The 121,896-nt window shown below is 33.4% G+C and overlaps 2 protein-coding genes across 6 annotated transcripts in view; both read right to left on the minus strand.

Moving 5' to 3' along the window:
• Window positions 1-577, minus strand: part of LOC149374348 (adhesion G protein-coupled receptor L3-like) — a 3,764-nt gene extending 3,187 nt beyond the window's left edge. The window contains exon 1 of the mRNA XM_089593956.1: window positions 415-577. Coding sequence (XP_089450082.1) covers window positions 415-549 — 135 coding nt within the window. The 5' untranslated portion in view covers window positions 550-577. The remainder of the gene's footprint in view (window positions 1-414) is intronic.
• A 19,425-nt stretch (window positions 578-20,002) lies between these two features.
• RhoGAP93B (MyTH4 and RhoGAP_KIAA1688 domain-containing protein RhoGAP93B) lies at window positions 20,003-115,504 on the minus strand. 5 transcript variants are annotated; one of them, XM_023389343.2, is made up of 13 exons: window positions 115,390-115,504; window positions 50,269-50,370; window positions 42,338-42,476; window positions 33,260-33,367; window positions 30,956-31,679; window positions 30,515-30,565; window positions 29,202-29,819; window positions 28,659-29,123; window positions 28,376-28,567; window positions 27,805-28,289; window positions 27,329-27,736; window positions 26,788-27,231; window positions 20,003-23,412 (listed from the first exon to the last, which is right to left on the minus strand). In XM_023389343.2, the coding sequence occupies exons 1-13, from the start codon at window positions 115,401-115,403 to the stop codon at window positions 23,218-23,220; spliced, it is 3,945 nt and encodes a 1,314-aa protein (XP_023245111.2). In that variant the 5' UTR covers window positions 115,404-115,504; the 3' UTR covers window positions 20,003-23,217. The 5 variants fall into 5 exon arrangements, with proteins under 5 accessions (XP_023245111.2, XP_023245108.2, XP_023245107.2 ...); XM_023389340.2 differs by having other exon boundaries at window positions 28,376-28,564; window positions 33,200-33,367; XM_023389339.2 differs by having other exon boundaries at window positions 33,200-33,367.
• Window positions 115,505-121,896: the final 6,392 nt, after the last annotated feature.

Genomic DNA, 121,896 nt, shown 5'->3' on the forward strand with positions numbered 1-121,896 from the left:
CAAAATTCTTATTTAACTTTCACTGTGAACGTGCCACATAAGATGTTGTAAAAAAGTTATCCAAAAATGTCAGTAGTATAGTAAACACTGTGATTACACTGATTGAGAGAGAAGTTCGGAGTTAGCAACGTCGCCTTGGAACTTTGTAATACAAAAAATACAAAAATAACATAAAATTTTTTTACAACAGTTTAGTACTAATAAGAAAAGGCATTTTCATATTTCGTATAATATGAATAATGAATAAAATAAAATAAAATAATAATAGAGTATGTGAATAATAATAATAATAATAATAATAATAATAATAATAATGAAAATAATAATAATAATGTTTTTCCAAAATAACCAGCTATTTATTGCAAGTTGTATATAATTATTGAAAAAAAATAAAACATACAGGAAAAATATTACCTTTAACCCTTCAAAGAGTTGAAAGATCGCAATTGCAATGACTAGACAGACAATGGAGATACTGCAGCCAACGTAGGTAATGACACCCAAAATGAGCTCGTTCGTGGAGTCTATCTCGACCCCGTGGACATCCATAAGAATAGCAAAATTCGTAAGATGATTACATTTGCACACACTGTGGGTCTCGTTGCTACTGTTTTGCTCGAGGAAGCACCCTTCCTCTGACCAGTCACTGTAATTAGTTTAGAAAATTAGGAGCCAATAAGTAACGTAACGGGTGAAGATTAACAGAAGAGTAGAATAAAAATCTACCCTGGGCTTGGTAAGAATAAAATTTATATTTTTTTTGTAAGTCTAAAATAAATAGTTTACTACTAAACCATGTCAAACAGGATAACTCTGCAGATATGAAAACACTTTAATTAATATGCACGAAATGCGAATAATAGCATTTTTTGTGCCACTGTTAAAAGATTTCCTTCTATTGTATTAGAATGAAGAAAATGTCAGAGAGTTGACTGAAGGAAATAAAAGGAATTGAAAAATTTCTTTGTTTAAGCCAAAATATTTACGAAGTTGCAGCTGAAAACCTTAGGTTATTTGCATTTGTTAATACATAATAAGTTAATTCTCCCAACACGTCAAATGGGCGCAAAAACATGTCATTTCTCCTTTTTTTTCGATCACATGAAAGAAGCAAAAAAATCCAAGAGATGAGTTATTATTACTATTATCATTATTAGTATTCTTACTGTTATAACAATATACAATGCAGTACAAAAATAGTTGCCTCCTACATAACATTACACGATCTTTTGATTGCAGTTATAAAAAAAAAAATCTTTTTTTGAGTTGTTACCCTTTATTCTTATATTTTTTATTTTTTGAGGTAAGGTAGTAAATTTTCTCGAAAACCAATATGTTCATCAGAAAGCTGTGAAATTCCCTTGCATGACAATTTTTAACGACCTATTAACGTGCTGAGACAACTGACGTGAATCACTCCATATTTGGATAAAACCTAAAAAAGATGCATCTGGATAAGAAAACAGTCAAATCGCACTTACTTCTTGGAAAAGCTCCAATAAACGCATGTTGCATTTTTGACATCCTCGATCACGAGATGCTCAAAGTAGATCTTTATAAAATATCCTTTGTTCAGTTGGACAGACTCGGCATCACCCACGGACACAGACACGATATCGCTGTTGATGATTCGGCTTACCCTGTGACCTGGGGCCGATGACTTAGCCGTTGGCTGGTAATTACTCAAGAATGAAAGAGCACTAACTGCGAATATAAGAGTGGCCAAGATTTTACAAAGACATTAGTAATTAACATCTTAGTTTTTATATTTTCATGTGCTGTATTGATTTTAGGACCAAAACCAAATTAATATATCTGTTCAACGATGTTGATACAAAACTAATATGCTATATTTCTTGAATACTTTTATCTTATCAATCAAAGACTTACTGTGTAATCCATCATCTAGCTTTTGAAAAAATGAAGTGTGTAGAATACTAGTAGCTACTAACTTAAATTTAGTTATCTTCGAGAAAATGTAAAAGAAAATTTTTTAAAATTATGTTTTATGTTCTAATAAAAAATATAGACTACTTGATACATAATAAACTTCTATTAAACTGAAAATTATGCTATCCATGACAAGGTATGATCTTTTTTTTTACTCGTCTAAAACTTTCAGATACTGTTCGCAGAACGATGTAAATTATTGGTGTAAACTTTTAAACATTGCTTGTTTAGTAATTATTAAAAAAAAATTATTTTTTCTTATTAGTAATTTAGTCTAAAACTTTAACATTTAATACTCAACTAAAATATTTAATATGCTTATGAGAAATGGGCTTGTAAGCTTAAGATATTTTGAAAACCTACATTTTTTCAATGATTCGAAGTATAACCACTGGTATGATAAAGTTAGATAATACTTGCTGAGTCAAATTTTTCATTAGATCAAGACAAGGCTTATAATGTATAATATTTTTAAAAGTTAAGACAACACTCCAATAAAATATCAATGTATTTAATCTAGTCAAGCCCTATTGGATCTGTGATTTAATAATAACTTCTAAACTCCTGCAAAATGTATGATAGATACCCTTATATGTTGCGAAGTTGATCTCGACCTGGCTACTATTTAAGGCAGCTTTTGGTAGCTCGACCCAAACATGTGTTTTATTATCCCCTTGCTGGTCTGGTCCCAGTAGTATCACGACATCTTTCTTGAGTTGATGTCGGCTCAGTATCTGCCACTTCGGCTCTGAAGCTAAAAAAAAAAGACAGAAAGTTTGTAAAAGAATGCCAATATTTTTTCCTTTAACTTTAACGATTAAAGTTATCTGACTCAGAGCCGATTAGAAAAACTTACCCACATATAAAAAAAAAATAAAATAAAAAAAATGATGGAGAAATTCCGATGTCATAGAGAGAAACACATAAACATAGTGTCTTAAGATACATTTAAAAAACAAAATAAAAATAAAGTCATAGCAAGCGAATAAACCAGAATCTTGATATTAGACTATTATTATATGCTAATATCAATGAATGAATAAAAAATAAGTTAGGACAGAGCCGTCCAATATTTCTTATTTCTCCAGTATTTATTTTAAAAAAAGTAGATTATTTTTTATTATATGATAATTACCGCACTAGACAAATACAAAAAAAGACCATCATTGTTTTTAACATCTAAAAAAAATATTTTAGTTTGAAAAACCAGAACTCACAAAGTTTTTTTTACCTATAAAAATTTTAGACATCTATATGTATTAATACGAAACCTACTTATTATACACGTTCACAAAAATGACAAAACTACAAAAATAGTAGCACATCTCAAATCTAAAATGTATATGAAACGTTGGCAAAATAATGTTGTCATGTATAATTTAATTAACGATGTTGTTGACGTCTTCAAGATTTTAATAAAGATTTATTCATTAGAAACGAAAGAAAAACTATTGATAGATTCTTTTTATGCAGCATCAATACTTACGTATATTTTGACTGTCATTAGTAACAGTTTTGTTGAGTGGGATCACATCGGGGCACTTATATGTTTCTGTGGTGGACGGCGTCTGAGGCTCATGGCTCACATTCGTCGAAACATTAGTAAGCACATCTTCCACAGAGTTTCTGCAACCACAAAAGGAATGTCATTAGAGTCAGTTCACTAACTAATAAAGGTTTTGACCGGAGCATAATCAAACGTTAAATCATTAATTGTTATGAAACAAAAGATTATTATAGCAAGAAGAAAAAGTTAGCAATCAATAGTATGTTAGTTATAAATCGTTTCAAAATTTGTTATTGATTATCAATACAGTATTGTCGATTCGCAGTACTCACTTGTCTCGACTCGAAATCATCTCTTCAGCTGTCAGCTGGTCTGCTGAAAGTTTGACGAGGTTGTCGGACTGCTGGGGAATAGTAAACCCGTAGTGACGTAGTATCCATATTCTTGCCGCTGCAACAGACATATGACATCAGCGTATACAATTTTATGTCATCTATACAAACCTCGTTCATACATGAAACAGGATATTTGGACATTTGTCCGAATCTATTTTACCCAATGGCCATTTCACCGAATGACCTTTTTCCCAAAAGTGAATTATTCGAATCCGGTTTACTGGACGGACATTTCACCGAAAGACTTTTTGACCGAAAATTGATTTACCGACTTCCACCGGTACTATAATATTTTTGACGCATACACGATGTACAGTTTGTCCCTCATTTTTGGCTAAAGTTCGAAATTTTCAATCACGGCCAAATGTTTACGAACAACTGGTTAGAATATAAGTTTAAACAAACGCTCTCATGTATAAAAAAAAAAAAAAATATACGTAGAACGGATAAATTCTGATGATACAAGTTAGCAATAGATTTTCAAAAAGTCATTTATATTTATCAGATGTATTAAGTGACTTTAATTAAACTAGTACTAATAAGAAATCGCATTTATATATTATTTGATATATCTGATTGCTAATTACAAGCCGTATTTTAAATTAGTTTGTATGTTGAATAAATTTGCATTCGCATGTTCAAACATCGAATAATTACGAAAGTTAAATGAACGAAAATCTCAAAGTTTAATTGAAATTTTTCATGTCTTGTCTCATTTCCTTAAAGTTTTTAATCACAAAAAATTATGAATTATGCTTACTGAACAAAAACTTAAGTACATTTATTAAAACGTAAATCTTTACAAGATTTCTTGATTTTCTGGTAAAATCAAAAGTTCTAAACTTAGTACGCGTTGAATATTAACAAAAATTTATTTCGATGTCTCAACGTGAAATTCTCGAAGGTATAAAAAGTACATTAAACGCTGTTTGACTTAATGTCCTTAACGATTGCCAATTAGTTAACCATTAACAATATTTATCACCGCTAAAAGTATAAGGCACTTTTGGAAATATAATGCTTTGTTAGAATACGCTTTTAGTTTCTATTGTAACTGTTCAACTATATGGATCATAGTTGGTTTTTAATTTCCAAAGAGTTATTTTAACGATACTGTGTAAAAATATGGTAATAACATTTGGTGAATAATGTACATATTTATGCCATGGAGTATGTCACGGAAAATTATAAATAACGAGGTCTTAAACAAGACTAGTATTCAATCTCACGACTGTAAATCCGGAAATCTAGAGGGTAAGACTTTTTTCAATATTAAAAGAATTATTTTTTAGTCTAAAACTAAAGTTTATAAATTTAAATGTATTGGTAACTATAACCTCGACTATAACTATAGTAACGAAAATCTCGAAAATTTAGATCACTCCATTTTCAAGAAAATTGCTAATAACAACTTGCCATTTTTACATATAGTCTTATGAGAATTGTCACAAACGGTCACAAAATCGACTATAACTTAAAAAATTAATAATAAACCCAAAATTAACTATTTTTCGAAGTTTTTTTTTAACTAGTAAGATCGTAAATAGTTTTTTAAACACATTGTTCTATTAAAGTTAAACATTTTAATAGTTTCGAGTAACAAACATGAAACATAGAGACAAGATTGACGCATGATCACATGAACAATTCACTAAAAAAACCATAACTATTTATTTTTTATGTTAAACAGAGAAACAGCTTATTAACAGAACCGCAGTCATCGAATCACAGAAAATTTGGCATTGTACTGAAAAAAAATCCAGCAATATCGGGTACAAAGCTACTACTTAGTCGATCAAATTGCAGGTATTGCACATTTTCTAGGAAATCATATACAAGTATGGCCGAAGACAGCAGTTCTCATTTTTGTGAAACTTGTGGTAAAACTTGCAAAACAAACGATGCTCTCAAGAGACACGAACGCGTTCATACCAGTAATAAGTCCCACAGTTGCACAGTATGTTACAAATCTTTTATCCAAAAGAGCCATTTAAGACAGCATGTGTTAACTCATGCAAGAGATAAGCCCCACGGGTGCCAAGTATGTTCAAAAAGTTTTATTAAAAAATCAGATCTCATAAGGCACGGTCGGACTCACACGGGTGAAAAGCCCTACCCCTGCAAATTGTGTTCAAAAAAATTTTCTCAAAGAGACCATCTTCAGATGCACGAGAGGACTCACATGGGTGATAAGCCATACGCCTGTCAACTATGTTCAAAAAGTTTTGCTAAAAAATTTAATCTTACAATGCATAAGAGAACTCACACGGGTGATAGGCCTTATGCCTGCCAAGTGTGTTCAAAAAGATTTTCTCAGAAAGCCCATCTTAAGATGCACGAAAAGACTCACAGTAGTGATGATGGGCCCTACGCCTGCCAAGTGCGTTCACAAAGCTTTTCTCAAAAATCTAATTTTGGGACACACGAGGAGATTCACAATGGTAATGATGGGCCCTACGCCTGTCAAGTGTGTTCACTAAATTTTGCTCAAAATTCCAATTATGGGACGCGCGAGAGGACTCACAATGGTGATGATGGGCCTTATGCCTGTCAAATATGTTCACGAAATTTTGCTCAAAATTCCAATTATGGGACGCGCGAGAGGACTCACAATGGTGACGATGGGCCTTATGCCTGTCAAATATGTTCACGAAATTTTGCTCAAAATTCCAATTATGGGACGCGCGAGAGGACTCACAATGGTGACGATGAGCCTTATGCCTGCCAAGTGTGTTCACAAAGCTTTTCTCAAAAATCTCAGAAAATTGTTACTCAAAAATGTAATTTCTCGGGGCACGAGAGCAATCACGCAGGTTGTAAGCTCTGTAGCTGTGATTTTTGTTCAAAAAATTGTAACGTAAATTATGGCAAAACAGCTCATGAGCGGATTTACAGAGCAAATTCAGTGTATGTGAGTTCGGCACTGCCTTCATTTTCAAGTACTTTCGGTGTTATGTACACGAAATAAGCCAGATGGAGACTGAGCTCACTGATGATGCTCATAACACCAAAGTAACACATCTATTACCTAAGTAATGATGATTTTAAAACTATGTAGAGCAATAAAGAACCGTTAAGTAAAAAATACTTTTGTGCTTTCCAAAATTCACAACTCAAAAAGGCAGAGGATTGTGATGTTTCTTGTACAACCAATACCTTACTCTTCTAATATATCTATATTCAAGCATTAGTGTGTCTCTTATTGTCTACCGTGCCTAAAACGAACATCCTTACTTTCCTACATACCTCACATATATGTTTTAAAATAAAATTACGCTATGTACTTACTTAGGTAATAAATTTAACAGTCATATCTTAGAGATCAGTCTTTTACATAACTCTAGCCTACCTGTTAATGATCACAAAGCAAACGTGAAATTCTGTACAACCGTCAGAGTAATAAAATATGATTAACTTTTTTGGAGTCAATAGCCGCACTTAAACTTTACATAACAGATAATTTTAAATTGTTAGGAACGATTAATCTATGAATCTAGTTTGTAACTATGTAAATTCACTTTTTGCTTTGAAAATCCATAGCATGACCGTACTTTGCATGCAAGACGTAATGTTAGGCATAAATTTTAAACATGATTTTTATGTTTGATAATGTAAAATACGTCACGGAAGATGGCATTATCTCTAAGTGTGAGATGTAATCTGAAAAGTTGTAATGCCCTTTTCTCTTGTTGCCCCAACAATATTTTTCTTTTCCTGCTAAGACTATTTTTTTTTTTTTTTTTTCTTGAGAATTGTAAATTTTTATCGTTGATTATACTTTTTAAGGCGATCACATTGAGCAACAATAAGACATTGTTTCAATTAAAAATACAGTTTCTAAAATCTGCGATGAATACTTTGTATAAATCAGTCTGGGTACATTCAAGAAAATCGATAAAACTGCAAATGTTTTCTAGTAGATTTTAAGTTAAATTAATTTGCTTAATACGCTTTCAAACATTAATTTTTTAAAAATTTAACAATCTGTATAAGCCGATTAAATTTATGCAAAAATAAAGCATGACATAACCTTGTAACAGTTAATGGCAGTTCACAGATCTTTTTAAAAATATTAAATGTATATTGGTACGAGTGAGTCAAAATCACTTGTAAAATACAACAAATTTTCAGTACTTATAATAATTAAAGTTAAGATTGCTTAGATCAGGATATCCACAGTTAAATGCCTTAATTAATTGAGATTGAATAAATATTTTTAAAAAAAATATATATATTTATATGGTAAACGAGAGATTGAGGAAACTTAAAGGCTTCAAGCTCATTTCTGGTTTTTTTTTCATGTATTAATTCGAATAGCCTGGAAGTAACTTTACATTACAGATAACTTTCTCCGATAAATGAATGTTATTTATTTAATTTTAATGCAAATGGTGTATAATGATGACTTCATAAAAGTTGAAATTGAGTATTTTGAACGATCGATGTATAGTAAAATTTACAAAAAATGTTGATGTTGAAACCTAGTATAAATTATTAAAATCGGAATATCAAATGTAAATTTTGATGCATTTCCACTTCGTTGCATGTCATATATAAGATTTTTTACAAACAAACACCGTATTTTTTGTCAATGTTTTTCTGACTCAGCTGCTGTGCTCATGTTTATTTAAATTGTATAAACATTACATGCAATGATACTTACCACTTCGAATACGGAAATTAAAATTCAATCCATAATAACACAATCAAATAAAGCAAATCACGTGTACATTTGTCAAATTATGTAAATAAAATCAACATTGATTTTTATCTTATAAAGCCAACTGTTTCATCGTTACCGTGTAATCTCACTAATGGTGTTCAAAATGAAATGTACGACTCTATTCCTTGTTTTGACAGTAGCTCTTGTACTAATCAGCAATGGTATGTTTATAAATCTTACGTTTTTAGTTTTGATAAAGAATTTATAGATTTAAGCCGAAAACGTTATTTGTCCTATTGATGACGCATCGACAAAATGCTTTAAACATTTACTACGCCCTCAGTAGGATAAAATAGTGCTTGCCATACAAGTGCCACCTAACTGGGACTATACCTAACGATCCCTTGAGCCACACAAAATACGGCGTTCGTGTGACAAAAAGTACTATTTTATTACTGCAGCATGTCCTCTCCAGAACAATTTTACCAGACAAAATAATAGTAATACAGTATGTTACTAGCACGCTAAGATCAAACTTAAGTACCCGAAGGACGTGGTGTTAAAATTTTCTTTATGTTAAATCTTATTCTTCTTTAAAACTTTTTGATACTACGTTATACAATGAGAATATCGGAAATGGTTTTTCTTCGATAGAGCATTGTAAGTGATACTAATTTTCATAAGATGTTGTAAAATATACTCCTTTTCGTCTACGTATTGAATATCTGCACTTTTGTTGTACAGGATATAGACATATACTGACTAATATATGATCATTTTTAGGTATGAATGCTTCACAAGTGCCTTATGTTTTTACCAGAGGAAAAAGTGTAACCACTAGTTATGAAGACATGTAAATCGACAATATTGAACATTTTATATCTGATGAGACCCAAATTTAGTTTGTAGCTTCATTTTTGTACAATAACCTAACAGTTGCGAATCCAAAAAATTTCGTAAAAGGGAAATTTTACCATTTCCAAAACTGTGTATGGTGGGAAAAATTGTAGATCTCATTGAAATACAATTTTTTTTTCAATGTACACTTTTATTCAAATTATGATCCTGATAGCCTAAGAGGCAATAAAATTGAAAAACAACAAAAAACAGGTTACAGGTAATATTTTAAGAACTCGTACAAATATGGTTATACTTTTTGCTATGGTAAAAAATGTAGCAGTTCTGCCTTGGATGCAAAAATTTAATTTTTAACACAAACATAGCGTTTTAATATTATTTTCGTGAATGAGTTTTCGTACAAATATGTTAACTCTATTGAAGAAAAAAATTTTTGTCAAAGAATCTAAAAAAAGGCAATCATTATTTAGCTTGTTTTATTGCAGTTGCTGGTTTAGAATCAGAGAAAATTGTTGGCGGTCGATTGGCAAAGAAAAATGAAATCAAATATCAAGTTTCCATACAAAGAATGAGAAGCCATTTTTGTGGTGGTACACTAATAGCACCTGATGTTGTTTTGACTGCGGCGCATTGTTTTTACAATAAAGAAAATATGGAGTACAAGGACGAACCATACTTTGCCATCGCAGGGGCGATAAGTAAAGACGACATCACTTACAGGAAACGCGTAAAAACAATTTATCTTCACAATGGGTACGGAAAGGACAAACAAACTGGAAACTCTCTTAATGACATTGCTCTTTTAAGGGTAAGTATGAAATTAATTTAGATTGAATAGGTCAGCGTAGCTTTTTTCTACAAACTAAAAATAACTATGTTATTTTCATGAAGCTCGAGGAAGGATTTGCAGTTGGTAAGGATTTACCTATAGACTTGGCATCACTGCCAAATAAATATGATGACTTTGTTGGTAAAACTGCAATAGTGGCGGGTTTTGGTTATGACAACGTTAAGGTATTTGGCAACGAAAGAATTGGTAGCTCATCAGGAAAATTGAAACAAGAATACGTCGACATTCTTGACCCAAAAAAATGTTTTCTGGAAAGTTTTCCAACTTTAATTTGCGGCCAAATGCATCAGACTCTTGGATCTCCTCAAAGTGTTTGCTCGGTAAAAAACGAAAATTTTTTTTTAATTTTATGAACAATACAATTAGTGTTAGCAAAATTAAAATATAATTCTTCCTGTCACATTCACCAAAATGGAATTATCAAAGAATAAAGCTATTTTTCTTTAAGAAAAAAGTGATTTATGTATTATTGTAGATTACAATGAATAAGACATAGCTTACTATCTCTCGTGCAATGACTTTTCGTGACATTAATATATGGCCCCTATAAACATCGAGCGATTAACTGTGACAGGCTCACCAAGAAACGAGCGCTATTTTAGGATTGTCACCTAAACAGTTTTAAGACGTGGACCAAATGTTTTTTTTTACTTCCAAAAAAATAATGATTCGTTTGTTTGCAGGGTGATAGTGGTGGTCCTCTTGTGTTCGATAACAAAGTCATTGGAATCGTGAGTACATCATTGGCAGTGTGCGATGAATCAATTTGGCCTGCAGCGTATACTAAAGTCTCGGAACACTTGGATTTCATCAACAGTGTTTTGATCGATACACCAACAAGTGATATGTCCATTCAATTTAACCGTTACGTAACACTGGATGTGCCACTTTATAATAAGAAAGTAATCACCAATTCACCAAAAATAATGCAAGTGGTTGAATACATGAAAATTTTACTCTCAAAAATACAAGCTCGTGAGGATAGACAAAAAGTTTTAGAACGATCAGTGAATGATTTAAAGAAAAAATTAAAAAACTTAGAGGGAACAGCTGAGTACAAAGCTATATTTCAAGAGTACTTAGCTCAATTTAACGAGAGTATTACCAACAATAAAGAATTGGATCAATTAGGAATTCTGATACACCTTGAGCGCGATCATTACAGTAAATTGTGGAAAAGCGAAAAAGTTTATGAAGAATAATACAATCTATCTGTTTATCATGTTAATAGTAAAAATGTCCTTTAATCTCGAAAGTGTTTCATAGGAAAAAATAGCGTTTTTTTAGAAGAATGAGTACAAAAAATTGTTCTATAAAATTTAGAAAATGTGATAAAATACGGATCTATGCAATACAATATGTAAGTGTTTGATGCACTGACAAAAGATTTTTTCTCTAGTTTGCGATATACCACTTTCTAAAATGTTGTGAATATGAGGATGATGTTGTGAATATAAAAGTGATTTTTTATGTTGTAAGGTTTCTTAAAAGGAGTGTATGTAGAGTATTAGTTAATTTTTTTTTAATTATGAAAGTATTAAGCAGTAATTAGAATCGCTTGAACGAAAACGGAAGTTGTTTTTAACAAATGCACATTATCTTTAAATATTTATTACTGTTTTTAATGGCTTTACAGAAATCGATTTCAATGTTAAGTAATCGTTAGAAAACTATGATGAAGCTCGCAAATATAAATACAAATAACTAATTTTTTTTTTCCATGTAAAGCATATAGAAGCAAATGGAAAACAAATATTTTAGAAAACAAATCTTTTTCATAACGCAAATAACTACCTAAAAAATAGGCGTTTTTTTAGACACTTAAGCAATTAAGTAACAGATCATTTTACAACAAAAGCTATTTTTTACTTATCAAGACTCTTTAATTATATGTCTGTGATTGTTATTACGTATGTATGTGTTGTTATGATAGAAAAAGTTTAGAAAATACGAAAGATTAAAATTTATAATAATTAATCGCATTTTAGTATATAAGTGAATTTTTACAATAACTTTCGAAAATTGTCAATAAAATGATTTTTTTTTAATTTGTGTCTTTTTTTATATTAAGTCTGTCTAAGTTCTCGATTTTTATAATATTAATCATCATAACAAAGTATCAACCAACAGTTACCGTTTTTAAAAAAAAAACAAGCCTCTATCGGTAAGTCTTTTTAAGTATTCGCTCGTGTGTTGTAATGCAATACTTTTACGAGTACAAATATATGCTACAACTTTTTTGTTCCCTACAAATGGAAAGAACACAATATCATTTTCCTGTTACAAAAAATTAAATTAACAGCATTACACTGTGTTATAATCCACGTAAAAAAACTTATAAAACATTGGTATTAAATCTACTTGTTCGAAACAAATATAATAATAGAAAAAAAAAAAAAAAAAAAAAAAAAAAAAAAAAAAAAAACGTTACAATCGAAACCTATTTTTTGATCAACCTCTGTTATTGAAGGTATTAATTTTCGATGAAAAATAGTAAACATTTGATAAACAATGGCGGTAAACAAGTATTTGGAATAATTCTTTCTCAAAAAGGAGACTGAAATTGAAGGATTAACATTAAGCTACTCACAAAAGGTGTTGAGAGTTTGTTATTGAGGATTAACAAAGAAATTAAAATTTAAGAAACTCAAACACTAGAATGGAAAGAAAAACATTAGTGGCTGAAAAAATTTATAAAATCTAAAATCAAAAAAGGAATAATACTTAATTAAGCAACATACCTTTTTGGATAATTTTTTTTAAATCTTAACAAAAGCTAAGCAGTTTTAATATCGTATCGTATTTCCTTGAATTTCAAAACAAAATTTAATAAATTTAATACACAATGCTGATCGCAGAACGAAATCAATACAACGCTTTAAAAAATATTTTTACCTAAGTTTTTTGGGTATAGAAAATAAAGGTGATTTAAAAAGAAATGAATTCATCAGTCAACTTAATTTTTAATCAAACAACAATTTTAATGATTTTTATACTTACAAAGTAATATTTGGAAACCAATCAATTAAAAAAAAAGTTCATACTGATAAGTAGTATGTAAATGAAAATACAGAAGCATCAAGTTCAACAGAAAACTCAACCACAAATTAGAAAAATAATTTTGTTTTTATTAATTTTGTATTTTTATGTAAACTTTATATTAAAATTAAAGTTTCAGCAATTTCGATTTTAAACTTCCCATCATAAAGCATTGTCTTTACATTTATTGATTTTTTTCTCTCTTTTTTTAATTTAATTTTTTTTTGTATCTTTGAAAATGATAAAACACCACTTACAAACATTGTTTTAATTATAAACTTACATTTACCTTTTTTCAAAAATGCCTTTTTTTGTAAACAATCGCACTTTTTAATTATAATGGTGGTAATAAAAAAATAGTCGATACTGTTTGGAAATTAAAAAACTATTTATTGAATTACTCATCATTAGAAAATGTTTGTAATGAGTGCACCTGATATGTCTAATTTTAATTTAAAAACAGTTACGTTATAGTAAATAGAATGTATAGCTTAACAAAAATAGAGATATCGTATTGTAAAAATTGAAATACATAATTAAAAAAACAGTGCACTGTAGAAAAAGATTGTTGTTAATACCTTAATTAAGTAAGCAAAAGAATTTCGATCCATAGGAACCATAAGTACTAAATAATTAAAAATTAAAAATCAGTGATACCCTTTTTTTAGGGTCGCTAAATTTATATACATTATAGTTATAGACTCACACTATATATAATAACAAATAGATGTATGATATATATATAGATGTATGATATAAATACATTTGTTTAGGTATTTACCGATAAATGTATGTACGCTTATGCGTATCTATCAAGAAGTTAACTCGTAATGTACCAGATAAAATGCTTAATGGTAGTTTTTATCGTAAAAGTGCCATCACCTCCGAGGCTATTTTGCGGCACAACGGTCCTGTGAAGCACCCATTTATACGTTCAAGCTATTATGAGCTTGTTTTACCTCAAGAAAATAATTAACGACTTATTTTTAACGAAGTAAAAATCTTACTTGTTGAGCTTGTTTTACCTCAAGAAAACAATTAACGACTCGACTTATTTTTAACTAAGTAAAAATCTTACTTGTTAAAATAAAAAAATAAAAAGTAACACTCATTACTATGGAAAGTATTTTTTTTTTACTACTTTATTGAAGAAATTCTTTATTCGCGATAAATACTTGCACTGTAATATTTTGCATGTTAAGGAGTGGTAAAAATAGCTGAAATCAAGCTCCAGATATAGCATTTTCAAATTCATGTCATAAAATTAGATTTACAAAAAAAACCTCAACTGACGCAGAAATTCATTGGTCATGGAAATATACCAGACTAACTAGTGTAATACACGGGTAATAATCACTTTTTCACCGATCGCTGGCCATTAGCTGGTTACACCGTTGATGCAACATTTGCGCGACAACAGCTACTGACTTACAGCAACTTAGTCGTTAAAAAAAATGCACATTATCACGTATGTACTTACCTGAGATATCTGACAGCAAAATTAACACGAGAAGCAGTTGTTCCCACTGTATCAAGAAGATCTGGTCCAGCCATTTTTTACGGCCCCACATAATATTCTAACAACTGATCAACGCTTGTGTGGAAAAAATGGTGCTAATTATCTGTATAATTCACCCACAGTTGTTCTATTAGGCTTTCGCTACCCAATTTTTCAAAAGTTTAACTACCCGCTTTAAAGATACTCAGGCACCTGAAGAATACAGAGCTGGGACCCCAAAGCAGCTCGGAGGAATGATGTGATTTCATGGAAACGATTAACAGTAAAACTAGTGGAGGATAATTCAACTAACAATACATGACGTGCATACGGTCCGACACTTAGCTGTAGACTGATGAAAAAGTATTTTGATTTGTGGCGTTATCAGCTAAAGTGTTGGTCAGTATGTTGTAATTTTCAAATTCTTTTCCAAAAAATATGTATAGTTGTAGTAATTTATCGAGGTGTCTCAAGTGATAAAAAAGGTTTTTAAATACTTCTTTTCCTTAGCTATCGATCGAGTAGTACTTATATTTAAAGTTTTCTTTATAAGAGCTTGAAATCATTGAACGACATTGGTGACTACAAACTTGATATACTAATCATTTTGATGCTAGCAAAAGTCATGCCTATTTTTAAATTCTGACAGTAAGCGTTGATTAATAGTGTAGATTGGAATGAAGAGCTAAAAAAAAAAAAAAAATAACGATTGCCCAGGCTGTTAGCCAGAGCCCTTAATCGTATGCTGTTATCGATTTACTCATTAAAATAATCATCAAGTGAAAAAATCGACTTAACTTGGTTACTTAATTCCAGAGTTTTGAGTAATGAAATTATTCTTCCAATGGTTTCATGTTTAAAAATATTATTGAAGAAATCCTAGGAGTGTATGTTATATCAGATGGGTCAGTCGTGTAAATTTAAAATAAATAATTATATACTGTTATAACTATTGTTATTGGCATACATTAGTTGCATGAGTTAAAAAATTTGTTAATGCACAAAAAAAGGCTTTAAAAATTGACGTCAGGTGGATAACTATAACCCCAATTACACCTTTGACACTAAGGTAGGCATGCTTACCTCTGGACTCCATCTTCAAAAGAGCGTAAGAGCAACATCTTCTTCCTACAAAGAATAGGAGCAAGAATTATTCATGAATGAGATTTTTTTTAAGGTCCTCGATCTCTATATGAGTTATTCTGCCGTAAGGGGCTCATTTCGTATTCAGGGCTCATGCTACTATACGAAACTTAAAGTGAATATTCATATTACATGAAATTATTTTAAAAGTGTTAAACGTCTATACTTTCAAACACTTTCAAGCTGATATGTTGACTCCTTAAGGACGTTCGGTAGTGATTGAATTTTCCAACGAATTTTTCTGAAATTTTGACCAGACGTTTTTATTGTTGTTACAATAAACCAGTCAAAATTTAAAGAGTTTCCTCTGTTTCGTTTTCGAGATATTGAATTTCAAAGTTAAGTCATTTTAACACTGTCGCTCATGGGAGAACTGACTAAATCACAGTTTTAAGCAAATTGGGCCAGTGAATTTGGCCAATTTTTTTATATGTTACAGATAATGTTATTAATTTGATGTATACCAAGTTTTGCGACGATCGTCTGATTCGTTTATAAAAAAAAAATTAAATAAAAGCTCGACCGAAACGCAACGGCAACGTCGCAAGTGGCGGGAAATTCAAAATGTTCCAGGATGTTGATCAGTAAATATCTCAATATTATTGTAGATATTTATGCATTCACGCATAAAATACAAGCTTACGTGTGTGCGTGAGTGTATGTACAGAACGCCCACCCCTTCCCATAAAAAACAATAAATGTTAATAACACGCTATTTATTTTTTTTTTTTAATTTCAAATTTAATATTTCTTCTTAAGATAAAATTTTTTTGCACATTACAAAATCACATGCTCATAGTTTGAATCACTCATCTTAGAAATCATCCTACTTATCTGACATCCCATGCTGTATGAGACTTGTCAAGTCATTTAAAAATTCAAGTATTTTATTTACACTGGTAGCTCTTTTGATTAAAGGGCTTTGCCCATTTATTAGAAACGAATGAAATCTACAAATAGAAATACAATTGTTACAAGTCTTTCTAATTACTCATTTATTCATTTTCACTACACTTTTATAATAAATCAGTAACAAATACTTACAGCTTTATCACAAAAACATTGATACACGAACGCTGTCGTAACCGACGCAGCACGCAGCAGACGAGCAGACAGTGCAGTAGAGTGTGCAGAGACACCTGATGCGTGTACATGAACACTCACACATTTAAGACCCGTACGACGTTGCCAAATCTTCATTCATCGCTGGTTTCCCCTCACCGCGCAAATGTTTCCCCCCGCTAACACTACCGAACGTCCTTAACAAGATTATTGAGAAAACATAGTCAAAATGTTACTTTCATATTATGTCCTCATATTCGGAGCTCTGTACCTTATAAAACTTTTTTTCCAGTATTGTTGGGCTAAAATATGAGACACGTGTCTCGGTGTTTGGTCTAATTGGTCTTTTTTCGCGAGATACATCGATGAGTATTGATTCCACTTCCAACACTAGTAGCGAAGGAGTACACTATTTTAGGACCACTGAAACGAAGGTTTATCGATTAAAAAAAAAAAAATTCGTTGAATGTGGTGCCATCAATCAACAGTTATAGGAATTTTTAAAAAAAGTTACGAATTTTCGACAAAAATCTACGAAATCTCATATTTAGCGATTTTTGTCGCTACTCTTTAAACAGCTATAACTTTTGAACGGAGGCACTAAATGGAAAAAAATTTTTTTTCATCGATAGGGTTTGATCCTGGCTTTGATTTAATCTGAGCTAGAACACTTTAACCATACCAACAGTTTAGCTACACGCATCAGAAGTAGAGGTATTTTTTTCGAAAATTGACTTATACAATACGTTGTATATCCTTTGACCCAAAAACTTTGTAGTAGAATCGCTTTGGATATTTTTTGTGGATGGTATTTGAGGTACAAGTACTAGGAAAAATAATTTTTTCAACCTTTTTTTTCTTAAACGATTATTTAAGACATTTTGAGCAACTTACAGCAGAATCACCCACACATTAACTAGTAATGCACATCTCGATTGTTAACCCTGTAATTTAAGTATATTGTCTGTCTATGACGCCATCACAGGACAAGTGAAATCTTGTAATCCGATTTATAACCTACTACTTAGTTTGCAATGACAATGCAACATAGTGTTAACGATTGAACTTAATCAATTTTATTTTAATTTAATAGTTCAAAATGACAAATAGGTGTTAATACTAGTAAAAAAAGTCCTTTTTTTATTGCTCTGTTGAATTATAACTGACAAAATTCTGTTATTTTGCAGTAAAAACACATTGGTACAAATCAATACAACATCGCATGCCTCGGAGTAAGCATAATATGACTCACTTATACTCTGTAAAAGACGAGTCATAGGAGTGAATGGCCTAATTGCTGAGGAGTTACCAGTTACTGCACACTTGTCAGTAATACAATATAAGAATAGACATTGTAATACGTTTAAACATTAACAACGTATAATCCAAAATCACATACTTCACAAAACAAATCTTATATCCATAAAGTAGATAATATTATCAGTATTTGTTTATACCCACTAAGAATAAAAACTATGGTTTTTAAAAAAATTGTTCGATTATTATTATCCTTTTACAATGAGTGCCCAATAATTGAAGCTTTATATCGATAAAACATAAAGTTTTTATGAAACCGTGTTACAAACTGTTTTTAAACATTATTCGAAATTAAAAATACCTTTTTTTTTAATTCGGGGCTCATTTTACTCGTAGTGTCATGTAGTATGTAAACAATTGTAAAGAAAAAAAAAAGCCCGAAGTAGGAAAAATATCTAAACTTTGTAATTTTAAATATCCTTATAACTTGGTTTATTTACATTTAATTAGAGTATTATAAAGATTTTCTTTAAAAATTAATCATATCTCTGTGACCCATTGATTAGCTCGATTTATTTAGGGCTGAAAGCTAATTTCATTATCTTAATAGCGGTAGTAAATTTAGATTTTTCAATTGTAACTAAGAACAAAACTAAGAAAACGTTTAGGTACATATCTTATTAAGATCGTTATTACGATTTTTTTTTCTTTTTAAAGTTCTATGTAATCTTGGGATAAAAAATTCTGTCTAGGTATACAAAATGATTGTGTGTTACAGCGTATGAAAACAGCTTTATGCATTTTTAATAAAAGCATAGTTTTTACGTTTTTGTCATTATTAATTTTAAAGTTAAATAATTTTATTTCAAATTAATTTTTTTTAGTATTTTTTAATATTCATTAATGTACAAAAATATTTAAATTTTATCTTTTAAAAAAATGAGAATTTTCATATAGCCGATAGTTAAGGATGATTAAAGTGCACCATCATGGCTCAAAATAGAGTTTAACCGCGCCCTTCCGTCGCAAAAAAAAAATTGGAACACCAAAAGGTCGTAATAGTTGTACGCTTGTGCCCAAATTCTTCAACCGACAAGATATTTAAAAAGACTTCACAGAAGATGTATCCCAGAGAATGATTATACAATAGGTTACTATGTTTAAAAAAGTAATAGGATTCGTCAAAACTACCAGATTTGTGGGAAGCCTTCAACTATTAAGACAACGGGCTTGTCACGGTTATATCACGTGCATCACAAAAATCGAAAACATCATTAACAAAATTACATTTATCTTCAAATTATCTTCGAATCACTTCTCATCCGATTTTATCAACTTCTGACGTTGGATAAAATTGAGATTCATATTTAGTACGTTTTTTCGAAAATGTAAGTTCTATTCAAATTAAAATAAATGTATAACCAAGTTACTGTTATAAATAGTCCATGTCATCTAAAAATAAGGATATTAAATTTTTATAACTACTCGAGGAAATGTAGACAAACAAAAGTTATTTTACAAAATAATTATTGTATTTTTTTATTCAAAGGTCTTCTAGTTACTACTTAACAGTAAAACATTGCAGTTGAACGCTACATTTGTTCGGAACATTCCTCATCTCCCATATCATCCATCTACTGCACCTAAAATTTTTTAATTTTTTCCTCACGATAATTAATTTAATGACAAATAAAAAAAATTGAATAACATGCAAGTATTGCAGCTTGTGAGTAAAAAACTTTGTATTTCAACAAAAATACGATATATGTTTTTTTTATTTTTTTTTTTTTTATAAAAAAATTAAATTCTCACGAAAAAAGTTTTTTGCAACCTACACTTAATAAATTATACAATCAAATTTATCTATACTCTATTAAATCAAATGACTATTGTCAGAAGAAGAAATTTTATCTGTTCTATTTATGTTAATAATACATGCCATTTTTCGTAGTTGACTTGTCAATTGAAATCATAACTTGTCGAAGATCCAAAGGAATATATTTTTTTTTCTCTTTGAATATAGATATAAATTTATATTCATTGCTAAAAAAGCCATAACAGACAAACGTGTAGATTTTCATGTATATTACTATAATAAACATGGGAGGATGTGCTCTTCTCTGTTTTTCACTAGTTAATTTAAAATGACATTTTTTTATTTTAGTACTATCTGTCATGCATTAATTTTTCTCTTAGTTTTTCACTCTATCTTTCGTTTGTTTAGGGATAACTTAGTTGTAAAACTAGAAGACCAAGATTTTTTGTAATACGTGTAAGATGAGCTGTGACGAGATTTATGAAAAAAGGATCTTGTTTGTCATATCTTCATAAGTTATGATTACATGCTCATGAATTTTATAATTTAGATGAAAGTTAATTTTATTATATGAAAATGTTAATGTCAGCAAAATAAAAAAAGCCTCTTTCTGAATTTTTCAAGTAAAATTTGGTGAGCAATACTGGAAATGTCAAACAGTTAACTTGAATTGTGGTTTTGTTAGAAACACAATACACTATTTTGGACTCGAATTTTTTATTTTATACAAAAATGGCAAATAAAATATAATTTACTTCTCGAGACAGCTGCAAAAAAAATAAATTTTTAATTCTAACATCTACTGTTAATATGAATAAAATTAATAAAAAAATAAGGTGATTAAGAAAAGAAAAACAAATGCTGGACTTGAATAGATGAAATAAAATATTTTTATTTAATGTTTTATCGATGAATATTAATAAATGAACACTACAATTGTTCTTCAACGCACATTTGACTATCGACGAAACGAATAAATTTTCATCGAACTAAATCACAAAATAAATACATGACGTAAAAAAAAAGAAAAACAAACTAGAATCAACTACATAGAGCTAAAAAAAAATACGTTAACAACGTGTGATATGAGTCAAAAAAGAAAACTTAACCGAAAGAGTATTTTAATGATCTTTGGAACTTACGTTCTACAAAATTTTCAATCGTTTTTAACCTTTTTTTCATAGAACTCTGTGAGTACAGCTCAAAAGAAAAGTTAATATTTTTTTAATATATATATATATTTTTTTTTTATTACAAAAGGTAGCATCGCAAGCAATATTTGTCATGTACTTTCAAAAACTCAATTAAACACATGTCTCTCATGATTATCCTTTGTACGGTAGCTCTGTTGTACGCTCTATACAGTTACATTTTAACAAGTCTTTCGCAGCATTAAAATTTTAGTATTAATTTTACTTTATTTTTCTAAATACATACTATATTGGTAATGAATAATTTAAAGATCGCCGAAGGTAGGCGCTTCTTTTATCATCTTCTTTTTATCTCAACCGCGAACTGAACTGTTATTTACATATATTCTCGACTCTAACTTTTCTATTATCTACACAAAAAAAAGATCACGTAGAAAAAGACGAGAAACTTTGTTAGTAGAGTCTCATTTTATAACTAAAACATGGACAAATTGCGTTAATAAAAGAAAAAAATATCGTTTCTTTGGAAATAATGACAAGGAAAGATATACTATTTTACAACTTTATAATAATAATAACTTAATAATTAATCCATAGTCATGTTAAAAAGGCAAAAAACACATCGAGTATGGCTTGCCAGTTCTTCGGAGCATGTTTTTCTTCTCCATACGACCCGTTGTCGTGTATCGCACGGTATTTTTTACCACTCAAATACAAAAAAAAATTGTCCTCACGAAGCTGTGTAATTTATTCGCTTTTATTTCTTCATTACTTTTACTCTTATGATTTTTGTTCTTTTCATCTTTAATTTTTATCTTCATCGCTTCCCTTATATTACATGAGATTCAACAATCGCTTTGAATAAAAAAGCCATACATCCGCGCCTGTCGCGCCTGCGGTAACAAGGAGGCGTTAAAATATATATCTACATTTATTCATATACATGCGAGTATACATGTATATATAATAATTATGTATATTTCCTCATGTTTTGCATATTGATGATGTACACAATAAAATCTAATAATCTCTAGTTTACAACATAAAATATTTCGTTTTACACTATTATTGATTAGGAAGGTATGAGTGATATGAGTCTCGCCGAGCAACAATATTGTTTTACACATTTCAAGCTTTCGCATGCACAATTTACAAATTTTTTAGCGACACAGTTATTGTTTAATTGTCACGTGGCGAGAAAAGTACTCTAATGAACCCTTGATTGGGTAATGACAATAAAGCGATATTTTCACTAAAGTACAAGGAGCAAAACGATCGTAACATGATAAACAGTACGGTTATTTATTAAAAAATATCTCTGTGTACAATCTACGTATAAATGAAAATTAAAAAAATTAAAAAAAAAAAAAAAAAAAAAAAAAAAAAAAAAAAAAAAAGAAATGAAGATAACATTTGCACTTTGCGTCGAAAAATACCCTCGTCTTCTCCGTGTAGTCTAAGCAAGCAAGGAACATGTGACTGTGTGAGTGTATATCTCGATCACATTTCTTTCAACAATCCGCTTGTAGTGATATCATAAGTTGCAGAGAGTATTATATTATAGCTTTATAAGTTGCACATCGCTATTGCTCCTAATATTTCTTTAAAAAATGTACACAACTCCCGACGATCGTCGCTGTACGATCGCGTTGCTGTACTTTAATTTTTTTTTTTTTTTCTCCTATTCTCCTCACTCATCGCTTATTCTACCGTGCAGTTAAAATTTGAATATAATCACTCTATTGTAACAAAAAAAAGACTTTCACAAATAAAATATGTACATATCCCAGAGTGGTGACAAAAAACAACCACAAATTACACAATAGTATTAATGATTACGAGAGAAATTTTGTTTTTAATTCGATGACAATAATAATAATACTAATAATAATAATAATAATAATAACAATCGAAAATCAACGAATATACAGTGGATTCATTTGGCATAGAGTGGCTCGAAGTTCACACACATATACATATACAGTATCATCAATATTTATTTACTCAAACATACAGGTAACGCGATAGTCAGTGCAAATCCTCGACCCAGCCAGTTTCAAGCGTCTCGATCATCGTTCGCACAAAGGCCATTTCCTTACGCGCGTTCTCGAGAATCACGCGAGGATCCTGCGAGGTGCATCGAAGTATGTTGGGCGCCATCACCATCGCCAGATTACTCGCGTCCATTTTCGTTCTAACAACTACGTCTGATCTGGCAAATATCTGAAAGTCAAGAATAATCATATTTAATCTCACAATGTTGCACAATTAGTAATCTTCTTTTCAACACGTTCTAAGGTCATATATTTTTTTAAACACCAAAAACAGTGTGATAACATTAAATATTGATTGATCACCATTATTAAGTTATGTACCAACTTTTGTGTCATAAAAAAATCGTATATACGTAACAAAGTCATTTATTTCCTTTAAAACAATACATGTGAAAGTGGGGCTTAGCCCCACTGTGCCCTGCGCTCAGCCCTCTTTCCATTTATAAGTACAAAATAATGACATTTAATATGATTGTAAAATATCAGTTATTATCAATTGACATATATTATATAAAATTAAAACCTATTGAACCTTATAGAACGAAAAAATGAAATATGATTTAAATTTTAATTTTAGTATCACCAAGTAAATGTTCAAGATCTTGGAAATTTGACAACTAATTTCCAATGACGGAAAAAAGTAAGAAAGAATACATGAAAAAATAATAGGTTACGAAAAAATTTCATTATGTTTCTTGTGATTAGTTTAGTGTACAAAGTAAAAATAAAATCTGTCACGAATTCGTAAATTTGAAATTTCAAGAATATCTTACTCCAGATAAATACATTTAATCAAAAAATTACGGTACAGATTTTTTTGTTTACAATTATAGGAGATTATTGACACAGCATTTTTTTTACTTTTTAAAAATTGTCTCCCATATGAAACCCATTATTTTGAATTTCATGAAAAAACTGCAGACTCGTCATTGGTATCCTTCATTAACCATCTTAAGCTTGTAATCTAATAGATTAAAAAAATTTCTGACAAATTCCTTGCAAAATAACGTTAAATTTGGCTATTTTGACGTCCTATCCTACCCGGCACCTGTTCTTGTTCTAAAAAATTGTTTTTGTAAAAAAAAATTTTTATCTAATAACATACACACTGTCATGATATTTACACAAAGATTCTAAAATCTTCTTTTATTTAATTCTAACATATTAAAAAGGCCAGATTTAATTGTATGCAAATATGTTTATTAAAGAAAATATCTAATACTTTTCGAAATAAATGCGTTTTTACTCAACCTTTATTTTTTTACTATACTTTTGTTCTACTTGCTACACCCATACTATAAATTAATTGTTATATAACATTTTTACAAATTAGAGCCTTTATTTGATTATAATAGTTTTTCTTCAAATTAAATGTTAAAATTTAAATAAATTATACTTAAATAAACAAGTATTTTATACGTAAAGGGACCGTAAAGAAGGTATAATAAAAATAAATATAAATATTTTTCAGACAGGTTGGTGTGCGGTTGCTCGTTTTTCTTTGATTTCTTTGTTTATATTTTATAGCCATATGTTATAAATAGTATTTTATCTTTACAAATGGGAAAGTTTCCGCGAAGTGTGCCCAGGTCAAAGCCCAGTAGTATATATCTTCCTATATTATATACTTAAAAGTGTGGGCATTCCACGTAACCTCCCACTGCCCCCTAAAGTACCTCTGTAAATAGTTTTCCAACAAAAATTCGCTATTGAAAATAAACTTTTTACTTTGATAGAAAAAGTTACTTTAAGAATTAAAAAATTTTTTATCTATTTTTTCACACCGCCCAGGACGCAAACATACAGACTTTATACATACGAATAATTAATAATTAATTCATTGATATAACTAAGAGTAAGATCATAAATAAATTTGTATCAATTCTATTTCAATTTACATGTAAGTATAAAGTTGTTGATGCGCTAAGCTTTTTTTCAGTAATATTGGTGTTGAACTATGTAAAAAATTTTAATTATTTATGTATCTTTGTATGACGTGATACTAATACATACATAAATTCCAATAACATTTAGTTACACAATAACACAAACCACGAAAGTGTTGCCCTATTAACGAGGCTCATTGTTTTGAATCAACTTATAGAACCAGTCAAATAATTTGACTAATATTTACTGTACTGTTAGATGTAAATAAATTAAGAAGAAAGTTTTGTAATTATTGGTATGTCAAGTAGAGTAAATGAAATAAAAATAATCTTCTCTTTTAAAAGTTGAAAAATTTTTTAAATGTTTATAAATTAGGAAGTATATTTAAAAACAGTTCACTAATCCCCATCAGAATTTTATTAAAGAGGAGAGAATTCTTCATACCGAGTATTGGCATTATGCCTCTACCACGTGACCTCAGTATATATATGACCAATATAGAGGGAAAATAACACAGGTCTTATGGGAGGAATCTTGTTTTTATTTTGTTTCGCACTTAAAAAGATATTGAGCTTAAAAAGGTTGTTAATTCCATGTTACCGACATAATGAGAGTTACGTAGTTATTTTTTTCCTTTAGTGAATTCGTTTATGAAGGTTGAAACAGCGTTTTGAACGTACATGGAGTGCCGTTTAACCCTACTGCTGCTGATGCTCAGAGATAAACAAACAGCTCAAAGTAGGGTTAACGGCACTCCGTATACGTTCAAAACGCTGTTTCAACCTTCATGAACGAATTCATCAAAGGAAAAAAATAATTACGTAACTCTCATTATGTCAGTAACATGGAATTAACAACCTTTTTAAGCTCAATATCTTTTTAAATGCGAAAAAAAATAAAAACAAGATTCCTCCTATAAGACCTGTGTTATTTTCCCTCTACATTAGTCATATATATACTGAGGTCACGTGGTAGAGGCATAATGCCAATATCATCAAATATGGGAGGAGAATGGGATCGAAGAATGCTCCTTATCCTATCACGAAAAGAGTATCAGTAATTAAAATGGGAGGTACATGCAAATAGTTCCTTATTATCAATAACTAATTGTGGGGGTTGTCGCGCGAAGCGCATAGGGGGGTAGAGCCCAACTAGCATGGATATATATAACAAGGTTTTGTGATATATATAATGTGACAAAACCTTGTTATTCAAGTAAGCGATTTACGTAAGAGAGAATATTAGGGTCGGTGCAATTTATGTTAATCAAAATGATGAGTTATAACAAAAATTTTAACTAAATATGCATCATAAGTTTGGTTTCTTGGAAAAATGTTAATCTATACATAAGACAATAATTATAAACATTTGGCAACAATTTTGAGAGAACTATTCTTTCGCTTTAATCCCTGTTGATGCTACCTACTAAACAACAGACTTTTGTTTAGGTGTTAAAGTATATAATATTACGCCACCTCTAGGGTTTGGATCAGGAAAACAGGACACCAGTGCCCTAAAACGTTCCTTGGAAACATTAGGACGTATGATACCTTTTCACACATTATTACACTAATACTTGAAGTATTGAAAGTTTCTTCCAAATTCACGCAAGGACCCCTTTGAGGAGAAAAACATAAATTGAGATTATCACACCAACCTGCAGGAAATGAATAAGATGATAGAGGACCCGTCTGTTGAGTTCAGGCAGTCTGTCGACGAGAGCGGCAACGTTGGCAGCCGACACCTCGGCATCATCGTGCCTCATGTTGACGCATTCCGAGTAAAAGGAATCCGGTATCAGAGGCTCGTAAAGCTCGCGCACCCAGAGCTTGAGCAACGAGGCTGAGGCGTGGGCGTCTTGCGAGGCAGCGAGTATCGCGCCATCCTCGAATTTATCCAGTCGTGCCTTGAGGGCATTCACTTCGTCGGCGTCCGCGGACACGCGGAATATACCTTCGGTCATGGTACCACCGCGTATCAGCACTTGGCGGGTAAGCGTCGTTTGGATCCAGGGTAGCTCACGCTGAGGGAATCTGTCGCGCTGCAGAGCCATCACTTCGGACAGCGTAGCGCCAAACATCGACGCTCGAAAGATTTGCAACTGTATACAAGAGGGGAAAACAAACGATTAAGCAAAAAGTTTTTTTCTAATTAGTTTTTGGTTTTTAAACAAACATTGTGTTGTACACCCAACTAACCCTCGCTTGATCAATGTCCTCGAGAGTAGCTTTTCTCGGCTGCCTCTTGCCGTGAGCCCCGATCCTCTGCAACCTCTTGCACGCGACTGTAGCATAGTGACTGACTTGCACGTGTATGGGCCACTTGGCTACTTCGGGGAACTGAAAGTTCGGATCTCTGTGCCTGTTCATGTAACCTTCGAGATAGGGCTCGAACGTAGCACTTGGCGGAACGAAAGCCAGACATACGGCCATCAGTTCCCAACCACGGCGTAAGCTCTCTTTGCGAGGATTTTCCGTCGTTTGACGGCAGATCTGGACGTAGAGCTCGTCGCGTAGCGCTGGTTTCGAGTACACCGTGTTCACTACCTCCATCGCCACCCCGTCCAGGGTCATGCCGACGTTTGCCTTACGATCGCCCATGTAGACCTGTTAATTTAGACGTTTAATAACTAGTGACATTATCGCAAAAAGAAAAAAAACGAAAACACACGTACTTGAACGAGCCGAAAGAGGTTGCAAGCCTCGCGTTTGAGCTGTTTCTCGCCATCCACGACAACGAGCATAGGTTGGGGTATCGGGTCCTTGCTCCAGCTGAGTATGTCCCTGACGCTGAACTTTTTGCGAAACAGCAGCCTTAGACCCTTGGGCCGACCACAGTTCAGGTTCAAATTGTCCTGGGCGTACTTCTCGATGTCACCACCGCCGCCACCGTCGTCCTTTCGCGCCTCGTCATAGTCGGTCATGTCGACGCACGTGCTACCCAGGCCGCTCAGGCCAAAACCACCCATACCACCCCTGCCACGACCTGTTATGACTGTCGGCGTGGGCAGGGACACCGGTCGCGTGGCCATTATACTTTCACGTGCCTCCGCCTGGGAGGCGATGTTTGGAGGCGGTGGTGGCGTCGCCTGCGGCCTCGTCAAAGTATCCGCTGTGTTGTAGTAAGTCGCTAGGCCAGCCGTGTCGTAGTTTGCCAGATCTACGAGCATCATATGGTTGTTTTATCCATTGTGACAGCGTTTATAACTTTTTATCTGATGGGAGAAGACATGGAAAAACAAAAACCTGCGTAGTGATCCTCAAGGTACTCTTGGCTCGACGAATCTCCCTGATTGCTCGCTGCCTCGTCGTCGGCAAACTGATCATCGGAATCGTCGTCAACTCTACCATGGAGCTCGACGCTCCTTCCTCCATCCTCATCCAGAGAATCTTCACCCTCCTCAGTTAGAAGAGGATCACCAAACTTGTAACAACCTACTTTTAAGAGTATTTTTTATTTCATTTTACCATTACGAACAAAAGGAAGTGATCAGATGGGCATATAAATATAAAAATACGGTCGGCGCACCAGAGAGCTTAGCTTGCTGAAGAATGTAGTGCTGAAGCGGTAGCAAGTGGTCAGCGTCGACGAGCAGGTTGCCGTAGAAGGGTGAGGGTGGGGGACTCGGGTTTCCATTGGCCCGCTTCTTTTTGCCCTCCTCGAGACCGGCGACCGGCTCATCGATGTCGTCGTCGGCCTCGCCACCGCTGTTGCTACCGTCGCCACTACTTTCACTGCCGTTGCTCGCGCTGCTACTCGCGCTACTGCTCAACCTCGGTTGGGACGCGTCGAGGTTCTGGGATACGAGGTAGCGCTCGTGCATCGCGTCATCGTCCCGGTCCCGTCGCCGGGACGACTGTTTGCTAATTTTCTGTTGTTGTTGTTGTTGTTGTTGTTGTTGTTGTTGTTGTTGTTGTTGTTGCTGCTGCTGCTGTTGTTGTTGTTGCTGTTGCTGCACAAAACTGTAACTCCGTGACAGTGGCTGCTGCGTATCTACAAAGGGTATAAACATAAAGAGATCAAATACAACCTCACCAACAATACACCAAAATTCTATAGATCTAGACTTACTGTCCGAGTTGTGGCACGTGACCGCACGCCTCAACTCCTTTTCTCGCTCGGCCCTCTCGGCCATGACGTCGAAACTCCTCTGCTTGGCCACGTTGGCCGCCTGCTTGGCGATACTCTTAGCGGTCGGGTCTCCTATCATGGATGGACCCATACCAAATACGTCCCTGGGACTGCTGGTCTCGCTCATCGAGACCGAACAGCCATGGTGGCGTCTGCTGCCGATGCTTCCTGTGCTACCATCGCTCGACTGATGCTGTTTTCCAACTCCGTGCTGCTGCTGCTGTTGTTGTTGCTGCTGGTGGACAATGGCAGTTCGAGCATAAAATGAGGGCTTCGATTTGTCAAGGCTGTTAACGCGGTCGCGCTGCTGTTGCTGCTGAAACCGGCTGCCGGTACTTGGGGGTTCGAGAACCGGCCGGTACTTGTCCGAGCCTTGGCTTGGTGATTTGTAGCTGTAATTGTGCTGCTGATCGGATTGCTGTTGCTGTTGTTGTTGTTGCCGGTAGCCTACCGACCTCTCGTTGCTTGGATCTTGACGGAAGCTGGGGTTGCTTGGTTCGCGATATGGTGACGTGCTACTACCCGAATCCTGGTGGTGGTGATACCTGTTGTCGCGACCTGCGGTAAGAGAGATGACAGTTATCTTTTTTTTTATTTATGTTTCAATCGCTGGGCTTTTCTGTAAAGATGTTTATACATATATGCTGTCTACAGCTAAAAATGGGTGTTTGTGAGGGTGACTCACACGATACGGGTGGTGTATGAAATATTTGCTATAGGATATATCGTTGGTGCTTATAATCTGGTTTAATTTATGCTTCAGTCAATGGAGTGGAGATTTTTACAATTATGATCATAGTTTTCAGTGGTTGCACTATACTTTTGGATTTGGGGGTTACGGGTGGGTTGCAGGAGATGCGTGAGTTGGTTAAACTGTTGTGTATAATACACTGTTAGACGAAGAATGGAGGGTGGCATGAAACGTTTGAATACATGGAATAAAATGAAATGAAATGAATAACGCGACTATTATTTATTAGTAATAGCTCACGGACAGCAGTGAATATTAATTATTTCCAATGAAATGAGTTTGAGTACAGTCGAATGATTTACTTTTGCTAAAAAAAAAATACTATTTGTTTTTTAATGAGACGAAGAATTGAAATTCAAATACTAATATAAGACGCTATGGTGACAGATAATTTAATGACTATATTATATGAGTTTGATGTACGATTCAGTTAAAGTGATATATATCATAGAATGATCATGTTGCACTATTATGAGATTTCTAGTTTTAGAATAACGAATACCTCCTCGTAGCGCAGCCTCTAATATCTCGCGAAATTCTGAATTCCTGATGCCTGGTTGGATTTAAAAAAAGAGAAAGCAATTCAGGTTTATTAGTTGCAGGGGAAATACATATTATTTGTATCGACTAGTACACACTATTTGAAAAAAGCAATAGCTTTAATAAATTAAAATATCTGTAACAACGGTACTGGACTGTCAAAACGAATTTTAACGTAATTTTTTAAAATTCTATTTTTTAATTTTTTATAATTAAATAAACTGCCAACAAGTATCAAAGACGGTTGTGTACACAAAGTAAGGGATTGGTGAGAAAAAAAAAGACAATTTTCCAACATTATACGTGAATAAGACACAGAGCAAACACAACAGGGGGAAGAGAGCATATAAATAAAAATAAGTACTACATAACAGTAAGTGGGACGTATTCAGAGTTGGCTTACCATTTTTGCTCTTCTCAAAGTCAAGATTGACATCCCGGCGCTGCTCCCTCTGGGGCTCGGCGACAGCCGCGGTGGCGGAGGAGACGGAGGCAAAGGTCTTCTTCTTGAAGAGCGGCGTGCTCGCAGACATGGACAAGCCAAGAGGCGGTGGGGGTGGCGGTGGCTCGTTGGCTGGCAGACTCTTTTGGTGATTCTTGGTCGCCTCGAGGGTGCCACTCTTACCGGCGTGGGCCCTCAGCTCGAGAGTACCAGCGCCACCGCTGCTCCTGCCACTGCCTTGGCTCTGCTGTTGGGGCGGAGGCTGGGACGGGGGCGGTGGGGGCTGGTTGGGCGAGCGGTGGTGGTGAGAGGATCGGTGGGGCGAGTCCAGGCCCAGCCTATAGCTGCCCGACTCGAGGGAGGTCCGGCTGTGAGAGACCGAACTGTCGCTCGAGCGGCCTGAGTCCTGGGAGTGGTTGTGGTGGCGACGGGGTGGGGGCTGTTGGGGTAGTTGTGGTGGTTGGATCGGGTGGTGCTGGAGCAGCTGGTGGTGTGACGAGGAGGACGGGGACTGTTGCTGTTGCTGTGGGGATGGCTGCTGATCGCTGTGCCTGTGGTGGTGACGATTGTTGTGGTGATGATGGTGATGGTGATGGTGACGCCGCGACGACGGGCTCGGCGATGGCGGCGACGTCTGCAGGTCAACCATCGCCCCTGGACTGTGTGGTTTACAGGCACCGATAAGCTGGAAATTGATGGATCATTCATTAATTTTTTATTGTTATTCATAAATAGTCGCGCGTGGAAATAGAAAAAATGGCTATATCCAATTAAGTGACACATGATTATTTCGTGAGGGATTTTCTAGAGGAATGTAATTTTTCTTGCAAACTGTTTTATTAGGTTGATATGAGTATATTTTATCGGACAAGATACAAAGATTACGTTATCTGCACGGTTTTACATTACATCTCTTTTAAAAGCAAAATGGACAATTGATGACAATGACTTACGGATACTTTGACACGTCATGTTGTGGGTAATCAAAAAAAAGGTGTGTTAATTTTCCAATATAATCATCTTTTTTTGTGTTCTCTAATATATAATAAAATAATATGTATTTTGAAAATCGCTAAGTAATTTCATCTTAAGAAAAATTCAATAAACTTTCAATGCGTAAAAATAGATCTATTCAAACAGACCACAAAAAATGTTTTTTTTTTTAGCTTTAAGAATTAGAACAAAATATTTTGTACGATGATATTTACGTATAGAGTTTCATACATTCTTATTTTTGTTATTATTATCATTATCACTATTATTATTATTACTATTATTATTATTATTACTATCACTATTAATATTATTATTATTTTTTTTATTATTATTATTTTTATTTTTATTATTATTAGTTACAGGGATATATTTTTATTTTGATATTATACGGAAAGAAAGAATAAGTCAAGCTGGAGGGTCAACACTTTTTTTTCTTAGTTGATTTCTTGATTAAATTCGAGGAGCCGATCCGAGTGAATGGATATCGATTTCACGGTGCTGATAATTGAATTATCCATGGTACTGCTGTTGTGAATTTTCTAATCGATCGATTGTATGCGAACACTCTGATGAAAAACATCTGTAGCATTACGGTAGAAAATAAATTAACTGAAAGTCCCGTGTTACTAGTCGATTGTATCGTTTTCATGATCTCAGTTAAAAAAAGATCGATTACATTTACCGGCAGCCAAACTTGTATATAATTATATGTATTTATTAGATTTTTAAACAGTTTTTAATAAAAATTTTTCTGACAGCATGATGCATTATTTTTGTTGAAAATTGTTTTATTTTATTTTTCACTACTGAATGTAATACAACACTTAAATGATTTTTTGAATAGATATGTATTATTTCCTAAATTTTTTTTCAAAACGTAATCCACTATTTTTTTATAAATAAACATTGTTTAGTACTTGCTATACTATAGTTGTGGTAAAAAAAAATTACATTTTTTAATAACTCATTATTTTTATCACGAAAAAAGACAAGTGTCTATAGCCATTTAACTTACAAGGTATGATTACAATTAATAAATAAAAAAAGTACACACATACACATCAAGCAGACATGGATGATTCAGAAGATAATTTTACAGGGCTCATAACGTACTTACGTGCAACAAGTTTGAGTAAAAATTGAATCGGTTAAAGGCAAACAAACAAATAAATTAAAAATGGAAAAAGAAAAGAAAAACGAATATTTTACCAGGGTGTTAGCTAGACTAGGGTTATCGTGATGATGATTAAAGCGTCCTGATCGACCAACCGTTGGGGTTTGCGTCTGAGTGGATACGGTTTCCTTTCTCCTCGGCTCGCCGCATCGCACGCCGCTACTGTCACCGGTGCTCGCCGGCTCTGTGTTCTGCTTCAGTGTCTGTAAATCGGTAATTTACTTTTATTATTGATTCTTTCACTATATATTTATTGTTTACGAAATTTATTATTTATTATTTTTTTTTTTTTAAATAAAGAACATAAATATCAATCATGGGACCAGCGTCTAAAAATCTAACGATGGTTTTGAGATTATAACTGTACTCAGTTATTATTTAGGTTATAGTTGTTTTTGCCATTACTCGATGATTATGGTTGCTCCTAGTCTTTTAATACAACAAATAATTATAAGCATCCCACTTTTAAGTTTAACTTTAAAAAAACTTTTAAATTTTAACTTTAAAAATCTAAAAAAACTATAAAGTTTCTACCCAAAAAATATTTTGTTCACAATAAATTACAGTGGATACAGGGAAATGTAGCTGTACAACTATCATTACGTGATTGCTTGCAATTCACGTGTTTCGATAATTAAAAAAGAGTATCTCTAATGTATTTGTCTGGACTATTTCAATAACAAACAGTTATTAAATGTTACATAAAAGAGAAAAAAATGTTTTTCACGTCAAATATCAAAATCTACGATTACAGACTTACTTTCATAGCTAAATCCAAAGTTTTATTGTTCGTCTGTATAATAATACGATACATATGTCTTATCAACATTCTACAACTGCAATTTTTGTTGAAATGCAAGAATTCAGAAAAAATCTACTGGAATCTTGGCACACGCCCCTTATCTGTGTATTAATTAAAGTGTAATCAGTAATACCGTAAAAACAAGTTTTACGCGATCGCGTTTGCACGCTAAGGATGGATTAAATTCCACTGCAATGACATGCGATTAGAAAATATTAATAAAACTGTTCAAAGCCGGTAGCCTAATGCAGTAAAGGTTGAAAGTAAAGCAGGAAAATTCGCACACTTTTATTTTAATCAGAAGCTACTTTTTCGTTCTAATTTAAAATTTAATCTCGTGAACAGTAACTCTGTAGGGAAATCAGTCTGATAAATGATGTGAGCTTTGAGCAGAATATGGTAATATTTTAATAAATTTATTTTTAATATTGTTAATACCCATAATCCATTTTTGAAAAATTTACTTTCAACATTTCTGACAGTGATGAGATAAGAATAAAAAAAAATACAGTTTTTTTTTTTTTAATTTTTAATCAGCAGTGGCATCCCAATTAATATCTTCTGGATTGAAATTCCGACAAGGAAATAAATATGATTTAATATTTAAAACTCCGAACTTTAGCAGGGCCTCGTGTACACGAACATCTATTCAAGAGAGCATAGAAAATCATTCGTGACACGTTTATACTCTGATTTTTACAGCGAGCGATATTGACACAGAAACTATGTGTACATATGTACGTATTACAGACACTGCTGCACCTATATACCGAGGTACACGAGCTGCTGAGAAAATTACGTTAAAATTGATGTTCTTTTAGATGCGCTAGAAATCGTTGTATTGATTTCCGATTTTTCCTAGAGAGCTGCCTTGAACTATATGTATACTACATATTTTTTAAATAAGAATTCATATTGAGAAACGAGTGCATATAAATTTATAATAAATTTTTGCTGAGTAGCTAAATTTGTATTAAAGACTATGAACGCTTTTGATTTCAAGATAGAGATGCTACTTTTTTACTAGAAAAATCAGTGTGATAAGAGCATGTTTTTTTATAAGGTTAAATAATTCCTCTGAATTGACGTAGTATTTTATCATCAAAAACTTATAATTTTAACTAAAAAATGTATCTATGAAATTATATTTGTCTAAGACTCTCAGAGTACGTGAAACTTTGTCCGAAAAAATTAATTAAGAAAGTTTAGATGCTTCTCAAGTACCCCTCTGTTGACATTTTTTAACGTAAAAAAGTAAAAAACTTTTTTGAGATTAAAGAGTACGATGCCAATCTCTATAGAGATGATATCTAAAGCTAAAAAAAAAAAATAATCCTCAAGCCATAGGATAACTTTCAAGAAACACGCTAACACATATACCTCATCCTCACCTCCATTCGTAAGAATTACACTCTGAAAATTAATGAAAAAAAAAAAAAAAAACAGCTTGGTCATCAACAAATAACTTCAGACGTTTCAATCAAATGCATGAAACAAAAATGTAATTCTTCCTACATTTTATTCGCAGCTATGAATGCTATGATTGAAGCCACATCCATTGCTAAAAAGGATGTAACAATCACAAAAACTTGAATACCATTTTTATCCGCCAACACAAAAGCATCGACTCAACTTTTTTTTATATTCTTCCAAAAAAAAAGGAAACACAGCATGTAATAACACGATTTTCTTTGAAAAAAAAAAAAAAAAGGTATTTTAATTCGAAAACGGCACTCCTTTACGCCAGTGACCCGGAAATAGACTTCGTGTGCGACACACGTGAAATATAGTCCCAGCAGGCAGCTAAGTTGACCCTTGGCATTCGCTTGCGTTTGCCCTCGAAACGAGAGGTAGGAAGCTCTCGCGCGTCCAAGGGCAACATAGTTAACAGTGCCAAGAGAACGAGTCGCAGTTCAAGTGGCGCTGCCAGGGCCTCTCTGGCTCTCCCTCCTTCCTTCCGAAAAAGCAAACCTCTCGTTCACGGAAACGAAGAAGACGAAGGAAAAAAAAAACGAGGGAGACACGGAGAGGCTCGCTCGCGCACTTGACAGAGGGACCGGCTATGTATCCACTTTTGGCGAGGTCGCGCGTGCTGCCAACCGGACGAGGATCGCGTGAATGTCAATTCGCGTCCGCTGCGAAGTGGGTGGGTGTACGTATACATGTATCTACACCTACGTACCATGTATACGCAAGGGATGCATACTTTTACCCGCATCCGTGAGAAAGAGAAGGTGGAACGGAGGATGGAAAATGCAGCTGTGAATGAGGCAGGTGGCGCTTTAATACCTTCGCCAAACATCTGGCACTTGGCTTTTAAACTATTATGTACCACCACTAGGTGCGCTTGTATAGTACATCAGCTCTCTCCGTAGGTATGCGCGTGTGGTGTACAGGTACTTACAACATAGCCATCTGTATAGACGTGGACTGTATAGGCGTGGAACGTTATATTTTATGTGATGCATAAAGCTGGAATTTTTTTTTCTCCTCTCCGGGTGTATACGGTGTATACGAGTGGGGCATACTGGGCATCTACAAGAGCTTTATTTTTTGTACCTTTGGATCGTGCACAAGCGGTGCCACGAAAAATTTGTGTATCTTATGATTGGGATGTATGAGGATACCTTCGATGTGACTTTTTTTTTTTTGATCATTTGAAAATTTTTAAAATAGATTTTGGGAAAAATTTGAGAAAACGGCCTTTTTTCTGCTGTGGCTTTTTCCAGAAGATTTTCTTTAACGACTGTTATTAACGTGAACACATCGACAGAGCTTTTCAATAATTATTTACTCAATTATTTTGATATTTAGGAAATTTCGTCAAAATAGATCAATCCTAGCCAAAATAAATACAACAGATAAAACTTATACAGCCGTTCATGCAGACGTGGTTTTAAGTTATGGATTTGTTCAACAAATAAATATGTTTTTCTGTTTTTATGTTAGCAGCTAAAGTTGCCAGAAGACATATTTTTCTTTGAATCAGAATGAAAAAGCTGTGTCATCTATATTGGCCATTTTTTCAATATCGAAGAAATGCACACCAAAAAATCGCTCCTGAACGATCGAAACAAAGCTTTCTCTTACTCTAACAGTTATTTCTACTATATACCTACTGCATGCTACTAGTGAAAGTTATTCCCTTACAGTCTACAAAAAAGTTACACACTCGAATGGTTACGCACAGAATAAAATTTGTGTACTGTAGACTACGAGAATTTTACGTAGGCAGCAACATACGTTTATAGTTATGTTCAGTTTCTAGACTTTACAAATAAGTTACACTCCTGATGTATACGATAACAGTTTCATACTTCTGTTTACTGTAATACGCTGAGAAAAAATAATAATAAAAATTATAGAAAAATTCCAGTAAAAATGACCATTATGCACCATTTAACGGTAAAAATGATTTGTTTTCACAGTTAGGATAATGGTTCGAAAAGTAAAAATTATGGTTAGAACAGTAAAAATTACTATGCTGGAAAGTAAAATTCATTAACCAATCCCTGTAAGGTTTATTGTTCCAGCATAGTAATTTTTACTGTTCTAACCATAATTTTTACTATTCAAACCATGATTTTAACTGTTAAAATAATAATGTTTACAGTTGAAAATATTAATTTTTTCTTCTTTGCCAACTAGCATCCGAATACTGTGCAGAAGACTAGCTTTTACTCGAATTTCTCTATAATTTTTTTTAATTCTTTTTTCTCAGTGTAGTTGTAAGCTACAGTTATTAATACACTTACTTACTCATAACAACTTTCAAATTTGAATAATTTTATTTACAATAATATTAAAATATGAAAATATTTTAATTGCAATGATAAAAAACAATTCTTCTCTTACTAGTAAAAGTTTCGTCACGATCGAGTTAAGCCATTTTTTGTCAATTTTATCGAAATCCGTAAATTAAGAGGTAGATTGAATGAAGTGTTCATAAATTTATTTCTGAGAGTATCAGTAACTAAAATAATATTTTCTCAAAGCTCTTTTAAGTATGGTATATTTAAATAATTTAACTTTTCTTCCAAATATAGCTGAAAGAAGCAACATATAGCTTTTTCGAATTCTTGAAGCACTTTTTATGTGAGTGTGAGTGTATTTTTCTGTCATAGTGGAATTACTTTAATTTATATTGCTTTTATATAATTCATAAACTTTGTAAGCTCTGCAAAAAAAAGTATTTTTACTTCTTTTTCTTTTACAAGCAACAAATCTTGTTAAAATTATTTTCGAAGATTTTTAAGTAACAATGAAATTATCATTCTCACTTTGTACACGAAATAGTTTTAGTCTTATTACTATGAACCATTTGATTGTGATAAATATTTTAGCTCAATTTACTTTATAGCCGGACTTGAGCATGATTATTTGATGGGTTTTTAAATTCTTCAAAAAAAAAATTTTATTTTCCTAAATACAGTGCAATATTTTTGCTGAAAATGTTATTTTATTCATCGCTAATTGAAATACAATACTAAGAAATAATTTTACTTTTCTAGCATATAATTACAATAAATCATATATTTTAATGTTCATTGTAAAGTATTTAAAATTAAATGTTTTATCTGAAAATTTTGTAATTTTTTTTTTTATTATTGTTTTTCTTTAAAATTGTAATACATTGTTTTTGATGAAAAAAAATTCATTATGTATTGTGTTATAAGTAGCAATAAAAGAAACTTTATTTCAGCATAAATAATACATTGAATCATTGAATTTTAGCAGAAAATTATATTACCAAAAATTTGAAAAATTATAGGCACCCAAGTCTATTTATAGTACATCTATTAACATTTCAATAAAAAAATTAAATAACGCATCATCTCAAAGATACATTACGAAAACGTATTATCTCAAAATGTATTTTAAAATCCATAATCACAAAAATACACAATATTTTAAAAGCATATCAGCTCGGAAAAAATTTTGAGAAACGTGTCATTACAAATTATTCCCCATTACATACGTTTTCAAAAAATTTTTGACGTTTTACATTTTTCAATACATTTTTGAGATGTTAAAATGTTTTATAATACTTTTTTGAGGTACTACATTTTTACGGCGCATTTTGGAAATAATACATCCTTCAACTCAGGTACCAATTAAAAAACTTTATTGCTTAGAATTGACATATGTGTTGAGTGACGTTAAGTAAGTAATGTTGAATGAAGCAAACAAAAAAGCCTTTGTCTAGTGACAACAGGTCTATTGAGGAAGTATCAGAAACGAAGTCATAGAATTTGGCATGACTATTATATTAATACAATAAAAAATAAGGAAACAATACGAGAGTAGCTCGAGACGAGGGTTTTTGTATAGGACCATCACTCGCGTACACGTGGATACACATACATATATATGTGAGCAGCAGCACTTTAACCGAAGCTCTCTCGTGAGAGTTGTTGCTGTCGTTGCTGTCTGGACAACTACACGACACGAAGGCTTATGGCTATCCCTCTGGAGCATCACGAGCTCTCCTCGACGTCGTCGTCTTGGTTCGCTGACACCGTCTTTCGGCCTTAATTCTCCTCTCTTCTCGCTTAGCTTTGCTTCCTCGGCTCTTCCTCTTCTTCTTCTGGGCAGTGAGACCGACCGAGGTGATGATAATGATGATGCCTCGGTGGATGGGCATAGTATAATATATTACAAGGAAAGAGACAAAGAGAAGATCACGACGTTACATGGGTGTACTGTGTGGCAGGTATATTTTTTCACTCGTTTGTGCACACGTGTGTGATGGACGCTAGTTGAGAAAAGCTGCTCTGCTGTACGGCTTTAATAATGAAGGATGACTGCAATTTTTATGTTCAATTTTTTTTTTTTTTTTTTCTATTGGTCCTTTTTTTCATTTTTTGACGAGGGTAAGGACAAACTTGTACGAAATTAGGAGCTAAAAGTAGTTTTCGATATTAATTGTACAAAGTTATTTTCTCTCAACACAATCTACCTCGTTAGAAAAATATAATTAATTTCATTTGTAATTATTAAAAATTAATAATCAATAATTAGTGAATAATTTGCAACTGATGATTAATAATTAATTAAAACCCGAGATCGTGGTATGCGCTTTGATCTTCGAAATAATGGTAATTATATTGACACGAACAGATCGGTGTCCTAAAGAAATCTTGGACCGAAAATGCACATTATAAATTGAGCAAATCCCCTTTGTACGCGAATATAATATTAAACACATTTGAAGATACGGCGCAGATACCATTCTTTGTGCTTATCTCAAAGTGCAACGCATCTACCAGGAAACATCCCTTTTAGATTCGCGTCCGTGTACACTGCACTTACGGTGTCGGCTTTTTGTGCGAAGGCTTCGCAAGGAAGAGTACCACATACTTGTACTTGCAACCAGCGAAAGCAAGAATAAGAGAAGGAAAAAAAAGAAAATGCGATGCTCATCTCTCGCCACCGCAGCGTTGTCATCACTACAATAAATATTTAAAGTCTTGCTTTCTACATTTTCTGTTGTAGCGTTAATTTAACGTAGTAATCATATTAATACAATACCCAGCTCTCCGAGTTTTTTTTTTTTTTTATAAATAAATGCCGTTATTAGACCGTACACTTTTATGCGGGTAAACAAGCGATAATTTTATCTAGCGATAGAGCTCGGTTTCTCTGCTAAGGGGTAGTATGCAACCATAGCAAATAACATTAGAATCACTCGGAATTTTAAGAGCCCGCCATCATACACGTGCATAAACGCGCTGTTTTAGGTGTGATAAACTTGCTTGTTTTACGGCTTCGAACTGGAACGGAATCATTAACGCGCGCGGCGCTCCAATTTTTTACCCCCGCGTTATTTATGCAGTTATCTCGAGACATACTTGATGCACGTATATAGACTAGACGGGAGAATCATTCGAGGAATTCTATGGTCGTTATGCGCTGATAACAACCATTTTTAAACGTCCGAAGAAAAAAGGTAAATACACTCGAGGATACATGTATACACGGATGCAAGAATTGAGTTCAACGACTTGTGTGAGGATACGTACGTACTACGCGAGAGGGTAGGGTATTATCGTAAATAGAGTGAAATGACGTATTTTATTTGACGATGATGATAATTAGTTTTTGTTGTTTTTTTTTTGGTTTTGTTTTTTAGACAGAGAACCGATGGTAATAATAAGACAAGTTGGCCAGTAAGACGTGTTTTCTAATGTATACACGACCAGAGAGTGAAAAATCTTGGGAAAATTACTGTCTCTGCAAAAGGGTAAATTAACATATTTTATCACGCAGAAACACACGCTGTGCGCGAGCGTGCGCGTAAAGAGGCATTTTGCGAACTTTCACTCCAACCTCTCGTCGATCGCGTTCAAGTTTCGTTTTTGTTGCAACGGAGTAAAAGTGGAGCGGTGGTGCAAACGCATCAATAAAAATTTAGAAAACTATAAAAAAAAAAAAAAAAAAAACTACAACAATAAGACGAGAACAATCCTTTATGTATCCGTCGACTAGCGTATATATGTCTATACGTGCAGCGAAAGCTGGCCAAAGTATACTTGGGCTGTACGTGTAAAGCAAACACAAACCAACTGATGAATCACATCAACTCTATTTTACAACGAGAATCTCGTAAGTAGCAAACGTCAGCTGGTATACACAGAGCATTTGTCTATTGATATAAATAGAAGCGGGAGTGGATAGCATGTATTATAGTCCAGTTCGTTATCTGGAATTTGTTGGAAAAAATATTTGCGATCTAATAAACAAATTTCGTAAACTGTTTATTTTACCCTGGAAACGTTGTTTTTTAGGATCTTTGGAATACAAAAAAAGATCTCTTGCAACTTTTCACTGAAGTTGGTACTTTCCGAGATATTAATTACTGAAGTTCGAAAAAATTTGAAAATGGCTGTTGTCAACCATGAAAAACCAACAATTTCGATACTACCAAAGTTCTCAAATGTTCCAAAAATATCCTTTAACATATTCCCAAAGCGTTTAATGCTACAACTTGATTGTAACCCCTTGTTATTCGACTCTATTTTTTGTGCTCTCTAAAGCCACCAAAAAAACCTATGTATTGTGAACGAGAGCCGTGTATGCACTGAGAGAAAAATATAATAAAAATTAATGTGCTGGAATGGTAATCTGGTGGCATTCCGCCGTCTAGGGACTTTTTACTTTGGCCAACCTAATTTTTACCATTCCGGACAGTAATTTCTCTTGTACAAACAGTAAAAATTACTGTTCCAAACACTAAAAATTATTGTTCCAATAGTAAAAAGTCTTTATTACCATTCTAGCACAGTAATTTTTATATTTTTCTCTCTGTGTATTATACATACCTCCCGTTCACGTATGGACGCACTTTTTCGTAGCAAACACGAGTACTCACTTGCAACTTGGCGAGAGGAATGATGTCGCAGTCCGTGGGCCGATGCCAGACCGTCTTTTGCGAGGTCGCGTTGTAGTAGTAGAAGCGGGACGTGCTCTGGTCGAACAGTTCCCACCACTGATTGTTGTCCGTCTTTTTTCTGCAAGAATAAACGCATTATGACGACAATATCAATTAATAATCCTTCAGGCGTTTCCCTAAACGATATTTACGATGGCAAAATCACGCTAACCGTGTGACCTTCATACACGCGTATTAGGAGACAATGTAATATTCATAATTCCGAGGTGATCTATAAAAACAGCGTAGAGCGCGTGGTTGTAATTGTATTCAATACTCATTTGCATTTTAATCCTCGTTTAATACGCTTTTTAACGAGGCAAGGATGCAATTATTCTCATGCGACTGGCACTCGCTGTTACACGTATATCCACATTAATTAAATGTATATATGAGCTATTTCTGATGGAATTACACACTTTTAGGAGACCTGTTTATCATAGTACAGGAGAAACAAAATTTTCAGAAAATTCAATTAAATATGAAACAATATGTTTTTGATTTGCGAACGATGAAAATTGAAGTGTATTTTCCAATCGACTGCACGTCCGAGTAGTAAATTAGCACACCCTGACTTACATGTCATTTATTTTCCTCTGGATGAGGAACAAAAGTAAAAAGAAATCAATACCTCTGGCAACAAGGTCAAACTTATATAATCGCGCTTATTACGTTCACGTGAAAAAAGGAGGTTGAATTTTAAGCAAAAAAAAAAAAAAAAAAAAAGAAATCACCCTGACAAACGTATTTGCCGCATTAACGGTCAACCGATCGCTGCACCAATTTTTAAGAAACCAGCGCTACTTCCCACTATTCTGTAAATTTCCAAAGTGAGAAGGATAAAAAAGCCCGCCTATACGGAACAGCTCAGCTGCATTTTTGCCTCAATTTACCCCCCAAGCCAAATTTATTTTTGTCTTCCTCCATAACACCAAAGCAACGATTAGAAATATGCGCAAACTTAATCCACCACGTGCCCATAGTCACATGTAAGCACCTACAGGTAATTTGCAAACTCGCTCGTTTTCCCCGTAGCACGTATATATACCAAAACCTATTTATACACGCGAGGCATCGGAATATCGAACAAGGAAACAACGTGCGCACTCGTGCGCTTCATAAACGACTGCTAAGGGAGGTAATCGAGGGGCGACAACTTTCTCTAATCTAAATAAACCTACAGCTGCGCACGAGGAACTTACACTTGCGTCACACACGTCGAGAATACAGTCTTTCCTTTGGATAAGTATAAGCGCCTCTGTACGGATACGAGGTATACGTGCATAATTTTACACATAACGTATATATATATATACCGTAGATTGCGCGAGCTGTATATGTATATACATACGTTGGTTGGATTAGCATTTGCTCGGCAAATCGATTACTGGGGATGGTGTGTACGTAACACCACCAAAGGCACACAAGTCACATTTCACCGCAAAAATGGCCCAAACAGCTTACGTGTCCCCCATCAGAGGTTCACACGATTCAGAAACGTATACGTAAGTATATCATGGGTCCCGATTGGATGGGCACTTCTTGCGTTTAAAATTTGCATTGACTGATACTTGCGAAGGTTCGCTTCTTTTGTCTTTATGTGTACACACACACATGTGCTAAAGGATCTCGTTTTCCCATGCAATACGCTGTGGATAAGCGTACACTTTAAGCGAGGATGTACGGGGTAATTCCTATACACGAGCATCATCGCTCACTGCAATAATTTCCATCGTCGTCGTGAACGGAGAAAATTGCCGCGGACCTCTCTCCTTCGTAGTTATAAGACACGGCCGTGATCTGTATTTTACCGAGAAGCCATGAGAGAACCAAGAAAGCACACCGACGTGCAGCTGTGGTATATTGATACGATGGCTTGTGCAATTGATCCGCTCTGAAGAGGTATATTAGGTGCCACGCGTGTGTACGTGTATACACGTGGAGAAAGCAGCTGATTGAAGTGTAATAAAAATGGCACGTGCGAGCGATACAGGTGAACGCGTTTTTTTTAAAGGTTGGACATTTTGATGATGATTTCGGGAATCGAAAATATTGATACTGTACTGTACTTGTACGCGTCACTCAATGGATTCTCATTCATCGTCGCTGGATCGTTAAATTGGGAAAGCTAATATTGTAAAATATTCACGCACTGGTATATTATTGTTATAGAGTACACGTTCTTGATTTCGACTCCGGCTGTTTCTCTTTTCTGTACGCGTGGCCTTGAGTCATCAATTTCAAATTCCATTGTTTTACATTGCCTCGTGGCAAATGTCTGTGATCCGTAATTTTTTGGTCGACTCAAACTAAAGTCAGTGGAATTACCAGATTTTCCACGGATATTCGTGGAAACCGAGCCGGTGATGATCGCGTACGTTGTGATATGCCATCGTTTGCCAAAAGGTGCTCTATTGCCATGTTAAATGGCTGTTGATTGGATTTATTTGGGCATCGCATGATTTCTGAAAAATTAAGCAGCCGTACCCATTAAATCACCAATAGCAACTTCTACTTGGTCCACTCTCTGCTGGCAGTATAGCTCATGTGCTTCCACTCTAGATGTTAATTCTCACATAGGGCTTTAACAATACTCGATATTAGTCTTGATATCGTCTTGTCTTGTCTTGAAAATCAAGACGATACCAAGACAAGATTAAAGTTGACGATATCAAGACAAGATCAATACCTCACATGTCGAGACTTCTTGTCTTGACGAGACTTTCTGTACAAGATCTTGAGTCTTGGTCTTGAAAAGATTTTTTAAATCTTCATTTCTCAAATGAATCGTAAAAGTCTGGGAGACGGAAATAATATTAAATAGTGAAAATATATAATCGGCATAAAATACAAAAAACAAACAAATATAGTACGATGTTTATTTATGCGACTAGATAAATTATTATCCACACTACAAGGTACATTGTATCGGTATCACATAAATATAATCGAGAAGAACGGAAAAGTACATATAAAGTCAAAATGCAAATTAGATGATAGGAATATAATTTTTAATCATAGTATTTTTAATAAATTTTATTTTTTTAAATCTTATAGTATATATTCTATCGTAGAACAGTGAAAAAATAATATTTTAAAAATTAACTTTGCATATAGCTTGTCTCGAATCAGAATGCATCCACCTATTAATACATATAAGTGCTCTTATAGCGTCGTCTTTAAGGCTGCATCTAGTTTTTGTAACTACAGCTGATCCTTCCGAAAAAACTCTTTCTGAAGGCACTGAAGTGGCCATAATGCTAAGAATATCCCTAGCCATTCGAGATAAAATAGGATATACCCCACTCTGAGTTTTCCACCATTGCAATATATCTGTATCCCTGACAGCCCTAGGTGAATGTAAATAATGATTTATTTCATCATCCCATTGACTAGAATACTTTGGTTTTTCATATAGAGCATCAAGATTGATGCAATCCTCAGGAACATTACAGCTGTCATCTAATACATCGTTATTTTTTTCTTTATTAAACTTATTATAATAATCATTTCTGTAGATATTTTTAAACTTAAGCATAGTTTGTTTTTTCATTTCACTTCCCCATTTTGAATAATCGAAAGTGATTTCTTTATGACGAGGATCCAGCACTAGCGCAACGCAATATATCCAATTGCACTTTTGATAATGTTTAATAATTTTGTTTCGTCCAGCTTGATAAGCTAATAATAATTTTTCATCTACTGAGCTTCTTTCTTGTTTTTCATCTAAATTTTTAACAACACACTCGATCTTATCTAAGAGCATATTTAAAGCTATAACAGCTTTGGGTAAGATTACGAATTTTTCTCCGGATATTGCTTCTGTGATCTGTTTAAAAGGTCTTAGAAATCTTAAAATCTGATCAATAATGCTCCACTCACTACTATTTAATGAAAATACATTTAACTCAGTGGATTTTAGATAAGTATCACATAGCATGATTAATGCGGGCTTCAATTTACATGCAACTTCAAGCATATCGCTGGTGCTATTCCACCTAGTTCTTACATCTAGCGTAGGTTTTATAAACTCAATACTTGTAGCATCACAGCATACTTTTAATTTTTTTTCGAGACTCTCTCCATGTCTGATTTTAATAAATAATTTTCTTATCTTATAAATTACGGAACCCAACTCATCTTCACATCTTTCGTCGCTTTCGCTATCAAAACTATTTTCGAAACCATCAATTACAACATCATCATTATCATGAAAGTTAACATTCAATAATTTTAGAATATCTTGTACTCCAAGATTCAAAATATGGGCAAAACATTTAAAATGTTGATTTTCTGTGTCAAAATTAAGCTGATTGTGTTTCATTAAAACACCAAGTTCACGAATAAATGAAGTATTTGCAGAAGCGTTATCCAACGTAATACCTTGAATTTTGTTTGAAATATCAAAACTTTGAAGAGATTTAAAAAAAATATTAGCAATGTCAAAACCACAATGCTTTCCTTGAGATGGTATTATATCTAGTGCATTCGAAATAAACTGCCACTCATCGTTGATAAAATGGATTGTAATTGCATAATACGACGATCCATTCGATGCAGTCCAAGCATCAATAGTGAAAGAAAACCTTGAAGAGTTATTAAGTAACAACTTTTTTAAATTTGCTTGCATCTGTTCGAATTGCGAAATAACTTTTGATCTTAGGCTATTTTTTTTGGGAGTGAACTTCGATTCAATTGCATGAAAATACTGTTGTGTCACATCGTCGTCAAAAAAATTAAGCGGTAGGTTCTTGTAAGCAATCCAACAGGTCGTAAGGCGATCTTGTTCATTTTCTGAGATCTTGTTCTGAAAAAATTATTATTTCATAAATAAAAATCGAGATAAAAATATAACGATTTCATTGCAAAAAATTAAGGATAGCGAAATTTCGTATTTGGTCAAATTACACAACGTGAACATTAAATCGCATTTAGATAAGCAAAAACATAATAATAACTATTAGAATCCAATAAAATTAAAACTTCGCGTCGAGTACACGTAACCCATAAGACGAAAAGTCTGTGCGTCAAAGCATGGCCTACAGACTACAATCACACGTCTGTAGATAGAGTTTTATTTTTTTTTATATAATACTGCTATATATACGTCCGGTTCCTAAGAAGGGCAACTATACTCTGGGCTCTGGGCACTGAGCAGTTGGAATAGAGAAACGATAGGGGATGGGAGGCCTTGCTTATATTACAGGGAGAGAAAGAGCGGGTGATTAAGCAATTTGGCTGGGCAAAAGTCGCCCGTCCCCCTCACGAGGAACAATGCGGGAAATCAAAGCACATGTACAAATTTAGGCTGCGGACACATGGAGCAGGAACGCTTCAGCGTGACGTGCGCGGCACTTGAACCTGCGAGAGCTAGTGATAGGTCCGTGTTGTCGCATTTCCGCGCACCTCTCGCTCGCTCTCATGGGTTCAAACGAGTGGCGCACGCTTCACGCTGCAGCGTTCCTGCTCCATGTGTCCGCAGCCTAACAGTGGTGCTTGCCCGAAAAAGTCGTACCGGCCGGGAATCACGGCCCTCCGCATGCGGCCGCCTGCGTGTCGACCCACGATCGAGTCGACTGAGCCTCCGTGCGCTCTTATAGGAATAAGTATATACTTATAGATACACTTATGCGCGTCACGGCACGCAGCGCTAGGACATATAGGTATAACTGAGGCTTCAATGTGCGACGCGAAAAATAAAATAAACAAAGGCAATACGCTGGGTACAATAGGGCATCAGCCTCAGTGAAAGCGAATCGAATTTTCCCCTTTTTTACATGCACAGAATAAAATCGTTTTTACATTTAAATAAGTTTTACTCACCGTGAAACATGATTCCAACGTTTTTTGTCCGACACATCTAGTGTTGATCTCATTTGTTGCTTTTGGTGGAAACATCGTATCAAACTCTTGTTTATGATGCAATTGCAGATGTTTTTTCAAGCCACTCGTATTACTATTCTTCATTTTAATAGGTTTCTGCACACATTTTTTTGCCTGGCACAATAGACAGATACCTTGTTTTTCTCCATCAGCTTTTTCATATTTAAAATATGAAGAATAACCAACTTTTGGGTTTTGGCCTTGGGTGTTGGTCGAGGAATCATTAGTAACACTTGCGTCTTTTTGACTTGACATTTTAGAAATATTTGAATACCATAAGCACTTAAAAAAAGAGGTTACGATACGTCTCACTTATATCTGCAGCGTAACCCAATTGACTCGGCGTTTCGAGTTTCGAGCAGGTTCCGTCGGTACAGTTAAGTAGGTATCTATAAGTAATGTATAGGTAATGTGAAGTTGAAAGGTTGGGCTTTGTCCTGATTGGCCTACCGAATCGGGCGCAGAATTTTCGTAACGAATTTTGCACATGTATTGAATGGAGTAAGCTTATGATATAATCAAATAAAAATAAAATGCTGAAGTAATCAACAAATTTTTTTACTCTTACAGCCGCTTTAAAGGAAGTAGAAAATTTTTTTTTAATTATTAAGATACTGTTTTATAAATAAGCTAAAACTGTACAATAATTAAATAGAAATATACGAGTTATCGACAAAAGTTACGTGGAAGAAGCCTACCTTGCCCACTTTGTGTTTAAATTCTTTAGAGTGTTCCACTTCGTTTTTAATTTATAAATTTAAAAAAATCCATATGTACCACCCCCAACAGACAGATAAAATGAAGTAAATAAAAATTTAAAACAATTTGCAAATTAAAACTACCTGAGCAATATTAACTTTAAAAAGGTATTTTTTGAAACCAGTTTTTAGAAAAACACCAATATTTTCTCGACAAGACCAAGAGTATCGTCAAGACAAGACGATACTTTTTGACTCAATATTTTTTCAAGACCAATACAAGATTACTTGCAATCGATATTTTTCGAGACCAAGACGATATGCACTCAAATTCTCGTATTGTCTTGGTCTTGTAAAGCCCTATTCTCACAATGACATGGATTTCCAACAATGAGCTAACTCACTGTTATCTTCTGTCAATCAGTCCCAGCACATATTGGCTTCCACGTCGGTCTTCCGTTTTTCCGTACAAATATCTAGTGATTAATGCCAGTACTCATACGTGGCTGAAGGTGGTTGTAGTTGGAATGTAACTCAAAAACTTGCGAACTTTGAAATGTACTCAAAAAAAAACGACTGGGTAAGGCTTGTTTTATCCTGGCCACGCTAAAATTTAAATACACAGTTCAAGAGGCCGTAGATACAAATCATTGCCAAATTATTCACCAACGCTTTCAACTAACAAAATACGGCCTTTTATTTGACCTCAGGAGCAGAACTTTACCGCTAACCGTTTCATGACTACAATAAACTAACTCTTCGATTTTTAGCGCCACGAACTCTCATCGTTCAGCTGACACTTTTTTCCCGTGGGTACGACCAGAGATGTCAATAGGATTCGACAAACGATACGACTCGACTTTAAGTACATTGTTATTTTCATTTATTGACATGCTAGTCCAGCGCCTCTATTTTTCACGCAAATCGAAAGGCAACATTGATCCCTCGATCGAGCTGTAAAACCAACTGGGCGTTAAAAAGCGTGTAACAACGGTGAAGAACCAACATAATATTGCCCGTAATGAAAGTTTGTACGCAGGTATATATACTCAGTAAGTGGCGCGTTAAAAAGGCCCATAAGAGGAGATGGCCCATGGAACGCCGTTCCGTAAATGGATTCGATCGGGCGCCACTGCACTCACGTTCCCGATGCGTGACGTGTACAATATACCCGCATTATATTATGTGCACCTTGTGCGGTAAGAAGAGGAGAAGAAAAAGAGGGAAAGCAACGAGTCACGGCAAAACGTGTAAATGGTGAGTATGTGCAGTGATTTCTTTTGTACTCACACAGGTACGCCAGGAGGCGGGTCCCAGACGCACTCGCCGGTCGTCAGGTTAGCGTACATGTGCTCCTTTGTCTTGGGCTCGATGATCTCCACCCACTCCATTCTGAAAAAGAAAAAAAAAGAACAAATGCGTTAATGTGGTTCTGAGCAACACTCGTAAGGTTAACGTTATTGGGTTGTGAGGACGTTACGTAGATAAAAGAGGGTAAAAAGGAATCAAGGTACATGTATCCAGTTGGCACACGAACGGGTATACATTGCGTTGTGTGTGAAAGGGACAAGATAGAGGAAGAGAAAAAAAAAAAACACTTGCATCCGCCGAACAGATGGGACAGACAGGTAGATTGCCTTGGGAGCGGAGGAGGAAAACAGATGCTGCACGAAGAGAGAGGAAGAGATCTCGATGGATCGGTGCGCTGGATTTTCCACTTTGGCGGTGTTGGTTGTACACGTGTATAGAGGTGACTAATCAAGAGCTTTCTCGCGAATGCGCTCTCTCGCTTTCTTTCATGGAAATTTTAAACGCCGAATTAATCATGGACTAAGACCTCTACAGTGGAGTGGAAAAAAGTGCTGGATGCAAATTTTTTTTTTTCCCCCCCATCGTACGATCGTGATTACCAGGGTAGATTTGAATACCATCGCGACACTATAATAATATGGAATGGCATTGGAATTTTTGTTTCTGAATGTTATATATACGTCTGGAAAGTGAGTACAACATTTAGACTCGATAAAAAGTGAGTTGTCCAATCACATACGTTTCATCCCGTGAAAAAAAAAAACAAGTCTGGCTACGGTCTGTCAAATGTCAGGCTAATGAGAAAACTCCAGACTTTTTCGGTATTAAATTGTCTTCTTTGAATAAAAATTACACATTAAGTCTTGACAAACGTATGATTTAATTGGATATTAATGAGATGGAGATTAAGTACTTATGAATAATGAGTAATTAATCTATTTATAAATTTGAAAAATTTATGATCGTTTACCTAGCATTATAAAACACATATTTTTGGACTACTTAAAAATCTACTTCATTAAGCATATGTGTATCCAAAAAACACATAACAACAACAAAAAATTTGAAGCTTTGGCTTTTTTTTGATTTCTTAAGGTATTGCGCATGTTCATGAGAACCCGTCGATATACTCTTTATTAATCATTCGGTTTTCTGCAGGGATCTTCTTCTTTATACGTAAACAGTAAAATAAATTTCACTTAATGTTTTTATCATGTAATCAAACTCGTATTAATGGTACACTCATACGAGATTAATTTTTTCATTTGCTATATTTTCGTGCATTCTGATCAAGTACGCCATGACAGAAAACAGTTTGACAATCAACCACATAAAACGCGAATAAATATAATTAGCTAAAAATAACCTTCAACGCTTTCATCGTCCACGTGGGTGATAAAAGCCCGCGCTGTGGAAACTCGAACTTGAAACTCGCGTCGGACGGTTATTGACAAAGGGAATCGAGGCCTTGGTCTAATGGCCTGGAAATTGCGCCGATGCACGAGCACTCCAATAAAAAAAAAAAAAAAAAGGGCAGCCACGCACATACACGCGCGTATACGTCATGCGTCACGGCCCAATCAATCTGTTATTCGCCAATGTCAGCCCTCCATGTCAATAGAATTTCATCGGCATTGTGAGCTCCCCCCCACGCGCGAACTCAATTTTCCAATCAGTCGGCCAAGTACAGTTTAGTTTTCGAGAACCTCTTGAAAATCCATACTTGCAACCCAACGCTGACCCAACGAACAATGATCGCTACGCGATGGCGAAGGGTGAAATCAACGAGAAAAGCTCGTCAACCGTGACAATTCTAATGCTCCCTTTTGATTCACCACCAGCTAGCAACAAACCGCGTCTCGAGGAAGAGGAAAGTATAATCCCCACGCACCCTCGGAAGTGATGTAATCCCACTCACTGCAATGCACAGAGGAAAAAAAAAAAAAAAAAAAGACACGTACACACTCACTGCTCTATAGTATCGCTTTTTTGCATCCCCCCCCCCCTGTGCTTGGCAAGTTTCTCCGTTTGGCGGATAAGACGGAGGGCAAGTCTTATATATATGTACCAGAGCTGCCACGCACGTTGCAGTGTATCTCCATGTACGTACGCAACACACGCGGACAAGAGACAGTTGTAGGGACATGAAAAAAGGCGTCTCGTGCAGAGCGAAAGGGGCAAAAATCGCGCTTAGAGTCGGAGGAAAGAGAGATACACTGGCTGTGTATGTATATGTATATGCATGGAAAAGAGAGGCTCGACGAGCTGCACATACAGACAGAGAGAGAAGGCAAGGCATCAGGAGTATAGAGTTTCTAATGCCCGATTGTGCGGGCGGACAATGGCATCACGCGGGCGCTGAGCCGCGGGAGCTGGAAGCACGGAGGAAACGAGGGGTCAGGGGAGGGAGAAAAAGAACGGGGGTTAAAAAAGTGCCGAGCGAACAAGCAACGGGGCCGGAATCAGCGAAATGACTGCGAGTGCAGTGACGATGGGGCATGGGGGGGAAAAGAGCGGTGATGGTGATTACGAAACGGAATCGCCACTTAAACTCTGCGGCATATGCATGACATATAGGCCGAGTAGGTCAGTGTGTTCGCGCGCGTCAATGGATGCATGTGTGGATGGGGGCAGGGGAATTATAAAAGCGCTTGAATCACCGCGTAACGCAAACCGATCGCTGTCGAGGAGATGAGCAGTACAAGAGGAGCGAGATACAATATGTTTGGAGGAATTCACTGTGCAAAGATTTTCTTTTTTTCTTTTTTTTTTTTTTTTTTTCGTCTTATTGTTTGAAAATTTTTGCGTTTATAAGGGCTGATTCTTAACAGTAGATTAATAAGTAGTGGATGGATGTGCGAGGCCTTCTTTTGAGGTAGTTTACATAGTGGCATAGCCAACATTTGACAGCAGAGATTAACCCAACGGAGAAAAGAGTTGCTTTTGAGTATCCCTTTTTTCAATAAGACACAATGAGATGTATTCTAAATTATTGTTTATGTAAATTTAAAAAATAATCACAATAAATTTTCTCCAACTTTTCAATCTGGAATTAGTAATTAACATTTGGCTCCCAACAAGGGAGGCTAAAGGGGTTGTGTATGGGTCTTATTTACACCGGTAATTTTTGAGAGACTATTTCTTGAACCCTTCAGGTATAGGAACAAAAAACATCGCACCTCTTGAAAGGATCCCAAATGGCTTAATAACGTAATAATAAATTTAATTGTATAATAATTTATTAATAATATTATAATAATAATTAGATTGATGATGATAATAACCCTACCATATAATACTGTAAATACAACATACTTAAAAATAAAAAAGTTTTGTGGGAATAATCAAGGAAAAAATATCGTTTCAAATCACGACTATGATAAAATTTAAAAAAAATTAAAACAACTACGATTGAACATAAAAAAAATACTGTCTCAAATCATGGACATTTACACATCATTTTTAACTTTCGATTTTGGAGCTTGTGAAATACTGATCCAAGTACGTTTACTTTATGCTAACATGCACAGCTGTACAATTTACACTGGGTCTTTACCTTATTTTTTCTAAGATAGACAAGTACTTTCTGGGAAATTCGCTCCTATAAAATCAATCGCTGCATGTGTGCAGGGAAGGTCGATGTACCTCCGAATATTCCATAGTAGATTTCAATTTCTGTATGGTAATTTTATTAACTGTCCCATGTTTAAAACTACCACATAAGCCCCAATAATTTAAATTTGTATGCAAGTTTTTTTTTAAATATTCATGCAGAGGGGGCATTGGCACTTCTTTTGCGAAGATATATCCGTCTATTTACACCAAATAGAAAAACTGAATTTCATGTGCATGTATCGGCCAATTCACTATGCCAACTTTGATTGTATACCACGTCATTGTTAAATAACAATTACCAAATATTGTCTTGAATCATATAACTGCTAATTTGATTTCTTAGGAAAATCCATTTCTAGTCTATAGTTCAAATGCCGTATTTTGTGCGCTAATAAATTTTGAAAAGTATCTCAATATCCATTAAACTGAAGTTTGAGATTCTAATTACAGTTTTTCAAATATACTGACTGTTTTTCCACACTTTGTTCCACGTCATGAGTACAAGATGTTCTTAGCAAACATAGAATTTTCATTCGACATTATTAATGATTGAGCTATCGTAATCCGAGTTATATCAAGTTGAAAAGTGTTATCGACACTACTTATTGTTTTGATAAAACCCTAAAATGTGAATCGTATCCACCGTAATAAAGTGAAATATCGCTAATCGACGCGTACACCTGTCAAACTTACGTCAACAGACCTTCTACTTTTCACATGGCAAACAAGGCACGTTCGTTATATAAAGATAACTTTTTCATCACCCTCGTGTAGTTTCACGAAAAATCGTACTTGGCATTAAAAGCATTATGCGCACAAATACTATTTGATGCGCTGCAGGTACAATATATTTTTTTATTGAAAGTACAAGTATTGAACTTAAATCCCTCTAAACCTGATCGCTGTACGACGTATAATACGTCCACACGAATTTTTCAACAAAAAAAATTATCTCGGCTCCCGTGCATGCTAGGACAATTTTTTTTTTTTTTTTAATTTATAAAAAAAATACCAGCTTCAAAGTTGTGCAAACGAGAATCATCAATATTGATTTTTGCAAAAGTTATATAGTTTTATACGTGTGTATAAAACTACTAGTGTTAAACAAATCGCTATAAAATAGGTTCTAATTAACTTTTTTTTAAAATTCAAACGGGATATTAAATTTTTAATAGTTTTTTGAATTTTTGAGACCAGTTGGATCAAAATTAGACGATCACAGCAACTTTGGCGCATTATGCAATTAAGCTTCGAAAAAAATTTTGATCGTTAATAACTCTAAAAGTTAAAAAGCGATCGTTTTGAAATTTGGTGCAGTTATTTATATTAGTAATAGCAACATTTTTTGAGAATTTCAAGCTCCTAGGTATTTTAATTGTTGAGATATTGAATGTTTAAAAAAACGCACTTTTTCAACTTACAACACAATTTGCAGGTTAACAATGGCACTTGGGATATCGCACCAGATTTCATTTTGTAGATAATTAAGTAAGGAACAAAAAACTATATACATGTATAATGCTAAAAATGCACAGGAAAGGAGATATAAGGGAAAATGTAAAAAAAAATCATTTTTTTTTCACAAATTATTAAATTAAAAAATGAAGCACAACTTTTACAAAGTACGGGTAACGATAATTGTATTCTACGGCAAAAAATACATAAGAATCAATCGAAACATTGCTACCGCCCGGAAAATACAGGCAAAAATCTCCGTCGTCTGGTCTATCAGGGCTGTTTTCCCTTGCTTACATTTGTAGCCAGGCATTCTCTAACTGCACCAGGTGGGACTGCCACACAACTCTCAAGAGTTAATGCAGATTGTGCTCTGGCTAGATATGTCTCCTGGTATTGTGGCAAAGACGGCATCGGTTGGAAATAATTTTTTTTTTTTTTATCGCACTCGTCGAGATTCAGGGTAAATGAACACTTAGATCCCTTCGCCCTTAAAGAAGAGTGTCGTCCGTAACCGGGATACTCAGCTGCAAGACTATCATCAGCATACTCTGTACAGCTCGTTGAACTGCCGTAGTAGGACTGCATCACAATCGAGACGCAGTAATTGCAGTTCCGTCGATCTCCGAGGTTAAGCTGCATTTGGCGCGGTTAGTATACTTGGAAGGGTGACCGCTTGGTCACCATTCGGGTCTCGCCGTTTCGCCTGTGCTCTTGATTCTCGCGGCTCTCGATTAACTGTTTCTCTGACGCTTCGTCTACGTGATCATAGGTGTGACTGAGTTGATCCAGATGTTTATATACGTATATAAACATCTGGTCATGACTCAGGTGCACCGATGGCTAATTAACACTATGCTTGTGTAAAAAAATGCCATGTCTGAGCCTACGGACGATGATGAATAAACAAAAAAAAAAAGAAACCCATTTGATATATAAGGCCAATTTTTTCATCTCCATCGTGTAGTTGAAAAATTCTACTGAGTATCAATAGTATCCAAAATGATACGGCTATCTCTACCTACTGCTTTGGCAGCATCTCTCGTTATATTAGTCAGCACTGGTATGTTTTAAAACCTTGTACTTTTAGAGTTAAAATTGAATATTACTAGACACAAACTTAAATAGTGTAACATTTAAAAACTCCGTGAAATAGATCTTTTTATACTCAGATGTCCGAAGACAAGTCTGTTACTTCCTGTTAAAGCATTTGGTTGATCTTTTTTCACTTTATCCACGCATATTTCATCTTTGTTTTTTATTAAATTGTGTGTAACGTAATACACTCAATCAAGTACGAGTAAGGTGTGCTCACGTCCACGTTATAAGATCTTCTCTATTTTAGATAGTTTCCTACGTAACTCGCATGATATTACATCGTATTAAATTCAAATAGGGTCCCCATCGCTAAGAAAATACGGAACAAATATGATTCTGGTATGTTCTCATATTATAATATAATGTTAGTTTTCGAACCTGGTGGTGCATGTCACCAGGGCAAGCACTAGGCCAGACAAACTTCTCGTTCTTGCCCTGATTTCTCACCAGGTGTGAACCCTATTTTTTCTACCGAGGGTACACCTGACCCTCAAAAACTTCCGAAATAGGAAAAATAATAAAATGGTATTTTTAGGCCTTGATAATGACATAACTTTTTTTTACTACGGAGTCTTGTGGATAAGTTTCTCTCTTCCCCTGTGCCTCAGAAAAGTATCCCAACATATTTAAAAGAAGCACTGAGACGCTATGATGATTTTTTTCTTCTTTTTCTTACAGTTGTTGGTTTGGACTCGGAAAATATTATTGGCGGTAACTTAGCGAAGAAAAACGAGATCAAACATCAAATTTCCGTACAATATCTCGACGATCACATTTGTGGAGCCGCACTCATCGCTCCTGATGTAGTGTTGACCGCAGCGCATTGCTTTTACAATGATACAACGAAAACGTATAATGACTTTCCGTACTATGCGGTTGCAGGGACAACAAACGCAGACGATGTCACTTACAGGAGACGTGTGATAAAAGTTAATCTTCACAAAGGATATGGAGAGGATCGAGAAACTGGCAAAGTTCTTAATGACATTGCTCTTTTAACGGTAACAACAAAATGTTTGTAGTCCAAATGAGATATGCGTATACTTACTTTTTCAAAAACTACTAAAAATTACTATGATTGTTTTTTTAAGCTTGATAAAGGATTTGAAGTTGGCAAGGATTTACCCATTGATATAGTATCTTTGCCGAGGAAACCCCACAAATACGTCGGCAAAACTGCTCAAATATCAGGTTTTGGTTGGGACCAAGTGAAACTTATTGGCAACAAAGAGACCGGCACCTCATCGGGAATATTGAAACAAGCAGTTGTTAATATTGTCGACTCGAGCTATTGTTCAGCGGAACGTTTTCCAAGTATGTTAATGTGTGGACAAATGCAACAGAGATCGAAATTTCCGTATGAAGGCGTTTGCCAGGTATGACATTAAAAGAGATTGTTTATTAAACCAATAATATAAATAGAATTAGTGAATTTTAAGAAAAAGTAATTGAAGACTTGTTAATAGTATTACCAAGTAAAAGAGGTCTTTCTCGGGAAGAAAAACGATTCGGTGTATTCAAATTACATTTTTTAAAGTTGGTCTTTGTCATCGATACTTTGTCAACAATTTTGTTAGCAACAAAGTATAAAATAATTGGGAATCTATAAAATTCCAAGTTATTTTAGGCAAAGCATAAGGTACTCTGTATAGTCATTCTATAAATTATTAGATGTTGGTACAGCAAAGTATGAAATAATAAAGAACAATAAGATACTAACATTTAATTACTTCAGCTGAATATAGGTTGCGATAAATTTATTTTCTCTTATATTACAAGCACTCGATTGAATTCATGAATGGTTAACATAATTTATTTATGACATGGTAAACTCTGATGACAATGAGGATATCATTGTTTTTATTATATTTTAATCAATTCACTTTTTCGCCAAACAACGTGATTCACTAGAGCATTTTTTAAGACTTCGGTTGAATTCGATACTCCACGCTGTTGCCATTTCTCTCATCGAAGATTCGACATCTGGAGTTTCATCGATTCCAACTGGATTCTCTTTCCAAACAGTAAATCGTTATAAAACACACCACAGTTTAATTCTTCCGTTACGTGTGCCTAACTCTTTATAAAAACCAACGGCAGTTTTATTATAAAACAACCGCTAGTTTAATTTCACGCATCCCTATCACCCTTGTCTACTTCTTTTGCAATTTTTCACACTTCCATCATACGATCTTAATGTACAAAAATAATTTTGTTTTACCACCAGTTTAAAGTTGAAAATCAATCAAATCTATTTGACTTATAATGATGGTAGATTAAGTATAGGTTTTACTGCAATTTCTTTCTTATGTTAGTGACAAATCTCACACACTATTCAAAAGTATTTGAATCTCTATTCGTGCAATATTTTTGTACTTTCGAACAAATTAGTCTATCATTCGAATCCGTTTGCCATGTGCAGTATGTAGAATAATTCGATCATACAATAATGTTTAATATCTTTATTCATTTCACTTGTAGGACCGATGAATTTGTCATGACTTCGAGGTATAAAATAATATTGACTTATTTCATGGTTCACTGGCCTTAATTAGGCATTCCATAAAACAAATTTGTATACTTTGTTGGTAACATACACGCACTTACATGGAAATAAAATTATTCTAAAGTAAGTAACAAAAATTACAACATGAAGCGGGGTATTAATTAATATTCATAACAATTAATGGATGGATAAAAAATTAATATACCACGAGCGTAAACTATGCACATTCATGAATAAAATAAACGTACTCATTACATAGTGTGGATGTGACGATAGATAAAACCCGGGATATGGACAGTATACTACGGTGACAGAGTTATAACGATTCATGATTTTTTTTTTTTTTTATTAAAAAAATGTTGATGATATGCATTTTTGCAGGGTGACAGCGGTGGTGCCCTCATTTTGAAGAATAAAATAATTGGAATTGTGAGTATATCACCAAAAGGATGTAACGAATCAAAAAAAGCAGCAACATACACCAATGTTTCGGAATTTCTGGATTTTATTAATTCATTTTTAAATGGAAATTCAAAAGATGTGATAGTCAAAGTCAATGGTTATGCTACATCTCGAGTATCATTTCTAAATATGACAATGGCTACGAAATCATCCAAATTATTACTATCGGCAGAAAATATACGACATTTAGATTCAACATATCAAAGAATTTTACTCACTCACGAAAAATTAAAACAGTCAATGAGTGAGTTGAAAAAAAAATTTGATGCGGCAGTAAAAAAAAGTAAGGGTAAAACAGACTTCAAAATGTACACTGAAGCGTCTGAAACCAAAAATAAAGAAAACAAAGCTACTGTAAAGTTAATAAATGAAACAATTGACAAGCTAGAGGCTGAACAGGAAAAATTTAAGAAATTGTTGAAAACAGAAAAAGTTTTTCTCTGCGTGAAGGAAAAAAAATGTTTCTTTGACTAGTAAGTAATGCGAAAAATCTCACTCCTCACTGAAAGCAGCGTACCACAGCTGTCAAAATGATGTACATAAGGATTTTATTTTACTTCTTGTCTCAAAAGATTAAATATACTCAAGAATGACATATACCGAACATTAATTTTTACAGTGTAAAGATAATCAATAAACATTTTTTTTTTTTTCGTAAAGTTCCTTCAGGTTTTGGTGGTAGTATTTAAAATCAAGTGAAACTGTCGAAGCATTATAACAATAACAACAAAAATAATAACAATAATATTAAGTTTACATTGTATAACACGATGATAATAAAATTATTTAAAAAAAAATATTTATTGAAATTTTTAGATCCCTATTTTGTCAGTGTGATGACAGACGGTAAAAGTTGTTAACTTCTTAAAATTTAAATTTTTGAAAAATTTAAATAAACTACAAGGTAAGAAAAAAAACTCTTACATTGTATTCACATCTACACAGGACTATATGAAGCACAACTCCTCTTTAAAACTATGTAGGTCGACAATCCCATCCATCCTGTAATAGCACAAGAGAAGTACAACACAGCAGCGGGCAACCGATCAATCCACCGCCTTAACCCACTTCATACCCGTATAAAATGAGCAATTCAAAAAGGAAAGAGGGACAATGTGTACTATAGTGGCAGCAACAACAACAACAGGCTCAACTGTATGTATAATACAATGCAAGGAGAGAAGAGCGAGAGAGTAGGTATAAGATAAGCCTTTGCCAAAAAAAGAAACGGAGCGCCATTTATATCGACTCTAGCGCGGCAACTACTCTCTCCTCCCTCACTCGCGTGCAGGAGAAAACGCGTTTTATTGCCGCTACATTGCGCATATACATATGTATACATATACGATGGGCACGCTGTTCTATGTATGTACTCCTAAATCAAGATCAGTGAGAGTAAGAACTGAGATAAATTAAGAGTACAATAAAAAGGAACGAGCGAAACACGTTTATTTTTTTTTTTTTTTTATGTTTGCGCGAAAGAGGATTAGCGTTTTCTTTTGCGTGCACGCGTCTTTTCTCTTTCAATGTGAATCACAAAGCTTCGATAGTAGTACGTGATGCGTGAGTTTAAAAAAAAAAAAAAAACCACTCGATTGTTGGTATTTTCATGTTTATGAGTACGTATAGTCTGTAAAACTTGCGAGGGCTTGCTCGTTAACCAAAATTAGGACCACATTGAGTTTGAGTGAAAAGAGAAGATGAGTTTAATAATTGTTTAATAATTGTGGTATATACTATTACTTTGGATTTTTTTCTTGCTTAAAAATAAAAGGTTACATTTGACTGAAAAATATTGGTTGATCAATCAGCCTCATGCATTTAGTTATTTACTTTTTTTTTTTTTTTTTTTTCTAATAAATTTATTTTATGGAGCGTTGGATTTTTTTCTTGATCTTAAAAAGACGTGGCACGTGGGGAAAAAGGCTATATTTTATACAATTATTTTTCTGTTTTACTAAGTTGTTTATATTTTCTTTTTTTCTTTTTTTTTTTAAGTATAGAAGCTGATCGTAAAATATAGCATTGATTTTAATGCCAATAGTTCGCAAAAAAGCGTATTGCATTTACCAATATCTACTGACTGTATTGACTAGACAGAACCTGGGTCCAAGAAGAAAGAAAATCTCTCGTTTCCTTTATTTGTTTATCAGCCTATTTAGAAGTAAATATTTGAACAAGAGTACGCAGAACCAGTGTTTAATCAGTGGACCCGCTTGTTTATCCACTGTATACTCTTTTTTGCTCTTCAGCACTCGGACATGAGCTCAACGAAGTATAAAATCACCAGTCCAGAAATAACCCCCTTTGTATACCTCGTGCACATGTGTACGTCTATCTTTTATTGTATGGAACGATGTATATGTATGCGTCTAAATAATAGTTTTCTAATAAAAAACCATACATTATTTTTATTACCTGTACCTACGCTTTTTAAAATTTTATTGTAGTCAAAGATCATTACATATGAATAATTAAATTTATATAACGTATAGGTTTATTTTTTAAATCATTAATAAAAGCAAGTTTATAGAAACGTAAATTACGTATAGAAAATCTATTTTCTACATAAACTTATACATAGAAAAATCGAAAATGTATCAATTTTTGTAGAAAATTTCGTACGTTATAAAAAAAAATTGTATGGAATTTGTTGTTGTTGTTGTTGTACTTACTCTACGAAATGAAAAAAAAGAATGTTTAAAAAAAGTCTCTCTTAATGACTATTTAAAATAATAAAAAATATGTGTGAAAAAAAAAAAAGAAAAAAGATAATAAAAATAGAAATACGTGCCCAAGCCTGCAGTGGACTAGTTTTTTTTCTCTCCCTGTTAGAGCCACAAACATGTATTAAAAACCAAAAAGTAGTAAAATGACAATAACTGGAATATTGAAGAAGTATATATTAAAGTATAATTTTAGTGACTTTTTCTGTCTCGACCAACCTCCTTTTTTCTCTCCCTCGTTGCCACATACGCCAGTACACCTCTAGCTCACGTTCGTTTGAAGGAAGTGCAGAGAATAGACAGAGAGGGAGAGAGAAAATGTAAGAAAGAAGATAGAAAGAGACGAGGCCAAAAAATATATGTGTAAAGAGTGAGGACACAGGAGGCAGGCAGGGATAGCAGAGACGGAAATGATTCATCGACGAACTTGCCAGTGAACTGAAAATCCTCGGCATCTATGTACAGTTTGATGTGCCCCACAGCAGTAGCTCCCTCCCCTCTTTTTTACGCTGGCGGGAAGCCAAAAATGGACTACTCGAGGTTTTTTCGTCCTTTATCAGACATAAGTCGAACTGTCGATGATTTTGTACGTGCAATGGTGGACGAGCGATATTATAAGAGAAGCTAATGGGATTTTTCTAACGTAGTATATTTACAGTAGCTACAAGAACGTATACACTTTTTGCGTATTTTTTAAGTGTTTGAAGTCTTAGCTCAGTGGTTCTACTCGATCTCTTTATTTATATTCAACTAGGGGCTTCGCCCCCTGCGTCCTCCACACGCTAACCCCCAACTTTTAATTATACATATTTTTAGTAATTATTTAATCCAAATATAATGATTAAACTTTAATTTATTAAATTAATCAAACAGAAAATTTCAATTTTTATTTAATTCATGAAGTACATTTATTTTTTTTTTTCAAAATCAAACTTTCGAATTTACCAGCTCAAAATCAGCCTAAGCCAATCACGTCATAAATAAAAGGCTTCAGTTACGTAATATTCTTCTTTTTGGGAAAAGATAAGTACATATTAGATAATTATTTATCATTTCACTATAAAAAATGATAGGAGGTTAGCTCGTGAAGTGCTCAGAGTGGGCAAAGCCCAATTCATATATACATATAAAAGGACGATAAACTTATCTTTATTAGATATTACTCCATTGATTAGCCTATAGGATAAAAAGGATTAGCTAGACTTATCGTTATTCATGTGGGATTTTAGAAACATCTTTTTAAGTTACCGTCTGTTTTCTTTCTGAAGTATTGGAAATTGTCATGAGGTATCTGCAGGCACATATTTCTATATTTACAGATAGCAAAAGGACAAAAACTCAATAACAATATCTTACTCCTTTTCAGTTCAGCATCGAGAAGCCTATGTATCCATATATTATACACAACATCCACGTATAGTATAAGCGTTTTTATGTATGTTATATTTTCTGTACCCACGCTGGAAGAAAGGGAATGGCCCAAACACTGAACGTCAAGCCCAGAGACGAGCATGCATAAACAATCGCACAGAGATAAGTAGCACTGGTATAGGTGAGGCACAGGTAGAGAAAGTGTGTATTCTTAAGAATATGTCAGATTGTTTAGTAGTATTTCCATGCAGGTGTAGTTATAGTAGGTATGTAAGTTTTTACAATGTTTGCAAATAGTTTATATCTTTAAAACGTTAAGAGTTATTTAATAAGTGATTCAACAGCACGCATAAACAAATTACAATTGTATAGGTATTACAATATTGCCACGTTTGATATAAAATTAAGAACTGTCAATTTAGGCATATGGTACCTTGGTGCGTTTTCTTAATAATGAAAAAGCTATAATTATTTACTTTATTTTAAAAAGATAGTATTAAGATATATCATTAAAAAATGTTGTTTCAAATAATGCAAGGAATAATCAGAATGGTCAAAATGTCATGTTGGGGGAGCCAAACACTGTTTTTTATTCTTTTTTTTACAGATTACAGTAAAGGGGTTATACGTGCCACACACGTCATGAAGCTATACACCTTATTTCCTCCATTAACTCGACTTTCTTTCGCATGATTAACCACACAAACGTTCTAAATGCATTAATGGACACAGTAATCTAGTGCAAACATAAAATAACGCGTTAGCGATACATGTCAGTTTAATCAGCAGTCAATACATTGCATCATACCTTTATTTTAAGACTCTCATGTTTTTCTCCCAACTAAATTATTCACGATCTTAAGGTAGCTTCATCGTTTTTTTACCTATATGCCGATGTGGTGCAAAAATTAACGATGCTGTAATTTAATTATCCTAGATTTAACAGCAAAAAGAAATCGCATAATGGGTAGCTTCACTTTTGAAATAATCCTCATTGAAAAAATTTTATCTAAGACGTCTTATGAAACTTACTGTTAGAATGATTCATGTTGAAAAGTGAGATGCTGAGTTTTTAGGAATCAAAAACGTACAATTCAAACTATTTTTTTGCTGATTTAAATGAAATCATAAAATTAATATGTTGATGACTTAGATTTTGCAAAAATCAATAAAAAAAACTAATTTATCGTCTTCAATTTTTTTTCTTCCATTCGATAAATATTTTACAGTATTTTGAGTATAAGATACTATTAACTTTTATTGTGTGGTAATTAAAATTTTTTTTCTAATAATAAATTATGCTGATTACGAAATTCAAATAAAACTAACATGATTTTTAAATTTTATATAAAAAAAAGTAACATGCTACTTAATAAAATGTATTTATAACACGTATGACTGATAAACTGAATTACTTTCATGTTACGTTAATTGACGATTTAAATGTTTGAAGTAGTTTGAATTTTCTCATTGACTCTAATAGACTACCAATATCTTACAGAAAAGTAACTCAAACGAAGATGACATTTCTTTCAAAATTCAGTATAGCTGGTAAAAAATATTTTTCTTGTAAGGTTAAAAACGTGTAATTTGGAAAATTGACTTTTTTGGTAGACCTACTAAACTACGTACGACATATACTACATGGAGCTTTTTCAAGGTTTTTCCCACAAAACAAATATTAACGTAACGTGAGCAAACGTTCAATCAGAATCTATATAGCAAGTCTAAGCAGGTATCACATTTTCCCCCAATATGATTCTGGCTCAACTATATACTATACCGTACACTTCTTCAAGTTCTTCCAACAGAATGAGCAATTGCACTAATCGGTTTGAACGCCAAAATTTGAATTCCATCCATGACGTCAATAAAACGTCTAATAGTTTTTACATATAAAGTCAATTATTTCGTAGCCGTTGTTCATTCAGAAAATTTCAACAGAATTATCCAAAATGGTACGGCTATCTCTACCTACTGCTTTGGTTGTATCTCTCGTCATACTTATTGGCAACGGTACGTTTGATAATCTTCTGTTTTTAAGATTGTTAGAAAATAATACGCTAGGAAAAAAAAGTTTCTGATAAAAAATAAACGTTGTTTGTACATGAGAAAATCCACAAATATATTCCGTTTTTATCTCCAATTTTTTTTTATGAAAAATTTTTTTTATAGCACATACTTAGTGTGGGGCTTATTTTTCATGCAATGTCGTGTACTACTAGGAAAAAAACTTGTACTCGGATTTCAGTAAAGGTCACACCTTTTTTTCGTGGCTTACGTATCAACATTATATCTGTATGTATATAAAATATGAATAATAATAATAGTATGTAAATTACAGAAAAACAGTGTCACCTCCATTAAAACTCGTGTTCATAATTTTTCTGTCATAGTGCACAACATTGCGTGCAAAATAAGCCCAGTTTTGAGGTTGCACCTCTGAAAAAATTTTTATATAAAATTGAAGACAAAAATAAGGTGATTTTTGTGGATTTATATATAAGTATATATATATGAGGAAATCCAAAAAACCTGTCCTGTTGTTATTCCCCATATTAATATAAAAAATTTTTTTGAGCTATCCCCTTGAAACCCGGCTTATTTAACTCGTAATTCCATGTTCTATGAGAAAAAATTTTGAACACGGTTTTCAGTGAGGGTGACACCCTTTTTCCACAATTTACATGTTAATATTATATCCATATATGTAACTAGCAGCCCCCCATCTCGGCTTCGCCCAAGACTTACTAAATAAAACACTGTAGTGTGTTGACATGTAATGTGAAACATTTTCAGTTAGAAATTTTACATATATTCCTGATACATCTCAGAACAAAGATCTTCTTATGAAAACATAATTTTTGGGAATCCATACAGTTTATTTGGTCAAACAATAAGGTGTAAAAATTCAAAAAAATAATTATGCTCAAAAGTACCGTGCGTTCTTTATGCCATAAAATAATCGGTGGCCATAAGAAGCCGTTGATTTAAAGTTTCTCCCGTGTAATTCACGAAAAGGGCTATTTTTTAAAGCTGTTAAGATTTTAAACCCCCAAAAAATATATATTAAAAAAATTTTTTTTTCTCATATCTCACAACTTTATTACCAGAGGAAGAAAGTCCTGGACCTTAAACCCTACATTTTTATTGCCACAAAATCACAAATACATTTTCTACTCATTAAAAAATCTGAAGTAGGATCTTTAAAGATTTCAGAGATTGCTGTGAGGGTACAATGAAAAGCTGATCTCTCACATAATGGACTCTTTAGTTGTCGATTTTGACGCTGCTGTTTTAATCTCGATAAAATTTCTGCGTCAGTTTCTTGACGCCTAAGTAAAATTGTATTTATTAGATACACTTGAAGTTTTTCTTTCAATTCACCCTCTTGCGACTTTTGGCATGCTTAAAATTTTTTTGACCCCTAAAGTGTGTTTTCTGTCAACTTTGTTAAGTTCTAATATATTTGTTGGCAAGGTAGTTCGACGTCCGATGGCCCTAAAAAAGACCGGTGAGCTTCTTAGGTTAACTCTTTCTTCGGGAGAAAAATTACAAAGTCCGAAGCTTTGGGGCTAGTTGTAGTGCTCTTTCCCAACGTGTCCCGGTATAACGTCGAAGACGTTGGTGTCTAAAGCACCTTTTTTATTTGCAGATTCAGTTGTTTTGGTGATCTTAGACAGGGAGATTGGTTAGTGATACTCGTCTAGTGGAGGCTGTCCCGTTGGCTCAAGTTTTTTTTCCTTCATAGCTGTTATAGGTTTGCCCAGCGCAGACCTTGGAGAGGATCAGTGATTCCTGATTGAATGCTTAGAGTCGAGAGGGTCATATAGGGTCGACGGTCACTGGGGTTCCCAGCCTTGCGGCGAACAACTCCGCTTGTGACGTCTGACAGTGAATGACTGACTTTGTTCAATAGTGCCCGTCTTTAGTTAATATGGTCTTTTAGTCGACGAATCGCTTCCGGAAATGATAGTAAAAATGTATTTGTTGGCAAGGTAGCTTACACTTAGGTGGATCCTAAAAAGAACCGATGAAATTGATGGTTAAGGAGGGAACGTAAATACTTATAATGGCCCTAAAAAGCGCCAGTGGTAAAACTATCATCAGGAATAATAATAAAGAATAGCCTGGAAGTTTGGCTACGGGTTGCTTGATTCTTATCCAGGGAGTCTCGATGTACGGAGACTGTGATGGAGGGAGGTTTGCCGCTGACCAAAGAATATCTCGTCTTCGGGTTGTTCCCCGCATAACCAACCGCTCATCGTTAGACGGGAACATGTGGGTAAGCGCGTTGGGGACGCGACGACCAAGAAGGTAGCCGTTGTGGCTGCCCATGCCCCTTAGAGCTGTTTTTCCCTGGCTTACATTTGCAGTAAAAAATGCTCTTACTGCATCAGGTGGGATGGTGGGACTGCCACACAACTCTGAAGAGTTGGTGCAGATTGTGCTCTGGCTAGATATGTCTCCTGGTATTATGACGGCGACGTCATCGGTTGGAATGACTTTTTTTCGATCGCACTCGTCAAGATTCAAGGTGAATGGAAACGGAGGTCCCTTTCCCCTTAGAGAAGAGTGTCTTCCGTAACCGGGATATCCAGCTGCAGGACTTTCATCAGCATGCCCTGTACAGTTTGTTGAACTGCCTGAGTACATCTGCATGGAAATCGAGACGCTCCGGCTTATTATAACCACACTTTTTTAATTCTGTTGCAGGTAGCCTTGATTTTATGTCGACGCCACCTAGCGGATTTCACTGAACTAAAGTGAAAAGCTGGCGTATTTTTGCAAAACTTTGAGCTCATTTATTGCTATTGTTATTGAATTTTTTATGATAAAAACTTTACTAAAACCATCTAGGGAGTATCATGAATCAGTGTGAAAAATTTCAGCAACATCGGTTCAGTAGTTTTCGCGGTTAGCGATTACAACGGTTTTAGCGACTTTGCTTTATATATTAGTAAGATAAGATAACTGTTTAACATTTCTTCCTCATAGTGCATGACATTATGAATAAAATGAGCCCAGTTTCAAGGGTTTGGCTTGAAAAAAAATTTTTTTACCAAAATGGGGGAAAAAATTGTATATTTTTTGTGGATGTCCTCATATACATCCTTTTACATTGACAGATTAAAAATTTTAATAGTATAAGAGGTATATTAGTTCAAATTCTGGTGCCGAAAGCAGCTGATGATATTAATATGTACATTCACACATGCACATCAATAAAAGGTTGATGTATATTTTACGATTAATTAAAAATTTTAAGTTTCCTAGAGGTTTGATTTTATTTAATAATGCAGTTAAAAATCCCTAATTTTTGTACAATATACAATTTTTTCTTTGAAAATAAAATATAGAATTTTAAATACAAAAAAAAGATTTTTAGCGATGAAAATGATGTGCTAGAAGAAGTCTATAACTACAGATTCTACAACTTAGATAATTACAAAAGCCCTTAAATTATTCCCAATTGTTATTTTTCATAACAAACTAACAAGATCATAAAAAAAATAATGTGTTTAAAAATTCTTAATCGTTCATGTGTATTACAAATCTAGAGACCTAAGCGATAGTAGTCTTGGTAGGTATTTGGTTAGCATAAAGGTATGACCATTTAAGAAATATTACGTCCATAAAGACATCAAAATGAGACTATAGCTATTTACGTCGATGAAGACAAAACATGTTTAACTACCATTCATTACATGTAATCCAATCAGTTCGTGTAAGACGGCTATTAGGATTTCAGTTCTATTATTTTAATAATACAAAAAAAGTAAGTAATAATCCATTAAAATACGAAAAATTCTTGAAATACAACTACAATTTTTGTATGCAACGATTACTCTTTGCTAAGAATTATTATAAAAGTGGTCATATTATAAACTTCTTTAATTACAAATAGGCACCAGAAATTTCATACAGACTGATATACATTTATATGCATTAAAATAAAAAAATGAAATTACTTCATCGGAATGGAATCGAATTACTCTCAATGTTTGCTTTGACATTAGTTTGAATACGTTTCGGATCTTTATTTGTCTTGATAAAGTTTACGTAAGAAAGTTTCATTATTATTTTTCTTGTTTTATTGCAGTTTCTAGTTTAGAATTAGAGAAGATCATTGGAGGTAGCATCGTCAATAAAAATGAAGACAAATATCAAATTTCCATACATGTTGTGAGACAGCATATTTGTGGAGGTACTCTCATTGCTCCTGATGTAGTTTTGACTGCAGCGCATTGCTTTCTGGACAAAAAAACCTCGACTTATAAAGACAAACCATACTTTGCGGTTGGAGGGACGACAAATAGAAACGACACCACATACAGGAAACGCGTGAATACAATTTATATTCACAAATTTTATACAAAATACGATAATGGCCTAGTTATTAATGACATCGCTCTCTTAAGGGTAAGTACAGAGTTTAAGATTTTTATTTCTTATACAAGATTTCCTCATTCATTTTTCTGAAATTGAGATTTTATATTCTAAATGGTTGTAGAATATCATAGTTAGAATTTTGAAATTATTTCAATGTACCTTTCATTTAATATGATACCTTTGTATCTAATATTGATGCGAGATGACTTATCTATATTTGCATTCGATAAAAATTATTCATCGAATTTTGGTGTTTTTACATAAAAAAAAAAAAAAAAACAGTTTTGAATGAACAGTCTGTCAAAGGCTTAAAGTACCCCACTAATGATTAATTTTTTATAAAACAGCCAAAAGTAGACAAAAATTTACTATTTTTGGACAACAATGTAAGTGGCACTAAGTTCAAAAAATTATAAAATAATTTAATGAAATAGTTTTTTTGTTTTCATTGTTCGCTGTAATTCCAATACATTTTTTTTTTTGCTCGTTTTTATTATCTTTTGTTTATGATTGAAGTACAAACAAATCAAGATTAATTTACAGTTTCATTCAGAAGATAAAAAGAAAAAAGTGTTTTTCTCGTTGTATTGAAATTTATTTAAATTTATCATGAGCTAAAAATAAATTTTATAAAAAGAAAATTACCCTTGGCTAAGATGTTGCATTCTCCTTACCTCCTTAGCCCCTATGGATTCCTCTTGTTATTTTAAATTACAATTACAGTAAAAGTAGTAAACAATACGTAATTATACACATTTACCTTCTATACTTGTATATTAACTATACAACATTTCTCACATATAGTCTCAAGTTAACGTTACATTTAAACACTTACACACATAATATTTATGACTAGAACTTGCAATGTTGCTAAATACTCACACTCCTCGTTCTGTCTGAACTCCCCCCCCCCTTATTAACTGTAATAAATGTCCTCAATGTAATCTAAAAATTTTTTGTGTCAAAAAAACATAACTATGTTTTTTTTTCAAGCTTGACAATGGGTTTAGTGTAGGTGAGCATCTACCTATTGATACGGCATTGCTGCCATATAAAAACGAAAACTTTGTGGGCAAATTGGCAAAAGTATCAGGTTTCGGTTGGGACCACGTTAAGGTTATTGACAAGGAACGGGTTGGTGGTTCATCAGGAAGATTGAAGCAAGAATTTGTTCATATCATGGACCCGAAATATTGTCATCGAGGTGCTTACCCAAGTATACTGTGTGGGCAAATGGATCAGTCTCGCAGATTACATCAAGGCGTTTGCCGGGTATGGAATGATGCATTTAGTTACATTATTGATAATATACTTATACTATTGATAAAATGAGCAAAATGATCAAACGCCCATGTTTATTAAATGTTGTCTAGTAACGAACCTTTCTTTACCGAAAGGTAAAAATTAATATGTATGTAAGAATCAAATCCATTTGAAGATTTTTTGTAAGTATGCTCGTACTTCTCGGTAAAATTTTAAGTTCACATAAGTATAAAAATCATTAGAAAATTATAAAATTAATTAAAAATGGTTCTGTGGACATTATCAGGGATGTAATGCTTCCTATTACACTATTAATTTTTATCAATAATGCATATTCGCTAAGTGCATCTCATAGCGTGAAACATAATTTGAACATACCATCTTTGATCCGGAATTAACTTTATCATAAGTTCTTTACGATCATTCGATTCAAGCTGCATTAATGTATACGTTACGTTAAAAAATGATGCATGTACACTACACGTTTTATTGTAAGGCAAATTAGTGTCGCAAATCGCCACTGGTTATGCACAGAGTAAATGATGAAAATAAAAACAAATAAAAAGACCTACCGTTGTGGTAGTATCACCAAAATATCATGTAGTACGACATTTCTTTATCTAACAAATGTATATAACTTGTCTACTTGCAGGGTGACAGTGGGGGTCCTCTTGTTTTCGAAAATAAAGTAATTGGAATTGCGAGCACAGCCCCACTTGGATGTGATGAATCAAAAGCTTCAGCAGAATATACCAAAGTTTCGGAGTTTTTGGATTTTATTAACAGTGTTTTAGAGAAAAAGATAACACGTTATATGATTGTTAAACATAATAATTATGTTGCCATTAAGAAACCAAACAACGACGACATATTAACAAATTCACCTGCAGTAATACAAGTGATCGAAAAATGGCAAAATTTGACGTTGCAAAAACAAGAAATTGATGAAAAAGTCCAAAAATCCAAAGACGAATTGGATCAACTTAAAAAAGAACTGAATGAGAGCGAACAATATTTGGATACGTTCGATGCAACTAGTGTAAATAATCATAACACTATATTTAAAAATTATAACGATAAACGCATCGAATTTCATCGTAATGTGAATAAGTCAAATTATTTCGTCAACTTAATAAACAATGAAATTGATAGATATAATGCATTGCTAAAAACTGAAAATATTTTTAAAGCATAGTATAGTACAAGTAATGAGCTTCAACCGTATAAGAAGTATATTACAAGGGATTTCACGTGCTAAAATATATATATATTTTTTTTTTTAATGATAATTAGAAAAATTATGGATATCTAATTATAACAACTTTCACAATACAAAAAAAAGGTGCTACAAATGTGTTCTTCTTTCAAATTCATTGCGACCAACCAAGTAGATATTGTCAATAAAAAAATTGCTTTACTTTGCAACCAAGTATTGTTGAATTTGAATATTGTGAGGCGTCAGGCACTACACAGAATTTGATGTCAAGTCATTGCTAAAAATTATTTGAAGAATGAAACGTACAGACATCGTGAATGAAATTTTTCAAATGAAGCTAATAGTTTTAGTTCAAAAAAGTTTGTGATTATTCGTACACCGATCGAAGCGCTCAACGAACTTTGGAATAATTAATATAACTTTAAAAAGTTGCATAAATAGTTTGTTAGTGTAGAAGACAATATGTATAAGCTTAGATCTAATAAATAAACGTACGATATTAATATTATTTTATGAGTAAGTACATGAAAATAGGCAGTAATGTAATGCATATTGTAATTACATTTAAAATAAAGTTTAATTAAAAGTTTAAATACGCTACAATCTGCTCCTAAGATTTCTACTCATATATGAGTGATTCTGCCGTAAGTGGACAATTTTGTGTCCAGAGCTCATGCTACTACAAGAAACTAAATTTAAATGTTCAAATTGCATGAAGTTATGTTTAAAGTGTTAAACTTTCGGGGAAAAAAAGTTGAAGCTGATGTGTTGACTCCTTAATGATATTATTAAGAAAACATAGTCAAAATGTCATTTTTGTACCCTATCCCAATCTCCATTTTGCACCGAAAAGCTCCTACTCGAAAAAAATAAGCTTTTCTGCCATGTCCTCGCACATACATTGTCAAGTATAGACGTTGTATGTTACATTCACGTCATAATAAAATTTATTTTTAATCTACAAGCAAGAGTTTTTATCAAATACCAAATTTCCCACGGTTTGAACAAAAATGTCGGTTATAGTGGAAATCACTTTAAAAACCCACACTGTGGTATTTCGTAACATCTTTTAGTCGTTACTTTTTTAGTCTTACATCATAACAAGAAAAACGCACAAGCCAAAGCTGTTAAAATTTCAAATCTCTTTTATTCACACATATTTTAATTTTAAATTTTCGTGTATACAAATATTTTGGTCACTTCCGTTGACCCCTGGCTCCAGCACTTTGTTACTCACACATCTAATTGTAAGTGAAATTTTTTTTCTTGTAGTATTTATTGCAGACATATGTTTTGTAAGTTGTAACGTTGCGTTTTCAGCCCCGAATCGACGTTTTCACGTCGACGCGAAGCAGTCCCGATACAACGCACTAAAATCTTCGATCACATACGACACCTAAAACATCAAAACTCTGCGACCCAATACTCTCTCGAACGCCTTGGCTTGGCTCAGCTCTGCTCTCCCGATGTAGACTCCTTATCTAGAGGAGGCCCCGCCGCGGACTGTCCGTCGAGAGGCGGACAGTTCCCGAGGGAAATGATCAGGATGTGAATATTTCACACTCATACAAATAAATACACTAACACGAATTTCACCTGTAGACTACTCTTTATTTCATTGACAATAGATGAACACTTCTAGAGAATCGACGCTACCTCCGGCGCTAACTCGCAACTCGCAGTACACACACACACACTCTTGCTCTTAAACCCCGCATTCGAACACCTACCTACACCTACACGCACACGCACACACCCAAAGTTCCCGCACTCGACCTAGAGAATGGTTCGCTCCGAGGTTACGACAACCCGGTTCGATCACGAGAGCACTTGGCCACAACGAAACGCCTTCGATCACGAGCTACCTCACGCATCAACCCGATGACGAGAACATACACCACGCATCCTCTCTTGGTCTACAGGGTGTCCTACCGGCGGCTTCACCAGCTGGTTTACCGAGTAATAAGGATATCATCGGTAGCAAATAAAAATCCAAACAAACACAATTTATGCGTCCAACCCCATGCGCGTCAGTGTTGCCACTGAGTACGTACGCGAAAGAGTCGATTCACTAGTGAATAGACTCTTTCTATTGTTTTTTTCATCACCACACAACCATTATCGTTTTGACCACTTGCTCACTTCTTCGTTCTTCTATAAATCTTCTTGTAAAAATTCGCATCCGTCGTCGATAGTCCCAGTTATTAAAGTAGGAGATCGGTATCTCGCTTGACAATCTTTTTGCTTGGTTACGAAGAGCGACAGTTGTCCTGTGACTAAGCTGGAGAAGCGATTGCAGCTTTCCCCAGTCTTGGCAGCATTTACTCCTCGCTATTTCAAAAACCTAAGAACCTTGTTGACGATGATACGATCCTCATCTTCGGAGAATAGATGATTAGAGTCCCGTGGTCCCACGGTAACGCTATCTTTGGTGCGCATTGGCCTTGTCGTAATTGTTGTGGTTGTTGTTGTTGATGTTGTTGTTATTGTCGTTGTTGTTGTTGTTGTTGTTGTTGTTATTGTTGTTGATGTTGCCGTTTGTTTCGATATCGCACCAAATGACTGCCCTAGTGTCGCTTGTTATTTCCACAGGGTCTCAACGATTGTTGTCGTTAGTCACCGTCTCGGTTGTTATTCCTCTTATTAATGCACTTCTAATAGACGAACGAGTATATCCAACATTTCTTAGTCGTCTGTGCCGTGGTCTGTTTGTTGTTGTTGTTGTTATTGTTGTTGTTATTGTTGTTAAATTTGCTGCATCAGTTCCTGTGGTGGGATTTTCCGATGTTGACGAATTGGCTATTGCTCTCGCGTCCAAAGTTTGTTGCTTTGTATTAAAGAGCTCTTTATGCGTTCAAGCTTGTCAGCTGCCGAAAGCGGTTCATTTCGTGACAATTGGCATTCGTAGCCGTTGATATCGCACTCGTACTAATATTGTTGTCACTGCTGCTGCTGTTACTGTTATTGTTATTGTTACTGATTTCGTTGTTGCTGGCACACTGAAATCCCACTTGTTATCGAACTGTACAAGTCCATTATCTTGTAAAATTCCAATTCCTCCCTTGCTATTCGTAACGCATCATTTTTTAATTCTTGGAACACTTGAAGGGCATCGTGGTGGAAGCATTCAAACGGAATTATTGCCTCCTTGATTTCCACCGCATTAGATTTAACGGCAAATTGCTTCGAGTTGCGCAAGTTTTGGCTTAAGAAGCTATTAGAAGATTGACGTTACTTATTGGTGGCGGGTTTTAAGTAGAGGTTACAACCCTCACCCATTCTCTCATCGTTGCGTTTTCTTTGAGAAAGTATAGGGGAATTATAAAGCAGGTTGTCTCAATTGCTTCGAGAATGTAGTTCCATACTACTTTTGTGACCCCTTAAGGCTGTTTTCTGTCAACTTTGTTAAGTTCTAATACATTTGTTGGCAAGGTAATTAGTAAGTATTAATTTTAGTATTAGTATTAGTAAGATAAGATAAGATACAAAATCCTAGCAAAACCAACTTAATTTGGTATTTTTGTAGTCGAAAAAAGTAAAATGCTATTTAATAAATTTTAATTGTTCCTTTGGCCTTATACCAAAAAGTACGACTGATAATCTGAGTTATCTTACTAATATATAAAGCAAAGTCACTAAAACCGTTGTAATCGCTAACCGCGAAAACTACTGAACCGAAGTTGCTGAAATTTTACACGCTGATTCATGATACTCCCTAGATGGTTTTAGTAAAGTTTTTATCATAAAAAATTCAATAACAATAGCAATAAATGAGCTCAAAGTTTTGCAAAAATACGCCAGCTTTTCACTTTAGTTCAGTGAAATCCGCTAGGTGGCGTCGACATAAAATCAAGGCTACCTGCAACAGAATTAAAAAAGTGTGGTTATAATAAGCCGGAGCGTCTCGATATCCATGCAGATGTACTCAGGCAGTTCAACGAACTGTACAGGGCATGCTGATGAAAGTCCTGCAGCTGGATATCCCGGTTACGGAAGACACTCTTCTCTAAGGGGAAAGGGACCTCCGTTTCCATTCACCCTGAATCTTGACGAGTGCGATCGAAAAAAAGTCATTCCAACCGATGACGTCGCCGTCATAATATCAGGAGACATATCTAGCCAGAGCACAATCTGCACCAACTCTTCAGAGTTGTGTGGCAGTCCCACCATCCCACCTGATGCAGTAAGAGCATTTTTTACTACAAATGTAAGCCAGGGAAAAACAGCTCTAAGGGGCATGGGCAGCCACAACGGCTACTTCTTGGTCGTCGCGTCCCCAACGCGCTTACCCACATGTTCCTGTCTAACGATGAGCGGTTGGTTATGCGGGGAACAACCCGAAGACGAGATATTCTTTGGTCAGCGGCAAACCTCCCTCCATCACAGTCTCCGTACATCGAGACTCCCTGGGTAAGAATCAAGCAACCCGTAGCCAAACTTCCAGGCTATTCTTTATTATTATTCCTGATGATAGTTTTACCACTGGCGCTTTTTAGGGCCATTATAAGTATTTACGTTCCCTCCTTAACCATCAATTTCATCGGTTCTTTTTAGGATCCACCTAAGTGTAAGCTACCTTGCCAACAAATACATTTTTACTATCATTTCCGGAAGCGATTCGTCGACTAAAAGACCATATTAACTAAAGACGGGCACTATTGAACAAAGTCAGTCATTCACTGTCAGACGTCACAAGCGGAGTTGTTCGCCGCAAGGCTGGGAACCCCAGTGACCGTCGACCCTATATGACCCTCTCGACTCTAAGCATTCAATCAGGAATCACTGATCCTCTCCAAGGTCTGCGCTGGGCAAACCTATAACAGCTATGAAGGAAAAAAAACTTGAGCCAACGGGACAGCCTCCACTAGACGAGTATCACTAACCAATCTCCCTGTCTAAGATCACCAAAACAACTGAATCTGCAAATAAAAAAGGTGCTTTAGACACCAACGTCTTCGACGTTATACCGGGACACGTTGGGAAAGAGCACTACAACTAGCCCCAAAGCTTCGGACTTTGTAATTTTTCTCCCGAAGAAAGAGTTAACCTAAGAAGCTCACCGGTCTTTTTTAGGGCCATCGGACGTCGAACTACCTTGCCAACAAATATATTAGAACTTAACAAAGTTGACAGAAAACACACTTTAGGGGTCAAAAAAATTTTAAGCATGCCAAAAGTCGCAAGAGGGTGAATTGAAAGAAAAACTTCAAGTGTATCTAATAAATACAATTTTACTTAGGCGTCAAGAAACTGACGCAGAAATTTTATCGAGATTAAAACAGCAGCGTCAAAATCGACAACTAAAGAGTCCATTATGTGAGAGATCAGCTTTTCATTGTACCCTCACAGCAATCTCTGAAATCTTTAAAGATCCTACTTCAGATTTTTTAATGAGTAGAAAATGTATTTGTGATTTTGTGGCAATAAAAATGTAGGGTTTAAGGTCCAGGACTTTCTTCCTCTGGTAATAAAGTTGTGAGATATGAGAAAAAAAAATTTTTTTAATATATATTTTTTGGGGGTTTAAAATCTTAACAGCTTTAAAAAATAGCCCTTTTCGTGAATTACACGGGAGAAACTTTAAATCAACGGCTTCTTATGGCCACCGATTATTTTATGGCATAAAGAACGCACGGTACTTTTGAGCATAATTATTTTTTTGAATTTTTACACCTTATTGTTTGACCAAATAAACTGTATGGATTCCCAAAAATTATGTTTTCATAAGAAGATTTTTGTTCTGAGATGTATCAGGAATATATGTAAAATTTCTAACTGAAAATGTTTCACATTACATGTCAACACACTACAGTGTTTTATTTAGTAAGTCTTGGGCGAAGCCGAGACGGGGGGCTGCTAGTTTTTATATAATACACTACTTGACATATTGAATGTTTTAAGTAGTTTGGTTTTTTCTCATTGACTCTCATAGGCTACCAATATGTTACAGAAGAAAAACTCTAATAAGGATAATATTCTCTTTCAAAATTAAGTATAGCTGGTAAAAAATATTTTTCATGTAAGGTTCAAACATGTAATTTGAAAATTTGACTTTCTTGGTAGATCTACTAAACTGCACATGACGTATACTACATAAGGTTTTTCCCACAAAAAAATATTAACATAACGTCAGCAAACATTGAATTAGAATCCATACAGTGAGTCTAAGCAGGTATTGCATTTTCCAACAATATTTTTTTAGCTCAACTGTACTCTACCGTACGTTTCTTCAAGTTGTTCAAACAGAATGAGCAATTAATTGATAACTAATCGGTTCAAACGTTAAAATTTAAATTCTATCCATTGTATTATAAAACAAATGAAGCTAATCTATTCGTACGTCTGTCAAACTTACGTCAATAATACGTCTAATCGTTTTTACATATAAAGTCAATTATTTTGTAGCCGTTGCGAGCCGTTGTTCATTCAGAAAGTTTCACCAGGATTATCCAAAATGGTACGGCTATCTCTACCTACTGCTTTGGTTGTATCTCTCGTCATACTTATTGGCAACGGTACGTTGGTTACTCTTCTGTTTTTAAGATTGTTAGAAATAAGCTAGAAAAAAAAGTTTTTCATAAAAATAAATGTTGTTATTTGCACTTGAGGAAATCCACAAAAATGTTTCCTTTTTGTCCCCGATTAAATTTAAATTTTTGTATACATGTATGTATAATATGACTAACGATAATAGCATATAAATTACGGTATAACAGTGTCACCTCCATTGAAACTCGTGTTCATAATTTTTCTGTCATAGTGCACAACATTGCGTGCAAAATAAGCCCAGTTTTGAGGTTGTACCTCTGAAAAAAATTTTTGTATAGAATTTGGAGACAGAAATAGGGTGATTCCTATGAATGTTTATACAAAAATATATAGATATGTATATACATCCTTTTACATTGACAGATAAAAATTTAAATAGTATTAGAGGTATATTAGTTCAAATTCTGGTGCCGAAAGCAGCTGATGATATTAATATGTACATTCACACATGCACACTACAACTAGGCTGATATACGTTTGATGATTAATTAAAAATTTTTATTTTCCTAGAGGTTTGATTTAATACAATAATGCAGTAAAGTTTTTTTTAATTTTTATACATTATACAATTTTTTCTCTGAAAATAAAATAAAAAATTTTAAATATAAAAAATAATTTTAAGCGATAAAAATAATATGCCAGAAGTATTCTCTAACTACGGATTCTACAACTTGGACAATTACAGAAGCACTTGAATTTGTCTCAATTTTTTTCATAACAAACTAATAGAATCGCAAAAAAATTAAAATGTTGAAAAATCTTTAATCTTTCATTTCTTTTAAAAATCTAGAGACCTAAGTGACAGTAGTATTGGTAGGTATTTAGTTAGCATTAAAAGCTAGAATTGTTGGAAGTAATGTAAAACTAACCATATATTTAACCTACAATAAATCTTCGCCATAGCTCATCCCCAACGTTTATGAAATTCAACATTCTAAATTGAGAATTTAAGCATAAAGGTATGACCATTTAATAAACATTGTGTACACAAAAAGACATCAGCATGAGACTATGGCTATTAGTATCGATAAAGACAAAATATTCCTAATTGCCTTTTAATACATGTAATTCAACTACAATTTTTAAATGCAATAGTTACTGTTTGCGAAGATTTAGTATCAATGTGGTCATATCATCGTATTCTTTTTCTTCTAACAATAATCCTAATGACGCATTTACTAAAAAACGTTCGAGATCTTTATTTCTCTTAATAAAGTTTACGGAAGAAAGTATCATCATTATTTTTCTTGTTTTATTGCAGTTTCTAGTTTAGAACTAGAGAAGCTCATTGGAGGTAGCTTCCCAAATAAAAATGAAGACAAATATCAAATTTCCATACATGTTGTGAGACAGCATATTTGTGGAGGTACTCTCATTGCTCCTGATGTAGTTTTGACTGCAGCGCATTGCTTTATCGATAAAAAAACCTTGACTTATAAAGACAAACCATACTTTGCGGTTGGAGGGACGACAAATACAAACGACACCACATACAGGAAACGCGTGAATACAATTTATATTCACAAATTTTATACAAAATACGATAATGGCCTAGTTATTAATGACATCGCTCTCTTAAGGGTAAGTACAGAGTTTAAGATTTTTATTCCTTGTATAAGTTTTTCTCATTAATTTTTATGAAATTAAGATATTATATTCTAAGTAGTTGTAGAATGTCATAGTTAGAATTTTGAAATTATTTCAATGTACCTTTCATTTAATATGATACCTTTATATCTTTTAATATAAATGTAAGCATACTTATCTAAAGTTGCATTTTAAAATATGATTCATCGAGTTTTGCTTTTTTACTGTGTAACCCACCAATAATTTCTTTTATAATGCAGCCAAAGAAGACTAAAATTAACTATTCTCGGACAACAGTGTAAGTGGCACTATGTTCAAAAAATAATGAAATAATTTAATCGAATAGATTATTATCATTTTATCATTTGAGTTGTTCTCTATCATTCCAATACAATTTTTTTTTTTTTGATAAGACGTCTAATGACAATTTTTTTATTACTCATAGATTTTTGTACCTGATGAGGGCCGGGACATAGTCCAAACGGCTGAAACGTCGTTTTGTTTTATAATAAATACAAAATTTGGAGGTAATTCCTTTACCTCCCCAGCCTCTATGTATCGTTTGACTTACTTTCTTCTATATTTTTAATTTAAATTACAGTTAAAACAGAGAATAATACGTATTTGTATATATTTACCTACTGTACTTGTGTAATTATTATGCAACACTTCTCACACATAATCTCAAGTGAACATAAACTCAAAGACGTACACACACAACCTTTATGACAAAAACTCGTCATGTTGCCAAATACTCACGCTCCGAACTTCCACCCCCTTGCTACTTAGCTGTAATGAATGTCCTCAACGTAATCAAAAAATTTTTTTGTTTCAAAAAACCATAACTACTTTTTTTTTCTTTTTTTTTGAAGCTTGAGAATGGATTTAGTGTAGGTGAGCATTTACCTATTGATACAGCATTGCTGCCTTATAAAAACGAAAACTTTGTGGGCAAATTGGCAAAAGTATCAGGTTTCGGTTGGGACCACGTTAACGTTATTGACAAGGAAGAGGTTGGTGGTTCATCAGGAAGATTGAAGCAAGAATTTGTTCATATCATGGACCCGAAATATTGTCATCGAGGTGCTTACCCAAGTATACTGTGTGGGCAAATGGATCAGTCTCGCAGATTACATCAAGGCGTTTGCCGGGTATGGAATGATACATTTAGTTACATTATTGATAATATACTTATACTATTGATAAAATGAGCAAAATGATCAAACGTCCATGTTTATTAAATGTTGTCTAGTAACGAACCTTTCTTTACCGAAAGGTAAAAATTAATATGTATGTAAGAATCAAATCCATTTGAAGATTTTTTGTAAGTATGCTCGTACTTCTCGGTAAAATTTTAAGTTCACATAAGTATAAAAATCATTAGAAAATTATAAAATTAATTAAAAATGGTTCTGTGGACATTATCAGGGATGTAATGCTTCCTATTACACTATTCATTTTGATCAATAGTGCATATTCGCTAAGTGCATCCCATAGCGTGAAACATAATTTGAACATACCATCTCTTATATTGAATTAACTTTATCGTAAGTTCTTTACGATCATTTGATTCAAGCTGCATTAATGTATACGTTACGTTAAAAAATAATGCATGTACACTACACGTTTTATTGTAAGGCAAATAAGTGTCGCAAATTGCCACTGGGTATGCACAGAGCAAATAATGAAAATAAAAACAAATAAAAAGATCTACCGTTGTGGTAGTATCACCAAAATATCATGTAATACGACATTTCTTTATCTAACAAATGTATATAACTTGTCTACTTGCAGGGTGACAGTGGGGGTCCTCTTGTTTTCGAAAATAAAGTAATTGGAATCGTAAGTACATCACCAATAGGATGTGATGAATCAAAAGATTCAGCAGAATATACCAAAGTTTCGGAGTTTTTGGATTTTATTAACAGTGTTTTAGAGAAAAAGATAACACGTGATATGATTGTTAAACATAATAATTATGTTGCCATTAAGAAACCAAACAACGACGACATATTAACAAATTCACCTGCAGTAATACAAGTGATCGAAAAATGGCAAAATTTGACGTTGCAAAAACAAGAAATTGATGAAAAATTCCAAAAATCCAAAGACGAATTGGATCAACTTGAAAAAGAACTGAATGAGAGCGAACAAAATTTGAATACGTTCGATGCAACTAGTGTAAATAATCATAACACTATAATTAACAATTATAACGATAAACGCATCGAATTTAATCGTAATGTGAATAAGTCAAATTATTTCGTCAACTTAATGAACAATGCAATTGATAGATTTAATGCATTGCTAAAAACTGAAAATGTTTTTAAAGCATAGTATAGTACAACAACAAGTAATGAGTTTCAACCGTATAATAAGTATATTCCAAGGGATTTCACGTGCTAAAATATATATAAATTTTTTTTTTTAATGATAATTAGAAAAATTATGGATATCTGATTATAACAACTTTCACAATACACAAAAAAAGGTGCTAATATTGTATTCTTCTCTTAAATACATCGCGACAAACCAAGTAGATATTGTCAATAAAAAAATTGCTTCACTTTGTAATCAAGTATCGTTGAATTTGAAAATTGTGAGGCGTCAGGCACTACACAGAATTTGATGTCAAGTCATTGCTAAAAATTATTTGAAATATTAAACGAACAAATATCGTAAGTGCAATTTTTCGAATAACCACAAAAGTTTATGTGAAAAAAATCGATTAAAGCGTTAAACAATCTTTGGAAGATTAAAATAATTTTAAAAAGTTGCAAAAATCGTTTATTAATACTAAAAACTATATGGACAAGCATAGTTCTCGCGGATAATTATGTAGTATTCATTTTATTTTATAATTAATAACATAAAGTACATGGAAGCAGGCAATAATGTAATGCATATGAAAATTATATTCAAAATAAAGTTTAATTAAAAGTGTGAATTTTCTCTATCTGAACTTAGTTTTTATTGTTACAATTTAAAAAAGTGTAAAAAAAAGTAAAGTGATAGTGAAGATGTTAAAATTAGCTTGATTTTTCTCTTGAAACGTAACATAATGGATCTAGGATGATAGCGTCTATAATCACCCAATATTAATCGATTAAAGTATTTAAAAAATCATTGATCAAGTAATTGATGTATCTCATACAGTTACTTTTTTTTAAAATAAAAACATTACTGTATTAGAGATGTCTTTCAACTTTTTGAAATAATTCTGGTACTACTGGTAATACCTACTAGTACATTTTTTAAATCCATACAGAAACAAACCACAATGTTAATTTTTCTCAGATTACAAAAAAGACAGTATTAGGGATAGTCGATCAAGTATCAAGCGCGCCCTATATCTCTATTGTTGAGGGTCTGACTTACAAAAATATGAATGAAATTAGTGTAAATTAAGATGAATTACAATTATTATGATACAGTAACGCAAAATGAGAGAAATAATAGCAGATGTACTATAGGTACCTCTTGTACTATACTTATCAAAGCACATGTAGATGGAGAAGTTACCACTGCTAACGCAAATTACCACTAGTAGTTACGGTAACTTGGTGAGCTTCTATTCGCTTCGTGCAGCAATTTGAATCAACACCACCTACAGGGGAAAAGATGTCGATGCTAACTAACAAGATTATACAGCATCCGATAGACAATGATAGATTACAAGTATTTGTTTCAACAATAAAAAATATTTAAAAACTAAAATAAGTTTTTTCAGTCCCGAGTAGAATGTTAAGGGAGCTCACTCGCTAAGAGAATTAACGTCAATATATTGATAACACTTTGAACAGAGGTTAATTAGTGTATGAAAACCCTTTGATTCAAATTTTAAGTCCCTTCATGGCTTCTAAAGTGAGATATTGATAATTTTAGTATTGAACTTTTAACGTACAGTCTTATGAGAATCAGTAGTGTTCTGATACATAACCTGCAATATCTGGATAATCGACGTGAAGATTTGATTGGAAATTTTTTAGAAAATAGCTAAAAACTTGGTGATTAAGTAACTATGGTCTCATCTTCACTCGTGGCTTATGGAATGAGCAATAAATTAGTGAATAAAATAATTCTCCTTCGATAGCTACCGTTATTACGTCGCGTTATATCTGTATATATAGCTATGCAGGTTACAATACTGCTGATCTTATGCATCAAAAAGGTACGAGTGAAAAATTTCTAGTATGAAATTGATATAATATATGTGTGAGCAAAATGAATTTTACTTTTTAATGTGCTGATTTAAAAGTACTTCACAAAATAAATTGATATTCGAAAAAAATCGCTGTATTCACTAACAAAATGCAACCATGAAAGGAGAAAAAAAATTTTATTTAATCAGGTACTATTAAATAGGTATTCTTCAGCTGGAAAGTATACTCAACGCCCAAAAACATTACGTCAGTTAAATATTTATTACTGTTGAGACAAACGCTTGTAACAGATCATTGTCCATAAAATTCTGTGTATTCTTGTTAGCTAGCATTGACAGCTTTAAATGATGCAAAGAATGTTTTATTTAAATTTATTTTAACCACTTTTATAGTTAAAATGTGTAGAGTTTAAATTTGTAGAATCACCTGCCTTATACCAAAGTCAGGCAAATTTTTCCAAACGTTCTTTAAAATTTTATTTGATTGGTTAATTACAGAGAACATTACATCACCACATTAGTTTATAGTCAGCGCATTCGAATAAAACTTTATTGACGCAATACGTGCATATATCTTAAAGTATTTTTAAAGTTATGTACGTTTTTTCCCACTTAACAAACACGAGAATAACGAGTCTTGGTATCGGCAACTACTTAGTATGCCAAATAGAATAACCTGTCATAATTCAGGTGACATACGGTCAAATTTTCCCGCTCTATTATTCACTCAATTACTTCAATTTAAATATTATTAGTACTATCGTTTTTTCGCCGATATTTTTTTGACTTAGCTACTGTTGTGTAAGTTTTCCGGAGCTGTTTAAACAAAATTACAATAGCTCTAATAATTTTAAAGACCAAAATATAAATTCCATTCATAACATAATGAAACGAAGCAAATCAACACGTATGTGTATTAGGCTTATCTTAATAACATGTCTACTAATTTTAGTTTCTAAGGCGAATTTTTCTATCGTCATCGTACAGTCAGAAAATTTCACTAACAGCTATCAAAATGATGCGTTCCAAAGTATCAAGGGTTTTGGTAGCGTCTTTCTTTTTGTTTGTTAGTATTGGTACGTTAATAATTTTTTTGTATGTAAGATCAATTTTAAGATTACTAGAGATAAGTATTAAAATTTTGTACTATAGTAGAAGTAAACATAATTGGGAGATTATCTCTTTATAATACATATGCGGCTCTTTTCTAGTTAAATACTAAACAACTCAGTTCTTTTTAAAAGTTATATGTAGATAAAAAATATTATTTTCTGTACTTATCACATTGTGATAATGTTACAAGTAATAAATAAGCTGATAATGCGTCAATAATACAAATATTCATATTATTCAGAAGCTAACTTATCATTAACTTATAATGTTATGTTAGTTTTGGCTCGAGAAAAAAATACCGTAGCTCCAAGGCATAAAGTACTATAAACTGACATAACTTTTACCTCACCAAAGAAATCATCAGAAAGCTACGCATACGGTAATACGGTGTACTTAAAATTCTTTGGTTACGATTTCATCACTACTTTTATAGTAGAGGATTCCATAATAATTATACAGTTACCATACTTGAACCTCTTGGGCCTATAATTGAATTACGGCATAAGTACTTGGGCATTTTGGGCATGATTTAATTACGATGATCCTGAAGTTCGGAACGTTCCGGGAACAAAATTTTGAAATTGATATAAAAAACCTATTAGTTATCAAATATGTAAAAAAAATCATGTGCTTGACACATCCACGACTTGTCACATATTAGTATATTACCTAGTATGTAGGCCAAAAATTAAATTAGCTATTGCACGGGTGGCTGATCGAAGGCCAAACTCATGAACGGCTGTAATTTACTTTTTAGTCTAGGTGCGTGTATGTTTTTTGCATACACACGCTAAAAAGTTGTGTTTTACTGAACTGTAGAATTATAAGGTTATATTGCGCAAGTACGAAAAGTACGAACTGTCAGCGAAGTATGCAAAAAAATACCAGACTATTGAAGTAAGACACAAGAAAGACGTAAAGCAGGTGATCGTCGATAAATGAAGCAAGTATCAAAATCACCAAACTCATGAGTGCCATTTTTGACAAATCGTTTGATATTTTTTCGTGTCTATTCTAGGAAAAATATTAACTTCGAATGTGTTTATGACATACAAATACCATTCATTCCTCTTGATGAAAAAACCTGTTTGGGCTGAATTTGCCATTTTTTGGGTGCCTTACTGGACATTATTAGCAGTTGAAAAGTATTTCAATTTGGTTGAATGTTGAGAAAATAGTGTTAAAATTTTTTAAATCCTAATAACAGTTTTTCAAACGGAGATGCTAATTCCATCATACTACAAGTATAAGTTCAAACATGGGTTTGATCTTTTTACTTTTTTGTCCCAATATTTTTCAAAAGTATCAAGTTATCTACATTTGATCAATGATAAAAAAAAACTTTTCAAGAAAATATTCCTGGACAAAATTTGAATGACATCGCTATCGTAAAGGTAAATGTAAAAGCGATAGATATAATTTATGTAAATTATAAGCATCTAAGAGAATTTTTTACTTTCTATTTTGCCGTAGCTTTACGAATATCTTTGTTTTTAATGGAATTAAAATTTTTTATGTTTACTGTGTAATTATAGAGCTACGAAAATTTTTCTTCTAACCAAGAAAATAGATGACATCAAACATCAATAGTGTTTCGATCATAAAAATGATTATCTTGTTTATAATCTTAATTCACACATGAATAACGAACAAAAAACAGTATAAAATTAGAAATCCTACCTCAGAATAGTTTTTATTATATTGACAGACAGAGTGGTAATATTTTTCCTTGCACTATTTACTTTTATTTAATGTAATTTATAACCAAATATTTATTGTATGTACACTCAGTGCTAATTATAACTGTCGTAGCGATTTGTCAACATACGGTCAGTGATGTCTTGGGACATACAATATTACAAAGACTTACCTATCACCTAACAGATAATATTTTTCATTCTGCGACAGTTATAATTAGCACCGAGTGTAAGTTTACCGTGTATGTATGTCAACAAACACAGAGTGAGTATGCTATTGAAGTAAAGTGAAACAGATAAAAAAGAAAAATGTACAATATTCATGTATTTTTGTAACTTACAATGATTTTTTGAGTAATCAATGTTCATAATTTTTTTAATTATAGGGTGACAGCGGTGGACCTCTCATCTTCGAGAACAAGGTTATTGGAATCGTGAGTCCGGGATATCCACTCTGCGATGAATCTATTCGGCCAACACACCGATGTTTCAAAAATGTTAGACTTTATTAACAGTATTTTAACCGAAAGACCAACAAATGATGTATTATTTTACGACAATAATTATGTCGTACTTGATATGCCGCTTGCTAACCCAAAAATAACTACTAATTCGTTTGAATTAATCTTTGCGAAGTATAGATATGGCAAAATAAATTAGAAGAAGAATTGAATCAATTGGAGGAAAAAGTTAAGGAGAGCCAAAAAATGTGGTACCGAATAATGGGGCTATAACTGACGATTATAATGCTAAAGTAAAAGTTTATAACGATAAAGCCAAAGATAACGAGAGAAATTTGCAGAATCTTACTTATTTTAAAAGCTTGAGAGTTAAGGAATTATTTTATTACAATGCATTGTTTAAAACCGAAACTGCGTATTTCACATAGTATAAAAATGTATAAAATATATAAAACAAATTGATACAGAAAAATATTCAGGAAATTCGCCATACATATAACCAAAAAATAACTACATAACGTAATAAATAAAAATAAAATGTTAAAATTTAGTAGTAATAAAGAACAGATCAATGCAGTGGGATAGAGTTATTGGATCTATTTAGAAAATATTATTTTTCATAATTTAGATATTGTCAACTATAAAGGCAATACCAAAACTTTTTTAAATATATTTGATTTTCATTTAAAATTAAGGTGGTTGACTAACTTTGGAGGATTAATTTACTGTTGACAACGGTTGTGTCCAAATCTGATTCTTAATTGTATTGAAATTGTTGATTATCAGAGTCGCTTATGACGATTTCCAATAAGAACGTGCATAAAATTTACAAAATTTGTTTCATTAATATCTCAGTTTATAAGCACCAAAAGTTATTAAAACCTTGCATTAATTTTTTAAATACATTTTTGAAGCTCTGCACAAATGTTTGTTAAAAACTGACTTCCAATTGCTTAAGGTATAGTCAATCTTCCTAATATTACCAGAAGTTTTGTATACCCAATAAGATTATATGCAAAATCTTAATTGGCAATGTTTCCAAACATGAAATATTTAGAAAATAAACAAAACATGTAAGAAAATTTCTTCAAACTTATTTAGGATTGGGATTTCTTATATATTCAAATTACACATGATTTTTTAAGTATATTGGTTATAAAAAAAATTTTATTGTTAATATTATAATATATGAACTTAAGTAAGGAGTAAAACAAGTATTACAAAACAGAAATCTTTAATTCAAAAGCGTTGCCAAAAGTGATACATTTTGTTTCTATGATTATCAGTGTGAGTGTTAACATTATAAGTATATAGATATTTTATTTATCATATGGTATGACCTATAATAAATAGTATTTGAAAACTGACTGTATATAGTACAAATAACACATTCACACAAAAAAGCGGATATCATCATGGTCAAAGCTTAGCACAAACGAAACAGTGAATAAAAACTTTACCGTAGTGGTTTTGCAGAAGAAACAAATTTTAATAACGGTTACGTAGGAACAAAGATACAGAAATAATTTATAGCTAAAGTATACGTTCAGCTGAAGTAACTGACAAATTATGTAAAGTGATTTTTCTGTCGAAAAGTACAATTTTTTCGAAAATGTGCTATTATCATCCATATATATTTAACATAATAATCGATACGCTTTTTACCGTAATCCTGGTGATTAAGTATATTATAAGCAGCACGCAAACTGACAATATTTTCAAAATGAAGGACAGAAAAATAAGAGCAATTAAATCTTACGGGTGTTCATATGTTCAACGAAATTGAAATTTGGAAAAGAATTTTAGTTTTGTAGGATTTAGTGATCTATACCATTAAAAAATGCTAAACTATAAGAATAAATGAGAAAAAAATTTACTGCTAACTTTTTGAAGAAATTACGTTCTTAGGAATTTTTTAATTTCAAGTAATATTTAGGGTATGCCAATTGAAAAAATATGAATATGAAAACTTTGTTTTGTGATTCCTGTTATAGTATTGTATTGAATTACGTGTATATATCTATTACAAAATCTTTACGTATCTCATACCATCCCTACCTCTGAGAGGTTACCTTTATTTTTTACTTTATAGATAACGGGACTCCATGAAAATATATTCTCTTTCGAATTTTAATATAAATATAATGACATGCTTTCTTTGTTTGGGTTGTAACGTGTAATTTAAACAAAATAATTGATAGAAATCCAAAACTGTGTATTGAATCCATCGTCAAAATTATGTTGGTTGTTTTCTTTCTGGGTAAATATTATTATATCTTGAGTTCAGTCTAATTATAACAATCAATGAGATGTAAAGCCAGAATAAAGAAAACGTGCTGATGGGTTTTTTCGCTTTTTTTATAGTATTTCGACTCGACATTCATCTCACTTAGGTATTGTAACTCTAAAGTTCTTCCAGTTGATTAAACAGAATTAGCTAACTTTCTTATCACTTTTATTACTTAAAAGTTAATTCTATTCATAATATCATAATGAAAAAAAGATTATCAGTAAGTTTTATCAAACTTACGTCAACGAAATGCCTGCTAGTTTTGGTTTATAAAGCAAAATTTTTTTACCGCTGATGTGCAGTCAGAAAATCTCATAATAGCATCGAAAATGATACGTACCAATGTACTTACTGTTTTGGCAACATCTTTTGTTTTGCTTGTTGGCGGTGGTATGTATGCAATTCTTTAATATTTATGTTTACGTTGAAAACTACCATATGAATTAATAAAATATATTTCGAATGTACCGTATTGAAAAATATCTCTTTTAAATATCCATACAGCTCGGTTTTAGTTGAAGATTAAAATGTAATATTATTTCCAAATTTCTTTAACTGATAAAACGCTGCGAAAATGTTGTTCTTTATATCCATAGCATAGTTATAATCATACCAAAATAGCTGCATTTTTTATACTTTCACATATACGTCCATCCTTATCAAGTAGTATTGATAAAAATTCTGAAATGTGCATATGCGCATTTTACTAGAAAGTTGGTTGTGTGTTTTCTTATTAAAAATATCGGTTTTTGATAACAAACTTTTGATGTTGGAGGTAAAATTTGTACTATCATTACATATAAATTTAAAAAATAATAACAATTGTTTTAAATACATTAGAACTTTAGTACTCCTGATTACTGTAAATGTTAAACTTGACACCTCAATTAACAATGTGCACACAGTACTAAAAATTAATTTTTCTATTTTCATGATGATGGAAGTGGCTGCTATTTCTAGATTTGAGTCCGGAGTTTAGAGGACTATAAAAAAGTAAAGACTAAAAAAACAGGTTAAGAATTATTATTTTATAGATACAGTTCATCGAGGTGGGGATATCCTTTTTTTCTTTCAATTTTTTTTTATATAAAAATCACTAATGATCCTACCTTTAATGGTAGTTTTCCTACGAGTTTGAAAAGTCTCTGTTTGCGAACCGAGAGGTTTGCGGCCCGAGCCGAAGGCGAGGGACGTAACGAGATTCGTAAAGGAGACTTTTCGAACGAGTTCCGGAAAACTGCTATTTCGCCCAAGGAAGTACCAGCCTCCCAAAACCACCCGAGGGCGGAAATGGTAGTTTTCCTACGAGTTTGAAAAGTCTCTGTTTGCGAACCGAGAGGTTTGCGGCCCGAGCCGAAGGCGAGGTCCGTAACGAGGTTCGTACAGGAGACTTTTCGAACGAGTTCCGGAAAACTGCTTTTTCGCCCGGGGAAGTACCAGCCTCCCAAAACCACCCGAGGGCGGAAATGGTAGTTTTCCTACGAGTTTGAAAAGTCTCTGTTTGCGAACCGAGAGGTTTGCGGCCCGAGCCGAAGGCGAGGGATGTAACGAGGTTCGTAAAGGAGACTTTTCGAACGAGTTCCGGAAAACTGCTTTTTCGCCCGAGGAAGTACCAGCCTCCCAAAACCACCCGAGGGCGGAAAAATTATTTTTACCATTATGGATGGTAATTTTATCGTAAATACAGGAACAGTACATTTTTCTGTTTGTCTAGTATGGAAAAATTAAGTTTCTGAAAGCCAAAAGATTGCAAAGCGATTATAAATCAGGTATTACTATTTAATAGACCAAAATTTTTTAGAGTATTTACAAAAAAAAGTGCATTACACAACAAGGTAAGGTGAAAAAGTAACTAGAAAAAGATTTATCTTATACCTTATGAAAATATTGGCTTCTAAGCCGAGGGAATTTCCTATTTCTTATGACCACCAATGCAATTTGAAATGGGTAGTGAATTTGGCAGTTTCAGTTTTAAAATCAGAGAAGGAAGATGGGTATTTTTAGCCCAAGTTCAATAGAAAATTTATTTCCACTGGTATACGTAAAATAAAACGATGTGATTTTGGGATGTATTGCAATAAAACAAGTGTTACGTGAGAATATAATCAATTACTATTTATTAAGTATTCAAATCAAAGGGAGGGGATACCGAGAATCTAATTGAGGGCTTGAAAAGCATCAATGGTTTAACCGGGGACTGTCATGAAGGGATCATAACCATTGTCAATTTGATTTTTTTCTTTTTTCAGCTGTAGGTTTGGAATCAGAGAACATCATTGGTGGTGAGTTAGCCAGAGAAAATGAGCATAAATATCAAATTTCCATACAAGATGTGAGGAGACACATTTGTGGCGGTGCACTCATCGCTCCTGATTTAGTTTTGACTGCGGCGCATTGCTTTTACAATATGACATACATGACTTATGACGACGAGCCATACTTTGCGATCGCGGGAGCGACAAGCACCGATGATGTCACTTACAGGAGACGCGTAAAAAAAATTTACATTCCAAAATCATATTTTAAAGACGAATACACTGGCAACAATTTTTATGACATAGCTCTTTTACGGGTAAATACAGAATTAATGTAGATAAAACAAATTATGCACCTTTATGTATGACTGTTTGTTTTAAGCTTGATGAAGGATTCGACGTTGATAAGCATAAGTATATCGATGTGGCATCACTACCAAATAAAGACGACAACTTTTTGGGAAAAACTGCGAAAGTATCTGGTTTTGGGTATGACCATGTTGAGGTAAAAGAAGAGGTTGAAACTGGTTATTCGTCGGGAAAATTGAGACAAGCATTCGTAGAAATTGTCAACCCAGAAAAGTGTTATACGGATGAGTTTTCAACTATACTGTGTGGACTAATCAAACAGGCCTGGAAGCATAAAGGCATTTGCCGGGTATGAAATTTAACATTTTTTTTGTTTAATCAGTAATATTGATAGAAAAAAAAAGGAATCAATGACTATTCAACAGGTATTATTAACGAACGTGGGTTTTGTTTGAGACAAATACTGTTTCATTCGTTAAACAAAACTCAATATTTTCAATAGCTCCAATATCTCCATAAAAATGTTGATGTAAGGAATATGCTTTGATATCACAAAAACCTTCCATTAGCATCGATTCTTTTTAAACTATTGATTTTTCACCTCAGGATTTTTATGATGCATAAATACTTTTCTTTAAGTACTTTGAGTACCAAATGTTTGTGATTTGTCTACTTGCAGGGTGACAGTGGTGGTCCTCTTATAATAAGTAATAAAGTCATTGGAATTGCGAGCACAGCCCCAATAGGATGTGATGAATCGCGAAGACCAAGTGGTTACACCAAAGTTTCGGCTTGCTTGGACTTTATTAATAGCGTTTTAAACGAAAAACTAACCACTGACGTGTTAGTTTATGACAACAATTACATTACACTGTACATGCCAATTCTAAACACAAAAATAACCACCAAATCACCTGAATTGATATCAGTGCTTAAGGCAATACAAGATATTGAGCCGAAATATCAAGCAAGTATGGAGAAATACGATAGATTGGAAAAAGAAATGAGTCAATCGTATGTAAAACTTTACCAAAGCGAAAAAAATTTTGATCCAAGTGATAGTACTACAGTTGATGATTATAATGCTAAAGTCAAATATAATAAAACCAAAGTCAAAGAATATAGGGAAAGTATGGAAGAATTCTCTAATTTAGAAAATTTGAGAAATGATGAAATAGTTAAATTTAATGCTCTCATAGATACCGAAAAATCATATTTCACAAAATAACAGTCGAAAAACAAGTTTTTTCCGTAATAAGAAAATAACAATGCGACCTTATAAATGAAGAAAATTGTTAAAATCTAATATTAATAAAATTCAAGTTCATGAAGTTTAACAAAATATTAATACCCCTTGTCATACCACATTCTTAATTTATTAACAATCACAAAAAAAAAAAAAAAAAAAAAAAAAAAAAACAAAGTCATAACTTTGGAAAGAAGAAAATTATGATTGAGAAAATGGCACAGTAATATATTAAAGAGAGAGAAAAAATATACGCGCTAGAGTATTGAGCGAAAGTATGGTGCGATAGTTAGATGAGGCAAGGATGATAATGGTTCTGCGGAGGAGCTCTATAACAGCTAGTATTGTCGGCAAAATCCAAGTGAGTGTGACACATTATGTGACGCGCAGCACAAGTTACAGGTACATTTGAGCTTGAGAGGACACGGAAAGTAGTGGGCGTTAAGTCCTAGTAGGAAAGAAAAAGAACGAGAACTGATGACGTTATACAATTCATTTTATACCCACGTATGAGAACAGGACTGGAGACATAAAGTACTTAAATAGGAGATGGACAAAACGTGCAATTGGCTCAAATGAATCGTGCTTAGTCATTACGCGTGTTTAATGTATATATGCAACATACCACAAGTAGTTTACGTGCATAGAAGCGTAGATAAAAAGAAAAATAAAGTAAACAATAACATGTATACTATCTACAAACACAACACTAGAAACACGCTTTTCTTCTTTCATAATAATTATATACTCAAGCATATAAATACTAACTGCTGATCAAGCACATGCTTGAAGGCTTGACTAGCGAGTAAAATAATGGTATTTTATCAGAATAATTGAAACAAGAATCTGTAAACTTTGTTGTTATTACTTTGTACTTATTTAAATAAGAAACTTTTTATTCATTGAAATAAAAAGTGCACCTATGAGGCAGTGTTTGTACAATTTTTTTTTTTTCTTTATTAATAGGTTGAGTTACGAAGCCCTCGACGAAGCTTCTCAAAGAATTAATTAGCTTGAACAGTTAAAAAATATTATTTGAGGGTAAATTTAAACAAATATCTATAAGTTTTTATGCGATAAAGATAATACTCAATTTTCGCTTTTAAAAGAAATTTTGATAGTGATACAACTTTGTTTTATGAAACGTAATAAAAAATACGTGAATAACGCGTGAAACGCATCAATCATATATTTACAAAGCGCATAAACTAATTCACATTACTTGGCAGTGGAACGTATACGAGTACAGCAACGCGTGAATTGATGGCAACGTGAGCAATAGCTGCTTTCAAACAAAGTAATCCAGAGGCTCAAACTCACACCAACAAGACTAATCAAACGAAATGTTAGATTACTACGCTGTTCATAGCGACCCTTTCAGACCTATTTTCGTCATTAATAACTTCAGTCAGTTTGTACAAACGTAGCCCACGAAACAATCAACGTTACTCGACAAATAAATGGATAAAATAACGCGACAACTGGCCGCTTCGTCATCAAAAACTCGAGCCGCATCCAAACAAAACTACTGTACACCTTATGTCCCACTTTCGTCGTTCAGTATCCTACGTGTCCATTTACAAGGGAAAAATATGCCAACATGAATCCTCGAGAAGACTTTTTTTTTTTTAATACTTCAATGTACATTACGAATAATTACATTGACTTAAAAGTAAAAAAAAATAACAAGATAAAAGTATTTGCTGGGCTACTGTAACCGCAATCGTAGCAGGTAGTTACAAAAAAATTTGTGCCATTCGTCGAATAACTGGACGACTTGAGAAACAATTTTTAATCTTCTGTAAAAGCTTTTTAAAAAACTTCAATAACTGTTTAATAAATAATGCGTTACATGAAAAAATAATGTTAACAGTCTAAAATTGTTGTCAATAAACTGTTTTAATTATACTGTTTATATGCTTTCATCGTAGGAAATTTTTTTAACTTGCTAAAAATTAAAAATTTGTGATGCAGATATTACAGACACTAATTGTTGTTGCAGTACCTTAATGTGCTAATTTAGTAAATTAAGGTACATAACTTTATCGTGAAAGTACTACTAAAATATGATATTAAAAGTAAAGTTTAAAGACTGTGCGAAAAATGAAATAATTGTTCAGGTGATCAAATATGGGACTCTATGATACGTCTTTTCCAACACATTATATTACATTGTAACCCTAACAACGTTTTTGTATGACAGATTAATAATTCTGATAAAAATAGAATGTTTTCAGTTTTAATACAAACGTAATACAATCCATGATTCGTAAGCATACAATTACAAAACTGCGTACAATTTCAACCTATCGTTAAAAATAACATAGATTATGTAGAATTTTCTTAGAACACATACTACGAAATGTGACAATCGGGATAGCAAGTTAAATTTGAGAATACGTATACTGACATGCTATTCTGCTGTTATCTACGCCATAATTCAGAGTTACTGAAAGCAATCATATTGACAATTGCTCTTATCGTTTTAATCACAAAAATGTTAATTCTACCAATCAGAGCGAAATTAAGCTTATCAATGCGTACGTCTACCAAACTTTATCAGTAAAATTTACCAGCTAAAGTTTATAGGGCAAATTTTATACCACTCTTGTACAGTCCAAGTGCACATCAAGTGCCCAAAATGATCGCTACCAATCTACCTACTGTTTTGGTAGCATGTTTCGTGATGATTATTAACAGAGGTATGTTTTTAAATCTTTTTTTTTTATCATTCAAAATTACTAGAAATAAGCTCATGTCACATAGTGGAATGTAAGAACAGAAGGGTAATGGTTTCGCATGAAACAGTTGCAAATTTCTTACTTCAAAATACAGTTCTCGATAGTCCTTTCAAAATATACTGGTAAACTACGAGTAATATTGGATTTTTTGGTGCTACGGCATCAGCATACTTTTATACTAATACTGCGGTTAATAACTCCGCAATTCTTGAACTAGTTTTGACCAATTATTTGAACTGTTCATTTAAAAAAATTTAATTTATATATTTTACTGCGATACTGAAAAACTACTAATGTTCCACCTCTTACAAAAATGAGAGAATTCAGCCATTATCCTCATAAAATTACGTTACCCGACTAATAACTAACTATTTTCAGTATTTTATTTCATATTGATTGGCAATCCAAAACTTGAGAAAAATTGAATGGTTCATGACATTTTTACACAATATAAGAATAAATGACCGAATTAAGAAACCAACTACGGAGGATAGTAACTGACATTTTTTTTTGTTCAGTTTCTACTTTAGAATGGGAAAAAATCGTTGGCGGTCGTTTAGTAAGAAAATATGAAGACAAGTACCAAGTATCTCTACAAGACATGAATAGTCACTTTTGTGGCGGCACCCTCATCGCTCCTGATGTAGTTTTGACTGCGGCGCATTGCTTTTACCCCCAAAATAGAATGATTTACATAGACTCACCCTACTTTGCAGTCGCAGGGACGACGAACGCGATCGATAAAACTCACCAAAAACGGGTAAAAAAAGTTTATCTTCACAAAAACTTCAGGGTGGACGAATACACTGGCAGAATGTCTAATGACATCGCTCTCTTAAGGGTAAATAAGAACATGATGTGTACTACATAAACCATATACGTATATTACTTTTCAAAGTACCGTCAGTGACTCTGTTGATTTACTTAAAGCTTGACGAAGGATTTACTGTTGGTAAACATTTACCTATCGGTTTGGCATCGTTACCGAGTAAACGTGACGACTTTGTGGGCAAAGTCGCAAAAGTATCAGGTTTTGGTGCTGACCACTTCAAGTATAGAAGCAGGAAAAAAATCGGTCTTTCATCAGGAAGATTGAGACAAGAATACGTACGTATCATCGAGCCACGACAATGTAGTGCACAAAACTATCCAAGTATATTGTGCGGAAGAATAGAAAAGTTTTGGCAGCACAAAGGAGTTTGCCGGGTATTTTTTTATTTATTTATTTATTTATTCATTTGTGATTGTTCATCTCAGATGCAAGGATCGTGAGTATTATGAGTATACAAACAAACCGCACGCGGTACCCACATACACATATATCTTGTAACAGCTGCTTTTTGATCGAGGAACTCACCTTAGGTTTTTTTACAAAAATGTTATTTAGTTGGGTTTGGGCAATACTAATATAGGTATAATATGATAATGTTGATTTTGCTTTGAAACATTATATATTCCGTTTAGATTTGGCAATATAAGACGAAAAATTTTAATTTTGAATTTCATAGTAACGCAGTTTGTCGTGGACAACTCTGTTTTCAAATATTTGAAAAATTATACCTGTATTTGACTCATATTTAATTATTTTTTAATTCAATATATTAGAATACAATCAATAGATGAAGTATTTGAAATAAAAAAATTTTAATACAATTGTATTTGTGATGAATTATTTAAAATGCATAGGTATTTCATTCAATAAATTAAAATACTTTCATCAAATTCATTTGTATTTCAAATACATTATTTGTAATCCATTTACCAAATAATTGTATATCAAGTTTTTTGCATTTAAAATATTTTATTTGAAATGTTGTATTTGAAATAAAGTATTTAGATTTTTTAAATTTTGTTTAATGTATTTTAAATATTTCAATTAAAATCCCATCAGTATTTGTTAGAATAATTTTAAATACTGTAATTAAAATTTCAAGTAGTTATTACTTTATTTTGAAAAAAGTTTTGTTTAATAAATAATAGTTATTTTTTCCAAATAACATAGTATCTTTTTTTTCAAACAACAAATACGACTTTGCACAAGTCTGAATATTTTTTATTAAATTTTGAAATATTAGAAAAAGAAAAAGATAACTTTTTGTAAGTATCAAATTTTCATGTTGTGTTCATTTACAGGGTGACAGCGGTGGTCCACTCGTGTTCAAGAACAAAGTTATTGGAATCGTGAGTACAGGATCAATATCGTGCGATGAATCATATTTGCCAAGTAGTTACACCAAAGTTTCAGAATTTTTGGACATCATTCATAGTGTCTTGGACGAAAACCCATCGAGTTACCTAACAGTTTATGTCAACAATTATGTTACACTTCGTATGCCACTACAAAACATAAACATAACTACTAGTTTACCGAAATTAATATCAGTGCTCAAAGCTTTGCAACATATAGAGCCAGAGTATCAAGCTGTTCACAAAAAACACAATGAATTGGGAATAGAAGTGGAGCAATCTTACGAAAAACTTGTTGAAATGGAAAAAATTCTTGATCCGTACAATATTACTCAAATGAAGGATTATAATGCTACAGTCACCAAGCATGACTCAAGTGTAACGAAGTATAAAAATAATTTAAAAGTTTTAGATGATTTGGAAAACCGAAGAGATGATGAAATATATAATTACCAGGTATTGATTCAAACTGAAAAATATTATGTAACATAATATGATGTAACACATATAGGAAAGATTTTGTGTACTAAAAAAATTAGTACATGTCATAAGAAATAAAGTGATTGATTGAATCTTACTGGTATTAATAAAATATGGATTCATACATTTTAATAAGGGTATTAGGTATTTGAGATGGCATTTGATAACATTAGCAAACGTATTATTAACGTACGTACAGCAAATAAAAAAAAAAAATTTAAGTTCACTCAATGGTCCTCTACTATCCTGCCTGGATCAGTTTTATCGAAAATTTAATATTTTTATTGTGAATAATTATTTTAATATAAATTTAATTTTCACTTATGATCATGTGTATGTAATTTAATTTCATTATACATGATTACTCCAAATGTATTCTTTAAAAAGAGTTATTCATTTTGTTTTCTCAAATTTATTTTCTCACTATATTTAATAGCAGTCAATTATTTGCCTTACAAATAGATGTTACATTTTTTTTTTTTTTTTCGTAAGAATTACCAGAATTGAACTTGTATACATTCACACTTTTTGTTCACGCTTCTAAGCAATAGAAAAGAAGATAATCGATAAGCAAAGTCAGCAGCGAAGGCGATCGCTGATTTTAATGGTTGCTCAACCATACACAACTGTACGCAGCCAAGCAATGTATGTTTTTATGTATATTTATGTATCGCGTCAGTACAGCTATTTAAGCATATAAAAAATCCAACGTTTCGCCGTTTCACGAGTTACTACCATACATGACTATATAAATTGAGAAATATCATGTCTGAAGCCTTAGGGAAATGATAAACGCAAAGAAAAAAAAAATAATAATTAGGATAAAAAATTGTAAAATTAATTAATGCACGTGCTTATGCGCTGAAAAAAAGCAACTTGTTCCGGTATTAAAATAAAAATTTTAACTGATACAACTCTGGGGTATTGTTTAAGCAAATATAAAAAAAAAAATTTTAATTAACAACGTTCTAAGCGCAATCGGTGTGTACAAGCATTAAGCAATTTAATGTAGGCTACTCGTCGAAGAAACGAATGAATTAACTTCGCCTCGTGAGCAAAAACTCGAGACGCATCCCAACAAAATAATCGTAATACTTAAGCTTACGATCACTGTACTACCAACCAAATAAAACGTTCGGTCATCACACACACGCACTGAAATCAAGCGTCAAATATAAGTTTGTACAACATAATTTTTTTTTTTTTTTTTTTTTTTTAAAGCGTCATACAAGCCAACTATTCATTCTTCTCTTTGCTCGAGCTCTGAATCCAATGTAATAATAACCACTGTATACAAAAAATATATGTCTGAATGTGTGCTTGTGAGAATATGTTAAAGGTATACAAACGCATATGGTGGATACAACTACCGTGAACGCGCCCATTCTTATTTCGTCAATTGGAAAGAATCGGTAGCAGTGTACATTTATGTACACATGCCTAGGCTCGATTGTATACTTTTGTGTGATATGCGGGCTACTGAAAGCATACCAAAGAGCAATTGAAATTGAATAATAAATTCTATCACTGGGTGAAATAGAATAATTTGAATAATTTTTATTGTTAGTAATTAATTGGAGATTACCTGCAATTAATCAATAATTTTAATTAAGTAATGTAAAAATATTACTGAGCTATTAATTACCTATGAATTATTGTTAAACAACATGAATTTCAATTAAATTTTTTTATTTTTAATTTTCTAATTGAGCAAAAAATATTTAGAATAATTTGAAATTTACTGTATAAAAAAGACATTGATCGTCCATAAATTGTAATAACAGTACTTAGTCATGAATGTTTTTCAGCACGTAAAAAAATACAAGAAAACAAATAACATACGCGAAGCTACTATGCGGAAGGTATGGACGTTTGCTTCTCCAACAAAGTTGCTTTTTATATGTATTATACGTTCAAAATTTTTTAAAATAATACTAGGACATAATTGGTGATGAAAAAAAAAAAAAAATTGTAATAAAATTAATTAAAAAAATATTTTTTTAATATTAAAACAACATGTAATAATGTTAAAATAAAGTATAGAATTGTTGTTATACTAAAAAATATTTTTTTTAATGTTTCAATCATTTTATAATTTTTTTTTTTTTTTTTACCAGAAAAACAGAAAAAATGTTTTTAATAAAAAAATCATTTCAAAAACCTTTGTCAGGTATAAAACTACACTTTTATTATTATATGCTATAAAAATAGTAAAATAAACATCTCATGCACGATATACCCAAAGTTAGACCATATAATCCTAATACAGTAATAATTATTTGTTAACTTAGTGTTGTGTTAATAAATGAAATTTTAAAACAAAAAATAAAAATATTATTTTTTATACAGCAGAATGGCTTTAAAAATATAATTAAAATCTTTCTGCTAACACATATCGAAAAAACTTTTTTTTTAAATAGAAAAATCGTATTAACAACTTTAAAAAAATATTAAAATTGTATTTTTTAGGGCTGCCGTAAAGAAAAAAAAAAATAATTTCAAAACCTGAATCATCGAAATCGGTCCACGTATTTCTGAGATATGACTAACACACATACATACACAGACATTTTTAAAAATGGTATATTGTTGTCTTAACACTTTAAAAAACATTTGTGACATAGTTTTTGAAAAAGTTTATTTTTCACCGGTACTAAGGAGAAAAAAAAAAAATCGAAAAAAAGGTCATTTTTTCTTCAAATAACTTTCGCGTCGCTAATGGATACACCACGTCAATGAAACGTTCCATGTTCTCTGCAAAGAAGTTCATCCACCATGAAAAAAACCACACCCCGAAAAAACTCCCGATAAAAATGTTTTATGTACGCACCATCCGGCATCTGAAAAAAAAAACCCTACTTCTCCACGGCGATCATTCGTTCTCCGGTCGCTCGGTGCTGCTAAATTATTTTGCGAGAGGAAAAAGAGGATTTCGCACTTAAATTTTCAGCGCACGCGTGAGAAGTCACAAGTCGGCTTTAAAACTCGAGAAATAGAGAGAAAGAGGAAGCAAAGCGGAATTACAGTTTGGCGCGAGAAAAGAGAGACGGAGTCGGTATGTATATACGTCAGCCTTTGCTTTGCCGGGCAAAAGAGAGACACGTCGGCGTCTGACGTTGAGAGAAAAGAGGCACGGAAGATAAGTCGAGGGAGACGACGAGGAAGAAAGAAAAAAAGAGGGGGCCGGGGAGAAAGAAAGCGCGCGAACAAGTACAAGAGGAAAATTGTATCGCGCCGAGACGAGGAGAATTTATATATATATATATAAAGATGCACCATACGGACACACAAGCCGAGTGCGAGTATATAAATATATACTTGCAGAACAGCGAATGACACACAAGGGAGAGATATGGAAACTTACTCACGACTATAATGCCGTTCTTTCTTTTCACTTGGCAAAAGGTTTGTGTGTAGCGTACGGTTTGTTGCATGACAAAAAAAAAAAGCACGTGTGCCCCAGTACGGAAGAAAAATGAAGAATGAACGGAGCGGGTGTGTATGAGTACGAGTCGGCTCGATTTCGTTAGTGCGTCGCGGATGGATCTTCTGTACTGCGTTATCTGGAGTGTGAGAAGGTGTATTACCACAAACTTAAGTAAAGAAAAAAAAAAAAAAAAAAATTAAGCAACGAGTGGGTGGTTGCGAAAAAAATGTGGTGAATGCACGTCTGATACCTGTACGTGGAATACACTTGCGATACACGTCGCTGATTTGGCACTGACTCCTCTTCGCGTGCGCTTACGAAATTTCATTTCTGTCATCCGGGGGCAGGCAGGATATGGTGATGACACGAGATTTTTTACCTCTGATAAATTGCTACTCCTTGAAGAACGGGCTCTCGTAAATTTTATTAGTTAACGTGGTTTTTTTTTTTTTTTTTTTAGCAATTAAATTTAATTATTCCAACGTAAGATTAACGACGTTTATTTTGGGGGGAACTCAGGTGATGAAATGATGAATTGTCTGTATGTTCATTGAAGCACGCTCTGAGGAGTGCAAATCATTCGAGCCAAGCAGTAAGTGCATTTGCGAAAGAAGGCAATGTGCTAAATGTAACACCAGGGAAAAAATTTTTATATTTCATGTGGTTTTTTAAAAATAAATTTTTTGTAATTTTCCAAAGTGACATAAGCTCTCTTTGAGAGTGATTATTGTCATTACAATTATTACTTTCTTTTATTTTTAATATTTTTATTTTTATTATTATTATTATTGTTATTGTTATTATTATTGTTATTATTATTTTTATTATTATTATTATTATCCTTATTGTTATTATTATTATTATTATTGTTATTGTTAATATACTATTTTTATAAAAATGACCAACAAATATCAAAAAGGTTAATATTATAAACTTGAATCATTTTGTCACCACTCGATATAATCTTTGTATTTATTATAAATTTATGATGTAATTGGTCGAACCTGATCATATGGATTACTTGGTATTGATAAAATCGAAAGTATAATTTTGAAATAGCATGTTATAGATGTCTAGGGCAATAAAGAAAACAGTGTTTTAAATTGCATGTAACATACAGTTTGAGTGATTTTGAAAGTGCATAAAAATAAGACAGACAGTGTGCAATAATTTTCAAAAACTGACAAAAAAAAAAAAAGTAAATAAAAGAATACAAAAAGAATTTTAGTTTAGACAAAAAGAAAAAATTACGTATTGAGAACTTAATTTTTCCAGAATTAATTAGTTATAAAAACTTGTAGAAGGTCAACTATCCTAGTTTATTTTGAATGAATAAATATCATGAATTGATGTTACAAAAAATCACAATTTATAAATTACTATTTGAAGCATTTATAAAAAAAAAAACTGAGTCCTTACTACTGACTAATCTATTGCAAAACCGTAGTAAAGTGGCAATGATACCTAATCCTCAATTTTGCCTACCACGACTCGAAGTAAAATCTCAAACTGTGGTGTGGAAAAATTTGTCTTTTCACAAAAAAAGCTGGCGAGCTATTTTTAAACTAGTAGTATTATCCTTATTAATTTTGAGTACGTACACATAGATTTTTCAACGTCAGTAAAGTAATTCTTACAAAATATGCTAGTTTAAAATCATATCAAAAAAGATAATTAAAGTTTTAGAACACTTTGACTTCTTTATGATCAATTATTTTTAATTAATCCTATTTTATTCATAGCCATTCAAAATTATCTATTTTCATAATACTTGATATTTCGATACTATATATGTTCTAAACATTTTTTCAGAAAGCTATTCTACAAAATAAACAAAGAAGATAAGTAAAAAAAGTACTACAATGAATTTAAATTTGTCACGTTCTTCCAAAATAAACAAATTTTACACAAATACGTTTGTTAACAATATCAACTGGAAGTAAAATTTGGATAAAAATTTTGTCCCCATAGTTTGTTTCTTGTCTTAATTAACTTGATCTCATATTATAGTTTTCAGGGAATATTTTTACAACATATCACAAGGGGAGTAATGAAAAACATACACATTTATCGAAAAATACACATTCAGTATTTCGTTGTCCGTAACAGCTGAGAGCTACACCATCCAAATAGTACATATAGTTACTCGGCAACTGTGGATGTGGTCTATCTATTCTTCTCGACAGTTGTTTTGGCCAACGCTGCATTTCGCTTAACAACTTTGTAGTGCGGTGGCACTGTCGAGTGTGTGTGTGTCTATGTATAAACACCATTATTATCTCGCGCCACCGTATACAGTTAGTTCGTATACCGTACCGAGTCCTCGCTTTAAGTGGCCACGTAAACCGCGCGCGTCATGACAATTTAAGAAAAATGCTACATCATTATTTGTAGATGTGATTTTCAAAGAAAAAGATGTGGGACGGATACAGAAAAGTTCAGAGGTTTACTGTTACAAGTAGCTCAAATATATTTTGAAAAAACAACAGTAAGCGTGACAATCACAAATCCTCTTGTTCCTAAATTTCAAAAATTATCGTAACGCTATTTTAAAAATTAAAAAAAAAAATGCATTTAAATTATGTTTAGTTTATTAATAAGTGATCGTAGAGTCGGGCCCAAAAGTGTCCAACTAGTTTTGACTTTATATAACTTTGAAAAAATAATTTAAAAATTCTAAACATTCACTTAAAAAAAATCTCAATTAGGGCGCTAAAATATCGTCGTTTTTGTGAAATGATCCATGTATATGAATGCGAGAATAAGGGAAGAACAAGACAGAGGGGGAGAGAGGCAACGCTTACGTAGTATTTCGCAGTATTGTTCAATGCACATAAAAAAAAAAAAAAAAAATTCCAATTGAAACATCTCAACATTTCTACGTATAAATATACCAACGGCGAAAGAGACGACTTCTCGCATCATCGTTTTCGAAATTTGTACGAAACAAAAGCCATAAATCCTCTCTCTCTCCCTCATATACCAAAATCTTGGCAGGATCTATGAAAGTAATCTCCCAAAGGGAACCGAAAGCAAAGATGAGCTCCATCGCTCTTCGTCGCATCCCACGAGCTAATTACAAACCATGACGATAAATACACATCATTTTGCACAGCTTTTACAAGAAATCGACAATATACCTTATGATTGCGAATTTTCCGTTTCTACAAAACCCATACATTATTTGTATTGTATACACGGGGTAAAGAAAAGGTACGATTGTGTACGACGCTGCAGGGGTGCAGTAAAAAAAAAAAGTACGTAATATAAGCTGAACTGGTGGGCGGGGGCGGCTGTTGCCTAACATAGAAAAGAGTAGGATGTATATATGAGTAATTCCACACAAAAAAAATCAAGTTTTTGTCCTTCATTTAAATAAAAATAATTTGTTTCAAGGCACACCTTCAAGATAGGGCTTATTTATTATACGAGGAAAAAATTTTGCACAAGGGTTTCAGCTGGATTAATACCCTTTTCGGCAATTCACAAGCTATTATTGTATCTATTCATATCACCTAAACAGATATGATTTTTTATTTACGTAAATCACGGAAAAAAAGGCATCACCTCTCTACTGAAACCCGTGTTTATGATTTTTCCTTGTAACATTGCTAGCTAAACGAACCCTATCTCAGGGGGTGTACCTACCTAAAAAAAAAAAAAAAAAAAAAATTTCATTTAAAAATCGGAGACATATTTTTTGTGGATTTCCTCGTATGATGTGTGTATACGTGTTTCATGTGCTGCGGCAGGAGCACAAGTTATAAGTATACAACGATAGTTTCGAGCGCCATAAGGATGCGGTCCTGTACACCCCACTCAAAGGAGAGGAGCTGTGGCAGTGGTCGTGCATTATCACCGGCTGTACCTCGTCGAGTGGAAAAAGGAGGCATTTTTCCACACACGTGCGTCCGACGATCCCCACACACACACACACACACACACACGCACACACGAAAAAAGGGAAGCTGACTATCTTTTGATCTGCGTATATACGTGTATATTGTACGCGATTGTGTACGACTGTAAGGGGAAGGAAAAGGTATATCGCTTATACGCAAGAGAGAGGGAGGGACGGTGGCGGCTCGTTAAAAAATTCAGAGCACCCCCCGAGGATAAGTGCGCAGACACGCGCACACTATGATCCGACCCGCTCTGCAGGCGATATCGCGCTCTGTGTCTGTATATATGTGTGTGTATTATACGTGTAGGGATCAAGCATCTTCGTCTTGCCCCTCTGATGGAATCTCTTTTTCGGTATACATAGGTAGGTACGAGTAAGAAGGTGGGGAGTAATTTTTTTAGGGGGTGCCTTTGATTGCGCTCGGATCCATGTCGCTTCCTGATATATATATATATATATAAATTTTTTTTTTTTTTTTTACTACCCTTAATTTACGATTTTTTTTTTTTTTTTTTTTCATATCGTGTCGTAAATATAATACATCGAGCCCATAAGCGGATCAAAAGAGCGCTATCTGGAGTTTAAGGTTTAATATAGACGGATCCATTCACGGTTTTTCAAGTCATGTGGGACATTCCCTTCTTGTACATTGGCTCTTCTACGAGAGTTAACATTGCGATGACTCAGGGTATAGTACAAAACCTGTGCATAAGTGTATTTAGAAATCAGAATGCAATGTAATTTTTTTTTTTAAGGTAGTTCATTTAGTTGAGAAAACCCTACCATGTAAAGAGTAGTAGAATGAGCAGAGAGAGAAATTTGAATTAATATGTTAACATGTCCTCTTAAGAAAATAATTATGGTTTTATAAGTAATGCATTTTGCAACTAACTCCCGATTTCTTATTGGATGATAAAATATGGATATTTGGGGGTTGCAGGGTTGCGTTGATTTTCTGGAATTTGTGACACAGGTTTGAAAATTCAGAGTTAAAATGTATAGGAGTCGCTCCTTTGTAACTTTTGGGGGTTACAAAGTTGTGTAGGGGGTTATTGGGTCAGGTTATTTCGAGATCGTGAAGTTTTTAATTTTTAGGTATTCATTAGATTTTCATTAACTTTCTCACTGATTGCATTTGCATATTTTAACCGTATAGACTCAATAGTTTTTTGTTACGTAATCAATTAAAATGCCTCAGAATATATTTTTTGTTACATTTATGTTAAAATTTCTCAGAAAAAGATCATGTTGCGTTATGCTAGACATTATTTATACATTTTTTTTACTCCGACGCTCTAATGAACCCATACACCGTTCACAACCATCCCTGGGATGTTTCCGGTTGCGACGTTTTTTTCACCTGCTCCTTATAACTAAACGATTGTACTTAAAGACACAATTTTAATATTTACACGTAGGCAAGTGTAAAGTTTATTCCAAGAGTAACTTTTTTCCCCTATTCATGCGTTAGACCTGATGAACTAAATCAGGTTTCAGATTCAGTTTTAGCAACCCAAATAATGGTCTGGTCAATCACGACTTTTAATTTAAATTTGAGATACGGTTTTAATAAAGTTATCAAGAATAATTTAAACGCGTCACTCTGTGGCTTCACAAAATCAATTCTGAAATCTTTTCCATTACTCTCTTCAAGACCCAAAATTTTGGTACACATTTTTGTATTATCAATAAATAACACTATAAACAAACGTTGTTATATTTTCACAGTAATAAAAGTGCAGACGTAACCCAAATCCGAAGGAAAGGATCCATTAGTTGGAAGACAATTAAATGGCCTTAAGTATACGGGGGATGAAAAAAAATATTGTAATTGTTGTCATTATTCTAATCGCGTGGATATAAAAATACAAAACAAATTCCTCTGATCACGTTTCATTGTTCATTTCCCTACATTTTACTCTAGATGCAGTATGTATAATATAGGCACATTAGAGGCGCGCTGTTTTCGATCCGCGGGCCGCACGAACCTCGCGCTGACAAAGTGCAATTAACATCCCACCGTACGGACGCTCGTTGTAATTATTGTGTCGCGGGAATGGACGAGAGTGGGGAGACACGGAGAGTGGAACGATGTCAGGCTGGATGGTGGCGAGCATTGGCTTTGGAAAGAGATGTGGCTACGTCCTTTTTTTTTTTTTTTTTTTTTTTTTTCGCCACACTGACTTATTCCGTGCTTTGACGCGGCATGAAAAAAGAAACGCGCACTGATGGGCTCTCTTTTGTGCTCTTTTCCCCGTTTAATGGCCCTTTCGAGAGGTCGTCGCGCGCTATCCGCTGCTTTTTTAAAAATAACAAGTAAAACTACGAGCTCCCACTCGACTCTTTCTTTCTTCATTTCCGATAATGTGACGCGCTGTGCAGGTCGAGGGTAAAGGTTGAGGGAGTTATAGCTCGTGGAACTGGTTAGCAATTTAAAATGGCTCGCGGTGTAATGTGATGCAAAGCAGCGCAGCTGTGTGTATGATATAACACTTTTGGCCTGGCCGCGCATATACTAATATGTCCGTTTTTCCATTTCAATTCGTACAACATATTCTATTGTGTATGGAAAAAATGTAGTCTACTTTTTTAACTACAGTATGTGTCTATTTAAAGTATTTGTGGCCTTTATAGGTCCATTACTGAACGATGATGTACACATTTTTGTAATGTCTCTCATTCATATCTTAGTTTCACTCTCTATTTTTTTTTTATTTTTGAAGTACAGGGCACGATGACGATGACTCATGATTTGAAACTGTATACGTATTCTAGTGGACACAAATTTTTAAAAATATAAAAATAAAGAGAGCGACTCTTTGTACGCAAAGATCACGGCGCGACTGAAGAAACATTTCTTCAAAGTAAAAGAGAGACCGAGAGTGGAATAAAAAGTACTTCTGCGAGGGCATGGTGACGGAGTGAGCCCAACGGAAGCTGCAACTCGCATTGGCGAAACAAGCGCGCCCAGAAGCTCTGGCTTTAAGGATTCCAATAACAAAATTACTCGTCGTCAGCGTTGTCGCGCGCGGGTATTTCTGTGTGGGTATGTACATTTTGTACGTGCATATAGTGAAACATTTTTCACTGGGAATGCTTTGCTATACCGAAGTATGAATCGTGTATTTTGGAAGTGCGTGATTAAGATTTTTATTTTAAAACAACTTCGTTTTAGGACAACTGGCTGTTGTTGAGTATTTTTTTATTTTTCAATTTATTTGAAATTGCACAAAATTAAATATTAATTAAATTCTATAGAAAATCTATTAGGTTAGCTTTGTAAAGATCATTTATTAGATATAGTGTCCTAAAAAGTACTTTCTTAATATTTGTAAGATTTTTCATAAAATAATACGTTAGTTTTCACTTATAATAGTTGCTCAATTTTGTAATAAATCACGCAACTAATTTTTAAAAAGTTACCTGATCTTAAAAAAACTAATCATACGGGACAAATAACTTATTAATTTTATTTAAATTAATAACATATTTAAGTAATCTTTAGTAAATTACATATTTTCATTTTATTCATAGTCACTCAAACTTTTCAAAAGAAATATTGAAAAAATGATGATAATAATAATAGTAAAAATGATAGTAATAGTAATAATAGTAATAATAATAATAATAACAATAATAATAATAATGATAGTAGTAGTAACAATAGTAATAATAATAATAGTAATAATAATAATAATTATAATAATAATAATAAAATCATTAAAATGAAGAATCTGCTTTACCTGAAAGTTTTTCCAATATTTAGTAAAATAAAAAACAAACGTCTCATGAAAAAAAAAAAAAAAAAAAAAAAAACCAATATTTTCAACGAGTTGTACGTAACGGATTTAAAACGTATATTATCATCGTCGTCTCTATAACCTCACGCTTAAGATTGAAAAAAAAAAAATTCTTAAAAACGGAGAAAAGAAAAAAAAAGAAAGTAAGTACACCCATGTGCATCAGCAGCGAAAGAAGATTCCACGCTCGAATAACGACAAAGCATCGTCGGTTGAAATTTTCCCTCCCACCCGGCAAACGGAAAACCTTGTCATCCTCTCAGAAGCTGCAGCGACAAAAAAAAAAAAAAAAAAAAAAAAAAAAAAAAAAAAAAAAAAAAAAAAGAAAAAAAAAAGTAGACGGGTCGATGTCGACCTTTGAAAAGAAAAAAAAAAATTTACAGTGGGCGGGCAAAAAGAAGGGGAGAAGCAAAGACAAGCACACGTATACACTCACGCGCGCGCACACACACTCACATGTTATATTATATACATTTGCATGAAATAGAGAGAGCTCGGTCACCACACACAATAATACCTATATCGGCCTATATACATGACTGTCGCTATATACGAGCGTGCACGTCGTCTACCAATTTACCTCGGCGGAACCTTGAACGGGAGCTTCAAAAATTCATCGGCCCGCAAGGACCCCTTCTGTACTCTCCCTCCACTCTTGTGATATATTTATGTATATATACACATATATATAAACGAGTATTATTGTTACGAGCAATTTTTATCCCCCCGACCTGTTATTGCATGTTATACAGATATATTAATACGCGTATTAGGTATAACTGTATTGTGTTTCTTGTCCTGGTATTGGCAAAAACCCGTCCGTAACAGCTTCGTGGGGACCATATTACTACCTTGCGAATCTCGAAATGTATTATGCACATGTATTTTATAAAAGCGGCCACATCAGCAAATCTTCACTGTGTTAGTATCAGTGGCTGTGCATAAAACATATGGTTCTGAAAGAGGAGGGGAAGAGATTTAGTAACAGGCTACGACCAAAAAAAACAGAAAGCTTGTAAAAATTAGTGAGCCAAAAATTGCAGACATTAATTATTGTATTAAATTATTGTTTATCCATGCAAATTAAATGTGCTGTAAAAGGTAAAAATAATTAAGGGGGCAGACTATGTCCAGTGCACACAAGGATTGTGCACATTTTTGTTATGCACAGTTTGTTGAACACAAAATATTGTTCACATACAAACGAAATATGTCCACATAAATTTTCGTACACAATATTTCCTGCACAATATTTTTGCCTAATTAGATTGTTTTTTTTTTTTCACAGTCAAACGTGATCAAAGTATCATGCATGCCATTATTTTTGGTTTTAACATTGGGTACAAACGATTTTAGGCACATTTTTTTGTGCACAACCAATGGTTATTTGTACACATGGCGAAAAGAGGGGGTGCACAGTTTACTCGAACCACTTTAAAAGAAATTTTATATGCCTGTGGTATTAATTTTTATTAAAACAAAAAAATTAGTCAAAGAGTGACCGTAAAACGAGGTTCGTGATAGTTGTGTGATATTGATATGCTAGAGTCAATCATCGAGCAGATCGAAAAAGAATATGCGGATATGCATCACCTTCATGTAACAGGGTCTATAATTAAAGATCTGTTTTCTGGGGTGCATCGTTTACAGGAATGGTTAAATCCCAAATTTATTTTTAAATTTCGATGGAAAATTAATTTTAAAATTATTGAAAAGACCAAGTTGTTCTAGAGGGGAATCCAAGGATAAAATTATAATCAGCTATGTGGAACAAGGTAGGAATTAAAAATTAGCTAAAATAGAGCCACGTGATTTATGCGCACATACTGACATTGAAAAACAGAAAGTTTAGAGATTCCATACTTGTAAAATGTTTGTATTTATATCGCATGCACTTTATTAATGGTTTGGTTATGTAAACTCAGCAGTGAATAATAATCTTTCGAAGTGCAATTAATTAAGACGTTAATAACTATTAATTATTTTTTCGTGTTAAGAAGTATTTTTATGATTTTTTCATAAATTATTAGTATCATTACTTACACTAAAATTTTCATCCTTTTTACAAATTTTGTGATTACTTTCGCGTGAAATTTGAATTACACCATTCAATGAGACAAACAATTTACAATTTTTTCATATTTGTCGCTTTAAGTTTTTTTTATAACGGGAAGTTCGTGAAAGTAGTTCATTACTGTATTTGTGTTCTATATGTATACGATTTGTTTGTATAGGCTGTGTGGACAGAGCTATTTGACAGGTAAATTTAACTATGTACACACAGGACAGGATAAACTAAGTTGAATTGTATATAGGATGAGTTTTGCAAAAAATCACTAACAGTATGGTTAAAAAAAAAAAAAAAAAATCTTTTTTCTCAGTAAGTTTTTTTTTCTGATAGATCGAAAATACTGAAAATAAAACACATCTTAAAACTTCAAAATGTGTACTTTTTAAGTTGAAAAAAATTTTCCAAATTAATTATTCATATAGAGAACAAGTTTCATTTTATTTGTGATCTACTTAGTCGTGTAATAACATAAATTAGCTCTAAATGTGTACAAAAATTAGCATGAAACCTGAATGATGGCTCAATTTTTTTTCTTCAGTCTCCAGGTTTTAATGCCGAGTAATGCTTTGAATAAGCGTCTAAATCCATAGATTATATGTTCATAATAACATCTCTTTGACACGTTTATCAATTCATAATATAGAGATTTTCAACAGTCGTTAATGAAATTTTTGGTATACTCTCAAAAAAATCTATTTTATTTTTAGTCATGATTTTTTTTCTTTTTATTCGATCCAACGTTCGAGTATGTAAAATACACTTTCAACGTGGAACATCAGTTGTAAATTTTTTCACTGAAAACTTTACCACGAAAAAACTGTTCTACTTTTACCAGAAATAAAAAAACAGAAGTAAATAAAAAAGGTTTTAAAAACAAGTTTTGCAATCTATAGGTATGAATAAATTCCAGATTACTACAAACAACGTTCTGTCTTGCAAAAAAAAATAAGTAAAAAACCTTAGATAAATTGTACCCTTTGATGTAAAACTTTTGAATTCAGTAATTAGGAAAAAGTAAAAAAAAAAAATTTTTAGAGCACCAAACAGCACAGATGTTAAATATTATAGACATTATTAGCCCAACCCCTACTCACGTAGACAAAAATTAATTCTATTCAAATTATACGAAATTTCAACGTAACAATTGTCCAATACAAATACCCCAACGCCGTGCACGAATACCCGTCCAACATAATTTTTTCCCTTCTCCTCTCATTACGCATTCAATGACTCTTCTTTCTCCGACTGTACGTAATATTTACACTAGAAAAAAAAAAGTACTGTCTACATCCATACATGGATACGAGCATGAATATAGGCAGCTGGGAGAAACTGTCACGCACAGCTCCTCGTGAAATACAAGTATAGTCTTCCCTTGTGCAACTTCAACAGCCACAATCAACACGAGCAAAGTGAAATTTCATTTCGCAATTAAAACAAAAAGCCCGAAGCATCGAGCGCGCGCGAGTACAGGATAGGTGGGGGGGGGTGTGGAGCTCCTGTGACCCAGTCTCTTTGAAAATATTTCTAAAAACAAAATCCACGATGGCAGGGTGGGCGAAGGAGCTGAAAAACAAACGAGAAAAAAAGAGTATATAATGGGAAAACCGGGGCCCGAAGCCTCGTCGGGAAACTAGACTGACATCGTGAAAAAAAGGGGGGGTTATTGGAAGACAGAGCTGCACCGGAGACACGAAATGACTTTGAGCCCGTGCACCGCGTGATGTGCATACGTGTATAATATATATATATACACGCCGGAAAGGAAAGAGACTCGTTTTCTCGCCTCGATGAACCGGAGAAGGTAACGCACATTGAAAAAAAAGTATCGAAAAAAAAAAGGAGGGAGGGGGTCTCCGTAACGAAGGCCTTCACTTAATATGTACTCGAGGTGCCCATGGGCGATGATATTAGTGGGTATATATAACATGCACGCTGTTGTGAAAGAGGAGGAAAAAAAAAAGATTTCGTGAGAACTTACACTTTAAAAAGTACCGATGCCCACGGATATGCTACGAGATAAAATATGTACAGTTGCATTGTTTTTTTCAACGGCAAATAAAAGATAATCATGTACAAGTACACTGTGAAAAAAAAAAAACAAAAAAAAAAAAAAAAGCTATACGCCTAAAAAAATCGTTTTCACCCGATCCATTCGCAAAACTGCAACGTGCGCGGGGGTGGGCGGGAGGTTGGGGGTCAATACACATCGATGCGTATATACACATCACCAAACAGCCGTTCTCTCGCTACGAGCATTGCGCAGTGTCGAGGCCGTGGGTATGTGTCACCCGCTCTTCCGTATACTTACAATCTTGCTCTTTTCCCTATACACTAGCCAGGAGGGGGAGGGGGGGTGCTTTTTACACGTACATGCATGCAGTGTAAGCTACCCGGTTGCCAGATTTCGGAGCAGTACATTATATATATATATACGTATGCGAAGCTTTTTAATAGATCTGCAACGCGCCCACGCGCGTTTAGCGCGTACATATACACACAACGTGTACAGGGATGATGCATGCAGTATATAAATCGCACGCAGTTTCTCTCTTTTTCTCTGGCGCGCGTGAATTCCTACGTCGAAGGAAGGGTCGGCGTGTGCAAGTTTTTTAAATAGTATAGAAGGACACGACGTGGGGGGGGGGACGAAGGAGGAAATAATATCAAAGGGGCAGATTAAAGTAACAAGGAAATTTTCCTGAAATACACATACCTCTCGGATGCCATGTTGTTACGTTACAATCGGACGGGGTGTGCAGCGGGTCCGGGTGCGCGCTGACGCTCCTTCCTCTCGAAGAAGCTCCTTCTTCTCCCGTGGACGAGGGTCCCTCACCTCCACCCCCACCCCCCACCCCCAGCTCCGAAATAGAAACTCAGCCTCTCACATCGGTACCTATACACCGTACACACTTTCGGCTGATATATTATGTATGTGCACACACTCTCTCCCGAGCACCGTGCAATTTACACGCTTGTATTTATACACACACGTATCTTACTGCAACACCCCGTGTGCAATGAATTTTACGGAATTTTACGCGCAATCTGCTGTATCGTGTACGTACATCGAAACGAGCAAGCACACACACTTTTGGTTGCTGCGCTACTCCGAAACTTTTCTTGTTTATTCTAACAATGCTCAAACGATAAGACACATGTAGTGTAACACTTGCACAGGCGCGCACACAAACACGGAAAAAAAGCACTGCTGCACACGAGTAAAATAAAAGAGAGAGAGAGAGAGAGAGAGAGGAAGAAATCAAAGAGAGACACACGCTTTCTTATCAGGCGGTGGCGGGTTGGCGAGAGGGTAGGAGGGGTCGGAGCCCAGCGGCACCGAGGCTCGACTTCTTCGTCGGCGGTGGCTCTTCCTCAGCGGCGCCCTTAAACACTGCCATTATTTTCCGCGCACCAAGGGCACATATATATACTCGTACACCACTAGCACACATGTACACACACACCACTTGTAGTTGTAGGGGGGGGGAAGAAGCAAACTCACGAGCACTTCACAAGCTTGATGGTGTATAATTTTTTTTTTTTTTTTTTCCTTTTTTTTGTTTATTTGTTTGTTATACCTTTGTACCCTTTTCGCGTACGCTATCACGTGAGTACATTAGTTGCCATCGGGTGTGGGTGTCCCTCTGGTCTGTCGTTTCTATTCTGTGTACAGTACCGTACACACCATTTCGTAGATGTACTTTTACACACGAAGGGTATACGTAGAGAGAGAAAGGGGGAGCAATGATGTGTATGTATTTATAAATACTAACAGCACAAGTGCCCGATTGAAATAGTCATGTGGGTATATACTATATGTGTATGGTGCAGGTCTCACAGGGAACCAAACTTGTTACGTGGTATAACTATATGTGTACACATACACCATTAGTGGATCACGATATTGGCAATATCAAAACAACAATATCATTTAACGGAGCACTGCTACTTTGGCAACTTGGACTCGTGCCTTGCGCTGCAGCGAGGCCACTACTACTGAATTAACGACGATCACTGCTACTTCTAGCGCCAGCGGTCACCCATCGCCATTTTCCCGAAGCTAGGACTACACGCTGTATGTGTCCAAGTCTCTAAAAAAAGCAACAAGGTTTTGGAGTGACCGAAATTACTACAAATATTGTGCTCACCCATGGTAGGAAATTTTTAAATAAAAGACGAGTAATTTTTTGTCTGAGGCAAAAAACAATTAGGGGGTGAAAACTACCCTTAAATTATTGCAATGTGTCTTTTTCTCATTTCAATATATTTTCATGAAATAAAGTGAAAGTAGTGTTTCTTGTATGATACTTAAGGCCTTGGAAGACGATAAGAATTTTTCATCCCTTATTTTAGGGGTTACTTTGGATTTCTTATCATTTTTATCTAGAAAAAATCTTGGAGATTCAAAATTTTTGAAATACGTGTACACGCAGGCTATACGGCAAAATTAACTTGGTATTGTTTAATGTCAACCATAAAACAACCCCTTACGAGAGTGAACTACCCTTTTGAAATATAAATTATTCAAGAGGTTCAATGATTTGTTCAAAATGCATAGACAAAGCAGCGAAACTTTCAACAATGACTATTCGGAGTGTCAGGAAAGTGTGTCTATTGTTTCAATAATTTTAACGGCAAATTTCTTATTTTATCATTCATTAAATTTCTACTCTTAATGCGTAAGATTTAAGGGCAGCAATGAACTCGTTTTTCACTAATAATAAAATTTACAGTTAAACGTATATTGAAAGAATTCACACGGTTTTCCAACACTGTGAATAGTTATTTTGAGGAAATCGTGAAACCTCTATAAATCGTTCTATAAACAGAAAGTTTTGCAGAAAATTTTGATACAGTGGTTTTAAGGGTTTCTGTTAACGTATCTACGGTCAGATCATAGAAATATTAAAAAATGGAGAATTCTCCACTATTTTTAAGAGCACGAGGAAATAAAGTTGTATACGTGACAAAAATCAGCATCGTAAATGTTGTTTCATAATCAACTGTTGAGCTCCTCTCTATGATTAAAAAGAAAAATTTGCTAAATTCTGTTAACAAAATAATGTTAACTTTATTAAATAATAGAGAAAAACTTTGCAATGACACAAATCAAATAATGCAAAAAAGTTTACAATTGATCGTACTGAAACCTAATGTAACTATCAAGGTCCACTGGAGCAGTGACACATTTGAATTTCAGCCCTTAACAGTTATCAAAATGCAGCTTAACATTTTTTTTTAATTCGTGCAAAAATTACAGAACTTGATTCAATATTTTTTATTTTTCCGTTTTTTTTATTGAGTACGGGGTATTTTTTTACCACAAAGTATTTGTAGGATGAAAAATTCAATTTTATGTTCGAAAACACATTTTTGACATTTTTTGTAGGTCTTGACAACCTTTTTGAGCCGTTAGCATCAATAACTATCACAAAAGGTCATTGCGTTAAAGACACCCACGAATTTTAATCTTATTTAGTCACACAATATTTTTTCAAACACGTTATTCATTAACTTTAAATTATATTCGAAATTTCAACGAGACAAATTAATATTAAAAATATACCAGACCTCATATGAATTTTATTTTGTTGAAACCCGTGAGTTTGCGGTAAGATATTCACAAAAATATTTAAGGGTGAAAATTCAAGGGTAGTATTTATCCCCTCATTCAGTGTATTCGAGCCCCAAAAAAATACTTTACGCAGACTCTGACATATACCCTACGCAGACTATACATGTATGCATTGTACAGTCGACCGTGATGCAGTCGACGAACTTTCACTCGCTTAGCGGGAAATTTGAAACTCACCAATGCAAAAAATCATGTTAATCGAACTACCCAATAGAAATAAATTTTTCCAATTTTCCGGCGGGTGAGTTAAAACTACATCTTCAACTGCATGTACGTATGTATGTTTGTGTGTGCATTTTTGTATTTTTATACATGCTTCATCTGTATCATGTGGATACCTGAGCAATGGACAAAAGAAAACCCCCACCTTGAGATTACTGAGTTTGTTTCAAAAATGTCTTATGTTACTAAAATGACATATCTAAATAATTTATTGATGAATTAATAATGTCAAAAATAATCTTACAATTTCATGAGATACAGGCACGCTGGTGAAATATCATGGTTCTTGTTAACAATAATTAGCCATGACAGTATATAAAAACTTAAGACGTTCATATCTAAAGAACCGAGATGCGTACCAAACAGTGAGTCACGCTAATCGAATAAAAAGTTACTACTTATATAAACTAATGTTTAAAGATAGCGTAGGAGCCAGGTGAGTTCTCGTGGAATTTTCAATTAAAATGGTCCTACTCATGTATTTTTTCCTGCTGAACATAATTTCCGATGATGGATTGCCGTAAATTTTGCACATCAAAAGTAATTAATATATTTTATAAGCTTATAAAAATTATGCAATTTTGGTTAAAAAAAATACACTCATATTTTTTGGCACATTTTAAGCAAAAAAAGATCTCTTAAAGTTTTCCTTAAATACTATAATTTTTAGTGAAAAATTTGGAAACTTAAAATAAATCAGAATATTGCAATTTTTTAATCATTAATATCTCAATTGTTCAAACACTGTTTATAATTATGTAGGGCTTATATTTTTGGTTCATCATTGCAATTTAAGAGTCCACCAAATTTAGAATAATAATACGATGTACACCTTTAGTTTGAATAAGCCCATGTTTTTTTCAAGTATTTTCATTAATTTTACGAAATTGTTAATTACGAAATTGTTAAATTGTCATTAACGTAATTCAATAAATCTCATTTACATGAAATCGATGGTTTTTCAAATATGTCAAACTAAATTTTATCTTAAAATTTGTGTTTGGGACTTCAAAATTGCTAGAAAAAAATACTATTACAGGTACGTCATAACCGTAAGATGCTTTAACTCGGGTTTTCTGAAAATTCCAATAAAGTTGGCCCAAAACTTTCCAGCTCGTTTGGAGTTGTCATGAAATGAAATGAAAAAAAAAAAAAAAAAAAATTCCAAACCATATAAAAACGTTCATTGTACGCATCAAAATAACACATTTATTATGAAATGACCCAAATGTATCGATGTATAATACAAAGCAACGTTGGGCTTGAAAGTCTGAGAAGAGCACGCTTTCAGAAGCTGTAATTAACATATATTATGTATTTCCGTTAAATTATTGATCACAATTACTCAAAGCCTATACTGTTTTTTTTCTACTTATCGAGAGACTTTGCATACATAAGATAGATGAAAGCGGATAATGGCTCGGAAAGCAGGTTACCTACGATGCACTGATGCAGTCGCCATTTCCTATGCAGGTTTAATGATAAAGCCATTCGTCTTTCCTCTGATGTCTACTTTCTCATCACTTTTTTTTATTTTATACATAATTTATGATTAATGTAAAAGTATAAAATATTGTCCAAAAATCGATTTAAAAAAAATGATTTTACTCTATATTTAAATTACCGATCTAGTGTTATTTACTGTGACAAATGTTATAAATATCGTATTTAATGGAATAAATAATGCTAGTTGCTGCAAGTTACTACGGATACTGCAGCTTTTAGCTCCAATAAAAAGTTGCAAATTCAATTCATACCAATTAACCCTCATTTCTCATATTTTAAGGATAAAAGTTAACATAGTTTCTGACCAGCAGTAATATTTTAAAAAACATCATATTAACAAAAGACTAGTTGATATATTTGGATCTGAAAAACGTAGAATCATATGTATCTACTGAAATTTTATTTTTGCCTTATCTCTGCTGGTTCAAAATGAAGGATGTTTCATTATTTAGTTGTAAGCATATTTTTTTATCTCCACCGTATCATGACACTTTTTTTCTAGTGACTTAAGTCTGTTGGCCAAAATGATATCCCACGTCACATCGTTACCTTGACATTTTTGCTATACCTCCAAAAGGCGAAGGTAAAAATATAAAAATACCAGGGATGAGGGCACTCAGGAAGCTCCTTCACGTCAGACTCGACGTACTACGTACGTTTGTAGGCTCTCGAGTAATTAAAAAGCGTTAAACCTATCCTCAAGGTATAACGCAAATTTGTATAAATTTTTTCCCCAAAAATTCATTTAATTCAAATAAAAAAAACTAGACTCCAGTCTTTATCAGCAATAAGCATAGGTTTAGAAAAAAAATTATATATTTATCGTAATTTATTATTATTAAACTATACTAGTAAATCGGTATATTAAACAAGATGTAAGGTAAAACAAAAATTTTTAATTTCGTCAAATCTTGCAATTTAAATTGAAAGAGATAAATATATGTGGCACAATTTACATGTGACATATCAATTGAATAATGAACAGATATCAAGTAATTAAGGGAATTGGTGAATTCTAGTCATTCATAATTTAAATAATCCTACAGTAAGTAAATCAATATTTTTTTAAGTAACTATTTATTGTTCATTAACATCCATTTACAGTAAACCATAATAGAAGACTTAAAAATTATTTTAATTGAAAGAAAAACCATAAAATTTCGACAACATCCTCCATTGAAAAAAAATTTTCACAATCACACAAATAATAACATTAAAAATTTTAATTAAAAAACGACACAAGCAATCGATCGGTGACTTTTCAATGCCGTCTTTACTTTGCTAAAAACTTCTATTAAGATATTGATTTTTTACTCTTTATTGTTTATAACTCTTTCATTCTTCTACTTAAAGTGTGTATCTTGTTAGAGTTACCACGTAAAAGGAAAACAATTTTAACATTTTAGTTTTTCCTGTACATCAAAAATTTCTTTCATCCTCGATTCAAAAAAACTTTCTGTTCTTCACTTTTAATCGCCCACTCGTACTCACTTTCATAGCATTTCAAACTTTATTTTAGTTTTATTAGCTGTTTAATTGTATCAGGGTTTTGAAAAATTAAAAAATCGCACCCATTATGTTACAAATTAGCAGAAAAGATTAAACACCACAAAAAATAGTTAATAAAACTAAAATAAAGTTTCATAAGTACCATGAAATGAACGTAAGTACGAATAATTTTTTTACCTTTTCTGCTAATTTATAACATAATGAGTGCAATTTTTTTATTTTTGAAGCCACTGATATAATTACAGTCAAATTAGTAATTATTGATTAACATGATATTAAGTATCAGTTTGTGATCTAAAACACTCTTAATAAAGTCCAAAAACTCCGAAACTTTGGTGTATTCTGCTG

This window comes from Copidosoma floridanum, unplaced genomic scaffold (genome assembly GCF_036245765.1).
Source record: "Copidosoma floridanum isolate Cflo_tuat_1 unplaced genomic scaffold, Cflo_Japanese_pri ptg000020l, whole genome shotgun sequence".
Taxonomy (NCBI): domain Eukaryota; kingdom Metazoa; phylum Arthropoda; class Insecta; order Hymenoptera; family Encyrtidae; genus Copidosoma; species Copidosoma floridanum.

Excerpts from the sequence above, each read along its gene's own strand:
- RhoGAP93B (XM_023389339.2), bottom strand. Across the intron at positions 42,477-50,268 it reads CCGCCTCCTGGCGTACCTGT|AAAAAAGACGGACAACAATC; the intron begins GTGAGTACAAAA and ends TTATTCTTGCAG. Across the intron at positions 29,124-29,201 it reads CACGTGCCACAACTCGGACA|ATACGCAGCAGCCACTGTCA; the intron begins GTAAGTCTAGAT and ends TACCCTTTGTAG.